This window comes from Chenopodium album, chromosome 12 (assembly GCF_948465745.1).
Source record: "Chenopodium album chromosome 12, dcCheAlbu1.1, whole genome shotgun sequence".
NCBI lineage: Eukaryota > Viridiplantae > Streptophyta > Magnoliopsida > Caryophyllales > Amaranthaceae > Chenopodium > Chenopodium album.
In genome coordinates this window covers 1,919,403-2,062,641 of record NC_137845.1, presented here as the reverse complement: position 1 = coordinate 2,062,641, position 143,239 = coordinate 1,919,403, and the positions used below count along the sequence as shown (strand labels likewise).

General features: G+C 33.9%; 17 protein-coding genes, 1 non-coding gene and 1 pseudogene across 19 annotated transcripts in view; 9 read left to right on the top strand and 10 right to left on the bottom strand.

The window, feature by feature from the left end:
- The window catches only part of LOC145571556 (protein SOSEKI 5-like), a 3,861-nt gene extending 2,873 nt beyond the window's left edge, over window positions 1–988 (bottom strand). The window contains exons 1-2 of the mRNA XM_081630589.1: window positions 630–988; window positions 1–539 (exon numbers count right to left, since the gene is read on the bottom strand). The exon at window positions 1–539 is cut by the window's left edge and continues 364 nt beyond it. Of these exons, the coding sequence (XP_081486715.1) occupies window positions 1–539; window positions 630–922 (832 nt within the window). The 5' untranslated portion in view covers window positions 923–988. The remainder of the gene's footprint in view (window positions 540–629) is intronic.
- A 15,895-nt stretch (window positions 989–16,883) lies between these two features.
- On the top strand, window positions 16,884–18,292 carry LOC145569997 (transcription factor MYB59-like). 2 transcript variants are annotated; one of them, XM_081628975.1, is made up of 3 exons: window positions 16,884–17,127; window positions 17,224–17,353; window positions 17,479–18,292. In XM_081628975.1, exons 1-3 carry the CDS (start codon window positions 17,013–17,015, stop codon window positions 17,999–18,001), a joined length of 768 nt encoding a protein of 255 aa, XP_081485101.1. In that variant the 5' UTR covers window positions 16,884–17,012; the 3' UTR covers window positions 18,002–18,292. The 2 variants fall into 2 exon arrangements, with proteins under 2 accessions (XP_081485101.1, XP_081485100.1); XM_081628974.1 differs by having other exon boundaries at window positions 17,020–17,156.
- A 7,915-nt stretch (window positions 18,293–26,207) lies between these two features.
- On the top strand, window positions 26,208–30,944 carry LOC145571554 (uncharacterized). The gene is made up of 9 exons (XM_081630588.1): window positions 26,208–26,579; window positions 26,737–26,822; window positions 26,919–26,966; window positions 27,390–27,478; window positions 27,609–27,662; window positions 29,486–29,553; window positions 29,671–29,717; window positions 29,882–29,979; window positions 30,538–30,944. The coding sequence occupies exons 1-9, from the start codon at window positions 26,521–26,523 to the stop codon at window positions 30,640–30,642; spliced, it is 654 nt and encodes a 217-aa protein (XP_081486714.1). The 5' UTR covers window positions 26,208–26,520; the 3' UTR covers window positions 30,643–30,944.
- Window positions 30,945–31,380: 436 nt separating this feature from the next.
- On the bottom strand, window positions 31,381–32,682 carry LOC145571553 (aquaporin TIP1-3-like). The gene is made up of 3 exons (XM_081630587.1): window positions 32,444–32,682; window positions 32,082–32,332; window positions 31,381–31,847 (listed from the first exon to the last, which is right to left on the bottom strand). The coding sequence occupies exons 1-3, from the start codon at window positions 32,574–32,576 to the stop codon at window positions 31,485–31,487; spliced, it is 747 nt and encodes a 248-aa protein (XP_081486713.1). The 5' UTR covers window positions 32,577–32,682; the 3' UTR covers window positions 31,381–31,484.
- A 14,199-nt stretch (window positions 32,683–46,881) lies between these two features.
- LOC145571552 (uncharacterized) lies at window positions 46,882–48,764 on the top strand. The gene is made up of 2 exons (XM_081630586.1): window positions 46,882–47,001; window positions 47,695–48,764. The coding sequence occupies exons 1-2, from the start codon at window positions 46,966–46,968 to the stop codon at window positions 48,688–48,690; spliced, it is 1,032 nt and encodes a 343-aa protein (XP_081486712.1). The 5' UTR covers window positions 46,882–46,965; the 3' UTR covers window positions 48,691–48,764.
- An 11,922-nt stretch (window positions 48,765–60,686) lies between these two features.
- Window positions 60,687–61,097, top strand: LOC145572768 (uncharacterized). The gene has a single exon (XM_081631736.1). The coding sequence runs from the start codon at window positions 60,687–60,689 to the stop codon at window positions 61,095–61,097; it is 411 nt and encodes a 136-aa protein (XP_081487862.1).
- Window positions 61,098–61,570: 473 nt separating this feature from the next.
- On the bottom strand, window positions 61,571–64,411 carry LOC145569995 (monofunctional riboflavin biosynthesis protein RIBA 3, chloroplastic-like). The gene is made up of 7 exons (XM_081628972.1): window positions 64,246–64,411; window positions 63,876–64,140; window positions 63,311–63,529; window positions 62,852–63,177; window positions 62,513–62,642; window positions 62,120–62,416; window positions 61,571–62,044 (listed from the first exon to the last, which is right to left on the bottom strand). Exons 1-7 carry the CDS (start codon window positions 64,299–64,301, stop codon window positions 61,790–61,792), a joined length of 1,548 nt encoding a protein of 515 aa, XP_081485098.1. The 5' UTR covers window positions 64,302–64,411; the 3' UTR covers window positions 61,571–61,789.
- Window positions 64,412–64,587: 176 nt separating this feature from the next.
- LOC145569996 (11S globulin seed storage protein 2-like) lies at window positions 64,588–67,074 on the bottom strand. The gene is made up of 3 exons (XM_081628973.1): window positions 66,782–67,074; window positions 65,140–65,860; window positions 64,588–65,040 (listed from the first exon to the last, which is right to left on the bottom strand). Exons 1-3 carry the CDS (start codon window positions 66,975–66,977, stop codon window positions 64,887–64,889), a joined length of 1,071 nt encoding a protein of 356 aa, XP_081485099.1. The 5' UTR covers window positions 66,978–67,074; the 3' UTR covers window positions 64,588–64,886.
- A 2,682-nt stretch (window positions 67,075–69,756) lies between these two features.
- Window positions 69,757–72,724, top strand: LOC145571551 (F-box protein At5g03100-like). The gene is made up of 5 exons (XM_081630585.1): window positions 69,757–70,009; window positions 70,173–70,222; window positions 70,436–71,344; window positions 71,542–71,682; window positions 72,284–72,724. Exons 1-5 carry the CDS (start codon window positions 69,883–69,885, stop codon window positions 72,608–72,610), a joined length of 1,554 nt encoding a protein of 517 aa, XP_081486711.1. The 5' UTR covers window positions 69,757–69,882; the 3' UTR covers window positions 72,611–72,724.
- A 3,948-nt stretch (window positions 72,725–76,672) lies between these two features.
- Window positions 76,673–78,259, top strand: LOC145571549 (uncharacterized). Its single transcript, XM_081630584.1, has one exon. It carries the CDS (start codon window positions 76,721–76,723, stop codon window positions 78,086–78,088), a length of 1,368 nt encoding a protein of 455 aa, XP_081486710.1. The 5' UTR covers window positions 76,673–76,720; the 3' UTR covers window positions 78,089–78,259.
- Window positions 78,260–78,369: 110 nt separating this feature from the next.
- On the top strand, window positions 78,370–80,319 carry LOC145571550 (dirigent protein 25 pseudogene; annotated as a pseudogene).
- An 11,403-nt stretch (window positions 80,320–91,722) lies between these two features.
- On the bottom strand, window positions 91,723–96,054 carry LOC145572767 (uncharacterized). The gene has a single exon (XM_081631735.1). The coding sequence runs from the start codon at window positions 96,052–96,054 to the stop codon at window positions 91,723–91,725; it is 4,332 nt and encodes a 1,443-aa protein (XP_081487861.1).
- A 550-nt stretch (window positions 96,055–96,604) lies between these two features.
- Window positions 96,605–98,612, bottom strand: LOC145571548 (uncharacterized). The gene is made up of 3 exons (XM_081630583.1): window positions 97,740–98,612; window positions 97,413–97,488; window positions 96,605–97,023 (listed from the first exon to the last, which is right to left on the bottom strand). Exons 1-3 carry the CDS (start codon window positions 98,541–98,543, stop codon window positions 96,836–96,838), a joined length of 1,068 nt encoding a protein of 355 aa, XP_081486709.1. The 5' UTR covers window positions 98,544–98,612; the 3' UTR covers window positions 96,605–96,835.
- A 13,692-nt stretch (window positions 98,613–112,304) lies between these two features.
- Window positions 112,305–119,242, top strand: LOC145569994 (calcium-transporting ATPase 4, endoplasmic reticulum-type-like). Its single transcript, XM_081628971.1, has 9 exons — window positions 112,305–112,449; window positions 112,687–114,186; window positions 114,536–114,605; window positions 114,706–114,824; window positions 115,809–116,087; window positions 116,218–116,595; window positions 117,122–117,231; window positions 118,011–118,239; window positions 118,334–119,242. The coding sequence occupies exons 2-9, from the start codon at window positions 112,771–112,773 to the stop codon at window positions 118,913–118,915; spliced, it is 3,183 nt and encodes a 1,060-aa protein (XP_081485097.1). The 5' UTR covers window positions 112,305–112,449; window positions 112,687–112,770; the 3' UTR covers window positions 118,916–119,242.
- Window positions 119,243–132,942: 13,700 nt separating this feature from the next.
- On the bottom strand, window positions 132,943–133,350 carry LOC145572765 (uncharacterized). The gene has a single exon (XM_081631733.1). The coding sequence runs from the start codon at window positions 133,348–133,350 to the stop codon at window positions 132,943–132,945; it is 408 nt and encodes a 135-aa protein (XP_081487859.1).
- Window positions 133,351–133,866: 516 nt separating this feature from the next.
- LOC145571547 (dehydrodolichyl diphosphate synthase CPT5, chloroplastic-like) lies at window positions 133,867–135,615 on the bottom strand. Its single transcript, XM_081630582.1, has 3 exons — window positions 135,487–135,615; window positions 135,035–135,102; window positions 133,867–134,892 (listed from the first exon to the last, which is right to left on the bottom strand). Exons 1-3 carry the CDS (start codon window positions 135,499–135,501, stop codon window positions 134,448–134,450), a joined length of 528 nt encoding a protein of 175 aa, XP_081486708.1. The 5' UTR covers window positions 135,502–135,615; the 3' UTR covers window positions 133,867–134,447.
- Window positions 135,616–135,862: 247 nt separating this feature from the next.
- On the bottom strand, window positions 135,863–136,425 carry LOC145572764 (cis-prenyltransferase 4, chloroplastic-like). The gene is made up of 2 exons (XM_081631732.1): window positions 135,985–136,425; window positions 135,863–135,898 (listed from the first exon to the last, which is right to left on the bottom strand). Exons 1-2 carry the CDS (start codon window positions 136,423–136,425, stop codon window positions 135,863–135,865), a joined length of 477 nt encoding a protein of 158 aa, XP_081487858.1.
- Window positions 136,426–137,683: 1,258 nt separating this feature from the next.
- On the bottom strand, window positions 137,684–137,756 carry TRNAA-AGC (transfer RNA alanine (anticodon AGC)). The gene has a single exon. It is a non-coding gene; the product is annotated as a tRNA-Ala (tRNA).
- A 1,701-nt stretch (window positions 137,757–139,457) lies between these two features.
- On the top strand, window positions 139,458–141,336 carry LOC145572763 (exocyst complex component EXO70H1-like). Its single transcript, XM_081631731.1, has 2 exons — window positions 139,458–141,014; window positions 141,118–141,336. The coding sequence occupies exons 1-2, from the start codon at window positions 139,458–139,460 to the stop codon at window positions 141,334–141,336; spliced, it is 1,776 nt and encodes a 591-aa protein (XP_081487857.1).
- Window positions 141,337–143,239: the final 1,903 nt, after the last annotated feature.

The window sequence follows — 143,239 nt, the reverse complement described above, 5'->3', positions numbered from 1 at the left end:
GTAATGAAGTTGATGACGACGACGACGAACCAAGTAATAATCTACCGTCAGCTTTCATCAACGACTCTAATGTCTCCGGACTTGAATCTGACGGTGGTGGTGAAATCTCATCCCTACTCAACTCCGTAGTCTGTTGTATTTCCTCGGCTTTTTCATCCTCGGGTTCTTCCTTTATAACGACCGCCTTCCGACGACGTCGTTTCTCGTCAGTCTGAGTTGACGCGTCAGCCGCCGCTTTTCCGGCGAACTCGTGTGTTGACTCAGTCTTATATACTTTATACTCGTGCGAGTCAATCGCTCCCCAGGACTGATTCCGCCGGCGATTCCTCACCGCCGGAAAATCAGAATCTCCGGCTGCCGGAGTATTCTTCGCGCTTGAAGATGACGACGTCGTTTCAGATGATTTGGATGCAGTCGGCGAAGAAATTGTATTTTCGACCAGAATCTCGGAACCTTTAAGAACATACTCTCCTCCGTGAACTGGATGTATGAAATCATTCTCGGCCAAATCATGCCATACATATCCGCTTTTGTAGCTCCTAAACAATTAATCAAAATATCAACATTAAATTTTAATTAATCAACAAATTAATTGTTATTAATTTAAGTACGATTAATTAATTAATTACCGTTTGGAGGACCAGGAGTAGCGAGAAGGCATGGATTTACCACGAAGAAGATAGAGGCGATGAATGACGTCACTGAGATAAAGACCATGAGAAGAAGAGAGAGGAACCTCCATGAAATGAGGATGTTCAAGCTGACCATTTCTGGAAAGATAATAAACTACTGGAACTACACTTGTTTTTTTCAGCTGATTTTGTTGATCATTTATATTCATATTGGAGTAATCTTCTTGTTTTTCTTTGAATTTCTGGAGATGAAGTTGCTCGCTTCTTCCTCTGCTCAGTGTTACCGCCATTGATGAGGAATTACAGAAGCTTTAAATTAAAATGATGGTTTTTTCTTTTCTTTTTTTTTTTTTTTTTGGGGGGGGGGGGGGGGGGGTGGGGAGGAAATGGAGAAAATGGAGGGAGGTTAGGTTTGGGGGGGAGTGAAGAGGGGATTCAAAATAAGAAGGGGGAGAAATGAGGAGAGAGAAAGGGGGAAATATAATGGGACAAGAGGAAGAAAACAAATGTAGAATTTGTTTAAAATTCAGTACTAATTTGGCAGAGTTTATAGTCAGAAGTTTTTGCTCTAATACAAGTAATCCTTTTGTATTTATTCATTTTTTTCAACTTATGGTTGAATTGAATTCAATAGAATATAAGATGAGATTTTTAAAAATAATAATAATAAGGTTAGTTTGGTGGTCTCATTTTCATGGATCATGGTTTATGAAAGGGATTGATATTTAAATGAAATTGGTTAATCTTATTATAAATTTATTTAAGTGGTGTTTAGTGCAATGACTTTGCATGTGAATGCTAAGATACAAGAAGTGACTTTGTATGTTTAAGAAAGTTAAGATGTAATTAGTCAATTGATAATGTTGGATTAATAAATGTATTCAAAGGACTGTATTGTAGTAAGGAACATGGGAGTGATTTTTGTAAGTTGATTGCAATTTAAAGCACTAAGGCCTGTTCTGTTCAGCTTATTTTCAATTCAACTCCAATAAATTCAGTTCAGTTTTTAATTTTCTTCTCTCATAAAATATTCGGTTTAGTTCAGTGCAGCTCCAATAAATTCAGTTCGGTTCGGTTCAATAAATCAGAACAGACCCTAAGTCCTCTTATCGACTGTAAATTGTTAATTTTATAACATTTGACATTATATCATGCAAACATAAGGGTAATAACTACATTAAAAAAGTATTACAATGATCCTTGAAATGTTAGCTTACCCAAATGAATTGAGTTTGCAGGTTTCCTCATTGACGGCTAGTACTCCGTTATAGAAGTGTTCACAATCGATTAATCATACTTCGTATAATTTTATGGTTTAATTAATTAACTTCATAATACATAACTTCATCATATAACAATATTGTAAATCAAGATTTACTTTATGGATTAATTTATTAATAATATGGTTTTTTGTTATGATATCACTTCTTTAGTTTAAGTGATAATTATTGACACAATACTTTGAAAATATTACACAAAGTATAATACTTCGTAGGAATTTAGTACTTCGTAAATCAATATATAATTATGCTGCATTTATAAATTTAACTACTAAAACAACAATCGGTCAAATCCAATGATCGATGTTTAATCTCAAATATCAATTGCAACCACTTTGTATCCTCATAAATGTATAACTAAACTACAACCATTGTAATATGTTGACTGTACTTAACATCAATCAATGAAGAAAATCTTTATCGAGGACCTCATCTTCCCATTTCAAACAATTAATAGACCAAAATTTTAAAAATTTCCAACTGAAAACAAGACCTAGACTTATAATTTCCAAATGAATAGGCCAACTCATCTTGTTAGGGAGTACTCTATTTTGAAAAAATAACTTTGAATTAGAATACAAGTAATATTTATTAGGTCTCTTCACATTGATCTTAGTTTTGCAACTTCTAATTAATAAGGAGTACCCAGCAATTTTGAAAATAATTGTTAAATTCTTCTTTCTTTCAATTACCATCAAAGAAGACTTTGCTGCAAAAAATAAAATTAAATTGAAAGTCAAAAATTTTGTTTTCATTAATTCATGGTTTAAAGAGTTGTAAGTAATATGAAGTAGTAGAATTTTTTAATAAGCATTGTTCTAGAATGTTGTATACTCCGTGAATACTCCTCTTCTTAAACCATGTTCTTTTGAGTTGAATTGAACTAATTTGAAATAAAATAATACTATAAATAAAATGAATTTAACTGGAAATAAATCTAAAAAATAAAGCTTTTTGATTAGTTTAAATACATTATACCTAGTACTCTGTACAACATTACAATCAAAATTATGTGTGAACATTGAACAACAAGCACATGTATAGACCACGCCCTTGTACTACATACTCCCAAGGTCTCTATAATTACAGTAATAGGGCTGCTCACAAATTAATCACTTCTTTTGAGTTTTGACCAATCATTTCATTAAAAAGCCACTTTTACTAATTTTGTTTATGTGCAACATAGAAGAAAATATACCCACATAGTACCTCGAAATGCTAAAGTCTTCCATAATAAGCTGAAAAAAAAAAAACACAAAACCCTACTTAAAAAGTTAATTAAATTTGTCTTAAGATAGATAGAGAAAGAAAGTGAGAATGTACAGCAAAGAGTTTGATTTCACATTAAGAATTCAAACAGGGTTTACTAAAAATAAATAAAAATTGAAAGAAAGCGTTGACTAAATATAGTACTAGGACTAGTAGTAGTCTGCATAGTACAGTAGCATTTGGTTTAAACTTGACTGCCACCAAACCATTGACTCAAGTCGCTACTTGCGATGAATGCGCTGCTCAACGTCTCACCAAACCCCAACAAAATTAAATAAATATAAAATGGACTTGACACGTCAGCAGTCCAGCTAATACAAGGCCCAGGCCCACAAAGACACGTGTTAGAGGTTGCGTTGACTGCCGTCCATAAAATTCAACATTAATTAAGACATAAAATGAATGATTGTTGATTGATGAGACACCGTCATCATACGGCCTTGACATGATCAGGATTCTATAATCAACTGCACCATATCATATCATATCTTAGGCGTAAGAATCTATCTTTGAGACTTTGAGATACCCATACTCATCCCTCTCTTCACATTCATTGTTCAATTCAAGTTTTTCTTACAAAAATTTGAGACATAAACGGAGAAATTTCAAAGATTACAAACTAGAAAATGATTACTACTCTTATATGATTTTGTGCATAGAGCACATGCATAGTTGAAACTTTATCATAGGCCGAATTGAACACCATACTTTTTAAAATCAAAATATAATATGGTGTCAAATATTTCGAACTATTGTATTAAAAATGTATATCCAATAATACTTAGGCCCTATTCTCATCAGACTATTTTCAGTTCAGCTCTTAATTTCCTTATTTCATAAAAAATTCAGTTCAGTTCAGTTCTAATAAGTTCAATTCAGTTTAGCTATTAATTTCCTTCCCTCATAAAATATTCAGTTCAATTCAGCTCTAATAAGTTCATTTCAGCTCATTTCAGTCAATGAGAACAGACCCTTACTATACGAATTCCTCACCTATTTCACAAGCTCCGACCAATGTGTTATTCCAGGCCTCTTCTCTACCTCTTTCTTATAATTTTTGTGAGACATTGTATGAAGTATCCCATATTCTCATGCATTACTACAAATACAATTTAGTGTAAAACTTATTTGGTAAAAAGTCAAACTAACTCTAATAAGTAAACAAATTGATTATGAGATACGTGAATTTAGAGGGTTTTAAAGTTTATATTTTAATGCGCCAATTCCAATTAATTAAATAACAAGAAAATGACAATACTCTGTAAGAACAATATAATACATGTTCAGTTGTTCACATTGCCATCAAAATACATACATACTTCTTAAATATATACTACACGTAGATAAATAAAGATAGTGAAAATTCAGAACATTATAACTGGTTATCTTCTAGTAAATCACTAAATTGTTATGAATCAATGGCTTGACTCTTGATCTATCATGCATAGGACATCCTTTTCGTATAGTACTAATCAAGGGTTAATAAATGGGACCAATATAATATTTATACGGTCCATTTTATATTTGAACAAAAAAATCCAAAGTTGTGAAAGATTTGGGAGTGTTTGGAAATATGTGTAGATGGGATTTATTCATTCATGCAGATTATATATAAGGTGGGCAGTCCAATTTATCTGCGGAATTTTGAATAGTCGACCTTAGTCTAGACGGCGTCGTATATGCATTATATCAAAGAGAAATTTCACGTGATTATATGACAGAAGCAGGAACCTTAGTTGGTTTAATCCAATTATCCGAATTGGTCACAACATATATAAAAATGGAGGGAGTAGATTCAAACTTGTTTGTATCAATTCCATTTGGTTAAATTAATAATGTAATCGCCAAAACGTAACTCTTGAGTCCTATCTATACAATAGTTGTAATGGCTCTAGCGAGTAGCGACTAAAAATCATCCCTCAACAATAGTTTAAATTGTTTCTAGACTAACATTTCATCGACTATTATAATGATAATGGTTCCATATAAGTTTTAGCAAGCTAATAAAAACATAACACATTACACTTAAATGGCACATAATTATATTCCGATGGCCCAGTGGCCAGTAGCATGCATCACTTTTTCAAATTTAGGAAAGACAAGGACTGTAGTCTTACTCTAAAATAGACAAAATTACATTCAAGTATTGTTTTCTCAATTAACAGGTAGTCCATTAACACAATTACTCAATTAGTTACAACACTACAGTATTAGTAATAATTGTATGATAGCAAATTAAGTTGGAACTCAGTTATTTTTCATTCATGGAACCTACAGAGGAAGGCAAAGCAAGAAAATGGGATACTTCATTACTACAGGATAAGTTTACTAACTTACTATGCAACAATTTACTAAGAAAGTGGGAAGTTTTACATCATGGAATTGAATGTGTTACTTCCTTTGTCTAACCAAACAATCGGCTTCTTAGAAAGTCAGAAATTACACAAAATCGAGCATACTTACAGGCTAGTAATAAACCATAACAAGCTATGATCTTTCACTAATCACACATAGGAAAACAGTCATTAATCACAATTGCCTAGAAATAACCCAAATTAGAATCTTCAATAATGGAAAATTCAGTAGTTCCAGACAAATTTAAAATGACAAAGTAACCTCCTAAAGTAGACAATCAAACAAAACAGCACAACAATGATCAGGCAATTGATGAAATATATTTGTACCCAATTACATACGAAGTACTATCCATCTACTAAAGTAATTTTTTTTTTAAAATTCTACAGTTACAGAATCATGAAAATAAAAGTAGGATGGTAAAAAAAAAAAAAGAGGGACAGTCATGTGAATAATAAAGGAGTAGTCAAATCCAGGTATTAGTGATCAAACACACCCACAATTATATTTGTTAGAGTAGTCCAATCACAGTATTTAGTGTGAGGGTACACCACATCTATTTGCCAGATTATTAAGCTGATTTTCACACTTTTAAAAAGTCACAGCCTACACTCTCTTTTACCAGAGCTTATTTACAAGTATCCCAAAGAAATACTTACATTAGTATGGCGGGAAACACACAAATTCAAACAACGAGGGATAGTTATGATTTTTGAAATTGATTCCTTTGGATAAACCTAAATTAATCATGGTTTACCATTAATAAAGGGAGGGGGTAACATTTTCGTTATAGAGTACTATTCGTCCACATCATCTGCCTTTACGGCGATAAATAGTACTTACTAGAGAACCTTTTTATTTTAAGAAGGTACGGCGTAATTACATGATAGACAAATAGATTAATTTGCAAAATTTGAAAAATCATACCTCGGCAAATAAAAACCTTTCTCAAGCAAATAAGAGAATGAGCTATAAGCTACATTGGTTTTTTATATAAAAATGGGCCCAAATATTTAGATAGTGAAACCCAACAAATGTCTAAATTGATACCCGCTAACTTTTGGGCCAGCGTGGAATAATTTATAACTAAGGAAGCCCACGTCAACAGCCCATTTACAGCTAAAGTCCTACATTTGTCACTCACCCTTTATACATTAGTCCAAGTCCAAGTAGTAGTGTCCATTACATGATATACGGACAAGATTATAGCCAATAAGGACTTGCGGAGTTCTATTACAATAACGTAGCCATATTGCTCAAGTGAAATAGTATTGAAGAATAAACCTCTCAAGTATCATCACATGTAAGTATCCCATATTAGTTGAAAAAGAAAGAATTAATCACTTTATAAGGCTAAAAGGCTACTCCTTTATTGCCATATGGTTTTAAGATAAAACCTCTTTCAAATCAATTATTGTTATTGTTATTGTAATTATTATTGTTATTTAAGGGCCTATTTGATATTTTATAAGAGAAGGAAATTAGGAGCTGATCTAAAGTGAAATTAAGCTAAAGTGACCGGGCCCTAAATAATAAACTAATAATAAGTTCAGTTTAGCTTAGCTCAAATTATTTGTTAAGTACAATTCAACTTAAACAGCCTTACAATCCAAGGGGTTTTAATTTGTTTCAAAAAAAAAAAAAAAAAAAAAAAGATATAAAACTTATTCATATAAGCACTTTTGTTTTATACGCAATAATCAATTTCTTTAATTTCTTGATTTTGTAAGTTATTATTCTAAATATAGGTCATTCTAAAATATGTACTAGTATATTTTCTTTGAAGAAAAATAATTCGTATATGCTTAAGCTGATGGTTGAGGCCCAGGAATATGTTTTATACTTTATCACTCCCCCTCACATGAAAGGCCCTTTGGACTTGAAATGTTGATGCAACACAGGCCCACCCATACCTGGTGCGAATTAATTCCACTTTAGGAGGGGTGGATGAGATTCGAACCCGTGACCTTTGTGTCATGTTGGCTCTGATACCATGTTAGAGGACCAACTCAACCAAAAGCTTAAGCTGATGGTTGAGGCCCAAGAATATGTTTTATACTCTATCAATTACAATACAAAGCACCATGTAAATAAAACCAATTAGGCCTTAACTTAATGGTTATAATATAATAAAAAGCCGTGTATAATAGAATCGTAGAGACTAGAGAGTAGCTAATTAAAAATTTGTCATTTTTGTTGCCACTATTCACACAATCACACATATTGTCATATCTACTATTGCTGAAGTTAAAAGCACACAGAAACACACAAATTTGTCATATACAGGTGATTTACGTATATGATTTTGGTTCTCCATAGATTTGTGGTGGAAAGGAATTGTACCGAAAAGCAGAAAAGGTGAGTATAGTGGATTGTTGCCATATCAGGATCAAGACTGAGGATGACTTTCCAAATCCTTAATGGGTACTGATTTTTGCAAAGTTCTTCGAGGTTTTGCGGACAAGATTTTTTTGGTGGTGTGATTTTTGCATAGTTCTTCGAGGTTTTGCGGACAAGATTTTTTTGGTGGTGGCCTTTATTGGTGCGTAAACAATTAATAAATTACTAAAATATAACAAAAAGATTTCCACAAATTACTAAATTTACATTTCAATAGGCTTTCCTCTCACAAAAGGTACCAAAAGTGAGAATATACCTCCTACATTTTTTACGGCAAAAAGGTTTTTTTAAAAAAAAAAAAAAAGGTACAAGTTATTCCACTAGAGCTACGCTTATAATTGAATAGTCGATTGACGGGCAAACATCCAAAATGTAATATTTCCAACAACCATGATTCCGTCTATTTCTCCAATGCCTAGATAAAAGAAAATTATGCTCCTGGATGGTCAAGGATTTGAAGCAGGAGGTGAATATACTTCAAGGACATCTGAAATGAAGTTCAAATTATAAACAAGGTTCGATTTCAGGACAATTTTGAGGTGTACCGGAGGCCTGAGCTATCTAACGCTCAACAAAGGGTTGATTAGTCACAGAAAGAAATATTTCTCAACACTGCTTAACTCGAATTACTCGTTTTAACTTATCTCAATCAGCCGAGGAAAATTATGTCTAAGGCCTTAAGCTACAGGTTAAATTCAAAATATAAAATAAAAATATAAGGCCTTAATCTGTAAACCTTTCAAAATAAATGTATGGTGGAGGAAAATAAAAACATATCACAAAGCACTATAAATAATCTTAATAGATCAGATAGGGGCTAAAACTAAAAGTACAACTCATGACTACAAAAGGGTAAAAACAGGAATATTAGGTTCAATGCCATAAGAGGAAATTACAGTAAAAGAACATACTCTTACAACCTACTTGGTAATCGGGTTATAAATACTAGTAATGAGAATGAATTCAACTGTAATTTAACGAGCAAAATAACATCCATATATCAATAATATAAGCTCATCCTCAAACTTTTGTTTTCCTTCATACATGTCCATTACTACCCGATCCCACTAATAATAGAAATTTGTGAACAAAAAGAGAATTTAAGGTTCATTATCATTATTCATTACCATGGCCCATGGGAATGGATATTAAGTCTCTCGTACAAATTTATGTACAAATTCATTTTCATTACCATTATTTAATACTCCGTACCAATTACCAAACGGTGGTTAGATGTTAAGAGAAAAAGTTAAAAGACAGAGACCATGCTATATTTGCTAATCATCCAGAAAATTAAATTAAAAGAAACCAAAGTGGAAAAGTGGCTAGAAGAAAGGCAGTCTGGCATCTGCCGACAGTATTTCTTGCTCGGCCTAATTGCATTTCGATAAACACATTAAGCAGCCCAACACAAGTATTTAAGGTTTGGTGATGACTAATAGAAATCTTAGGACTTTTACTACTTTTTCAAGTAATAGAACTATCAACTATAGGAGTAGAAAGGGCAGTGGCTGGTTGATCAGAGTTACCGACTATGGCTTTTCCTCAGTCTAGATTACACCAGGAAAAACATCAAAAAAGATCTCTCAGCTAAAATCTTGATGACCAATTTGGTAAGCAGTAATAAGAGTAATAACAATGAAATAATATTTTTCGAGCCCATCTTCAAACTTGTTGTTTTGTTCATATCAGAAATTTCCAAAAATAATTCAGAGATTGTATATCATACATAATTTAGCAATCTCACAACTTGACTTGAATCTTAGGAATCACACATGATAATCATATGGTAATTTGATCTAGTTCCTCGTTATCATAAGACAGTCAATACAGCAGCTTTCATATTGCATAGAGTGTATACCATTAGAATGTTTTAAGGTATACTATAAGACATTCAATACAGCAAACTTCACTCATTCCAGAATTACAAACAAATACACATTAAAAGGTCCCGTCCAACAGTTATAACTAGGAAAGACGGAATTGGTTAACAGTTGGAAATAATACAAGTATAAAAAGTCCAATGAAGGAGGAGGTGAAAGTAATTCAATTTACATAGATCTAGATAAATAAAAAGTTTGAAGGTAGCTAAGTTGAACCTCAAGGATTACTCAACTAGGGACCTTTTGCTCCAGATCAGATCAAAATTTACGAAGCTGGTTCAAGGTGTTCATGTAAATATGTAATGCAATGGCAAGAAATACTTTTACCACTACAAAAGAATAATGAAGAAATTGGGGGTGAATTCATAAGATAAAAGTGCCCCCAATCATATTCTGGTGACACAAGAATCTACAATTACATACATTTTGCCCTTTCTTATTAAAAAATACTCAAATAATTTGGCATTTTTGGTTAATAGGCCCAAGAGTATAAACCAAAACTAGAATAGCCTCATCAAAAGAAAAGCTCCCCTCCTTTTTAATTAGTCTCCAAAAAAGTAGCTAAATTTTTTTGGTCAATCGAAGTGCATGCAATTTAATCTTGCTTTCTCAATCTTAAAGACTTATTACTACTTCCACAAATGAGATTATGAGGACGCTAATTAGATTAGTTGGTAATGAGAGTTGAGATCAAATCTATTCCACACTAGGGTATCGATCTTAATAGACCAGAATAAAAGACTTCTGATTACCTCCCTTTTTGCCCACATGCAACACTGTACACGCATACAACACCGTTCATGCATTGCATAACCAGACAAATAATAGAATGCAGAATGCATATAATAATGTTTCATCACATATAATACTCAGCATTAAAAGGTACACGTTCAATACGTAGTAGTTCATATCTCAAAAGGATTAGCATTAAAAAAAAATATCTTAGTATTTTAATACCACTTCATATCTTTTCAATTATCATGTTTGGCCTTAGAAAAAACGTATTTTTTTAAAGTTAATCAGACACATATAACAGAATTCAGAATGCATATAAAAATTTTTCAGCAAATAGACAAATATAATACACATACCATTAAAAGGCACACATTCAATACGGAGTAGTTCATATCTCAAAAAGATAAGCAATAAAAGAAATTCCTTAGTATTTTAATCCACAAATAGATCTAATAGCTACATCTTTTCAAGTACCAAGTTTGGCCAATTGGCCGAAGAAGAAACGTATTTTTCCAAGTTTCACATTATAATACTGCTCAGTGCACATATTTAAAAATCAATTTTGTCATTCTCCCAAGAGTCCCATCACAATTTGGGGTAATCACTTCAAAATTTCAAGTAAAGAATTTCATTTAAAATTCCCACCACAAAATATGACAGTATTTAGAGATTACTGACCCCATCCACGTCAAACAGCACAAAACACAAATTGGACCCACACCCCACCTACTAATAAACTTTGATGGAGAAAATAAATGCTTACGTTATACCTGCTGAATGGAATTGTCACAATTATCGCACTCTCCCTCACACTAGTGCAGAAAATTTTATTGCAGATAAACGTGCACAACATCATATAGCACTTATCAGATTGTGTAATAAAGCAAAAGTTTTGGAGGAAGTAAACGTTCAAAGCAACACTAGGATATCATTTTTCACAAATTCTATCGCAAAAACTATTACATAACCACGTTCATCGGTTATTGAACAAACCTTTCAGCATTGGCTCTACTGTTGCAGAAGAGTCAATTTACAGTTCAGCAGAAGAGTTGATATATAGCCTAAGCCTTAACCACCCCCACCCTCATTTCCGCCCCTTTTTCTCAAGTTTAATTATAAAGAGGAGGTTAATGAAAAAAAAAAGGGAATATCAGAAGAACGGCATGGTCCTTGCTCTACGGCTTCAGAGAAAGTAAGGCCAGTCCAATGTATAATCTACTAGCTTGACATATAAAATGGCAATAAAATTCTAGATTAAAAAATAATAATTATGCACTCGGCACCCAATATAATACGCAGAAACAAAATAAATCAACTATAAAGAACTAAGAATTCCTTGATATTGTATTGTAAATATCTACTATCCAACTCAATGTATTAACATATAATTCCATGCTGAAATTCAAGTTATCAACAATTTTTCTCAATATAGAATTTTTAGAACTCTTATACTGAGATTCGTTTCCTCACTTTCTTTTTCAATACATTACTTCCTTCATCTCAAAATTAAGATTATCTTCACTTATGACACACATATTAAGGCCTGTCATGTAACTAATACGCTTTTTAGTACTCGTACTCTATAGATCTGCCTACATTATAAATATCAATAATTCCAAACAGCCAATCATTAAGGGGATATATTTAACACTAATACCTCGAAAAGGAAAGAATAACTTCATTTTAGGACATTCCAAAATAATAATAGGAACTTTCTTTTGGGACATAAGAAATCATTAATTATACATAAATTAGGAAGGGCATGAATTCTTGCTAGAAGAGGACGGCAATCTAAGTACCATTCTCTCCTGTGACAATCAGACAGTGGACACAAGGAGTCATCAGTTAATCCTAACTATGGCTCCTTGATAACTACCTAAGCTTTTCGGCTCTTGTAAACACACAGGTTATTTCACTTATTATCTACTCATTAATCATGATAATCACGACTCTCAGTCGATTCTTCAGGAAGGAAAGGCCAAACACTTCAGTTGCATACAGGTACATATAACAAATGTCACTATCAGAGGCTCCTTAAATACAACAATAATATATATTAAACCCAAAAACAGGAATAACAGTGATAAAATAGATCCTATTATGCGACAAAGTCCTAGATTCCAGGAGCCATGGCATCAATAAGTAGTGTTCAGACACATGTGTTCCTCAAACAGACAATTAGACAATATTCCAAAATAACTTCAAAAACAATAGAATTAATCACATCCTTCACCCTCAAAAATGAGCGCATAAAACCAAAGAGGCAGAGTATGATAAAACAATATATTAGGTATCATTAAAAACCATATCATGGTAGATCTAATCTTTATATAATATGAATGCTTAGCATACCTTTTGAACAAAGCAAGTGGTCCAGTCCTAGTATTTTGAGAGCTTGATATCAGCTTATCAAGGATTACTATTTTTATCTGGATTTTTCCTTTGTGGTGGTTACAACACTAGCTGCACAAGATAAGGAGTGCCATAAATTATTCAAGATAAACAATAATTAAGTTGAAGAATTACATGACATTCCACATCTGATAACGAACAAGGCCAGAGATAAAGTAAACCAGCTAAACAAACTGATAAACAGGCAAAAAACAAGAAGTGGCATCAGCATTATATTATTATTTTGTCATATCAGTTATTACTACTTCGTATCTTTCTGAAGTATTTTTGTGAGGGTTCAAGAGGCTGGGAGAGATCAATAAGTAATAATGTAGACAAGTTTCTCTTATCTTTTGTGGTTTGTAGTCAAAAGAGTCTCTTTTGGCTGCCTCCTCATACCAGATGTTATAAAATTCAAGGTTAAGTTATGAGTCGACTTAATGTGTGATTAATATATCATGCTGGTTCATCTTCTTGCAATTGATTTCACTCTCATTCCACTATATTGATCCCTAAAGATATGAAAGAGCATCTAATTTTAGAGTTGGCAAAAGCTAACACAAACAAGACACAAAAAAACCAAGTTAGTGTTATGGGTTTACAACACATTTAATTAAACTCATCAACTCGACATGACACGTTTAGTTAAACAAGTCGAATTAGTTTTGAGATTTCCAACACAAAATTGACACGACTTATCCCACCTAAGAGAAATAACAAATAATTTACTATAATTTTGAAATCCATACAAAATCTTTAGTACAAGCCAACTTCATTTTATTCAACACAAATCGGACACGAAGAAAAGCAAGTTAGTGTCAAAGGTTTCTAACCTGTTTAACTAAGCAGATCAACATGACATGACACGTTTAATTAAACAAGTATTTCAACTCGTTCAACTTTGACACGAACACGAAAGCAACCTGATACATGTTTGTCAATTGTATCTAATTTATTCATGGATCATTCTTTCAACACAATAACAAATACAGTGCAAGCATCCCTACCACAAACAAGATATTGGAAATTATGCCAATGGCTTATAAAATACCATTATCCCATATAGTGACATCTTCCCATCTTACAATTTCACAGTGCTACCTTATAGTTGCCTAAGTATATAATTTCTAGAAGAGAAAAGAATATTGTATGCTCCAATGAAAGTAATTGTAACTTTGTAAGCCATGGAGATCCACAGCTTTTCTCTGTTTTCAACCAAGCATCTCAATTCCAGATCTCTTAAAAATAATTGAAAGTTAAGGCACATTCAAACAAACTAAAGCATAGGGGTTAGCAAGTGATCTAAAAAGGGATAAAAGCACTAAAATTGGAAAGCAATGATAAATAGATTGTAGACAATAGGCAAGTCAATATAGAGCACTTCAATTACCAGTTATCACAAACATTCACAAGCACCAAAAACAATATCTTTTTTTTTTTTTTTTTTTTTTGAAAAGCTTAAAAAACAAAAAACAAAAAACAATATCATCATATAACAGATACATAATTAAATATCAAAAATGAAAATTTGCTATTCCATAAGAGTACACCTAGGCACCTAGCTCAACCCAAAATCATCCAAATTGTGAGCCTTAACATAAAGAAACATTTCATGAATTCAATTAGTTAATATTATCTCAGTAGAAACTTTTATAGCCACACATCAGCCATCAAATAAGATTATCGAATGCAAAGAAATTAATTGTCTTTTTCTTTTCCTGGAATTTTAAATATTATCTCAGTTCCTAGATGAAACTGCTACAACCCCAATCATCAATATAGCTCAACCAAGGACAAAAGTAATCTGAGTAGTAGTATCTTTGTCATCAAAGAGGACGGCATCACATCTACAGATCTACTCATAGAAATTGCAGTGCTTGAAAAAGCATTTCATCTTTAATTTTCAAGCTATGTGTTTTTTTTTCCCCTCTTTGCATGGAGAGCTTTTAGATGTGTATTGATAACAAATATTACTGGTGCAGAACAAGAAAAAAAATGGAGAAAAAATCAGAATTAAAGTTATCAAGTATATTAATAACTCTGTTTTACTAGTTGTCATAATTGACCGTAAATGCATATATATTGAGAAAGTCAAAAGAACGATAAAAGCACAAAGTGATGCTGTAAGGAATAAGGCTTCAACGCATAGAGAGAAAGATTGTAACTATGGTAGCGACATTAACATCTCAAATAGGAAAATACGACAATCATAGTGAAACAGAGGGAGCATATAATTATAAACAAACAAGTAGATGTATTGGAGGAAGAATGACTACTTTCTGATGGAGAATAGATGAGAAACAAAAATTATAAAGGAATTAAATAAAGCTGACCAATCTCTTTGTACAAGGCCTCTACAAGTCTATGCATATACAACTCATCATTAAACCAAGAGGTTGGATATCAGGGATCTTTATCATTGGTATACAATATTTGTCTAATTACCTTCATAAACAATCTTTCACCAAATTAAAGTAAATAAAAAATGAAAGAGAGAGAGACTAAGAGGCTGAAATATGGAGAAATATTATCTCATGCTCATTCCACACTCCATGAACCAAGTACTTCTACTTCCCAATCATTAATTGTTTACGTTTCTCAATCAATCCAAGCACTAGATTCTCAAAGGGGAAAAAAAAACAAAAAAAAAAAAAGGAAAGAAAGAAAGCAAATAATATAGAGGCAGCACTCTTTGTCAAATCATTAATTCCTTTATGATAGTAAATAAATGTATGTAAATCTAATTCTAATTGCTTTCTTATTGCTTTATTAGATGTTTAAGATCATAGCATCCTTCACATAGTAAAATGTAGTTACCAATATATACCAGCTCCACTAGGATTAAGTATGGTATATCCATAATCACATAAATATCTGGAAACTTCAAAGCAACTTTCTTCACTACAAATTTAGATAATCTATCAGTATACTTAAGAAACTAAAACTTACGAACATCATTGAATTATAAGCTTCCATAGCTTGTCATTTCCATAATTGCAATCATTTTAAAGCTTTATTTTAGCAGCAGCATATGCTGCAGTATTATATCAAATTAAAAAGGAATACTATTTTCTCTTTTAAGCAGAGAAAAGTCTGCTAAAAAACAAACTATCAGAGATTAATAGAGCAAATACTACTTTTAAGCTTTTGTCTTTATCTACTTTTCCTTTATCCCCAGCTTCATATGGGTGGCCTCCACCAAAGTCAAGGCATGCCACCAGCACATCACAATTTGGATGGGTAGGGCGCTGATCTACCAACTTCATAAAAAAAGTAAATACCTTAAAAAATGACAGACACCAAAATAGATTTCCAGTTTTAGTTATTCCTTCAAATTTAACTATCTTTTTATATAATTAGAGCGACAAAACTGACAATGCTTTTGCTCAGATAAGTAAGGGAATACTTGATTCTTTGAATTCTCATCTAGAGCACAGGACAGGTGTGAACAAAATCACCCCCAACACCCCCCCCCCCCCCCAAAAAAAAAAAAATAAATAAATAAATAAATAAAAGAAAAGAAAAGAAAAAAGAAAAACTGAAAAGCTAGAAACTTGAAACTTGAAACAAGGAATACTTATGCATAAGCGTGACAATCAAACCGGTTCTAAAACATATAATAACACTGTGACTTAATTTGAGGTTATACAAACTACAGACTTACAGAGGCAACACTTAGAAGTTAAACTGTTGTATCTATGGAAAAAGTGTGACTTCCTAACCGGTCCAATAACAAGTAATAGCACTATGACTTAGTATGATGAGAACAAAAGCCAATCACGTTAATAGCAATATATCAATTCTTCTAAAGATAAATTAATTTTTAGTGGCTTACATCACATGCATAAGTTGCCTATCAAAAGACAAAAGTGTGGGGAACACATGTAAGGTGATGATAAAATTCAGCATTTTCAAATAATATCAAGATTATCTTATAAGTTTAAAATATTGTAAATTGTTTAATATAAATATTAGTAGTATGTAGCACTCCCCATGTATCCATAAGACCATTACTAGGTAAAACCAATCTTAGAAGAAGTTGGAGCAAAAAAAACTAAAAGGTCAGAATGGTTCAAGAAGAAATCCGGAAGGGTCCGTGGACAGAGCAAGAAGACCTTCAACTGGTCTGCTTTGTGGGATTATTTGGGGACCGGCGATGGGATTTCATAGCTAAAGTTTCAGGTTTGAAGGTGGCGGGAGAAAAATGATAGGTATGCTTGTTTGAAGAATGGGGAGCTTTTAAAAGGAGCATCCATTTTAACCACAGTTTTCTTGTAGGTTTGAAAAGAACAGGTAAGAGCTGCCGCTTAAGATGGGTAAATTACCTGCATCCAGGGCTCAAAAGAGGAAAGATGACTCCTCATGAAGAAAAACTTGTCCTTGAACTTCATTCTCAGTGGGGAAATAGGTATGTATTTCAGTATCCTACATAAAGTTTAATAATTCAATATCAACAAAACTATATTATACATAAAAGTTCAAAATCAAGCATTTGCTTAACAACTGTTAAGTTTACCTTCTGATCCCATGCAGATGGTCACGGATTGCCCGAAGATTACCGGGGAGAACCGATAATGAGATAAAGAACTATTGGAGGACACATATGAGGAAGAAAGCACAAGAGAAGAAGCGAGAAACATCTCCATCAACATCATCATCAACAACTACAACAACATCAAATTTCTCCTCTTCGTCAAACAATCGAGCAGTGAATTCAAAAACTGCTACTGAGACAACAGAAAGCTTTGACAGCACAGTAGTTCCTGATACATCAGCTCTGCAAGGAAAGAAATTTCAGAAAGATGAGAGCGGGGAGGAAGAAATTTATTCCATGGATGACATATGGAAAGACATCACTTCAGAAGAACCAATAAAACCAGTTCTCGATGGCTACCGCGAAGGAAGCAATTTTTCTTGCTCAACAATGGTTTCTCCTTTGTGGGAATATTGTCCAGACACACTATGGAGAATGGATGTAGATGAAAGTAAGATGTTTTCCTCCCCTGATCAGTTTGTTCCCAGTTGCCAGCAAAAGAACATGTCATTAACTGGTTAATTTAGCGTAATTATATTATCTATGTCAAAATAGGTAATATCATGTCAATGAAACTTTGACCTGTATAGTAAGGGCCCATAATAGAAAACTTAGCTTTCTTTCACCACCCATAGTCCAATGAGCATTGTAACAATATACATCTAGCCCTTAGGTAGTGCCTATTTTCACTTTCTAGTTCCTGGCTTTTGTATGAGTTCCAATAAGTTGTATGTGCCTTAAAAACAATGTATCATAAGCATATCACTTATGTTGAAGTTGAACGAGAAAGTATATTCATGTATTCCACTATCACCCTCCAGAATTCTCTTTTCCCTTGATTGTGTATAATATGTGTGTGTTCAATGACTTCAATATGTCACAAATGACAAAAATAACAATGCCACTATAACAGTTCTTTATGCTAGGGCATAAGAGAAGTGCAAATAAAAGAAGAGATGGATCATATTCTTTGTTTGAATAATAGCTATGGAAGAAACAGAGATGATATATCCTCCAAATACATCCTCTTAGAGCATATAAAGCCATAAAGTTAGTACTTATCCTGCCTTTAACTTGACCCTCTCTTTCCATCCCCTTATTTCCCTTATTCTTTGCTCAAATTAACTCCTTTTTTCACTCTATAAACAATAATCATACATGGATGCATGGATTGAAAGTGGCAGTCAAAGTTCCTACAAACTGAGAAACAACCAACCAGTTGGTACTTGGTAAGCATTATGTTTATCATCATAAAGCAATTGTGTGATCTTTAATACGGAATTCATTAAAAGGATATACAAAACATCTGATTCACTTAGTTTCTAATTCAGGCTTCATACTAGTAGTTTCATACTTTCGTTGAGCAATATCAAAGTGTTAACAATGATTTTCAACAAGATGATTTAAGATCACTATCAAGACTTAAGAGATACAAATTTAGAAAAAGGAAACAAAAGATTTAAAATAGAAATATGAAAAAAAGAATAAATTTCCGAATACTGGCTGAATCTGATACAATTTTTGCATGTAAAAAATAAAAAAAAAAAAAAAAGACAACCTTTACTCCAAAATTAGCAAAGGAGAGGAAAACATTAAAAATTAATAAATTAAAATTGTGAATAGCAGGGGTACGAGCCTTATTTTAAATTACACCGAAGTCCAATTTAATTCTTTATGCGTGCAAATCATCGAAGTCTAAAAAAAAAAAAAAAGTGTTTCATCAAATGCTATGACAGAAAAATCTGACAAGTGGTAATGAGAATGAGTTTGTATCTAAATTAAAATATTTGTAAGTCTTATGTCAATGCGAGTGGTGATGCTAGTTCATCCTCTCTTATTCTTCATATTTTTCAAATACCACATATAATCACTTAAGGGGTAATAGCCATAATTGAGGAAATTACAAATTTGGGGACGCAATAGCAATACTATGGACATTAGGATGATAATTTCTAATCAAACTTATACGTCGATTTATTCATGTTACTGCTATTTAATTTCACCTGCCAAACAGGTTGTAAAGGTTATTAGATCGCATTTCCTTGAGTTTCAATATTATGTGATGCCATGATGGTGCTTGGAATGAGTAATGCATGGTGTTTGGAATGAGTAATGCCAAGTCAATTATAATGCCTAAACAGGAGACACAAAAACTATGACAAAAGTTAAAAATAAAAAATCATAAAACTCTTTGATAATGGTCAAGACGAAACCACTACTCTCTTGTTCTACCAACTTCATTACTAAGGCTTTTGAAGATGATATAACAGCACAAAGTAATTTAAAGCATCCTATGTTCTGCAGCTGCGGTAAAGAATTTCTGGCTGGATACTCCATTCAATGTCTTATAGTACAAATGTGTTAAAAGCATGATACTTCCTCCTTACTCATACATAAATTCAGCATATTATCAAAGCATAGCAAATAGCCTTTTGTATAATATATGATCATCACTTTATTCTTTGTCTACCTACTACTATTATAATAAGTACCAACTAAAACGATATTTGGAGTAAATAATTAAAATTGGAGTGATCTTCTTTTCACATAAGAATATATTAATTCTAAACCAACATAATGTCTCAAAGTTGATATCTTCGTAGTGGTTCCGGTAGTCAAGCCAAAAAAAAAAAAAAAAGGTGACATTTGAGCCAAAATCAAAAACTTATCAAAGAAAGCCCCCAAGAACACACGCACACATGCAATTAAAAAAACGATTCCACTTTGATTAGTCAACTGTAGTGAGAATATTAACACAGGAATCTGAATAGAAACAGCACACATAATGCTTCAATTCCTCCTTTGAGCTGGAAAAGTAAGCAAAAAGATAGTGTCTATAAAGCCATTTTTCCCTTTAAAGAAGCAAAACTTATCTTCTCTACATAAAAAAATATATATAATAAACATTTAAAGGGATATAACTGATTATACTCTATTCTTTACATACATACTATTCCCATCAAGCATCAACTTAGCAAACTCAAACGACTCAAGTCACGTCTGATAAGAAAAGATAACAATGATGATGACTCGGGACCGCAATGGCGCATAAATACACTTAATGACGACAAGTGATGGCGGAATTTGTGGTTTTACGTGTTTGGGCTGAATTATTTTCCAACTACAAATCATTTGTTCTTCATAGATCCCTATCAATTTTAACTAGTGGTTTCTAATCATGATTCCGACATTATGTTCTGCATTCTACAATCAGAGAAACATTGGACTTTCCTAATGTACTACTATTCTTATTATTCAGTAGGGACAGTAGCTACCCCACCTTCTTCGTCAACTAATTCGGAAATTTCAACCTAGAAAACTCCAAATTTTCATGTAAATCCCAATAAATTCACATAATTTCAATTAAAATCAAAGTTTTAGCAACAATTGTAGTAAACACGATTATAAAAAGCTAAATTATCAACGAATTGCAGATTTGCAGAAAAATGTAAAGTAATCGTCAATAAATTTGAAACTACCTTATCAAACGAGCAGAATTCACCGATTTAGGACGCATTGTAGAAATCGCCATTAATTAAAGCCTGAAAATCAACAAAAATATATGAGCAATCAATTGAAGATTGGAGGAGGAAGAGGATATAGAAAGTGAGGTACCAATGGCGCGAAGAATTTAGGGTTTGATCGACTCAATGACATTACAGAAGCTCCCGCGTAAAGGCTTTTCGGTTGAATTTGTGGGTGGGTTTTGTATTTTATTTTACTGCAAAATAGAAAACTGTAGAAATAGTTTACCTCGTCAATTGTACGAGTACTCTACAATTAGTGCTCTAGTATAGAAATTCTCGTACTAGTTTACTCTACCGACAAAGTTTCATTAGCCCGTCCTCTACTCTTAAGTACGTAGCCCGTTAATAATAGACTAAAAATTACGATGGTTGAGGTCTGATTTTGGTCTTCTTTACCATCTTTTTAAAAAATTTACTCTAGTACTCCATTCCTATTATTGATATACCGAATATGTACGAGATTTGTCAAATCAGACATGTTTGGTGAGTTGGTGGAGAATTAACATTGTAATCTTAAGGTATCAAATTCAAGTTGCAGAAGTATCTAACATGAAATGTAACGTCCTAAAATTAATGTGATGATTATTATTATTATTATTCCTCTATTTACTTTTTTTTGATTCATTTGGAATTTTCATATGGAGAAAAAAAAAAAAAAAAAAAGAGAACTTTAAACATTTTTTTATAGTGTGTATCTATGTGAAAATGTTGATGTTTGATATTTCTAGATAATATGTAGAAATGTAGAAAGACATCAAATGCTTTATGGATAATTCAACATACATGATTCCTCTATTTTCAATTGTTTGCCCTTTACTCAAATTACTCAAAAGGAAAATGGGCCAACTGGAATGAAAGGAGTAATTGGTTTTAGAGCCTGTGTTTGATTGACTGAAAATAATTAAAATGAATTGATTGGAGCTGAGCTGAACTTAATAGAGCTGAAATAAATTGTTTATGAGAGAGGGAACTTAGAAACTGAACTTAATAGAGTTGAAAATGAATTGTTTATGAGAAAAGGAAATTAGAAACAAAGTGAAGTAAACTGATTGGAGCTAAATTGAACTACACTGAAAGACCCTTAGTCTTTTAGATAGGCGAGTTTGTGTTGTTGTTGTTGACTTCTTGTTATAGTACCTGCTTGTCATTAATTTCTTATTTAACGATGTGTTTGGATTGAAGGAAATGAAGAGAAGGAAAGGGAAGGGAAGGGAAATTGAGAGATGGGGTATCTTTCATTTGGATAACAAATGTGGAAGGAAGAGAATTGGGGGAAAGAGAAATGGAGGGATCAAATTGTAGAAAATTGATCCCTCCAACAATGGAGAGGTTTGGAAGGAAAACTCACCATTCTTTCCTTCCCTCCCTTTCTCTCCCCTCCTCCCTCCCCTTTCTTTATCTTAACCCACTTGGAATTGTGAAGGGTAGAGTACGCATCCTACATAAAAATAACTACAGTAATTAAGAGTAATTAACAATATCATTAAAGCAAAGGTTTTTAAGTGTAATCTAATTCAATGATAAGTACACATGGTTTGCTTGTCTATGTTTTTCTTTTAAATAGGGATTTCAACATGTGCAATATAGCTGATTAACATAGAATTACTTGTTACCATTTTTCTCTCTCATTATTACCCCCGCTTTCCCCCTTGTTTTTTTGCAATACAAAATTACAAAAGAGGGTCTTTTATACAATAAACAAATGCTTTTACTAGACCCACTTGTAATTTTCTTAAACTATATATCCACCCCAACGTCTCAAGTATTATAGAACGGAATGAGTACTTTTTATAAGATCGGGATAGAGATTGCACCATTTAAGCTACGACAAAACCAGGTGCACTCGAGTTAAATGATAGTTTGTACAATTCAAACTTATTAACCAATGCATAATTTTGATTAGGTGACACTTTAATCGTCTTTCATAACTATAAAAAATTTAAAATTAATTGTTTGATACTATACATATGACATGTAATTGTAACACCCCCAAATTTCCCTCTACGGAAATACTAGTATAATATGTATAATTATACCGTAGAGATAAACTTAGGCGTATTACCGCCGCGTGATTACGCAAGACTACTCAATCTTACTAAACAAAATCAATACTTTGCAGCGGAAAACTTCAATGCTCTTCTTTTATTTATAATAGACTATAAAGAGTTACCATTGTCATGAGTACTCAAAAATAAACATAAAAACCAACATTTCCTAATCTAGGTGAAACCATTCCCGGGACTTCATATGCTCAATTATTGACTCCACCTGAAATTAGTCAACACTGCTTACCATTAAGGTAAACAGGGTGAATCAAAACAAAATAAGAAATACGGATTAGCAAAATATGCTAAGTACGATAAGTGCAAGATAATTAAACTCAATTTATTAGCAAACATGCTTTTAAAATCAATTCCATCCTTTCTAATAATTTAACCAATAATTCCAACTCAAAATTCCAAAACCAATTTCAATAATCAATATCAATAGTCAATTCAATAAACCAATTCCTCTTTAAAATCCAATTCCTTTAAAACCAATTCCTCACCCAAGTGTGCACACCCCCCAAGCCAGTCTCCTTATATTACAAGGCTATTCTTGAGGAAAGACCCGATCATACAAACTCCAAGGCCTTATCAATAAACCAAATCCGCATAATGGGATTACCAACATGCTTGTAAAGCATTAATAATAATAATTCAATAAATCCTCTTTAAATCAAATAATTCCAACTTCTAACAATAATAATCCAAACTCCTTTTAATTTAATTCCACATGCTTTCAAAATCAAACATTTTAAACATGAATAATAATTTTAATTATTCAAAACATGATATAAAATCAATACTCAAGTTTAATTATTAAAACCAATTATTTAAACATACTTTTATTTCATAAATCATAATTCAATTCAATTTAATTCAATCATCACAAAATCATTCAAACATGCTTATTCAAACCAATCACTTTCAAGGTATCTAGCCACCTAACGTACCGAACCTCAAGAATCTTAATCGAACACACCCTACAAATAAATATAACCTTAATCAATATAAGGTTAACAAATAATCACAACAATTAAATTAAAAATCCCCAACTATATGTACATGAACCTTTTAAATTAATTTCTCATAAACATCATTAAAAATTTGATTTTATTTAATTAAAACTTAGTCATAATAATTTTTATAAATCCCTCATAATAATTAATTAAATAAAAAAAAAGAAAAGATAGAAAACCAAGGAAAAAAGAAGAATTGGATTTGCATTGGAAAGAATAGGCAGAACTTGCAGAGGCTGTAACTCCTTTGATATAATATCGAATTAGGTGATTCTTGAACTTAACCTCAAGGATTTTTCGAGAGAAACAATTTTCCGTGAAATAGCAAAACCCCAAAACTGAACAAAAGTGCCCGAAAATTGGCTCCAAAGATATACAGGCTGATTTTCTTTAGAAAAGAGGAGAAGAAGAGTAAGAGAAGAAGAGAATTGGTGTGAAGAATGTGAGAGGTATAAAGGGGTATTTATAGGTTAGCTCATGCAAGAATTAAGGTAAGAGAATGTGGGAAGAATTATGGTAAAAAAAATTAAGGAATTACTTAGAGAAGAGAATGAAAGAAATATGGAAAGTTTTGATATTAAGGTGATTGTGTATAAAATATGAAAGGTATGTTTGTCATGAAAAATGATATGGCAAGGAAGATTAATCGGGGAATAATCAAGAGGAATAAAAGGTAGGAAAATATGATGATCAAATATTAAGAAGATGGAAAAATAGAATTAAGGAAAATAATAGATTTTTGGGAGATATTAAAAATACAATTTACCAAAATAATTTCCCCCAAAATAATACAAGAGGGCCGAAAATCATGAGCTTTCCATAGCTCAATTTTTCGGATTTCTCTAGTAGTATTTAGGAAGATTTTGCTCGGTTTTAAGGAATAAAAATAATTGTGTAAATAATATAGAATAATTAATTAATTAAATACCAATCATTCACCAATAATTAACTAAGAAAAATCAGATTTTATATACATAGAAAATCCGAAATCCCTAGCTAAATAATGGGAATTTTCGGCCATCTAATATAATTAATAAAATATAATTTTGCTTTAATTGAAATATCCGAAATATATAAATAATCCGATTTTTAAAATAAGATAAATGGATAATAAATCTTATCCAAAATAATAATTAGATTTCAAATATCATTTTGGCTCCAAATAATAAATTTACTAAAATACCCTTTTTATAAAATAATTTCTAATTAATTAATTAGAAAATACGTATGAAAATAAGGGGTATTACAATAATTTTCTTTTATTATTATAACAACAACAAATTATGGTAAACTTTTTTACTCATAACTAGTGTGCAGCCCAAGCGTTGCACCGGGTTATCGCTTTTATTTTTTTTACTCATAACTAGTGTGCGGCCCGGGCATTGCACCGGATTATCACTTTGATTAAATTGATATAATCGTGGTATTATCAATCGATAAAGCATAGGTTGTTTGAGTATGTATTATTTGGGAAATAATGTTGATTTTATTCTTCTTAATTTTTTTAAAACTGCATATCTAGTTTTTTCAATATTTATTTATTTATTTTTGACGGGCTAGCTTTTCCTTTTTAGTTGGTGGATGTCATTTATAATTGTATTTATTTGCATAGATGACACGAATTAATATTAACACTTTTTAGGAACGTTTTTTAATATATAATAAGGGGTCGTTTGGTTGACAAGGGAAATAACTTCCCATAGGAATTGACAAATTATGGGAATTAACTTCCCACATTAAAGATCCCATGAATTGTTGAAAGTTGTTTATTATTCATAGAGGAATTAGCTCAAGATATTGTGTCTGGAGAGGTGGATAGATGCAAATCATGAGATTTTCAAGTTACAAAGGGGACACTAGTTAATTTAATTCCCATGTTTTGTGGGAATTGGAAGTTCCCATGAATTTGAAATTCCCACAATTTTATGTTTTGTGGTCAACCAAACAAAACCCCAGTATCTAAATTTCCATGATTTTCTATTTCCCCTATTTCTTTTGTGCAACCAAAGAACACCTAAATATAGATAGTTGATTGTTTAAAAAACCAAAAAAAAAAATAAATAGTTGATAAATACTACTATTAAAGAGTTTTATATGTAGCCGACCACACCATGTTAGGAAGGGGCAATTGTCTGTGTTAATATGAGCGAATCATTCACTAAACTCCCAGAAATAAAAATTCTTAGAAAGGTGATGTTTAATTGAGCAAAATTATGTAGTCTATACTTTGTTTCACAATAACTGATGCCCAAATTACCTAAAGCGATGACAGTTATTTATTTATTTTCTTTTTAATGGGAGATAGTGAGATACGGTTGATATTATCCATTTATTCGCAAAAGATAATGAAACCCACACTCATAAATTTTTATACTTTCTCACAAAAAATTTGCAGTATTTATCTGAAAAATTCGCCTTTGAAGCTCTGAATTTCGCATTTTTTTTTAGCAACAATGCCTCGTTTGTCCAATTTATACCTTTTCACTTACAATTTTGCTCAAACTATTGGTTGGTAATTCCTCTGCAAAACCCTTCATTTTATTTTAAAATATATTTATCAAATTTGACTATGATTACGTATTTGTTGTGATTTTTGAAATATTATTATTATTTTAGCACTGCATATTGCATATTGCATATTATTAGTTAAATGTCTTCTATAATTGCAGGGCAGTTGCATTGATACAGATTTTAGTAGGGTTTAGTTCCACTAAATCTTTCAATGGGGCCTTTGCCTCTTCTGGGCAAATTATTTGTAAGTACATTTTTATTTCTACTTGCATTTTTTTTTTCCTGATTTAATTTACAACTTAATTTACATTAAATTAATTTGATTTTTGTGGGTGCCAAGGTTTATTGCAAAAAGCTGCATTCTTGGAAGTTATTCATGGAGCTTTAGGTATATGTTCTTCTATCGTTTCTTTTTACTGAGTATTATTTTGTTATTATGGCTGTACTCTTTAGTAATTTCTCAGTTTCATAAAGATGGTTCCAATTTGAATTATTTGATTATCGTTATGATCTATTTGTTCTTGATCTTATTACATTTGTCTCAACGTGTATTTTCAAAATATCAACTTTTATACTTAATTAGAGATATTAACCTTAAAAGTTTTTACATTGGTAAACTTGAAAAGGTAAAGTGTAACCATCTTCATGAAATAGAGGTAGTACTTCTTTTGTCGGTTTTAGTTGTCATAGTGCTAATTTGAATCGTACCATTGACGTGACAATTGTGTCTAAATGAAGCGAGTATTAGAGTATGTAGTTGTATCTCATGGTAGTTGCACTTTTCATTTCTGTGTTTTTGTGGTAATGAAAGGTATTGTGCCAAGTGGAGTGTTGTTGCCTCTAATGCAATGGGGAGGAAGAAGCCATTATCTTCTGGCAATTGCAGGGAAAATTGTTGAGGTTTTAGCTTGACCCCCTTGTATACATCTTTTGAGCTGCACTTAATTACTTAGTGTTTACATGCTTTTTTTATTCAATGTATTATGAGGGAGGTTCTAATTGTTAGTTATACTTTTTGAAACCTTTGCAGTTACAGACGTCTCCTTCCATTTTCATAACGTTTGTTGCCTGGAGCATCAGTGAAGTGAGTTACTTCAACTTGTTTAATTTTCTGCCTAAACAGTTTTCCAAGTCTCAAATCATTTTGGGACTAAGGCTTTGTTGTTGTTGTTGTATACTGAGATATATGGATTGCTATCTCCTCTTACACAACTTGTCATTATATATGGAGTGAAACTGTTACGAATCTGCATTGCTAGACACAGTTGAATCAACCTTAACAATTTTTAGTTTACTCCATTGGCTTGTGAAGACCACTATAAAACTTTGTTTATTTCACTGGACCCCCGCCGGGGGGGGGGGGGGTTTCTACGTTTTAGGTCTAAATAAGCTCAATGAGTTTAGCTAAAGATTGAGCTAATAAGTTCTAGACTAATAAGCTTAGATAGTTTAGCTCAGATTATAATTCATTTCCCAAAATATAAGGTGCTACAGGTCCATCTTATGCTTGATAAGTTTAGATCAGTTCATGGAGATGGTTCAGATAAACACAATTTTGGGATGTTGATACTTTAGCAGTTTTTCAGGTGAAAAGAACAAGCCTGAAATGGGTGTATCTTTAATAATGCTTGAAATTGATTTTCTTAGGATGTTTTTTTATCAACTACATGTTCATAGCATTCTTTTATCCGTTCAAATCCATAATATCTACAAATAGATACCAATGTATAAAAGCTGGCCAATCTGTCTATTAATAGGAGTACTAGGGATAGTGTAGCTGCTACTTTGTGTGTCTTAAATTGTGCTTACTACTTTACTGATAAAATTGGAGTTATAGGACAAACAGGTTCTTGATTCTTTCCAAAAGGGGGATCATGTTCAAGTAACTTGACAAATAAATGTTTTGTCTAATTCTGAATCCTTGGGATCACACCAGTTCAAGAATCCTTGACGTGTAGATCATAGATTAGGTCTTTGACATTGGTGATGCTGTGTTCAAATGGGAGGAGTTTGTGATGTAAAAAGGAACCGACAGGAGATGCACTCAGTTGTTATAGGGATAGTTAAGTTATTATCAATATTCAACTGTATATGGCAGTCACAACCACTATCAGAATAAAATAACAGTATCACCTCTGCATCAATGCTGGAGGAGCATTAGCATTTTTTAGACTTTTGAGATTCCTCAGAAAGATGCAGAATCAGATTCTTGTAAAGTGGTACATGCTATTATCTGATGGAATCCTATAATTGCCTCAAACAAAAGCCCCTTATATTAAAAAGGAGAAGGCCTATAAGATAGAATTTGATACTTGTGAATATAAGAAGTAAAGAAGGGACCGGAAAATCGTTCATGGATGAAGCATCTTGACTAACTTGAAGGGACTTGTGTCTCTGTTGCTGTTTTTCACAAATTCTTGATCTGTTTGCCCTAAATTAGTATCTCAATTCGCAGTTTATTATATTCTGTGCAACAATTTTGAGACCTTTGCTGATTGATAGAGTGTAATTGTAACACAACCATAGAATAATATTTAATGTAACCAAAAAGGATGATGACACATCTTGGAGCATAGACCAAAGTTTGCATGTGAGACATTTACACTGGGATGGAGTATGCTAGAAAGACTAGCGTCACTGATAAATTATCCTATAGGACCTTAAACGTACAGTTTTTGCCTTGATAATTTCATGTACTTTCTATTTGATAAGGGAATAGAGTTTAGATTTGATGAGCATTCAAATGCTCATTCAGAGGCTTTGGTTCTGCTATATTTGAGTTCCTTTGATGATCTAATATTTTTGGTTTTGCAACTTATGCTGCCATTGCACATCCATTCATCACCTGTGCTATTTTTTCTTTGGTTATTTCATTTGGGAATAATCTAATGCTTATAATTTATACAGATAATTAGGTACTCGAACTATGCTTTGAGTTGTATTGGAGATTGTCCATATTGGTCAACTTATGTCAGGTTTGCTCAATTCCTTATATGAAGCTCTTGCTTCCTGTAGATAAATGTGTAATCACTTGCAATTCTATTGCCAAGTATCTAACTATCCTTGTTCATTTGAACAATTGCCTCTATCAGGTACACTGTTTTCATCCCTCTGTATCCAGTGGGAGTTGCTGGTGAAAGTAAGTCCGCCTATCATATCACTGTATTGGCTTTCTTTTCCTTGTATATTTTGTTTGTAACATAATAAAGAATTGTTTAGTTTCTTTTGTATTGTTGCTGCTCAGCTCATTCCTTAAGTGCGCGTAAAGTAGTTGTTAATAGTGTTGATTTTCATATTTTGCAGTGTGGCTCATGTACCAAGCACTTACTTACATAAAGGAGAAAGACCTTTACAAAGATTTTTTCAGTGTCCTCCCTTTCAGCTATCACACTTTTGTTCAGGTAATTCATAACCTGCTTTTCAATATACTATGATGCTCTTCTTTAATACTAGGTTGACATGTTTTAACCATCTTCTCATGCTCTAGTTTTGGTTATAGCCTCAGGGTATAAAATTTGCAAACACTTGGCATTGAAAATACGAGTGTTTTACTTGGTTACAATTTAATTGTTTTATACCTTGTTTTGGGTTCCTAGCAGGCAAATTTCTGTTCACCTTATTTTCACTTATTTCAGGAAAATTAAGTTCAAATAATCTTATCAGGGTTAATGAGTTCAGATAAGATAAGTTCAGGAAAAATAAGTTCAGATAAGTTGTGATAAGGGTTAACCAGGGCTACCTAAGTTCAATTTTATAACTAAAATAAGTTCTAATAAGGGCTAATAAGTTCAGATAAATTCAGATAAGTAAAAATCAGGTGAATAGAACGCACCCTAAATGTTGAATTACTTGTTCAGTGCACTTTTGCACATTATTTCTGTAATACGAAGTATGTAGCAGTATCATATGAAAGGCCATTTGTATATGTCTAACACTAAGATGATCCTTCTTTGTGTTAGGTTGTTCTTTTTTGCTACCCTCTTCTTTGGATGAAACTTTACCTGCATTTACTGAAACAAAGACGATCTAAGCTGCGCAAACACCATGAGAAAAAAAGAGAGTGAGCATCTTAATGCAGTCTCTGCAATCTTGCAATGGATTAATGGGTAGAATTTATATTCTATATGTATCTCCAGTATTGTTGATTCTTGATTACTTGAGGTTAAACCAATAATCACTCTTTTTCTCAGCTGTGTCATATATTCTCGTCTATGCAATACGGCTGAATATTTGTTTCTAGCTAAACTTTCTGTCATTGTCACCCTCCAGTTAAGAATTAGTAGCTATATATTTCAAACCTTAGGTGCTGATGTACATTGTAATTTTTTTTGACAAAAAGTTAAAAATAGTGATGCTCATCCCTACATTCATAATTGTCAGTTTATTTGTTGGTTCTTGAATATTCTGTATTTGATACCAATTCCACTTTATAATACCTTTAGTTGAATATATAACATTATTTAACTTCTCTTCCCTAAGGTCTGATGTAACTGTAAGATTCTGATTTTTTCTCGATATCAGATGAACCAGAAACATTGATTATGGATGAAATAAATTGTGTTTATCTTAAAATTTGTCCGTAACTTGCCTTATGACTGTTGACTAGTAATCTTTTTATTCCTGGGTAGTCTGGTTAATGGTGATAGTTAAACCTGGTTTTGTGAAATTATTCCAGATAACAATAAGTGCAACAAGTAAAACTAACATGATTCATTGAAGCAAATAATATACTATTCACCATGATTCACAATTGAACACTACCAAATTTTCTTGGCAAAATGCTAGAAAATGGAAAAAGCACTCAAATCATTTGGGGATAAAAAAACATATACAACCCATCAACTGCCTTACAAACATATTGGCTGATGAAAGGGGGGAGATTTTCTTTTAATTATCTGTTGAGAAATTAGGGAAGTTCCTCGTAGTTGTCTGGCTGGATGAAGATGCAGTGGTAGACGAGAGCAGCGATTGAAGAACCGATGAATGGGCCAAGCCAGTAGACCCAGTGGTTGTCCCATGACCAGCTGACAACAGCAGGGCCAAAGGACACTGCAGGGTTCATGGATGCACCGTCAAAGGCACCACCAGCCAAGATGTTAGCACCAACAATGAGACCAATGGCCAAGGGGGCAATGATGCCAATGTCACCCTTCTTGGGGTCAATAGCAGTGGCATAGACTGTGTAGACAAGTCCGAAGGTCATCACGATTTCAAAGACAAGGGCATTCCAGACAGTCACTCCAGAAGATAGAGCAAACGCAGAGGTTGGCTGAAACAAGATAAAATCAGTTCAGGTTAGTTTTTGAGCATAATGCTTAGATCAACAAAATGAAAAAATTACAATTACTTCCAAGAAGCTTGCTTTCGGAACACCCAAGGGATTGGAGGTTTGGGGGGGCGGGGGGGGGGGGGGGGGGGGGGGTGTGGGGGGGACGGGTAAAGTGAAGAAATAAGTCAAAGTAGAACTGCATGAAAGGAATACTAGGGATTCATGTTTAATTACCAGTCCACCGGTGGAGAAGTTGAGGAGGAGGCAAGCAACCACGGCACCAAGGCACTGAGCGATCCAGTAGAGGATAGTGCAAAAGAAGGAAATTTTACCACCAAGGAAAGCACCAAGGGTGACAGCAGGGTTGACATGACCACCAGAGATGTTAGCACCCACTGATACGGCCACAAATAGCGCGAAACCATGAGACAATGCAGCAGCTACCAGACCAGCAGGGGATGCAGGACCATCACCTGTAAGCTTGCCTGTGTCCCAAAACATAATTAGTTAGTTTGCCTTTGAAAGTTTTCACCAGCTAAGGTAGTTGACTTTATATAAATAAGGTTAGTTAGTGATCATGGATTAGTGAAACTTACCAAATGCCATGCCAGAGCCTTCTCCAGCAAAAACAAAAATAAGCATGGAGATAAACTCAGCCAATGCAGCCTTGAGGGCAGCAGGCTTTGTGGCCTCGGCCGGTGAGCCGATATCGATTCTAGGGATTGCCATTCTTGAAATGCTAGTTAAACTCTTAACAGCTTTTACTTGCTATTAAGCTTGTTCTTCTTAGCTCTGTGATGCATTAGACTGCTTTAGGACTGTATTTATATAGTTGTCATGTAAAGGTTTTGAAGAGAAAACTAGGCTCTCCCTTTTAATTTTTATTTATTTTTTTACAAAAATTATAATATTTTGTAATATAAAAATTAAAAATAGAAATAAAAATGTGGGTTTGAAGTCAATGGATGGAGGGAAGGGGGGGTGGCTTGATGTTTTTGCCCTTTTGGGTAGGGCAAATAGTCTGAGCCTCCGGATTGTTCCCATTTTGCCACGTGGCATATAGATATGATCAAACGGTGGATATCACTGTTGATCACCGGCCAAAAGTAGTGGTGATGGGTCCATCAATCATTGATCAAGTCTTTACATGAACAGGCCAATTAAGATTAGTTTATAAACTTAAAACAGTTTAATGTGTGATTAGAGGAGTGGTTAGGTGAGTTGGCTTGCCTCCACTTCGTTGTTGTTAATCTTATATTCTTATGTCATTCTGATTATTTTGATTAGTGATAATAATCGAGTGCTTGTTTTTTTGTGTAATAGAGTATGTTAATTTCTTGTTTAGTGGAGAATTGTAGATTATTAAAGTGCTTAATTAAATTGAACTTAATAATGGAGAAAACTCCTAATGTTTAAATCATCTATCCTCCAACCAAATTAACTCGCAGCTCTTTTATGTACTTCCCTTTGTTTCATATTAGTATAGGAGGATTTTAAATAAAAACCATGGTTTTTAAGGTTGGACGGAATTTATAAACACGTGATTTTCTATTTAAGAATCAAGATTTTAAGACCGTTTTTTAAGATTTAAGACGTAGAGAGTTGTCTATTTGTGGTACCCTTAACCTTTTTCTTTTCTTATAGGTTGTTATTATTGTTATCGTTATCGTTAGGTCAACATTTTTGAATATCTATCCGTATCGTCAATATTTTGCCTTGTCATCTCTCCCTCCTCGTTACAATGATCCTATCAAAAAACAAACACTGTAGGCTTCCCAAATTTCTGTCTCTACTTTACATCTCCAGTCTTCGGGGTGATCTCGTATTTTTATATACAGAGTTGAAGTTTTTTCTGGGTTCTTATTTATTGGACATAAGTAACATCTTACAATTGAAAGGGACTTTATTAAATAATTGGTATTTGGTTGGTGAAAACGTCATATGCTGATTATTGTGAATATATTAAACGATTTCATGTTCTTGCTCTTTTGATCCTAATCTTGTGCTATAGTGTATTTTGATTAGTAACACGCAGATGTGTTGTTCGGATTAAGTTATTCTTAGAATTGAGTCAGATTATATTCAAGTTTGTTATCACTTAACCATCAAAAAGCATACGAGTATTTTGATTTAATGCGAAACAAATAATTCAACTCCAAGTGCAATTCAAATCTACGTCACATAATTAGATACATATCTCAAAGTTTAAACATAAAGGAAGTGGTCGATAAGTCGAATTCATATCTTCTTATCCAAAAATATACAAGGCATCTATAATTTCTACTAAGGAAGTCTGCCAGAAGTCATATCCACGTGTATCCTACATTTTTGCAAAAATATATTATCCTCCAAAATGTTAGTCTTAGCCATAGTTTTGGATGAACAAAGACTTAGTGAGTTGTAACTTAATAAAAAAATTGATAAGTAAACTTTTGCCAGACGATAATTACAAGGACTTGTTGGGGACAATTAAGATAAATGTATAAGCTTATGGCATATGCTTTGTTTCTGGAAATGGAACCTACCATTTGTCATTTTCAGCTTCAATTATTCTTTTCAGTGATTTGATTATAGAGAATATAATATGATTTCACGAATTAAATACACTAATTATTTCATTAGTATTTATCTTGGTATAGAATATTGATCCCTTTGTAGAAATTTTTGTTTAGTTTAATATTTTGTTCTTATCTCTAAATAGTTTGATTTATATGAACGACGAATCAACATCTATGTCAAACAAGTAAAGTTTAAGCTTCTTAGACATATAATTACACTATTTCAACTTTAGAATCTAAAAAAAAATAAAAGAAGGTTAAAATAGTATTTTGTTAAGTCATGATGACATAACTCTCAAGGAACATGTGGGTTTGTTAATTTTTCAATATGAGGTAGCTTGAGCATGATAATAAAGGTTAACGTTTTGAATTTGAGGCCTTTAGGAAAAAAAAAATTCTTAGTTCTATACTGAATTCAAATAATTTTTGTTTTTCTTTTGATTACAAAACAACCTTTTAATATGAACTTATAAGCAATAAGCTCGAAAATCACTATTGAGTACACCTTGAATATATACTGTTCTAGTGTTCTTTACTTCTTTATATGTTTTCTCAAAATTGTTGATGATATGGATTGAAAATCAATCTAAAATTTGCTACCTGAATCTCTCAAAAAAAAAAAAAAAAAAAAAAAAAACTCCAGCAGCTAACTGAAAATCATGTTGGACTCAACTTTACAGAACTTCGAGTGTAAGCCCAAAAAGAAAGGATCTCAAGGCCCAGATAAATGTCTAAGCCCAAATAACTAGTCGATGGCTTGGATTAAGAAAAATTTACTCCGTAAAATAAAAGGCTTAAATTGGAGGGCTGAATATTTAGAGCATCTGGACCAAGTATAAAAAGGCCCATGTAAATATTTCTCTAGTATGGGCCTTATTCTCGGCAGATGCCCTAGGCTGCATATGAACCACTATGATAGTAATGGCACTATCCATTAAAATTGTAGGAAATCTGATGAAACGGAAAATTGAACCCCCTCACCCTTAGGTCCTCCACAAGGCCTCGATGATAGTCGGAGTGCTTGTTTGATTTACACAAAAATTACTATATTTTAATGGAAAGTTACCTTCGTACATGTCTTATGAAATGATATATTTACGTGTATATATTATATACAATTTTTAAGAATTAATATAGATGTCTAGCTTACTGAGGGTGGGTAAGGGCTTGTTCACATTTACTGAAATGAGCTGAACTGAACTGAACTGAGCTGAAATGAATATTTTATGAGCGAAGGAAATTAAGAGTTGAATTGAAATTAAGTTGAAGTGAACAAACCCTAAGTCATTTTCCATGTCTTCCAATATATCTAATTTATGTTGACCAAATAAAATGTCACACTTGCAATTCTTAAACAATTCATCTCGATCTTCCTCTTTTCCTTGCAAGTTGCAACCAAACAAGCACTAATAGTTATAAAAAGTATATATTCATATTATAGCTAAATTGACAATTACTACGGCTGTTAGCTTAGGGGGCTAGTAGATGACAATAATAGTAGATTTATAGTAATCTTGTAAATTAAACTTCATAATCAAATGTGCGATTTTCTTTATTAACTTTCATTGTTACCATCCAATTTTAATTCTAAAGTGGTGAGGGGATGTACGCAATTTAAAATTTAATGGAGCTTCTTGTCCAAAATGTACAAAGTATAAGTCGCTCAATAATAATGACCTAAAATTAGTTGGATTAGATTAAATATATACACATACATTATCAAATATTAACAGTCACATGGGACATCTTTTTATAACATCTTTGAGTCTTTGACTAAAGGGTTCTTTTTTCCAACATATTCTAGTGAAATTTGTAAGTGTATAGTTAATTTTTAAAAAATTATTTATTTATTTAATTATTGGTCAATGTTCAATATTTCTACAACAAAAATACTCTGTATATTTAGTTCAAGACCATTAAAATTAAACTATAATAGTATAGATCGAATATTTTACGACTTGCATAAATTTTTCATACGATTATAACTATACGTAAGAAATTTCAAGCACAAATCATGTGAATAAACGCTAATATAGGATATTTACCTAAGCTAAGTTGGTAGGCTGAAGAACATAATAACAGCGGAGAAAAGAATTCCAAAAACGTGGGAAAGAAAGATGAAGACAAATTAAACAAGTAAAAAAAAAAAAAAAAAGATGACATGAGTAATAAAAAGGAACATTTTACCAATTACTAGAACAAGAACAACAACCGCAAAAATACAGAAATAAATCATGGAAATGATATTTTTGTTAATAATTATAGTAAGGTATAACAAGTTCTCAAAGTCATATTCTTCAATGATGATAAAAAGAAGTAGGTTGCAGGGTATACCTTTTGCACTTTATATAATAATTAATAATAATGAAAAAAAGGTTTGGTGTGTAGCTTTCTCTTTTAATGATAGCAGTTAGTTAAGCAGCAGCATGAATAAATATGATTGCATGACGACCTAGCTACTAATTATTTTTAGTGTTGAATTGTACAAGTTTTGGTCCTTTTGACTGGAATTCTTAAAATATTCTTCCATGCAATATAACTTCATTTATGGTGCTAGCTAATTTATTGTATAGGTGATGGTCAAGTGCATAATGAATTGAAAGAATGAAGGAATAGACACATAATCAGCTTCCAGTGATCAATGGAATCTTCAACCATTTAAGCAATGTTGTACGGTTTGATTCTACAGGACGAAAGTGCATCTATCAATTTCAAATTGTAAATCAATTCAATAGATTAAGACAGACATGAAAGGAATTTTAGCCCTGTCATCACCTTGTTGCATGTAAGAATCACTAAAATTGTAACGTATATATATTAGACTAATCTTTTAGAAAGAACGTAAAACACTTTGCACATGCATTTAGATAGGGTTAAACTGTTAAAGTTAGTACAAATTTGTATGAAAATAAGAGGTATACAAATTTTAAGAATACTTTATTGATCTTTGTTAATTATTTGCTTGGCGGAGGCAATTTTAACCCTTATACAAACACCTCTAGGTCACTACTAGACCTAAGTTCTTAATTTTGTTGAGGAGGAATGTGTATAAAATATATAAAGTATATTTTTTTAGTGTAAATAATATTTTTTCAGTGTATAAAAAATCATGAAAGATAGTGATGTATATGTGATATGATCTCAAATTTTAAGTATCACTATAATTGTATAAAGAATCACGAGAGATAGTGATGTATATGTGATATGTTCTCCAATCTTAAGTACCACTATCACAGACAAAAAGCTAAACAACTAAGGCCATTAACATTCACCAACTAGTAAAGTACTACATGACCGTCCCATTACATACTTAATCACTAGAGAGACAAGTTAGGAAGGTTGTCAAGTATCCTAATAAATCATCTTGATAAGGAGTATATCTTTTGAAACGATAGCAAAATATTTTTTGAGATAATGTAGGGTCACAAAAAAAAAAAATTCTTCTTTTATGTTTTGACATAAGTGAAAAATAGCAAAATAATCATGGATTATATGCCGTCCTTTTCATCATATAAGTAGCCTTTTTTTTTCAACCCAACCAGTCAAGCTAGTTATATGTATGACATCGAAGTGCCGGCGGGACTAGGAGTTGCGGAGTATAGTGTACGAGAACAAGCCTTGCTTAATTTCCCTTTATTTTGCATTTAATGGAGCAGACATAAAAGAGTGATGAGTTATCCATTTATTTGGTAAACATTTCAACATTTGACCGTATTTATGACTGTATCATATATCTTCCGATCACTCTCCAAACTATACCCTATTATGACACGATTTGTACTCCAAGAACACTAAACTAATTAAGGCCCTATTCTTTTGAGCTTTTAAACTGAACAAAGCAAAGTAAGTGTTAGCAGAACAGATTGAGCCAGCAGAGCAGAGCAGCTCTAAAAAAAAGGGCCTAACTATTTGTATAAACATACCAATTAATTGTACAAGACCCGGAAGTTTTAATTTCTCGCTCCGTTCTACAAGGTTCTACTCAATTTTTTTTTTCTTTTTTTCTTTTTTTTTTTAAAGGAAAAGGTTCTACTCCATTCATACAAGTGATGTAAGGTAGTTTTACTCATTCTATTCCAAGCTTAGCTAGTACGGATCGAAGTATATATAATTTACAGTTGTTTAAATATAAATCTACCTACTCACTATATCCATTTCATATATAAAAATACATAGCTTTAATAATTAATATTGTACTTATTGTTAAATATATTCATAGTATATACTTGTATATATCTTTGATATTTTAGATAATGTACAAATTGAAACAAATTTTCTAGATCCCATATGATTTTGTTCCTCATGCATGTATAATTTACTAAACAAGGTCATTTCCAAGAGACACAAATAACTCATTTTCTTGGTTTCAATCCATTCAATTAATGAACATTTTTTTTCCCATTAATCTAACCTTGATATGATGTATATTATTTTTTTAATCTCAAAATTCTTCATCCATGTTACAAAGTTTTAAACTTTAGATTAATTATTATTAGAACTCGTGTGATCTAGAAATGGTATTGGGTGGAAGGCGAAAAATGTTTATGTTAATGTGGTACAAGCACCGTCGGAGAATCGTGTAGCGGCGGACACGCAAGAGATGTATGGGTGAGTAGACTTTTTTTGTATGTTTGCGCCATAGATTTCATGTTCGTGGCTTTCGTTGCCTCTGGACCCCACTTCACTTGTCACCTAATCTCCATGTGCACATTCACAACAAACAATTTTATTGGTCATACTTCTTAATTCACACTTAGCAAAAGGAGGGTGAATAGTAGTAGGTTCCAATTAGGTAAACTTTTGCGGAATTTAAAGACAGAACATAAAACGAACTTAAAAAACACAACAAGGTTTTACGAGTAAACCTTCTAGGACCCAACTGGAAGTAAAACCTCGATCCTTTTCGGGATTTTCAAACAAACTCCATTATAATAGGGCAACTCCTAGTTACAACCCATTAACACAGACATTTCTCACAAGTTCCACCACGGACACTTGCTACCTGATAAGACCCTATTCTATCCAACCCAAGTCCCACTTAGGTTCACTCAGCACTCCCGGAGCGCCTACACTCGGCTTCCCACCTGAAGCTCACTCACTGTGCTCTCACAGCTACCACTCGAATTTTAGAGACTTTCAAACTCCTAAACACATACAAATTTTAGGGAATTCAAACTCCTAACTCAAACGTGAATTGTCAAGAATTCACAAACACCCCAAAACCAATTACAACACAAAGACTAACTCTAATATATAAATGGAAAGCTACACATGAAACTCGAAATCAAAATGATAAAGCTTAAATCTTTTGGCAAACTTACTCTTAAGCAGTGGTTTTCACGCTTAAAACTCTCACTTTGTTTCGATGTATCACTTCTATATTTATAGAAGTTCCTCAGCTAACAAAGTAAGTTTTCCAGAAAAATAATAAGTTAAACAGATTTTCATTCTTATCATTTCAAAACTTAAACAAACTTAATCTCGATTTTAAGAAAACCTTTTTCTGTAAAATTCGTTTTATTAAAAAATAAAGTTTTATGAAAAGATAAAACCAAGTCAACCAGATTTTAAAAGATAAAATCAAATAAAATACTTTTTCATAAACTTAAACTTATCTTTTACGAATTACCTAGTTTGCCAAGCTCTATTCGATTTCTTATTAGTTTCATGTATATCAACCAGATATATATTTACATCAACCTCAAACAAACTTACCTTTAATACAACCTAATTTATGAAGTTCATCTTTTTCGGTTGACATCTTGAGCTCTGCACTAGCTGGTCCTTGATTGTTGAGGTTGTGTTCCAGCATTACACCGGAACCAGGTCATTACAACCCGTTGATAAGTTCCTGTTAGAAAACTCCTTGTAGTTCAATCCAGTTATGTTCAGAAAACTTCTTTCTGGAACTCTTCTTCTATCTTTACTTGTCATCTTGGATCTTCTAAAGTTCCTCTATTTCAGTTCCTACTTCAACTCCCAGAGTTTACTTGTCCTGCAAACATCACAACACTAGAAAATCCTTATTAGATGGAAGTTTGCTCAATCATAGACATCATCATCAAAACCTCATAAGGGTCAACACAAATGCAATTAGACTCTGTTCTTTTAAGCTTCTAAGCAAAGCAAAGCAGATTTTAGCAAATCATAGCATATTTCACTCACCAAAGAAGTGAAAGTGAAAGTGAAAATAATGTGTTTAAATCAAAACATCCATATAATTTATTGACTAAAAGTGAAAGTAATGCGTCTAAATCAAACATCCATATATAGAAATTAATGCAGTTAATAAAAAAAAGGGGGAAATACTATATGGAGTTTTTTTGTTCATTCATCACATAAAATTTGACATACATACACCTCTTCATGATTTATAGCTTAGATATTAGACCACAATTTTTAAATCTAAATTTTCCAACTTATAAAATAACTATTGATTATCCTTTTTTATTCAATGTGGGACAATTTATATGTAAACAACAATGAGGTTATTTTTTCGACATACATGTAGGAGCTTAGCAAATGCATACTTCGTGTATAATTTGATTGATTTCTACGGTAATTAGTGATAAACTACAAGAAGTCTATGCATGGAGCAAAAAATTATCATCATATTACGATGCATGTAATATAAAAAGGCAAAAGACTTTTAAGTATGTCAACTTTTCTTGCAACAAAAGATATGTTTTCTTGTCTACTGTATGTATTCACGTAATAATTAAAATTACAGTCCTTTTCAACTACTTATGCTTTATTTTACTGCCTTGTTTACGAACACAAATAACAATTTAATTAATTACAGTAGGTGGCAAAAGTTGTTTTTGTTGCATTTGAATTAATATTGGAGAATCTTACATATTAATTTCAGTTTCAATAGTTGGGGACTTGGGGGATGGGTTTATATACGTTGCGTATTACACGAATAACCTTCGTTTGTATAGATTTCTCACCTTTAACAATCACACTAATTACAAAGTATACGAACACATACTATATATATATATATATATATATATATATATATATATATATATATATATATATATATATTTCTCTGTTTCATCTTCAAACGGAATATGCTTTTTATTTGTCAAAATTATCAACTTAACTAAAAAGCTAAGTTGGTATTTCTTTATATGCAACACTAATTAAATATTTCACTTTAATTTGAAAAAGAAAGTGAATGAAGTTTAAATTCGTGACTTTCTTTTTAAATTGACTCCGCAATGTTATACGGCCAAATCAACCAAAAACATAATATTTAGAGCATAAAATTGGTTTATATTCTACTTCGTACTAATTTTTATCTTTACCTTTCTCTATTACTTCAATTTATCCAAAAAAAAAAAAAAAAGTCCAACTCAAATACAGAGTCGTAGGCTCGTAGCTTAGCTAAATAATCACTAACTCCATATTAAAACTGTGATAATAATTGGACGAAAGAATGAATAAAAAAAAACACAAAAAATGACACGAAATACAAAGTTGGCAAATGATAATGGTCGGCGGGTAAAATCGTTAATGTCCGTTAAGAATATAAGGAATTGGGTCTTCACTTTAATGGACCACTCCTCGGCGACCCCGGAACAAATAACTCGTCAATCACTAAACTATTAATTACCCCTACGCATTACCTTAATTAGTAGCCTGACCTATATATCCTACGCCAAGCTTTTTATTTAGTTAGCTAATAATATAAATACATAATCTTAACCTAAGCTAGGTAGCTAGTTTAGTGCCATAATTATATTATTTAGTTTAGACTTTGCATTATGGATTATTATACTATTAATTACTAGCTAGTTATGAGCTTATGATCCAGGAATATTTGTAAAATTGTAGATATATTACTTTGTGACCGACTATTGGATGCACGTAATTTAGGCATTATACTTTCATTAAGGTTTATCAAATTATCAAACACGCACATATACATAAGGTTTCATATTTTATTTATCTTATTGCACTTTATTCTAGTAAATACGAGTTGCAACCGATTATACTTATTGGTTGAAAATTCATGGAAAATATTGATAACATCAAGAAAAATAATAATGAATAACTAAGGACAAACTCAAAAGGATGATGTATGTATGCAATGCACGAGTTTTATGAAATATATACATGGACGCTAAAATTTATATACATTTGTTCGGATTAGGGTTTAACAACCAACGATATTGGTTGTTCCAACTCCATCCTATATGGTATTGTGACATGCCATGTATGAGCGAGAATGACCCATACATGCCACCTTTGCAGAATACAAATCAAATATCGATTACATCCAAGTATCTAACCTATTTGTATCGGGCAATTGGTGTTCGTTACAAACACCAACTTATTTGTATCGGGCAAAACACTGTTGGTTACAAATAATGTGATATATGTAATGGGCATCATTCCCATTACGAATACTCTTTTCGTACCACTACGCTGTTTTAATGTAACGGGCTGTTATTTTGCCCGTTACAAATAGGTTTTTTGTAACTGGCAAATTAATGCCCGTTACAAATAGGCCGTTACAATGGCATTTTTTCCACTAGTGATCTCTCTATTAGACTTCCAAATGAACACATATGTTAGTCCAATAATACAAGTAATAAAAAGTGGTTAATTTCATATATGATTGTGTTTTACTATAAAGAATGATATTTATCGCGGATAATTATAAAGTAATACAACTAGTAAAAAAACAATAAAGAGTCATCCATATTTCTAGTAATAAGCTATGTAGAAACTTTTGGATCAATGATTAGTTGTTGATAAAGAAGAATCAAGAGGCAAAGGGGTCAGGTCAACTCAATCTAGGCACATCGAACAATAATATTTATTCATATACAAGAACATGATCATGAGTTTAGAGTTCATGTATTAGATCAATACAAAGTATATATATTGCATAAACTATTACAAGAATGTGTAAATTGAGTTGCTAGATACATTGTACTTCGAGTCTGTTTATATTACACGGATTTAATTATTGAGATCAGCCGTTTTGTCTTTAAGTATTAACCTTTTTTAAGCAATTTTATAATAATTTCTTAATTTGTTTTTTGTCAGTTTTCTATAAGTGAGGGAACCAAGTAATACATTAACATAAAAAAAGGAATCCCATTGTTGTGTTTATGATACAATGATTAATGATGTGATCTATCGTCTGTATTAGCTAATTTATATCTTAATCACAATATAACATTAAGCTTCCTGCATGATTATTAATTAAAGACAAAAAGGCATTGTGATTTTTTCTTCAATTAGGTTGATGATGAGCTATACTTGTAGTAAATTGTACTTAATTTATGTAGTATGGGTTTTTAATCTTTTTAATGATTAAAACTAATTATAAGAATGTTAATAAAAGTAAATGAAAAGCTATCACATACTTGCGTTATTTAAATTGTAATCTTATGATATATTGTATACGTCATATTAATAAAAAAAATAACAATACAGTAAAAAATATTTAATTTCTTGAACTTTTAAAATGTTTACGAACCTTAAAACAAAGTGTTTTTATTGAAGTATTTATTATTTTGATTTCTTAATTGTGGAATATGATGCAACCTAATAACACTACTTGATAAAAAAAAAAAAAAAGCCCGTATTAGACTAAAATAAACTCAATTATTAACATCTTTCCTTTGTATGTACAAAACAGGAGTAGGCTTCAATTCATGCTACCCTATTCTAGATTACAACACTGCATAAGGTGCCACAAAATTAATATGACATAGATGACCTTATTATATCTTGAGGTCACTTTTTACAAACTTATCTATGAGATCTAGATAAACTCATTTATTACTTAATAATCCTAATTAGGGACTTAGGGTACTACTATATATCATTATTATCATCAAAAAAAACGACTTGGTCCTATTCCTATCCATCATATCATGCGAATACAAAGCACAGTACACCTTAAAAAATTCAAGCTATGCTAGCTGCGCCGACGTCGAATAACAAGTTAAACATTTTTTTCAAGGGGGATAAGGCGCCGGCGGGGCTAGCTAGCTAGACTATAGTACAACAACGTACATTATTTAACATCAAAATTAATGGTAGCATTGAATAATTCACATACTATATAAATTTGAACGGTCTAGGTTTTGTTATTAGTAGCAAACAAAAGTATAATAAAACACATGCAAAAGCATAAGAGTCCATGCAAGTAATAAGACAGGAAAAGAATACAAGTAAATAATAAGAACGTACAAGTCAACAAACAATGTGGGTTTAGCTTGGGTTTGTCACATAGCAAAAACTAAAGAATATTTGCGCAAATAAGTCAGCCAAATATGTAGTGCCTCGTCCTACTTTTCTTGGGCAGTTAACTTTGCCATTTGCGCTGTTGGGGTGTCATCCCAAGTCCCACATGGAAGGAGAAAGAAGGAGAAGAGCTCCTTATAAGTGAGTGCACACTCTAAATACTATGAGGCCTTTTGGGAAAGTGCCCAAAAACAAATCCGTGCGGTTAGGCCCAAAGCGGACAATATCATACTAACGTGGAGTGGAGTGGAGTGTGACCCGTCAAGGTGGGTGACCCGGGCCCAACAAGTGGTATCAGAGCCGACGATTCGGCTGGGACAATACGGGCGTTGTGTGTGGGACGGTTCCCTCAAAATGTGTGACCTCGCGATTTTGGTGCCTTGTGTCGAAAGTCCTCCTGATATTGTGGCTCAGGCGGCGTGTCCCGTGGTGATAACGGCGGTGCAAGATAGTTTCGCTGGAGGGGAGGCCATGAGTTATGTGGTCCTTAATCTGAGGGGAGGTTTGTTGGGGTGTCATCCCAAGTCCCACATGGAAGGAGAAAGGAGGAGAAGAGCTCCTTATAAGTGAGTGCACACTCTAAATAGTATGAGGCCTTTTGGGAAGGTGCCCAAAAACAAATCCGTGCGGGCTAGGCCCAAAGCGGACAATATCATACTAACGTGGAGTGGAGTGTGCGTGTGACCCGTCAAGGTGGGTGATCCGGGCCCAACATGCGCCTCCCACCTACGGTATATATTTCCCATTGTTGCATTTATATATGCTCTTTTCAATCCATTTTTAATAAACTAAGAAATTCTTTAATTTTATCCAAAATATAATAAATATATAGCTCAAAATTTTATTTTGATACGAGTATATAGTTTAAGATGGTTAATTAGCCGTTTACTTTTATGCCGTAAGTCCGAATTTGTGGACTTCAATTCGCGAGTAACGATGTTTTGAATTTTGATGATTAATTATACGAATATCAGCAACATTCTTTTCATGATTTTACATATACCAATAAAGCTTTAATACAATTTTTATATAAGCAAAAATTAGCATGCATATTCACTTCTTTAAACCCATGCATATATTTTGTTCGTCAATTTTTTTTGACTTATTTGTCAAAAAAATTTAATCAAAATAAGTTGAAGACAAAATGATTTCTTTAGACCATTTCATACACAAATAAGTTTAATTAAGAAAAATTATATTCAGCAAGACAAAATAGTAAGTTTGCAATATATACAATACAAGTTTAGCTTAATTAGATAGATCCATGCAAATTTAATTGAATATAATTTTAGTGACCTTGCTCATTTAACTTGATTTCTACTACGGAGAATGAAGTATATTGCCATAATTGTATTATATTACTCCAGTGAATTTGTTTTCTCATATTATTTTGAAGTTTTTTTGTTTATACAAGTTGGAATGATTTTCTATATTTCGTTAATGGAGCATAATGTGAATCTTTAGGGGACATGTGGGTATGAGATTCTAGGGTTATGGGGTATTGGTATGAGGTTCAATTCCCTACCTAATAGTCTAACTAAACAATAAAATGAATAGATTAGATCTAAACTCATTCCAAAATGTCCGAGTAAACGACGATTCCTAAAAAATTTACTTAAAATTCGAATAAAAAGTAAGATAGAATGAAGGATCGAGGATACTAAAACTTTGGTTGACCTTTTTTTGCAACAATAAATACGGATTACTATATAGACTATAGGAGTACAATTGTACAGTATATTATCCCAAAACAAGAATAAATTTTCAAAACTTCATGTCCAAAATGAATAAATTTTCAAAATTTCATGTCCAAACTTAATTAAATGGATTAATGAACCAATCTTTTAAAAATGCTGACTTAGCTTGTGATTAAATTTAACAATTCGACAAAATTGCGTAAAATGGGGAGACCTTAGTCTAGCTTGCCATACTCTTAAACATGTATTTACCATAAACCATTAATTACCATATAAAATTACCATTTTAAATTTAGAATTTATTTAAAATCATCACCAACCCGCCTTAAATTATTATTCTATCTAAAAATTTTTATTCCTCTCCTTTTTTAATTCAATAAATAATAAATTAAAATAAAATCCACCCCTTCTTTTTTGTCCTTATTTGCACCTTCCCTTTTCACACTTCACGGCTCTATAAATTACTCATCATCTTCTCCATTCTCCATCCCCTAATTTCTCTCTCTCTCTCTCTTCAACTTTCTCTCTCTAATCAACTCTCTCTTAATTACAATTAAACTCGTATTAGCAGAGATCATCAACAATACAACAATGGAGGACATTGATTCTTTCTGGAGTTTTCCTGAGGTGGGTTTTTCTTCAATTTCCCATTTTATACTTCCCCTGTTTTTTTAACTGAATTTGACATTTTGCTGAAATTCTTTTTTTTTTTTTTTTTTAATTGCCTTAATCTTTGTCTAATATTCTGAAATTTCAATGAATTGATTCGATTTTCTCATGTTGGATGATTTGTGTTGTCATGTCATTGTATAAAATTCGGAAATATTAAGCATTTATAACACTAATTTAAATTAATTCAAAATTATTTTAGGTTATCAATTATTACTTTCAGTGGTTAGCTTAAATATTAAATGAATTAAATAAAAGGGTTTTCTCTAGGTACTATTGATGATGATCAGTGATAGTGAAACATTGGCATTTTACTGTGAAATGAAGAAAAAAAATAAAAATAAAATGTGTCCATGTTCTTTGGATTCTGATCAACAGTACATTTTTTTTTCCTTTTTGATTTTTATATGTACTTCGTATGTCCAATTCATAACGGAAAAAAATTGAGTTTTTGACTAAAATGAACTTTAAAATCTTTTTTCATGGGGTCCCTATGATTTACCCATCTCCCTAACTTTACAAAAGGTCTAATTTTTTTTGTTTTTTTCATAAAAATCCCCCCCCCCTTTTTTTTTTTTTAATAATTTGTTCATGTAATTTATTATTATTTATTTTACTAATTTACCCCTTTTTTTTTCTTTGATTTTACAGAGTGTTGTTGAGTTAAAACAGAAGCTTGAATACAAGACATATGAGTTAGAAATGACAAAAAATGAGACAAATGAAGAGATAAGGAAGAGCAATGAGCAAATCAAGAAATTGCTTCAGCTTTTACAAACAGCTTACAAAGAAAGAGATGAAGCCAAATTTGAATTACAAAAAGTCCAACAAATCATGGCATTTAACAAACCAAACAACAACAATAATGCTATTGATCATTTCATTCCAACTACAAATTCCTCTGCCTTTTTGGCTCCTCCTTTCTCCCCTGATAGTCCTCTATTGTCAGCCAATTTCGCAACGACGAAAGCAAACTCAACTATCACTGATTCAAGCAGTTTTTCCTTAGAAACTCACACCACCAACAATCACAACAATTTTAGCCATCCTCACTCTCATGTTTCATCTCCAGCTGCTTCGTCTCCTGACTCGAGTAACAATGTTTTTAGTACTCCTACTACTCTTTCTCCTAAACCTATTCCCAAAAAACTTGACCAAGAATCATTTATCATTGCAAATTTAGCCAAGGGGAAAGCACTCCCACCAAGGGGGAAGCTCCTACAAGCTGTGCTCGAGTCAGGACCACTTCTTTCGACATTGATGGTGGCCGGTTCACTTCCCCAATGGCGGAACCCCCCAGGTGTATTGACCCATCAGATACCTCCCGTTAACCTTAAAGGGTGCGGGGTACTGATAAGTCAACCCCCGGGAGATTCTAATTTTTGTTCATCTCAACCACCACAACCATCTAATATATGGTCGCAAATTATGATGCCTAATAATAATGTTACTAATAGTTATGTCGTCAAAGGGATGGGTAATTCAGAGTTGTACAATAATTCTAGTGGGTCATTTGGTGTATGTACAAGTCCAATGTTGGATTTTGGGAGTGGATCATCCGGGTCTTGTTTGATGGGTGGTAGAATGATGATTAATCCAAATGTTGGATTTAATTGTCAGATTCCTAAGAGGCAGAGAATAATTTGAAAAGAATTTTTGACTCTTTTTTCTTTTCCCAATATTTATTTTATTAGTATAATTATTATGTATATTTTGGCTGAACTGCTTTTTTGTAAATAAATGATTAATTTCTTGTCAAAAAAATGATGAATTATTGCTTAATGCCTTAAATTTTAGTGATTTTGGTCTATAGAAATTATATTAATAATTTGTATTTAGCAAAAGATAATCCATTATTTTGTAAATAATACAGGTTCTTCTGAATAAGTGGCATTGGCTTATATTATGCCTTAAGTTCCGTTCAAAAAAAATAAATAAATAAATAAATTTATGCCTCAAGTTAACTTTGAACCTACGAAAGTAACATTTTTTAATGAACTTTGACCATATTTAATTCATAAGGCAAGCTCATCAGCATCCTTAATAATATGTGTCCATTTTTTAATATGCTTGGTTACCATTAAAAAAAACTGTTTTATATAAACATTGATATTATGCCATTGTGGTCTATTGAACCTTTGAATATTATTTGATTAATTATATCCTCTGTTTCAAAGTAGTAAAGTGAACCTTGAAGGTAAATCCATGAGGCAGTACTTGTTTAATTAGGTTATGTTCATGCATGCCAAAGCTCTAAAACTAATCTGATTTGATGATGCAAGAATTACCTTAATTTGATGGTGTCGATAAACGCCTCAGCAACATTTGTAACATATCTAGAGCTCACACATCCATCACTTTTGAGATATGACCATTTAGTGTTTTGACACTAACAAAATTAGTCTTCATGATGAGTCTCCTTCATGCATGTTCAAGAGAGAACTAACACAACTTTTTTTTGTCAATATTTGACCGATAGATCCATTGTAGCATCACATCAACAAACTATATACTCCGTATCAATGAACACAATTTACCAATTTAATGCTAATATCTTTATAAACCAAGTTTTAAAGACATCTTTTTCTTTCATAACAAAGATAAATCAAATCCAAATTACCAAACTTTACATTTCTTATCAATTTGAATAGAGTAATCAAAATAAATAAAATTGAAATTAGTTTATAATTGTGATATGTGCATGCAAATCACTCTAGTCATATTCCGATCAAACCCCTTGATATCAAACTCATTAACCTAGAAGTTATGCATGGGTCGACCTTTACTCTCACAAAAATTTGAACTCATGAATCATGCATTCATTCTTGTTTCAATATGGTAGGTTCGACCGTTCGAATATACTACTAATTTTGCTAGTTTGGAACTAAAGGTGGGGTCATAATAGAAAAATATCTTTCTATAAACATAAGAAAAAAACCCCCACAATATTGCATGACCAAATGAAAGGGCCGGCTTTTAGTGGGCATATTATAAGCAAAGACAGAAAAAGAGATATAACGACAATGTTTATTTGCTCCATTTTCTCCTTGCCGTCGTAGACCTACTTACACACCCAACTTCATTGACAATTTTTTACTCCTACTCATCCTAGTCTTCTACAATTGTTCTGTATTTTCATTTGGATAATAAGAACCTTCTTACATAATTTCACTTGCAACGTGTTACTTTCAGTTATCGGTTTGCAATATAAATGTAACATTATTTTACTATATCAGTTGTTATTTTTATCTAGACGTTTCCATTAAAACATGACGAGTTTTTTCTATCTTCTTTGTTAAACATTGTGCTTCTCTAAGTTTCGTCATCAAACAAAACAGGAGAAGCATTTAATATGGAGTACATGACTACATGTAGACATGTAGTAATGACAAAAAATTATGATTGTTAGAAAATGATATGTTAACCTTAGTTAGGGCAATCAGTTTGACCAGTTTTGTCATAAAAGCTGAATAAGACCCAAATTTTTAGTAGTTTCAAAGCTCTTTGACTGGTTAGGGTGATAGTTGGAGTTTGGTCTGACTTGATCGATGTGGGAACAAAAGTGCTACTTCTTCTCTCAGTTACAACTTTGGCTCCTACTGTATGTCATATGTTCGAAGTAATTAATCACTCTAATCAGTATTATAGGCTTAATTTACAAGATTAGAGCTTCTCCCCTCTTTCTTTTTGACTCTTTGATATTTTTTTCACTTTTTTTTTTGGTATAGAACTTTGTTCGTTCCACTGTGCTTTTACTACTCAGTACGAGTCTTTTTCGTCTTAATTTTGCTCATGCATGTGCCAATAAAATTTTAATTTATAAAACTGAATTGTTTATCTGAATTTTTATTAAGATAATGATCAATCTAATTATAGCGTGATACTGTGATTTTACAAGTATACAAACTCCTACAAGTATACAACTCAAAAATCTAGTACAGGTAGAATGTTACTATCAGGCAGAAGCACGTGCCATCTACCAATGCTAATAGTCTAGGTCTAGCAAATACTACGTACAATAGCATGTGCCATAATATACGGTCCTTATGCCACGTGTCAAGTACAAGAAAATGAGAAAACTGTTGAACACATGGCTGACCCTTATTGTTGGATAAAATGTGAAGAGTCCCTACTAAATTGGTGGGCCCTAATAGAAAGTGCAACGAAGTGGGGCCCTACAGGCTAGAGGCAGGCTCCAAGATCGACTTGGATGGCTACACGGCTATGCCACCCATGTGCAGCCGCACAACAGGAGACTGTACCCTATAGTTTTGGGTTAGGCTTTATTCTTGGTCAAATTGGATAACTCATATCATCACATGTTTTTTTCCCAATACGGAGTATTTTTTTTAAGATGTCCACCCGATTTATCGGAGCTTAGCTTCGACTACATCCGGATCCGACTCGAGTAGCACACCTGACTTATGGTGGGTGAGTCTCCCAACAAGAATTTTTTCATACGGTGAGGCTCGAACCCAAAACCTCCCTTAAGCGACATCAAGTTGCTTACCACTTGACCAAACTCTTGTTGGTTTTTTTCTCAATATTTGCTCCAATAGAAATATAGAATTAGGTTACTTTTAATTTTGTTAAAACGAGAGCATGGCAAAGAGATAAATTAAGTGTTGCTCATAAGTAAAATTTAACCTTATAGTATTACAGATTTGTTTTATTCAATTTAACCATTACCCATGACAAGATTGATTGAGTATTATTTTCTCAATTCACATTGTTTTTCGTACTTACATATTTTTTGTAAGGCAAAATTAATTAAAATAGAAAGAATAATTCACATCAGATTAGATAAGAGTTTTTTTTTTTAATTCAATATATTTTTTTATCATGTACCATTGAAAAGTGTAATTATCTATTGTGAGATGAATCTAACAATATTTTATTTGATAATATTTGTTTCTTGTAAATAAAATAAGTGTAAAAAGTGATTAAGTGAAATTAGCATTATATTTTGGACAAGGTCACCTCATAAAATTTCATAATAAACAATGTAACCAATACATTTTTATTACAAGTAAATGAAGATGACAAGTCAAGTATTTTTTGTTATTTATTTTTTGCGGGTGGGGGGTGAGGGTGGGTTTCCAAATCCAGTCTTACAAGTTACAACTATGAAGTAGATAATCTCGGTTTAAAAAAAAAAAAATGAAGTAGATAATCTTATTACTAATCTGTAGCATTTGGATATGATGATTTTCTTTGGCCAATCTCTAGTAATATTCTCTTGTCATAATTATCATCTAGCTAGTTTTAACTTTTATTCTGTAATTATTTATACAGTAAAAGTTAAAATTTATTACATAAAGAAAACTCCATGAACAAGATTATATTTGTGGTTGTAACAAGAAAGTAATCATATCTTATTATTATAGCATTAAAAGCTAACAACATGAAGGCATTATTGGATCAACTCATAAAAGTTTTTGGTACGGCTTTAAGCATAAAATCAAAAGGTAAAAAACAAAGGTTGGTCGTTCTAATCTCTTAAACTTTATCGGGTATAATTTTACCCCAAAGTTAAAATGTTCATTGCAACTTAATTAAGTGATTATTTTACCCCAAAGTACTTGAATTATTTAATTGATCAAATATTATGATTGAACCGACAGGTAAAGTCGTTACCCGTTTATGGGATCCAAGGGGACGAAAGTGGAGCCTGTCGTTACTTTTCTGGACCATTTTTGGTGCTTTAATTATTAATAATAATAAGTTAATCTAATAAAGATTTAACTTCAAGTAGAAAAAGTTGCACCTATGTTCCCTATATTTGTATGCATGCCTAATACTCAACAGTTGAAGACCAACCGCTATCCGCTAACACCTGCTATGGTTAGTTGGTTACTAATAGTTGATGTTTTGTTTACACTCCCTCTATCCCTAATTTTTGCCCCATTACAAATACCGATCCGAGTAATTAGGTCAAAATTAATAACTTTCACAAAATTTAATTAATCTGAAACAGATAATGGCCTTGTTTGTTAAATACTTATTTGAGCAAAATTTGCTTATTTGACCAATAATAGCTTATTGACTATTAAATAAGCTAACATAAGGTGTTTGGTGGAAAACTTATTTAAAAATCTTATTCCACTAAATAAGCTCTTTTTTGAAAAGCTCCTTCTAGGAGTTTTTCAATTAGCATATTCAATTATAATAGTTTTTTTTTTAATTTCAAGTAAGAAATTAAAGGACGTCCAGAGCCCAACATTCAAATATGCTTAAAATCCTTTATGAACTACCTATCCCCACAATTAACTTATTGGTTATTTCACATTATCAATCAGCTTAAAGCAATTAGTTATTTACCAAACACTTTTATACAATCATCTAATGAAATAAGTTAGTCAAATTAGTTAATACAATTGGCAAGTCAAAATTAGCTAACACAATTAGTTTCAGCTTTCAGCTTTCCACCAAACACGGCTAACATAATCATGTTAGACTTTGTTGGGTTAATCTCATTGTATACTTTATTGATATCAAGTTTTTAAAAATTTTAAGCTTACAAAATTAAAATGGAGTTAAATAATACTCCGTAATTTTTAACATGAGTTTTAGATATCGTGAACATCTAAATGGTAAAAAAATAGAGACATAGAAAGTATGTATGTACTATGTAAGGGATTAATAATTGAGCTAATTAAGTAAGCCACTTCAAAGTAAACAAATTATTGCAAACTCAAGGTTTTTTTTTTTGCCAAAGGAAATTAATCCTAATATGATCAAACATCAACGAACCTTTTATAGATTCTTGTTACAGTGTAATATTTGCTGTTCAGAAACTTAAAAATAGGAGAAGATGATATGATGACATGATGTACTATTTTTAGCTTTTTTTTTTTTTTTTTACAAAAAAATTATCCAATATCACGTTGAAATATTTATCTAAATCTTAATTTGAAGTATAATACATACATGTATAAATGTGTATAATAGCATGCAAGTATTTTTTTAATGGAAGTACAACTTAAAATATGATGTGTGGATCAAAATTCCAAACTTTTTTAAGCATATTAATAGTGAAAGTTTAATGATAGTGAACAAACCCTATAATTTTAGATTCTGTTTTCTTATTATATGCCGAATTAATTAGTAAAAGTTTGTATGACTTAATTTGATATCTCTCTTGACTCTAATTAACATGCACTCTAATCAATACTCATCACATATTACTCATGATCTTTTGAGAGACACTAATAATGTGGGCAAGTAAGTAATAACTAGAGTTGTAATATTGTCAATTGAGATAGGTGGAAAATCAAACATCACCAAATAAATTCCATTTGATGATCGATGTGGGACAAATGTATCACATCACATACTTGATAGATAATATAGAAAATTTTGGAGCTTATTAATATAATGATTAGTGGTCAATTAAGCACTTTCTTTAGTCGGGGAATTAAGCACTTACTTGCATTATAATTTTATAAACAAAAAACAAGGAAATAATAGATATGAATCATATGATGTATGGACAGTACACCCTTAGTTTAGGGCTTAAGGAAATTAAAGAAGAATACTACGTATGAGTACATAACACTCCTTACTTCATGTAGTTATATAACAAGGTCAATAACAAAGAGCACGTTCGTTGTATTATTATAGCTAGAGCATACCCATGCTAAAGCACGGGATATATATATATATATATATATATATATATATATATATATATATATATATATATATATATATATATATATATATTAAATAATTAATATTTTTTTTATTACTACGGTATTATTAGGGAATTGAAAGAGACATACTACGTATGAGTATACACCACTCCTTACGTACTCCGTGTAGTTATATAACAAGGTATAACATGCAAGGAGTCAAGGAGTATGTTGTATTATTACGATTTACAAATTAGAAATCATCGTATAGATTTGTAGAAAACTCCAATACGAATTAAGTATAAGCACTAATAAAATTTGATTCAGCATTAAAATTTAATTAATTATTAATGATTTATTGTATGCTTTAAAACATAAGCCAACCACTTTAGAATTACTTCAAAAGACAAACGTTTCTTAATTGTATGTAGTATATAATTATAAGTATCTTAATCGAGAGATAAACCGACAAACATTTTCTAAGGAAAAGGAACAATTTATTTCTTAAGCCCTTGTGGAGTTGTGGAACGTACGATCGAGGGTTGGTGACGCAATAAGTCGATATGCTGATGAAATTATAATTAATCTAACGGATGAGATCGATTGAATTTTTTGGTAATTGTTTGAAGCAAGTAAAAATGGTGCTTAATTGCTTACTAACAAAATATATAAAATAAGTTAAGTAAGGCGCTTGTCGGGTATTAAGAAAGAAAATAGTCTTATTTTGCGACGGAATTCTCCCCAGTCCACATTCATTGTCTTTGTCACAATATAGTTTTATGGGATTGGTTTTTTGTTTTATACTAAACACATTATTTTACAAGTAATTTTTAAATTAATTATTAATCGGATCACTATTTTTTTCTAACAATTTAATAAGTAATTAAGTAATCAACCACAGTAGACAATAGCATATTATATATACTTGTATAAACATCTATACTTCTATACTTATATACTAAAGTAATTCCGGTAGTTATCCCCTAAGTACACGTGTCATCACCATATAAAAAGTTTTCCCGCCAAAATATTTTTACTTTTTTTTTGTTATTGTTATAAGTTTGTTATTATATCTAAATGAGAAGTTTTTGCTCTATATTTAGGGAGTGATATCCAACAATAATAATTTAAATAAAATTAAAAAAATATAGTGGTATTGAATAAAATGTTACGTAAAATTATAAAACACTATTTAGGATATCATCAAAAAAAATTTTGTTATCAACCAGAATAACATGAATAGTGAGTACTTTTTTTATTAAGAAAAAAGTAGCTTTTATATTGAGAATACTAAAATCTTATTAATTCTTTCGTCTCACATTAATTGTAATGTAATTTAGACATTGAGATTAATCTTATGGTATATCACAATGTTTATTGTATTTTTTTTTTGTATTTCTAATGATTCGTTTTGTACAGTTTCTAATAAACAAATAGTAAAATATTATTGTAAAACCGTGCATAGCAAGGGTTTTGAACTAGTTTATCTTATTTTTTTTATACAGGTATGTAGTATGCTATATCTTATACCAGAAAAATGGTTGAGTGACAAAAACTTTGATAACACGAAATTATACATGATTTATATGTGATATTTGATCATATTTTATTGTGTTTTCTTCATTTTCCTAATCTTTTAGAGTTATTATTCTTACTATTTCGATATTGCTCTTTTCGGGTTTGTTTGTTTTTGTTTTTATAGGATTAGGGCTCGATTTGCGTGGAATTCAACTTGTACGCGAGATATTCTTCATATGGAGTGTTTCTAGCTTCCAAGAAGCTTCATGGCAGCCTAGTTCGCAGCTTGATTGCGGTTTTCCATGGCACACCGCAGCTTGCCTGCGGCGAACTTCGCAAAGGAGCACAAACTAATGTTCGGCAGCCTACTTCGCAGCCTCACTGCGGCTCGCGACCTCGTACCGCAGCCTAGCTGCAGCCTAAGTGGCTAAATTAGCTCTATTTTTGGGATTTTAGGAGTTCTAATCCTAAGTAAAGACTACTACTATTTTCCTAGCATATAAATAGGTTTTAGATAGTCTTTTATTGATCACTTTTACATACATTATTTTAGAGTTTTTGGTATTACGTTCTTCATTATTATTTTCTAGGATTCTACTTTCAAGATTCAAGATTTCATAATTAATTCCAAGTATTGATTTCTTTTCTCAATTCTCTTATTTTATTGTTGTTAATTATGTATTCTTTATTGATTATCATTCTTGATTTTATTATTATGTGTGAGTAGTTTCATAATCTAGGGTTAAGTTGAATCCTAATATGGATTGATGTGTTAATTAATTCCCAATTCCCAATTTAATTAATTTATAATTCCTCTTTGTTAGGGTTGGTTTTATTATCAATGATTAACTAGAAATAGTATTATTGAATGTGATTAGGTTTACAACGAAAGTTGATTCTTAATTGAATTTAGAACCCTAATTAAAAGTAAGAGCTTTTATGCATGAAAATAGCTAATTGTTCTTGCTAGGACTTATAGGATGTCGTTCTTAATGTCTTTAATATGTATGATTCCATGAAAATAGGTATGATTGCATATTAGGGAGGCTATTAGTTGATCAAAAGAAACTCTTAGTATTGTTACAGGGAGCATCCATTCTGTGGACTATTTATTGGTTTAATTGGGGGATAGGGGATTGTTCTATTGCATTGAGTCATGTTAGTGGGGATACTTAATCTTAGATGTCTTTAGTTCTTGATTAATTCATTATTATAATTTTCGTTGCTTGATAGTTTGTAGTTGTTCTAGTATAGATTTCTCGATATTGATTGGTTACTAGCTTAATATTAATTGAAGTTTGTTTAATTAGTTAGTCCTTAGTCTCTTGGGATTCTACCCCTACTTGCTCAACTACATAGTAGAGTTAGTTCGGTTATTTTTGTTAGGTACGCGACACGCCTACCAAACTTATTGGCATTTATCTTATTAAAAAGTCAATTTTCACACAAAAAAACAAAGAAGCCATTTTCCCCCAAAGTGTGTAGTGACCACTAATTCAAAGATTAATGAACAAAAATTAATGAGTAAGTAACCCCGGGTGTTAAGAACAGACTCTAGTATATAACAAGAAGTTTTGAACCAAAATACAATAAAGTTTCAAGTAATAACACACTATCTTACCTAGAAAAACAAATATTGTTTTGAATTTATGTTATTAATTAGATGCCATATATCCTTATATGCAAATGCATTTAAAATTTTCTAAGGAAAAAAGTTAAAATGATGTACTTTGTAACCTTTTTTAAAAGAAATTTATATGCATGATCCTTTACAATTGACCTCAAAGCTAATTTTTTTTTTAATAAAATACATTACTCCGTACAAATGAATGTATAAAAAAATTGGTTGCTTATCGCCTTATCTATATTCTATAATGATGATGGCTAATTACATGCAAATTTCAACTTTATGAAAAGTATAGGGGGAGAAAACGCGTAATAGTAATAAGTATAGATTTACAAGCTACCAAGCTAAGCTAGGATGGAAAATGTTTTGGAAGAAAAAGGTGGATCACATCAAGGAAGGATTCTTAGTAATGTATGTAAACTTGTAAAGTGAGAGCTTGGAATAATTAAGGCAATCTAACTGGATTCTGTGACTCGTATATAATTATTACATGCCTTTTTTTTTTCTTCTCACCATCACTTTGATGGATAGGATCATAATTAACATCACCTACATTATATTCCCATAAAAATTTAGAGCGATTTAGAGCCTGTTCACGTTTACTGAATTGAGCTGAATTGAAATAAACTGATTAGAGTTGAACTGAACTGAATATTTTATGAGAGAAGGAAATTAGGAACTGAACTGAGTTGATTGAAGCTGAACTGAACTGAAATTAAGTTGTAGTGAAAAGCCCTTAATAAGGTTAATATTCTATATAGTATTTTTGTAAGTGGTTTTATGTATCTCTATACAATTAACATTGTATTAGAAATATAAACCTTAGCCACATCCAAAATCAATTGAAAATAAAAAGTACTTTGTACATACTTCTGGATTAATGAATAGGATCATTTTATTAATTTACAACACATGAAATTGAGACCTTGCCAACATTTTTACAATTTTACTTGCATAAAGTTGTACTACTTGCTCAAATTAAAAAAAAAAAAGTACTTCATATTTGCTAAATAAAGGTTAGAAGGATATACTGGGTACCTTTTTTTTGGATATAAGGTAAAAAAAAGAAAAAAAGATTACAAAAAAGGATATACTAAATAGCCCCATTGTACAATTTTCAGGAAAGTGCTCTCAAATTTTTTAAGAAAATATTAGAAAAAAGAAAACCCTCAAAATGGCAGCAAATCTCTCACTTTCTTTAATACGTACTACTCAAAATTCTCAAAGATCATGCAAGTTAAGAATTACATGCAAATTTCAACTATTAGAAAATGTTTAAGAAAAAAAAAATGCGTGACAGAAATAATTAGCTGTTATAAAAAAACATTTTAGAAAGAAAGTGAAAATAAATAGTAGATCACATCAGAACAAGGAAATTAGTCAAATATATGGTAAATTAACAGGATTCTACCAAAGAAAATCTTAATTATATGGAAAATTTTAAAAGCTATTTTCCTTTAATTAAATAACTTGCCTAATTTCTTTTTCTGCTCTAATTATATGGATAGGATCATCAAATTCTTAGACACATCGCCCTTTTATTGTCTTTATATTATAAATTTTGATGATTCAATAGCTTGTTTATTTAGTAGTTAGTTATTACGGAGTAGTAGTTAATTATCCGTGGGTCGGGATCAAGGACATCGAACAGCCTTATGCTATAACATTGAAATTTTATTTGATTCGCTTTTGTTTATGAATACTTGTACTTAATGCAGAGAATGTTCTAGCAAGGTGTAATTATCTAGTGTTAGTACGATAGTACAGTATATAATGTATGGCGGCCGACTGGCAATTTTCCAAACTTTATACCATCATTCAAAAATTAACCTTTTTTTTTTTTTTGTTTTTTTGACTTGAATGGATTTGTAATTTGATAGGTTTATCATGTTGTTGATTAAATCTGTCTCCTAACTTTTGAATAATTATACATGCATGCATGTTCGGATGTACACTTATTTTCCACGTTGAGAAACAGAGCAAGAAAACAGAGGAAACAGAGGATTAATGTTACAAAGTAGTCAATGTTATAACCTAAAATGTTTTATGTACTGAATTTTATTACGTACAATTGATTTGCAGACCAAGGAAGATCCAAGGATGCAGCTACTACGTGTAACGAATGAACTAGAACAAGCAAGGAAAGAAAAAACCGAAAAGGAAAAACTTAACATGGAGAATGTCAAGAAACTAATTTATCTTTTGGAATCTGCCTACAAGGAAAGAGATGAACTAAAACACCAATTGCGCGCACTTTCGATGGTCAAGGGTTATAATAAACCCTGTGCTTGTTCATTACCAACGACAATGACAATGATGACAACAACAACAACAAACACGCTCACAAGTCTACCAAATAAACAAGAGAAACCTAATATTGGTTCCGTTGTTGGCCAAGTCCAGACTGATTCAAATGCACACAACCTTACCTCTAACCCATTGATCACCCTACCAACAAATCAAGATTCCGTTATTGGCCAAGTCTAGACTAGGGCCTGTTCACATTTACTAAACTGAGCTGAGCTGAATTGAATTGAACTGATTGGAGCTGAACTGAACTGAACTGAACTGATTGGGACTGAGCTGAAATGAATATTTTATGAGAGAGGGAAATTAGAAGCTGAAATGAACTGAATTGTGGAACTGAACTAATTGGAGCTGAACTGAACTGAACTGTGGAACTGAACTAAACTGAACTAATTGGAGCTGAAATGAACTGAACTGAAATTAAGTAAATGTGAACAGGCCCTAATTCGAATGCATGCAACCTTACCTCTAACCCGCCAATCACTCTACCAACACATCAACAACAATTTGCTGGTACAAATCACCTTAGCCCAAACAACACAACATTTTTTCCTACCATGACTTCTCAAAGTCCCTTGATGATGGTTAATAACAATAATGCTAACCTCTCGGCTAATAAGGTCAACTCGAGCATGACTACTTCATCATCGTCCATGGATTCATTCTTCGACGTTGGTTCTTCATCCGACTTAAGCTACTTGGGTAATTCTGATAACCTAATGAATTGTACTAACTCAAGTTATGATCCAAGTGTGTTGGACAATTTAGTGCAAGGGAAGACTAGGCCTGAGAAAGGGAAGCTTCTACAGTCAGTGATTGAGGCAGGTCCTACTCTTGACTCTCTTTTGGTGGCCGGACCACTCTCCGAGTGGTCGAATCCGCCGCATCTAGCGTATGATCCACAACTTCTTCCTGTGCCTGTATCAATGAGCAAGCGACCACGACACAATGAGACTTTAGAGTACTAATAATAACTTGATTTTTTTTTATTAATTTAATTATTTATTTAATTTTCGTAGAATAATTCGTCATAGTTAAATTGATTTAGTGAACATCTAATTAGAATTAAAATGACTATTAAATTGTACGTTCTTATTGTGATTTATCCACAATCTTTATTTTTCAATTAATTGAAATAAACCTTATACTAGCTGTTTGTGGAGCGAGTAGAGGAGCCGCAATTGAGGTTTTAAATCTTCAAGGAAGAATATCTATGTCGCAAAATTGCCTCTTTACTTCGTTCTTCCGTAACACATCTATGTTGTTACCAACTTACACTAAAAACTCAATCGTTAAAGCATAGATTGTGATCAAATTTGTGCCCTTTTAGTGTTTTAGGTACGTGTAATGTACTTGTAGAAGGGCCTCAGATGTATTTATGGCTTGAAATCGAAAATGGGCCTAAAACAATGACAATGGGCCTAAAAACATGATAATGGGCTATAAAACAATGAGACAAAATTATCATTATCATTTAGAATCCGGAATATGATCTTTACAAGCTATTTTCATATACTGTACTTGCTTGTGTAATTTTAGTGTACTACATTTAATTTGCAAATGAATAATACAAGTAAACCCCTATAATAAAAAGATTTAACAGTTTTCATTGAAAAAAAAAAGGTATGTATGCTTAGAAGGCATTTATGTACTAAAAATTTCAACTTGTTTGTTCTTCACCCTCTTGTGTATCCGATGGATCAATGGGACCCGCCGACGATTCTTGTACATTAGATCCATACATATGCCCCATCTTAACACGCTTGGTTTCCAAGTACCTCCTGTTTTCATTAGTTATAGGTGTTAAGACAGGAACCCGTCCTATCACAGCCAAGCCATAACCCTTTAGGCCAGTGAATTTTGCCGGATTGTTGGTCATCAGCCTCATGGTTCGAACCCCAATATCCCTCAGAATCTGACAGTGAAATATGCAAACATTTTAAGTATGCTAATTGATACAGAAAAAAATGTAATTAGCATGGAAAACTACCTGTGCACCAATACCATATTCACGCGCATCAGCAGCCAGTCCTAGTTCAAGGTTGGCTTCAACGGTGTCATGGCCTTGGTCTTGCAAGTTATAAGCTTGGAGTTTATGTCCTAAGCCAATTCCTCGCCCTTCATGGCCTCGTAGATAAAGAAAAACCCCTCTTCCCGCTTTCTCAATCAGTTCCATTGCTAGAGCTAATTGGTTTCCACAGTCACATCGAGCAGAACCAAATACATCACCTGTTAAGCACTCGGAATGAACTCTTACTAGGATGTCTTCACCATTTCCTATGTCTCCCTATATATTGGTTGAAGATTAGATTTTAGTTCCTTAAAGTAGGATATACAGAAATAAACTGAGGTTTTTGAAGAACAATAAGCATCGAATTAACACCTTCACGAAAGCTACATGCTCGATTCCATCTAACTTGGAGTGATAGCAGTAAGCATCAAATTGTCCCCAATCTGTTGGAACCCTTGAAACCACACTTCTTTCTACTAATCTTTCCCTTTTTCTTCTATATCTGGTTACAATCACAAACACATGAAGCTAGAATGCATAGAAGAATACTCGATGATAAATAGAATTAGCTGTAACAAGGGCTTATCGTGTCCTCATGGGCTAGGCCACACCCCAATATTAGCGGCTTTTATGGCCTGACTCGTTGACAGTTCAGGTCGTATCAACCTTGATCAGCAGCTATAGATATAAATAGGATTTTGTTGATTTTACCTAATCAAATCAGTGATGGAGACTATAGGAATGTTGTGCTCCAAAGAGAGTTTTCTTAAAGTGGTTAAGGAGGCCAATGAACCATCATCTTGATCAATTATGGCCGAAAGAACTGAAACTGGTCTTAATTCAGCCAACATAACTAAATCAACAGAAGCTTCGGTATGTCCTGCTCTCCTTAGAACCCCACCATTTCTATACTTGAGGGGGAAAACATGACCTGGCCTTCTGAAATCTCCGGGTTTAGAGTCCGGAGATGCAAGAGCAGCAATTGTTTTTGCCCTATCTGAAGCTGATACACCAGTTGTTGTGCCCACTTTAGCATCCTTAAATTCCACAGCAAATCAAATTATGTACTAATACAATATAATAAAATGCACCTAAATATTTTGGTTCTATATGTCTTGTGATTTAGTGTTAAAGCAAAAGCAGAACTTCCTGGCTATCTGAGACACATACCACTGTGACAGTGAAAGTAGGAGCAGCAGAGTCTGCATTTTCGCTATCTGGTGACATTAGAGGAAGCTTTAGTCTTACAAGATCATCCCCCCTCATTCCCACCGATACGATTCCTGTTCCATGCTTGACCAAGAAGGCCATGGCTTGGGGACTGACTAATGATGCTGCCATGACTAGATTTCCTTCGTCTTCATTTTCATCATCTACAACAATCACAAACTGCTAGTTTGACAGGTTACCAACCATCATGGATATTAAAAAATGCACAAATTAATCCTTAATTGAAATTTCATTTGGCAATGGATTAATCAATTATGTACGCAAATTAACAATGTTACACTAGAAGTTACCAATGAAAAATATTTATACAAGTACGATTACTTAAACCCTTTGCATTCATACATATTCAAAGCAATCCATAAGTCACCGTACCCCTAGAATATATGTACTTCGGGTTAGACTTAGACCGTCTTATACAAGATTTTGCAATTACGACAAACATATGTGATGGTAGAAGTAAAGAATTAGAACAGAATGATGGTTTGGCAGGGTAAAAAGTTTTAACCTTTCCTTGTTTAAGAGTGATGAGAGCCTGATCGATAGAAGAATAACCTTTGGTGGGGCAATCAGGATCACCTTCAGCATCACTAACAAAAAAATCAATGGATTCTGAGGAACTTTTAGCATCTAATGTGCTAAAAGAAGCTGAATTATTCAGAGCCCCATTTTGATTTTCGAAATTATATGAACTCTGATCATCAATGCTAGAAACCCAGCAACTCAAATTCCACCATCTTTTATTGTGTTTAAAGAACAAGGATCTGGGTATGCTGAATTTCAGCCAACAAAACAAAAAAAGGGATAAAAATATTAGCTTAAAAACAAAAGGTGCTAGAAATTATGAAGTCTGAATTAAGATTAATTTATGATAATACCTTGATCGAGTGGAAATTTGAGGAAATATAGGATGAGTACAGGGGATGGAGCCCATTTAATTGAGTTGAATGAGTTTAGAGCCAATTACAATGTGTTGCTAAACTAGAGCTTAAAGCCAATGGTTTTACATATTTTGTTTTCAATTATAAATGTTTTGATAAGAGAAGTCTCACCTCTAGTTTTGGATTGCGTTTTGTGTGTTTGGGAGTGGACGATATAGTCAATAGCTATCAAGTCTTGTCTCCTTCATTTACCAAGGTAACTTGATGTGCTAGTTTTGCCAAATTTTTTTGGCGTTTAGAGAGCCGTAGGCGGGTGATGAGAATCGATTCCAAAATCTCTTGAAATGAGAAGCCGAGATAAATGTTCATGAAAAAGATGGTATTGTACATTACGGTTCAATAAGCTAATATGGAATGTAACTTAACCTACTCCCCTTTCCTTTTTCTACTCTTCATGAAATCAATTATAATCACGAAACCACACAAAATTTCACGAAAAAACCCCATAATTTTTTATCGAACATTTAAAACAGAATCCATAATTAAATAAAATCTTAAGCATCCTATATGCGAAAATCGCTTATTCTAATAGTCCAACCAAAGTATCAATTTCTGATAAATACTCAGCATTCATTTTCTTAATTTGGAGGGGGGAAGAAAATTTCATCTGAAGTCCTTGTCGAGCGGAATTGCTGCTCGATCTCAGCAGGCACCTTGAAGGCGGCTTCCAGCACTTGTGGCGATAATGCCTTCCAGACTGAAGTCTTCCCTGCTAAGTGTGTAAAAACAGGACTGCAAACACCGCGAAAAAGTTATGTTAGAAAATCTATCTTGATTCTCAATAACAAAAGGCAACTCAACTAATACAAAAGAAAGGATTCTGTTTCTTACTTTGGAGTAGAGATGATAGAAAACCACTCCAACCCATCATCATCCGCAATCTTTGAAACAACAAAAAACCGGGGCACAATGAACAGATTGCCTGCTGTGATCCTGGTCTCCAACACCCTCTTACCATCAACCCCGACTACTTGAACTCGACCACTACCTCTAACGATGTAAGTCACCTGGTAGGCAGAGTCACAAGAGAACCCTGGAGAGCACATAGCTTTTCCATTGAGCCTAACAAGGTCAGCCCCAAGGCCTACCTCACCCACCAAGGGCAAGTTCTTGGTGTTCAAGACGACCACCTTTCCACCACCCTTGATGTCAACATCCAACGGAGCTTCCTCGCAGTTCAATGCCATTCCATCACGGTGTTCCTTCTTGGGTTCAGGCATTTTGTGGGGCTCACTAAGCTTAACAATGCCTTTAGAGGATTGGTTGCTGACAAGGGTCTTGACAACATCTTCCGGCAAGTCCCATGCCCTGCTAACAAATTCGGGTGTGAATCCAGTAAAGATTCCATTAGTACCGGTCAGGAAGAAATCAGTGAATTCACCGCGTTTGTGAGCCTTAGAGGTTTCACCCAAGAAGAGGACAGTTAGTTCGGTGTCCTCTTTGTTGTACCACCAGGTGACCACACCAAAAGGAAGCGCGATTGCATCTCCCTTCTTGATTGCAATCACCTTCTCCTCCTGCTCAGGGAGGACTATTCCAGCTACTCCTTCACCTAAAACACAATCACAACACAACATACAAAAGATTTATCAACCACAATTATTTGTTAAACAAAAGATTTATCAACATACACAATCACCTTCTCCTCCTGTTCAGGCCATTCATAAAACAAATACTTTAAACAAAAGAAAATGTGATAACTAATCCTTAAAAAGTCAACTCTGTCCATTGACTAAGGGAGAGTGCAGAGCATAAATCTGTGTTTACCTTAATTATTAAACAAATATAAATTATTACACCTTCCCTTAATAATAGGCCACGATTAAAACACAGTATCCTCCGTTTTTTTTTATAGAGATATTCTAACAATGAAATTATCCGATTTTTATAGTATTTCATATGATTGCTAGAAAATATAAAGTACCCATCAATCAAAATCATGGTTAACGAACATCGAACTATTCTAACGATGAAGATCACACAATATTTCTTTCGAAAAACATCCTTTTCAAGTGTTTCTTAACATTAATTATTCAAATATTGAATGATCGATCAACCAAACTCATTATTTTAATTGAAATCAATCAAGATTCAAGAATAATCATCATTTTACCCCGACAAAACCCTAAACAATTTACGGATTATTGGAATCCACAAAGTTTATCAACTTCAAATAAGATTTATCATAATATTAATTCATTGTTTGATACTAAAATCACAAAAAAAAAAAAAAAAAAAAAAAAAAAAAAAAAAAAAGCAGAAAAAGCATTGACTTTTGATACAAATTAACTCTAACAATGGCTATAATAAAATAATGCACACAATCAAATTTCTAACTTAAATTAATCAACATGCATGACACCCACTAACCCAAATCCAAATTACATCATAATAAATCATCAAAATCAAATTTTAAAAAAAGGGAAATCAAAAATCAAAGAAGTTAATGAATAAAGATTGAAAAAGATTATACCTTGAAGAACATAAGCAACTTTAGATGAATCAGAATAACGAGGAAGGGCAAATCCGTATTTTTCAAGGGAAAGCTTAGCAGCTCCAATGTTGCCTTCTTTAAGCATGGGAAGTTCAGAAGGATTCCATGAATGGTAGGACCCTCCTTCACCTCCATAGATCTTCTTTGACAATTTTGGGGACAAATCAAGCTCCATTTTTTCTCTGTTTTTTTTATCGAAAAATCAAAACTTTTTTTTTGAGGGTTTCTTTTTTTTGACGAACGTTTTTGTTTGAGAATTGAGTGAGAGAATAGGTGGGTTTAAAGGGTATTTATAGCAAAAATAGGTGATATTAATTATAGGGTGATTAGGAGAGTATAAATAAGGGAATACTTCGTAAGAGATTTTGATAAAAACAGAATAATGGATTATGTTTAGGATTAACGATAAAATCAATTTATTATGCCTCTATTATGAGTCAATATTTGCTTTAATTTATCGGTTTATACTTTTAATAATTAGCTGTTACAAATTTAGACTTATAAACAATTTGTAAAAGAAGATAAATTATTATTAATTTAAAATTATGTAATTACCCTTAAGAAAAGAATCACTGGGAACAAGGAAATTGCCCGTACGAATTTTTTAGAATGAGGAAAAGTAATACTCCTATAATAGGTCTTAACTTTTATATTATTAAAATACGAGTATAAGTTAGGAATTGATGTGCTTTTGTGACAATTAATAGGCATATCTAATACATATATATATATATATATATATATATATATATATATATATATATATATAAAGGGGTTTTTTTTTCCCGAGTTTGTAGAGAGCCACGTAGGATTTTATTTTTTCAGCGCCACGTACGATAATAAATTTTAGTGATAGCCAATTAAATACGAGATTATTAATTTCTTTTAGAATTAAAAAATTTAAATGACACGTAAGCAAAATTGACGAATGATATTTTCCAGTTTGAATTAATTAAATATAAAATATTATCTTTTGATATCAGGAATTTTATTTAAATATTTATATAACAAATTTTAGCACATAAATATATATAAAAAAAATTATTTTAAAAAATTCAAACAAACCGTGCGATGAACGGGCTTCATCCAGTAATGACTAATAATAATGTTGGTGGAAATGTTCGATTTAATACATTAAAAAAATTAAAAATTAGCTAAAAATGAATTAAATAAAATAAATGTTCAGAGCCCATTGGGTTGACCCGAACCCAAAACTTTGGGCAAGGGTTGAACATTTCTTCCGGTTGAACTATTTCTTTACGCTTTGAACTATTTCTTTCGCTCTAAAAAATATTATGATATAAAAAATAAATTTATATGATAATTTTTTAGAATTATAATCTAATAATTTTTTTGAATAAAATTATAATTCAATTTGTACATTGAAATATTGTTATTTTATCGAAAATAAAACTCTAAACTAACAATTTTATCCTACAATTCTATCCAAATAAAATCATAAACTAACTTTTTTATCTTATAAAGTCTATTTAAATCTATCCAACGTGGCGCGATACTTGGTAAAAAATTAGAATGCTAAGTATCGTTGTCTCGTGGTCTGGTTAAAAGTTTAGCTTTATATATCAATAATATGATATGATGTGATTCTACCATCTTTGATTTGTCCACATTTACTTGTAAATTAGTGAGGATAATATGCCTTATACGGTGATTTTTTATTTACATTTTTTGTAAAAGTGGATTATACACATCATCCAATATTTACTTTCCAACTTAAAAGGCAACTCTTTACTACTTTTCGAATATGTTGTGGATAAAATTGAAAATGATTACTTTAGATAAGTTAGGATTAATGAAATATAACGATAATGAAAATCATAAGATAAATCGTAGAAATATAATTATGTAGTATGTACTCCCTCCGTTCCATTTTAATGTTCTTGTGTTGAAATCTTTGACTTTTTAAAAAGAGAGGGAATCTCTAAATGAGTAGATTATTAATATCTAATTTTTATATTTTTTGCTAGTGTGAGATAGATATATACGGTCAAAGATGGGTAAAAATTTGTACCGACTTACGAAATAGGAACATCATTATGAAACGGAGGGAGTAGTATATATGATCACTCAAATTAAGAGCTTGTTTGACATTATTTTTGGTTTTTAGTTTCCTGTTTTTTTAAAAACTTAAAACCAAAAAAAGAAAACAAAAAAAGGTGTTTCCACTTTTCTGTTGTCAGTTTTCAAAATTATCATGATTTTAATAATTTAAAATAATTTTTGATTCATTATGTGACATGTATAATATACTTTTAAAAAATAAAAAAACAGAAAAGCACAACGATGTCAAACGAACCGTAAGTTATATTCCCTTCGTTTTTAAATACTTGCTCCATTTTCCTTTTTCGGCTGTTTTTAAATACTTGCTCCATTTCCTTAAGTTTTTACAATATTTAATTGATTTCTCTCACCAAGTGGATCCAACAATATTAATTTCATATTCTCTCCTTCAATTCTCTCCACTACTTTTTATTTTTTTTTTTAATTTTTTTATTGTTTCATCAACCCTACTACCTCCATATTTTGTTACTTTTTCTAATTTCTCCTAAAACCCTGCGTATGAAGAAATAGAACATGTATTTAAAAACGGAGGAAATATATATATATAAAATAATATTACAGCTCAATTCTTCAATTTATATATATATATATATATATATATATATATATATATATATATATATATATATATATATATATATATATAAATTTGCAAGTAAATGTGGACAAATCAAAGATTGTAGAATCACATCATATCATATAAGGCATATTAATTTTGCAAGTAAATGTGGAAAAATCAAAGATTATTATATTGAAGAATGTAGCTGTAATATTAATTTCTCCACATTAGTTTTTTTTTTTTTTTTTAAATAACCTCGCTCCTGTCATTGTTGGTCCCTCAAAAGTCAAAACACACAAATTAGAGCCCGGCCCAAAAGGCGCGATATTATATTATACTCCAGTACAAAATTGGGATACAAAAGATTTACTCTGTACGAGTATTTTATTTTTATTTTTATTTTTTTAAAAGCATTTGACTCTGTATTTTAAATACTGACATGAATTTCAAGATATTTGAAAAAAAAAAAAATTTCTCCTCTCTTGTCTCCGCAATATCGCCGCGCCGGCAACAACGCCTCCTATTGTTTTTACAAGACGATCTGACCGCGGCTTCATCCTCTCTGAGTAATCTCTCCTCGAATTCGATTTTTTTTTTTCATATTTTGATGGGAATATAATATAGTGTTTTAATACTAGTGTGATTCCAGTAATCTTAAGATTTATGTTATTAATTATTGAATTCTTTTAAAATTTTGACAAACATTCGAGATTGATTGGGGATTTTCAGGGGTTTTACGTAAAGAGCAACAGCCCATGCCTCCCAAGCAGAAAAGAAAGGTGAGTGTTGTTGAATCTCTCTATTATTGAGACCTAATTTCTCCCATGGAAAATTTGTAACTAAAACTTGCAATGTCCAAAGTAGAACCGTTTCCGGTGTACCCCCAAATTCTTCGGTTTTTAAGTTGTACTCGTGCATTTTCAAATAGTTAAGTTATTACTCTATTTGGGATTGTTTAGAATTAAAAGAAATGTTGTTGACTTGATTGGCAGTTGAACATAGATCTGAATAAAGATCCAAATGAAGATGATGAGAGTGGGAATAATGTGGATTTGATTAGTGGCTTACCTGATGATGTGTTGATCTTGATGTTGTCCTTAGTGGATATAAAAACAGCAGGAAGAAGTAGCCTTCTTTCCAAGAGGTGGAGACATCTTTGGACTCACCTCGTGGATCTTGATTTCGACAACCCCGAAACCACTGCTATTGCAAATGCAATGACTATACCATATACTTGTGCAAGATATGGGCAACCCGAAATGGATAAGTATGTTAAATGTGTTAACCAGGTTATAAATGCAAGTGGAGCTCCATATCTTGAAAACTTCATAATACATTTTCCCTTGAGTACATTTTATGCTGCTCATATTGACAATTGGCTCAGATTTTCCTTGAGTAAAGAGGTTCGCAATTTGGAGATCAATTTGATGACAGCTTATTCAAGAATCCATTTTTCTAAGATATTTACTACCAACCCTGCCATGCTTGTCAATACTACACTTGAATCGCTTCACTTAAATTCAGTCACTATAGATGGACCTCTGCTTGAATGGGTACTATCTAACTGTGTTAATCTTCACCGTCTATCGCTTGTTTGCTGCAAGACCAGCTCTCACACCCCTTCTAAACACCCTAAACTTGTTGTTACATCTCTTAAGCTCAAACACTTGGAGATTTTTTACTGCTTCGGACCTCTCAACATTCAAGCACTCCATATATTTGCTCCAAATCTTACTTCTTTTGTATTTTTTGAGTCTATTATTGATGTGGAGTATCGTAACGTTACATCATTGGTGGATGCTACTTTTGGAGGGCCACATTGCCGTCACATTTTCCATAATTTGGACATCCTATCTGGCTTCTCTTCTCAGCTTGAAAAACTCTCAGTTGAGTGGTGCATGGTTAGTTGCTTGCTATAATACTTCCTATGTTGCTAATTGCTAAATTTATGTTACTCAAATTCAAATTATCATGTCAAACACGGGCTCAAGTGGGTATTTGAGGTGAAATGACGAGTCTGAGTAACATAGGTTATTAGGGATTTAGGATGCACAGACAAGTATATCCCAAATGCTTTTGATTCATTCCAATTTTGTAGGTACACTCTGCATCTGCTGGATTTCCAACTTTTGCTAATGTTAAGCAACTGGAGATTTTTTATTTCCAAAGTGATGGCGACTGTTTTTCCTTGGCCTCTTTGATTGAGGCATGTCCTTTGTTGCATACATTTAAATTAAAGGTAGGATGCATCCTCATTTAATTTACTGAGTTATATAAATACGAAGTATGATTTTTGATTACTATTTTTGCTGTTTTTTTTTTAAATATTTTTTTTCTATTAAAATGTGTCAACTCTATGATGTAAATTGGATTGCTTCGCTTTAAGCAGTTGATATCTTCATCTACAAAACCTGGTATTGTAGACTATTTTGCGAGTACATTCTCCACACTGCACTTTGACAAGAATTTTTCCTTATCCTTCCAAGATCAATACTTGATCACTTTATACTGTCACAAATTTTGGAATGAAACAAGGTTGGTTTTGCTTTTACCTGTTTGGCCTTTCAAGACCATCTTCTTTTCCGGTTGATGTTTCTATAAGATAAACTCATAAACACAATCTCATGGCAGCCTATAAAATACAAGTGGCCAAGTAGGGAGAAGAATTTTGTTATTTATTGAGGGCTATTAAGCTAAAGAAAAATTTCGTTAGTGTCCGTCCAAAAGATGAAGTTTTGAGTTTTATGTTCTGCTTTATTATAACTCGTTTGAGTAATGCACTTTTTTCTTTAATGTTGGCATGGCAGGAAGTATTGACATGAGTTTATGTTGGTTTGCAGCTACCCCTGTATAGGACCTTGTTCGAATGGACAAATTCAGCCCCGAAGGGTGCTCAAGTTAATGCAATACGTTCCCATCAGCACCTTAAGACTATAGAGTATGTTGGCTATGGTGGGTGTGCAACTGCTTCCAAGCTTGCACTTTTTCTAACACAGCACGCTTCCATGGTTAGCAAGTTTATTTTTGATCCTCGTCGACCCTCATATGTAAAAAAACGAACCACTGTGTATAGCAGTGAAGATAAGGATAAATTGAAAATTGCGAGAAGCTCTGCTGAGCTGCTTGCGAAACAAATTCGAAGAGATGTTGATGTGGTGATTTTGTGATGGGATGTTTTGAGTCGTTTTATGCTTCAGAATATTATGTGACTGAGTCGTTTGGGAATAATTTTGCATTATACTTGAAAATTTGTCTGAAATTTACCCAGAACCCTAGGAATTACTCGTATAATTTATCTCAATGAGATGTACATTTTGCTCTCTAGTCTTTCTTTATCTAGGTGAAACACACTTTCTGTTTTGACATTTTTATAGTCCATACCCGAATTCCTTTTCTGGTTTTGTTTATAATACTTATTGTTATTATTTTGACCAGAAAACTACCTATGGGCTTTGGCAACAAACCCATAGTCCGGCCCATAACACTGCGAATAAATTACAATGGGCTTGGATCCAAGTAATCAAGATGGGTGGGCTGAGATTTGTCTGAGAGGCCTGGGCTTGAGTACTTGACCCATTGGCCATTATCAGAACTGTTGGTGAATGAGCTCTGGCCAATTTGTGAAACTTTCCTCCCAACTCCCAATTCTTGAACTTTAAGATATAAGTTGCGAACTTGCGACACATGTTATGTCTCAAAGTATTGTGTGAACTCTGCGATAATATTTACCGCTTTTAATATGGCCGCACCCAACCTTAGGTCTCATGAGTGCCCTAGAGAAAACGCCCAAGTTTTTCATAGAAGGTGGCCACTTTCACACTCACATAGGTTATTCCATCAAGTCTATCAAATAGACCACCCTGGGATATGAAATCATTAAGAGTGTTTGCTCATCCTCTCAAAATTAAAGCGATGGATTCATCAAATTTGTCTCTATATGACCACCCAAATATTGGGTTATGAAATAAAGTTTAATTAAATCTAACCTTCTCATAACCAAAAATGGTGAATTCCTCAAGTGCGCCTCAATCAACACTAACCTCATGGGTCTTTAATCCATTAAAAGTCCAAAAATTCAACCTCATTTAAGCATCACAATGAAAAATATGTCATTACGATAGGTAACTAATGCTTATAACCACAATGAGTGGTTTTAACCCGATCACTCTTGTATTTCATAAACTATCAATGATCATCCTATGTCCTAATCTTCTACTATAGTGCACAACATTCACAACTATAAATTTTCCTTAGGAAAAAATACAACAAGTATTTAAGTAATTTTCAAAAATATAAATTCTCTCAGGATATGATGACACATTGGTTTTAAATAATTTAGCCACTTTTTTCTAAATTCCACCAATTTTAGAGCACTAAAGTATATTGGACGACATATCATGCAATTCATTTTAGTAAACTTCACTTGTCAAAAATAATCCTCGAAAGTGACATAATCACTTTAGTGAACAATCTCCATCATTTTAAACACTAAATTTTCATTAATAGAAATTTGATTCACAAGAAATTCTCAATGCACTTGTTAAATTTGGGAGTTTAAGATGGAAGAAATGAAACATCAGCCATTGAAGAAGCTTGAAGAGAGGAAGAGAAAGTGAGTATCTTATTATTGGTAGAATGAAAAGTTGGATACAAAATCACTATTACATGTATTTATATACTACTAAACCTATACTATTACACTACTAAACCTACACTACTAAACTATACAAGTATATTACAAGTATTTTCAGTTTAAAGACTTGAAGTGAGCTAACCCCTGGAATCTTGCTTGCTGACTGCTTACACTTTATACCACCACTCAATATCCACAACAACCAATCATACTACATCAAAACAATCCCAAATTGATGTAATCAAGCCAACATCCAATATCAACCTACAACTTGCACAACACCACTGCCACAGTTCAATTCATACCACATCCAAATCGACAACATTGTATCAAATGATTCTCAACAGTAGGATCTTCAAGAATAACAAAACGAACCACCAAACTTACAATCAAACAAAGTAACATCAACAACTGAAAATCAACTCCAACACATGAAATTCTCGGGCATCAACAACATACTCATTCAATGACTTCATAAGAGAACAATTCCAACCTATAATTTCTGGAAACAGATTTAAGAGAACAAACGTTCAATTTCACCTTGAGAAGAAGACCCCATCAAGAAGAACACCATTACCCAGTAGTTATAACCATGAAACTCCAAAAATTAATACCAATTCCTCAAAATACTTCGTAAAATCAAGTAATTTCTTGAAAAGGAACGACAAATTGTCTAAATTTTCAAATACCAAGAAACTTCAACAAACCCAGAATTTCTTGATTAAATCTTCAAGAAACACCCGATAAACCACCGAAAAACATTAACCTAATCGCCAATTCGCCACTGATTAATACTACTCACTACACAAAAAAATTAATAGCCGCATTCCATGTATACCAGTGGTATACAGTACTCTGTTTTACCATATTCAATATTTGCACTCTGTTCTACAAAAAAAAAAAAAAAAAAAAAAATTCAATTTTTTGTACGCAAATTATACGCATCGCAATCTCTAATCACCTTGAACAAAGATTGGTACTCCGAAAATCATCTGAAATATTTGACGGGGTATATTGCCCAATTCTTGTTCAATCAAACCACGAATATTAACGGGGATTTCCGCATTAATACAAACACTGCCTCTCCATCCGTAATTATCACGCATATTACGTGCAAATCGGGCTGTTTGGACGTCATCGACCTCCAACATCGGAGCAGTCACCAAGTGGCACAAAAACAAGGCTTCGATTCGACCCCTTAAATGCGGATCTTCAATCGCATTCCATGGTCTTTGCTCCAATTCAGAAATTCTATCACTAATTCTTGATAAATTTACAGAAAGATTGGTTAGCAATTGGAGATTTCCTTGAGTGAAAGGCTGAATTTGCCGTAATCCCAATATTTGATCAATTAAAGCTGTTCTCTCGGCTCTAAGATTCTGTAATTCTTGCTGTATTTCCTCATTATTTGCATGAGCTATACAATCCCTCATGCACAACAGGAGCTTCATTCGTTGGAGTAAATCAGCGTCCATGAAATTGGATTTGCAGGTGGAAAAATTGAAATTTGGAAGGCAAAAGAAGGAAGATGAAGTAACGGCTAGTGTTTTTTTTGTTTTTTTGGGTTTTTTTGTCGAGTCTTTGATATTTTATAAGGGGTTTCACCTTCTTAACCTTTACTCTCAAAACTTAACCTTCAATCTGATTCAATAAAGAATTGGGTTGAAATTCATTTTGGCTCAATTCATAAAAAATTAAAAAGAACTTGCGCCAGATTAAAAGGAGCCCAAAAAGCCCTTGAAAATGACCCATCCAATGTCTTCTTATTCACAATTAGTATTATGTGCACCATGGTGTGCACCACGCCTATACTTTTGAACATTTAGTAAAAAAATTTGAACATTTTACAAAAAAAAATAAACATTTAGTAAAAAAAATATGAACACGTCACAAAAACTGAACATAAAAAATTTTATGTTCATATTTTATAAAGAAATGTTCATTTTGTATATAGTAAATGTTCAATTTATATTACAAAGCTATTGAATTATTACGAGTCACACAAAACTTCTTTCAAAATTTGTTTGGCATGTAATAATTCAAAATTTGCGACTGTTCAGATTTTTTTACTAAAGGTTCAAAATTTGTTATCATTCATATTTTTTACTAAATGTTCAAAATTATAGGCGTGGTGTATTGCGATTCTTCAAATTTTTTACTAAATGTTCAAAATTTGCGATGTTCAGAATTTTTACTAAATATTCAAAATTCGCGATTGTTCAGATTTTTTACTAAATGTTAAAAAGTATTGGCATGATGCATTGTGATTGTTCAGATTATTAACTAAATGTTCAAAATTTTGCGATGTTCAAATATTTTTACTACATGTTCAAAATTTGTAATTGTTCAGATTTTTACTAAACGTTCAAAAGTATAGACGTGGTACACCTATTTGCGCGAACCAATTAGACCAGCCCAAAAGTTCCAATTTTCAACCTATCCGGTTATCCCCTCCCCCACCCCGCTATCAAATCAAATTTCCAATTAAAAATTTACAAGTCATTATTATCGAGAAAATTACAGTACGAATTATTACGGAATATGAACTTGTTAACTGTTACTAAAACAGTTGTTTTTGAGAACATACAAGTTTATTCGAATTGCTCTGTTTTTCCCCGAAATCATTCAGAACCAAAACGAAGTGATGTTGAAGATTCATCACTCAAATATCCCAAAAACTATCACCAAATCACAATTTCAAACCATAACATCCATTTCAAGACCTCAAAATCGAACTCACAAACCATCTTCAAAGCGTCGAAAACCCAAATCAATTCCATTTCTTGCTGATCTCAAGCAACTCCATAACCCAGATGAAGCTCTCTCCCTCTTCAAAGATTACACCCAAAAAGGCTCCAAACATGACTACCCTTCTTACGCTTCTCTCCTCTACAAGCTTGCTCGCTCTCGTAAGTTTGATCAAATCGACCCACTTCTCGATTTCATCAAAAATCGCGGTATTCGTTGCCGGGAAGGGTTGTTTATAGCTTTGATGCAGCATTATGGGAAATGTCAATTGGTTGAGAAAGCAATTGAATTGTTTAATCAAATGCCCAATTTCAATTGTGAAAGAAATTTACAGTCTTTCAATATTTTGCTTAATGTTCTTATTGATAATGATCGATTTTCTGATGCAAATGATTTGTTTTTGAGGTGTAAAGAACTGGGTTTTAAGCCGAATTCGGTTTCGTTTAATATAATGATGAAGGGTTGGTTGGTGAAGGGTGAGTTGGAGAATGCGTGTAAGGTGTTTGATGAAATGCTTGAGAGAGAGGTTCAACCTACTGTTGTGACTTATAATAGTTTGATTGGGTTTTTGTGTAAGAAGGGTGAGGTGAGTAAGGGCTTGAAGTTGCTTGATGAAATGATTAGCAAAGGAACGCACCCGAATGTGGTTACTTTTGTTCTATTGATGGAAGGATTGTGTACCTTAGGGAAGTATAATGAGGCTAAGAAAATGATGTTTGATATGGAGTACAGAGGGTGCAAACCTTGGCTTGCTAATTTCGGGGTTTTGATGACTGATCTTACTCAGAGAGGGAAGTTTGATGAAGCAAAATCATTGATTAATGACATGAGGAAGAAGAGGCTAAAGCCAGATGTTGTAATTTATAACATATTGGTGAACTTTTTGTGTAAAGAAGGGAGAGCCGAGGAGGCTTATAAGGTTCTTGTTGATATGCAAATTAAAGGATGTGAGCCTAATGCAGCTACTTATAGAATGTTGCTCGATGGGTTTTGTCGAGTTGGTGAATATGAGAGGGGTTTGAGCATCCTAAATGTTATGATGATGAGCCACCACTATCCGCGCTTGGAAAGTTTTTATTGTTTATTTACGGGCTTGCTCAAGGCCAGGAAGATGGATGATGCTTGTTTTGTATTGGAAGAGATGGAGAAGAAGAATATGAGATTCCAAACTGCAAGATGGGAGTCTCTTGTTTTGGAGCTCTGTGGTGATGGTGCTGACTCTACTGTTAAACTTGTGAGTGAACTAAGCTCAGTAATTTCATAAACTTAAAATAATAATTAAATTATTTCTAAGCTGTGACTTTTTTAAATTTTTTGTGTGCTTGTATGCCTAAACATATGCTTTCCAACTATTTTGATTTACCTAAGTTCTTGTTGGGCATATCATACGCAAATATTGCATCCCAATAAAGCTGACATGACTACTGTCCCAAGACTCCCAACGCCCCCAAGGCCCCAAGTGGGATAACTAAGCTAGTTTAATAGCTACATGCTAAGGCCTTTTTGAGGAACATATGGTATACTTCCACTATATGGAATTAATACTCAGTGATGCCATAGGATGTCTGAATTTTTGTTTCCTTACATATATCAAAATAGTGGTTTATGTTTGGATCTTCTAACACACCCTAATTAGCTAGGAGTTTGTAAGAATAACATTACTGTTATCTAAAACTTGTATTTCATTTCTTTTATGAAAGATTGGATGGTGTGACAACTAATTCCGTAGTGTGGAAGTAATACATATAGAAAGAAGGATGGTGGAGAAGTGAAGGATAAAGTCTGAAGATGGACTGTGTTGTTTTGCTTTGCGCCCATTAAACTGGTTATGGTTTTTAGAGTTTCTGGCTCAGAGAAATTTACAGGAAAGGGAAAAGAGGTGTCTGGATTGTGTTGTTGATCCATTGAGAACCATACTATTATGTTCGAGGTCGGTATACAAGTTTAATAGATATGGGCCTTGCTTGTGAAAATATGTTTTGTGGGCTTTGCCACACATCCTAATTGAAAATAATGTAGTGGTTACCAGATGCAATTGGGGCTGAGGTCCAGCTGCAATATTTAAGTATCATAGTGAGCTGTTCCAGTAGCAGTTAGCACCAGAATTTTCCTATCTAATTATTTTTCCAGTGGAGATATTGAGGTTTAGGTTTCCATGCTCTAACCAACACACCACAATATGATTAAATGGCCCAACAACTGCTCCATCCCATCAACTCCATCTTGTTATTCTTCTTCAACTCACTTTTGCTTGCATATATAAACTCCAATGGTAGATTTCAAATTCATCAATCAATCAATACAATTCCAACCAACTAACTCCTACAAAAAACTCACTGCTTTAGAAAATCAACAATGGCCTTTTCATTCAAGAGCCAACTTTTCCCATTTACACTACTCTTTCTCATCGCATTTGCCACTTCAGCTCGAATCCTCGATGAAGTAGCTGCACCTGTCCCTGAAGCAGATGCCCCAGTTACTGATGAAGCTTCAGGAGTTGGCTCTGGAATTGGGGCTGCTGGTGGAGCTGCTTCCTCTGTAGGAGGGGCTTCCAGTGGAGTCTCTAACACAGGAGGTGGGGCTGCTGGTGGAGCTGGTGGAGGTGCAGCAGCTGGGAGAGTTGGTGGAGGTGCAGCAGCTGGGGGAGCTGATGGAGGTGCGGCTGCTGGTGCAGCCACAGGAGCCGATGCTGGAGATGTGGCACATGGGGAACACCCTGAATTGATCTTTTTCATGCATGACATCCTAGGAGGATCTAACCCTACAGCCAAAGCAATCACTGGTGTTGTAACCAATCCTGCTGTTAGTGGGCAAGTCCCCTTTGCTAAGCCCAATGGTGCAATCCTCGGTAACCAGAATGGTGGCCGTCAGAGCAATGGCAACTCTGGTACTATGAATAACAACAATGTCCCCTTCCTCACTGGTCTTGGTGGAATTAATTCTAATGTGATGCAAAACAGTGGTAATAACTACGTTGGAGGGAATGGTTTCCCTGTTGTGAACGGAGCCCAGCTCACTTCAGGGACATCCCTGCAGCAGCTTATGTTCGGAACTATGATTGCAATTGATGATGAACTCACTGAAGGTCATGCACTTAACTCAGGTATGGTAGGCCGGGCTCAAGGGTTTTATGTCTACAGTTCAGTAGACGGTAAGACCCAAACCCTGGCCTTTACTGCTATGTTCCAAGAAGGTGGTTATCACAACAGTATCAACTTCTTTGGGGTTCATCAGACTACTGTATCTGAATCTATTGTTTCCATAATGGGTGGAACTGGAAAGTACGTCAATGCCAAGGGATTTGCCGTTGTCAAAACACTGCCACCTGTTGATCAGCATGAGACCGACGGTCTTCAGACTGTGCTCGAATTCTCTGTTTTCCTTACATACTAGTGTGCGTTAATGTGTAATTATTGTGATTTCTGATTTTTATTGTAAATCTGAATATGTGTAAACCAATTTGAGTGCTATGAAAAATTTGGTTATTTTTATTACGTTTGATTTGCACATAATTGTCTTTCATAATTCTAATGAGGCCAATTATCATTTTATTGATATCCATTTAAATGTTATCAGAATGAATAATAAAACTACCACTTTATCATTTGACCAGAAACTACATATGGGTTTTGGCAACGAACCCATAGTCCGGCCCATAACACTGCCAATAAGTTCAATGGGCTTATCCTAATAATAGGTGGATCCAAGTAAAAGGGGCCTGGGCTTGAGTACTTGACCCATTGGCCATTATCAGAACTGTAGGTGAATGAGCTCTGTCCAATTGCCCAATTGTGAAACTTTTTTCCCAACACACAATTCTCGACTGTTGTAAATTTTTTATTGTATCACGTCTAACATATATACTTCCTCCATTTCTTAATATTTGCAACATTTCTCTAAAATGAAAATGCAACAATACTTGCAACACAATAAAATTAGAATTTTTTTTTGTTAAAAGTTGTACTATTGCGGTATTGCCCTTATTTAAATGTCATGAGTCATGACCCACTTTTATACTCCTAACCATCTCTCACCCTTATTTTATTTGCATTAAATCATATGAGCCCCATTTTTCTTAAATACCGTGAAAAGGTGTGTGTTGTAAGTATAAAGAAATGGAAGAAGTATAAACTATTTTTATCTCTCACAAATAATAATCCTTGATAACCTTAGATCTCAAATGAACCATTTGATCATGAATTTGGTTGATAATATACGGATTACGCTAATAAATTGATAGAAGGAATAATTCTAAATTTTCACTAAAGTACGTAATAATGATATTTCCTCTACTTTTTTTTATAGATACCATTATTTATAGCTCAACGCAAATTACTCTTATCTATAACTACGGAGATCAGGAGATGTATCACAGATTCACACTTGTAGATAAGCAAGCATATAACTCTTTTTTTTTTTTTTTAATTATATTTGGGACAAGTATATAAACTCTACCACCTTTCTCTCATATAATGATTTGAATTAACAAGTTTTTAAAATAATTGAGCCCCATATACGTAAATCAAGTTGTAATACTACAAAACACTGAAACTAAAGTGATTAAAGTGGGGTGATCAATGAACAAAGCAACAAAACAAAGAAATCTTTCATCGCCCAAAAAGTTGCATGTGAGTCAACTTTATCCGGCCAATGATCCTAAAATTTCCAAACACAAATAACAACATTCATTTATTTCTTTACCGCCGGTAAAATTAAACTTTTCTTTTTTACTCTTTCACGCATCACTTTCGGTCTTTATTCAAGCTACAGCCTACAGGTGTACGAAATATATTTCAATAATCATTTGGTAATTTTTATTTTTTGGACCATTAATATATAAAGCATATCATAGACATTATTTGTATATACTCTTTATAAAGATGTAAAAAATGGGATGTTATCATGCATAATTCGATACAGTACACGTAGTAGGAGAGATAGGGATATTTCAAATGCAGTATACCAATTAAAGTAACATGCACTCATATTTTTCTACCATTGTAATTATTGCTGACCAAGTGAAAGTCATCCCATGTTTTATATTTCCTATTTGTTTATTTTTTTATTAAGAAAGGGTATTTATGTATTTAAAAAAAAAAAAAAAAACTTTAACTATGATCATATGTATGTTAGGTATGTACTGATCATGTACGATTAAAGCCAGTGCCAATATTAGGTGAGTAACTTTATTTAAGCAAATCTTTCTTCTTAATCTAGCTTTATCATCCTATACTTTGTATTTTAGAAAAACAACATACTTCATGTTTGGTATTTCAATTCTGATCCATATTGCTATATAATTTGGATCATAAATTAATGTATGATATACTCTATATATCTATGATATTGGCCGTCACATAATCATCATGCAAATAGCGTAATTAGAATTCGTAGTATAACTTAATTCAGATATAATATTTAACTAGTTGGGGCCTGGGCGATGTCCCGGGTTGTGTTTAAATACAAAATGAAAAAATTATCTTGAGTTTAAATAATATTTTGAAACCAATACCTGAAGTTTAAATAATAAAATAAAAATGGTAAAATTAGTTGGGGATTACTTTGGAACCAATACTCGGGTAGTATTTGTTTTACAATTAAGTAAAGAATTACATATAATGCTTAATGAAAAGTTACAATTTATATATGAATGTTAATTAAGAAATAAAGTGATATTAAGAAATAGATTTGCTATAATAATGCATTAAATTGAGTAAATTTTCTTTCATTTACATGCGTATGTACTTGTGCGTTTATATTATTGGTACAAGGTTGTTTCATTAGTAAAAGTAGTTTAGATAGCCAAGATAGGTGTATGAAATCATCCATATTATATGTTTATTCCATAAAGCTCTAATATTTTCTTGTTATATTATAAATTTTCAAAGGAGAAATAAATTAAATACTACTCACATGCATTTATGTACATACTACCTGAAAATTATAGAAAAAGAACAATAATGTTGCTTGGTTGCCACATAACATAACAATTAACCACCCATGGTGCGCCGGTCCTATACATAAAAGTTAGCTCTCATTAACTAATTAATTTCTAATAATAATATTAATGTCACTAATTATATACTCCAAGATCCTTAATAGGTGGATTACCATGGATGTATGCTTTTAGTCTTTTTCCTACTTTCTTCCAGTATTTTCCTTTTCAGCCGTCCAAATAGTGTTATAGTCAAAGAATATACAATTAATTTAAATAAAGCCACGCAAAATTAATTAACAAACAATCACAAAAAAATAAAGAAAAAGAAAAAGTAAAGTGAGGTAATTATTGAGGGAAGCTAAGCAAGATACCATATTGAATAAAAATGACCAAAATAAAAATGGATAGAGAAATGTTAAATTTGAGCTTGATTCCAAAAAATGGTAGTTATAATAGTGATGACATATAATTCTTTTTCTACCTTTGAGGGATCTTTAAGGAAGATGATCGTCCCCTAAAGCAAAAACAAAGATGGCAAGTTTATAGGATAAAATGTTGACCCCACTTTGTCAACATAGTGGTTCTCATGTACATATATTAGTTAGAAATTGCTTTTGGAAAATTTTGGAGGGTAATTGTAGACTTTTCCTGAAAACAATTATACATGCAATCTAGACTATTTATTATAAAAAAATTGGATGATTTATTTTAGATAGAACTTGGGTTTATTTAGTATAGAATGATATTAGCTCTCTAATGCTAGATTAAGTTAGATATGAATTGAATTGCTGGCTCTATTTCTTTCCTTTTGTTTGTGGTAGAATGAAGAAATCAAACAATGAGTATTGATATTAAAAATAGAGTCCAATCAATTTTTACATTAGAAGTCTTACGATGCTTAAAATAAAGACCATGATGAATGATGACTCTCAATTACAACGTAACACCTCAATCGCGCGTGCAAGTTATTATATGTATGGTTACTACTTTTCTTATTTATTATAGCTAGATTGACAATGTATATACTAGTATCTGTTCTTGACTTCTTTCAATAAAAGAGTACTTTTTTTCACCTTATATAAGGGGAAAAAATGTGAGTAGGTATTTTGTCTTAATATTCATAATAAGACATCAAATGTACCTTGCATTAAACTTGGGTATTATCGGCAAAAATAGATGATTTTCATAAAAAGACCTCTAATTGGGTAGGTAATAACTATATATGAAATAACTACAATACATTTAGGTACTCCACTTATTTTGACTCTTACCTAGAATGGAGTCCAACTTATTGATTTTTATTTCATATATAGAAAAGAACTAGACAAGAATTCAAATTCTATCCAATTATAGATACATACAAGACAAATAAAGGAGCAATAAGCAATTCAAATTCAAACAAAATGAAAATCCAAAGTAGCTGAGATATTCCAAATGAAAAAAAAGAAGAAGAAAAAAAAAGGTAAAAGTATATTCAAATAGAAACCTGCTCCCAAGGAAAGGTAAAGTGAATGATAGATACATAGGAAAAAATGAATCATGTCTGTAATTTGACCCAACATAAATATGTTTGGGTGCTCACTACTCAATTGTTACTTTCAATGAGTAAAAACTATACAACGCATGCTCTAATTTTCATGCCACATCATTCATATTGGATCATGGCCATGCTAACTCCTCGTGCTTTCACACTTATTATTATTTCTACTATAATTATCATATGAGTATGTATATCACCATTATTATTAAGTCTTAAAGTTGCTCCTAACAAGTAATTCCACTTTAATCATATATAACAACACTTGGACCCTTACAAATAAGGATATATGAGAGTCAAAGATCATGTTCGATATGAGTATGTACTGGTGTGCGGCATATACAATGTAACTATGCAAGTATTGGTTGTGTTCAAAGTTCAAACACCTACAAATACATCAACAACGAACTACTATCATATCCGTCTTTTAACAAACAACATTTGAGTGTTACATACATAGTATGAAATACGGAGTATATATCGTACTACCTATTTCGGAGTACTATAGATGATTTTGTCAAACATACCCTAAGTTGAATAATAGAGGAAATTAAAAGTTGTCTTATGACGTGATTCAATCTAAGTCATTCTAATAAGTACCATAAAATTTGTAAACTCTCGTAACATATGTTCCGGGCGTTACCGGCACAGATAATCTTCGTGGGTTGGTAAAGGTTTACCGTCCAATTGCACACCTGCACAGTCAACACAGATAAGCTAACCCGGGGGTTATCCGGGAATAACCTCTCCGATGCTAAAGTCAGCAATCCGATAAGAAGAAAGAAAGAATGAAGAGAGAGAAGAGAGAGAGAGAGAAAGCTTTTTATGTGTAGAGAGAGAAAAAGATTGTACCTTTGGGTGAACATTTGCTTGGGTATATAAAAAGAAATAACCAAGCTGGTGCCACCTATAACGATAGGTGGCAAACCGACCTCATAGGCAGCAGGTGCCTACGTGGTCTCAAGCAGCTCTCCACGTGGCCGTTTAGAAAGGCCGTTATGGACATTGGAGCTTTCTTATTAATCAGTTGTTTCTGTGTTATAATTGCATATTACCGGCTAACTAGTATTACTACCGGGACTATCCCGTACAACTAGCCCCCCAAGTGAGGGCGTCGGTGAAACCGGCGTCGTCACTTGTAATTGTAAAAAGAATCGAAACAGAATGTGCTTAATGCTGGTAGTACGTTGTTTACTCAAAAACTGATTTAGATTGTACAAAAAATCTCCGATTTGCCCCTTAAGTGAGCAGAGTGCCGATAGCACTCTGTTCACTCAAAAACTGACTGAGATTTTACAAAAAATCTCCGATTTGCCCCTGAAGTGAGCAGAGTGCCGATAGCACTTTGTTCACTCAAAAACTGACTGAGATTTTACAAAAAATCTCCGATTTGCCCCTGAAGTGAGCAGAGTGCCGATAGCACTTTGTTCACTCAAGAACTGACTGAGATTTTACAAAAAATCTCCGATTTGCCCCTGAAGTGAGCAGAGTGCCGATAGCACTTTGTTCACTCAAAAACTGACTGAGATTTTACAAAAAATCTCCGATTTGGCCCTGAAGTGAGCAGAGTGCCGATAGCACTTTGTTCACTCAAAAACTGACTGAGATTTTACAAAAAATCTCCGATTTGCCCCTGAAGTGGGCAGAGTGCCGATAGCACTTATGGGCTTTATCACTTGGATGAAAAATTTAAAAACTTCAAAATTTCGTGGGCGGGAAAAGTTTAAAACGATTGGGGCACGTGTCATTCATCCTGCGTCTTAGGTTGCGAAAAGGCGTTTTTCCCCAACCGTTGGATTGCATGCACAAACTGTCACTTCAACTGCCACTGTTCATGGGGGTATTTAAGCCTCGAAAATCAGGAATTTTCCTCATTTGGATTTTGTTTCCAAAAATTTTCTTCGACTTATCTTCTGTGACCAAACTTAGGGTTTCGTCAATCAATTGCATCGTCAAGAGGAGAATACTTGCAGTTGCTTGCTTGAAGATCCAAATCTCTCAACTTTCTCACTTCAGCCTTTCTGTCGATTCTGCCATACGAAGTTCATTTGATCTTACGAGGTAAAAAGCCCTAACTTTTGTTTATTTTGGTAATTTAGAGCGTCAGCTGCCTGTTTCGCCTTAGTGTTGTGTCTGTGGTTGTATTTGTTAAGTTTATGCCTAAATTTGTTCAAAACTCGACTTCGGGTAAGGCCGACGAGGCTGACCCGTTTGCACCCTTGTCCCCAGCTCCAGTGAACGAAGTTGAAAATTCTTGTCGGCCTACCTGGTTTAATATTTTAGAAGACGTTGAGATCATCTCAATCTCCCCGATAAGCATTTGCCCTCAACTGCACTCTACTTTCGAGATTATTCAATACGGGTCAAACTTAGGCAAGATAGGTCGTAAAACAAAAGTAATGCCGAGAACTAAAAGAACTAGCTATCAACCTGAGGAAGGTGAAACCTCTGAACACCGTGAAGGCAAAGAACCTGCGGTTGAGGGAAGCTCTGATGTTGGTGAGGAGCACATACAGTCTGTGGAGAGATCTTTGGAGGATATGGGTGAGGAGAGTGTAGGTAACAGTGAGAATGAAGGTGTAGGTGAGAGTGGAGATGAGGGATCCGGTGAACCCGGTAGTGGGGATGGTAGCCAGGATACCGAGGTAAGCGAGCCAAGGGTGAGAGTGAGGGAGGATGAGGCCGCTGAAAGAAGCGACGCCGTCATGAAAGAAGAGAGTTTAGATGAGGGGTATGACTCTGAAAACGACGACCCAAAATACCGAGAACCCCTTGAACTAAGGGCCGACTATAAGGTTGTGTCAACGAAAGTTGACCCAGAATGGCTTGCGAAGGCTACCGAGAAAGAATATTGTCGTATCGGTGCTCATTTCTTCAATCTCCCTGACGGCTATGATTTGAAGTTACCCGAAGAGGGTCAAACTGCTCTTGACTGTCCTGACGGTCATATAGTCGTATATGCAAAACATCTCGAGTATGGCTTACGGTTCCCATTGCATCCGTTTATCGAGAAAATTTTCAGGGCTTGGAATGTATGTGTGGCGCAGCTAACGCCCATTGCTATCCGTAATCTTATCTCCCTGGTGTGGGTAATGATATTCATGGACTTCCCTCTGACTCTGAACTTATTTCGCACTCTTAACTGGCTAAAGAGAGATAGTCAGTCACCAGGGTTTTGGTCGTTGTTCGCGGCCCGGGGTAAATGCACAGTCTGGCCGAAATTGACCAGCTGTAAAGGCTGGATGGAGAATTTCTATTTTTTAAGTGTTCCTGAAGAATACAAAGTTCGCAGGCGTTTCTATCCTGCTCATAGCATGTTTGATACTATTAGGCGTAGAAGATTAGGTGAGATAGAGAAATATGCGTGTAAGTTTTTTGACTGTACATATGTGAGGGCCGGTAGTAAGAATAAAGCTGTACCGGGGGTGTGGCTACCCAACTGTAATTATATCTTGGGTAACGCCCCTTTGTCTCATGTCGATCTCTGCTGGACTGACGCATTTGGTACGGCTCTTCTCATATTAACAGCTTTGCTTTATTTTTTCATCTTCATCGTGATTATTATTATGTTATTATTATTATTATTATTTTTCTTTTATATTGTCGTGATATTTTATATACGTAATTTAATTGGTATCTTTGATTTGTAATGTATCTTAAATTCACAATCCTGATACTCGTATTCATTCCTTGCGTGCTTGCTGTGGTGCAGGTATTAATAAGTTAGATTTCGCCAACTTGGGTTTATATCCTGACGGCAGGGTGAAGTATCAGTGTCCTCCAAATCCAAAGGGCGGTTACGATACCTTACCCGTTTACTGCACCCGTGCTCATAAAGGGAAGAAGAGGAGACGGCAAGACATGACTTCCAACGAGCAGCGCCGGACCAGAGTTCCCCGTTCTCTTCCGGTCAGAAGAGGTGAAGCGAGTTCTCAGAAAAGATCTAGCGACCTCTCCAGTCGCGACCAGAATAAAAAACAAAAAAAAGAGGAGGCCGCTAAGGATCAGCAGAAGCCGTCAGATGCCTTCAAGGATCTGAACGTCGTGAACTTGGAGGACGACGCTCCTACCGGCGCCAGGAAGTTGAACATCACTCTGCGCCGACCTGCTGAGACAAGTGTAATGCCGGCGGAGAAGGTTGTTACAGCTGAGAAGCCGGTACCGGCGGAAGAGTCTGCTCTCAGGGCCCTACAAAGTCGGCCGTCGGGCAAGTCCGCCAGCAGCAAGAACGCCTTTATACCTGTGCTGACAGGGGATTATATCGAGGTCCCCCATGTGAAGCTTCCTACTGAGGTGGCTGAGGAGTTCTTGGTTCCTAGCGGCAGTGCTGGCGAGCCGTGGCACCCGCGCATTAATGTGAATAGGGGAGAGTCTGTTATCTGCGACGATCCCAATACCGGAGGCAGCATGGGGTGGAGAATCCTGAAAGATTTAGCCACGCCGGCAGACAGACCTGTTGACAAGCTGATAGCTCCTTGCGGGCAGATGATGAATGATATGCTCCGGGTAAGATAAAATTGCCGTCATGACCCTTGTTACTTTTATCATTTATGCTTTGATTCTTATATTATTTTTCTTACTTTAGACGGTTAACTCGGCTGTCGAGGTGGTACATATGTACCGTTATTACCAGCGCTGTCATGATCAAGCTGAAGCCAAATTCAAGAAGTGCGACGACGCCCGACAAGCTGCTGTTCACGAGAAGGAGAAACTCAAAGGCACCGTCAAAACTATGGAGAACCAAATGGTTGTCCTAAACACTAAGCTGACCCATCAGGAGTCTATGCAGAGGAGGATTACCAGCCTCGAGCAGGAGCTGAAAGCAGAGAAAGCGGCTAAGGCAAGGTTGGAAAGAGCTTTGAAAAAAGCTGAAGAGGAGAAGCCTGGTATCAGGCGCCGAGCAGTCAACCGGTTCTTGCAGTCCGACAACTACCGGAATTTGCTGGTGGACCGGTATACTGGTGGGTGGGTTGCCGCTCACCGTTGCGTCTGCAAAGCCGAGAATTGGGATGCGGAAAAATGGCAGGCTGCTGAGACGGCCTATGGTGAAGACATGCATCTCTCTCCTACCAGCTACGAAGGGGATTATTTTGACAACCCCCCTCCAATCGAAGTGCTGAAGAACCTGGACCCGCGAGATTTGCCGGAAGAAGAGTTTGCTGATGCTCTCATTGCTAGTCCTGTCAAAGAGGACATTGTTGTCGGCACCTCTGAACCTGCCCCCGAGAAGGAGCCTGGGCCAAAGAAAGATTAATGGGGCGGGCAGTCACCACCGGAATCTTGCGGGTCCTCTTTATCTGTAATACCTAAGGCTCACTGTTGAGCAGCTTATGCTTGTTTCTGCTTGAAAACAACAATAACTTATTCCGTTTTGAAACTTGTATTTTGGCCGATCTGACCCTTGTCTTTTTTGGGTGATGGCTGTCGATTTCATATGTATGTTATAACAATTTTTATTTTCTGCTTGCTTAATCATTTATCAACCGTATCTGGATTTGGTAACCTGTAAATTTTTATTGCACAAAACTAAATAGTTTCTTCGTTACACTTGTATGCTGAACGGTTTTACCGTTACTTTTGTGTGAAAGAAACTTACGCGCTTTTTTTTTTTTTTTTTTTGTATTCATTCTAATGCCGTAAATGCACTTATAATTGTATACTTGCTCTATCAAGCTACCGGCCTTTTCTTTGTTTCTTGCCTTTTCGACTCCACTTTTTTTATTCCAACACATAGGCATATTAGGCATAATTGGCACATTAGGCATATGCCCCCGAATTTCGCAATTAATTTCCGTAGAAACTGATTTCGGAATTCCTTATTACTCTAGCACTGCCGGTGTTTTTCGTATATAAGCAACCTTTAGCAGGCCGAGTATTGACAATTAACTCGCCTTGAGGTGCGTTTGCGATTTCGGATATCCTTACTATTCTGGTATTGTCGGTGCTTTTCGTATATACGCAGCCTTTAGCAGGCCGAGTATTGGCAGTGGATCAGACCATCAATTTCAACTCGCCTTGAGGCGCGTTGGTTATCCAACCTTCCTCCTTACTTGAATGAAAGAGACAGCTAGCTAGGCTGTTTATCAGATCATATCGAAAGTAGGGGATGGTCCATTTGTTACATTCTTATTAACGGCCGTAGCCAAAATTGCTAAAACAAATTACAGCCTATAACATAAGAAATAGCAAAGAATGCTGAACCATGACTACATGTCATGCCGATACTAAACATGAAAAACAAAGAAGATTTTTAAACATAGTATTTCTTAAGGACGCTTGTATTCCAAACATTTTTTAACGGTACTCCTTCTAAAGTCATCAACCGATACGATCCTTGGTGGAGCGTTTCGTACACTTGATAGGGGCCTTCCCAGTTTGCAGTGAGCTTGCCATCTGCGTTTCCTTTACCTGTTGCGGCAGTTCGACGAAGGACTAAGTCTCCGTCCTCCAGAGGCCAGTAATTGACTCTCTTGTTATACGCTTGACTCATACGATTCTTATATGCCGCTGACTTGATAGCAGCCATAAGCCGAATTTCAGGTAAGAAGTCTAATTGTTGCCGTAGGAGCAAGTCGTTTTGATCCTCGCAAAAATGTTGAACACGAAACGTTGAGAGTCCTACTTCAGCCAGAACGACAGCTTCCGATCCGAAAGCAAGGTTGAATGGCGATTCTCCGGTGGTTTCCCTTGTTGTTGTTCTATTTGCCCATAATATTTCCGGGATCAAGTCTGCCCACAAGCCCTTCGCATCGTCTACCTTCTTTTTCAGTGCCGTTAATATCTGCTTATTTGCGGCTTCCGCTTGACCATTTGACTGAGGATGGCAGACAGCCGCATACGCAAATTTTACCTTGTATATGCTAAGGAAGTTTTTAACCGGACTGCAATCAAATTGGGAGCCATGATCAAATACCATGGCGACCGGTAGCCCAAATCGGGTGAACATATTCTTCCATATGAACTTCTTAACTTCACTGGCTGTTATCTTTGCTACCGGTTCTGCTTCTACCCACTTGGTGAAGTAGTCAATCCCTACTATTAGGAATTTTCTGCTCCCCGTTGCTGACATGAAAGGTCCGATGATGTCCATTCCCCATTGCGCAAACGGTATTGGATTTAGAATTGGTGTCAGATCGTTTGGCGGCTGATTTATTGCTGGCCCAAATTTTTGACATTTGTCACACCTTTTCGCGTATGCTAAGGTATCGGCATTCATTGTTGGCCAGTAGTATCCTCTTTTCATTGCTTCCAAGGACATTGATCGGCCTCCAGCATGATTCTCGCAATCTCCTTCATGGATTTCTTCTACCAACCTAGCGGACTGATCATAGGCCGATATACATCTTCGCAACGGCAACGAGAACCCCCTTTTATACAGCATTCCTTTGAACATGACAAACCAGACACTGTCCTTCCTTATTCTCTAGGCTTCCGTTTTGTCCGCCGGTAAGACATTATGCACCTTATAGGCCAGTACGCCATCATACCACTCTTTGCCATTAACCACACAATTCACTTCTTTTGGAGTGCTGTCGGGGTCAATGCTTTTACGTTCTAGAAGCTCTACCATCACAGTACGCTCTAGATCATTGAAGCTTGAACTGGCCAGTTTTGCCAAGGCGTCTGCCTGTGTGTTTTGCGCTCTCGGCACTAATTGTATTTCGAATGATTCCAAGTTTGCCGTTGCCGCTTTCAAATTTTCCAAGTAAGCCATCATTGTTTGTTCCTTGGCCTCATAAGTGCCGTCAAATTGACTTGCCACCAATTGCGAGTCTGTCGTGAGTTCTATCTGCCGTGCCTCAGCCGCAACACATAATTGCACCCCTGCAAGCGCTGCCTCGTATTCGGCTTCATTATTGGAGGCCTTAAACTTGAATTTGATGGCGTATTCGAATGTGTCACCCTGCGGTGATATCATGACAATACCGGCTCCGGAGCCTGCTGATGCTGAGGAGCCGTCAACGGAAACCTTCCACACTCCACCGGTTTCTTCTTCTTCTACATAAGATGCTTCCACAATGAAATCAGACAGAGCCTGAGCCTTTATCGACACTCGTGGCTTGTAAATTATAACATATTCCGACAACTCTACCGCCCATTTGAGCAATCTTCCTGACGTCTCCATCTTCTGCAGGGACTTCTCTAACGGCTGGTTTGTTAATACTTCAATGGTATGGGCATCAAAGTATGGCCTAAGTTTTCTTGCTGCTATTACCACTGCGTATGCAATCTTCTCTATCAGAGGGTATCTTCTCTCGGTCGCGTTCAAAACGTGGCTCACAAAATAAATTGGCAGTTGCGCCCTCTTTCGTTCTACTATCAGCACCGCCGCAACCGTCTTCGGAGACGCCGAGATGTACAACTGCAGGCTCTCTCCCTGTTCCGGTCGTGCTATGGTCGGGAGAGACCTTAGATGGTTTTTGACCACCTCTAATGCCTTTGCCTGCTCTTCTCCCCAGATGAATGTTTTGTTTTGCCGAAGGATTACAAAGAACGGTAGGGCCTTATCAGCTGATTTGCTAATAAACCTTGTCAGCGCCGCCATGCGGCCAGTGAGTTTTTGTATATCTTTTATCGACTTGGGTTGTGGTAGGCTAAGTATAGCTTCTATTTTGTCGGGATTTGCATCTATCCCCCTCTCACTAACCATAAACCCCCAAAACTTCCCTGAACGAACCCCGAAGACGCATTTTTCCGGATTGAGCTTCATTTGGTACTGACGCAAAGTTTCAAATGTTTCCCTTAAATCCGCAATATGATCAGTGGCTAACCGGCTTTTCACGATGGAGTCGTCAACATATACTTCCATATTTCTTCCTTTCTGATTCGCGAAGACTTTGTCTACCAATTTTTGATATGTTGCCCCGGCGTTTCGTAACCCAAATGGCATTACCTTGTAACAAAATACTCCGGCATCAGTGATAAATGCCGCTTTCGTTCTGTCTGGTGCATACAGGCTGACCTGATGGTATCCCGAGAAAGCATCCATGAAACTGAGCAGAGCATGGCCGGAAGTGGAGTCTACCAGTCTATCTATTCGGGGCAGCGGATAGCAATCCTTTGGGCAGGCCTTATTCAGGTCAGTAAAGTCCACGCACATCCTCCATTTTCCTGATGGCTTCTTCACCATGACCACATTTGCTAACCATTCGGGGTATGTGCAAGGCTCAATAAACCCCGCCGCTAGCAACTTGTTAACCTCTGCTTGTATTGCTTCTATCTTTTCTGTCGAGAAGTTTCGTTTTTTCTGCCTAACCGGCCTGGCCTTTCTATCAACATTTAGCTTGTGCACTATGATATCTGGGTGAATCCCTGGCATCTCATCTGCCGAGAAAGCAAATACGTCTGCATTTTCCCGTAAAAGTTCTACCAGGTGACAACGGGTATCAACATCCATGTCCGACCCCACTCGCACAGTTCTTCCCGATACCCCAGGTTGCAATTCAATTTCTACTGTCTCCCCTCCCGGCGAAGGACGGGGAACTGCTGTCTGGCGCGTATCGAAATTCTCCATTGCTAAGTCGTGTGTAGATACAACTCGCCCCCTTTTCCGCGTTTCATGATTAACCTGGGGCTGTCGGTTAGGCTGCTTTAGAGTTGTTACATAACACTCTTTAGCCATTGTCTGGCCTCCCCTAACGCGTTTCGTCTTTCCCAAATTTGAAACGTATACCATTGTCAAATGATACGTCGAAACTACCCCTTGCACATCATGGATAAGGGGTCTACCGACAATGGCGTTGTATGCCGATGGCACATCAATTACTAAAAACTCCGTCATAACATCCCTGGCCGCCTTGCCCTCGCCAATTCTAACTTGCAATGCTATACTTCCTTCCGGCCTAACTGTAGAACCGTTAAAACCGATAACTGGGTAAGATACCGGGGTAAGGTACTTCCGGCCTATTCTCATTGCATCAAATGCCTCTGCGAACAGGATGTTAGAAGAGCTCCCTCCATCGACCAGCACGCGCTTGATGCTGGCTCCATTGACCGTCAGAATTAAAACCAACGGGTCATCATGAGGGAAAACCAAACCTTTGGCGTCTGCCTCTGAAAAGGACACTGACGGCATGGACGCGGGCCTTGGCCGCTCGTCTATACTTAGTGCATTTATTGTGTGTCGGTGCTCAGACAAACTCTTTTTCGCCCCACTAACTGATCCCCCATGCACCGGACCACCGGTAATAACCTCTATGGTGATTCTGTGACTGGGCGCGACGTTCCCTTGACGGTACTCCCCGTTGTGGTTTCGCCGGTAAGTGTCATCTTGCACGGACGAGTCACCCTGTCTTCGATATTCATTTTGTCTGGGTTGCGGGGCTTGTTGCCGGCTTGACCCTGCTTGTGCTCGGTACTGAGACAGGTGGCCCTTTCGAATAAGGTCTTCTATATTCTCCTTCAACTGAGTGCATTCCTCCGTATAATGGCCGATATCCCTATGGAACATGCAATATCTTTTCGTGTCGCGCCCCTTGGTCATCATCGGTGCCGGTCGTGCCCAGTCTTCTCTGTGTTGATTTATTGAATATATTGCAGCCCTTGGTGCGTTTAGTTGCGTGTTACTGCTGTACCGGCCTAGACCTCTGGGTGGCCTACCGGCTCTTTGTTGGTTTGGTTGCTGATGCTGTCTGTTCACTCCGTCGGCATAAGTACTAGGCGCAACATTGTCATTCTGCCTTCGAGAGGGCTCTGACGCCGCTATCTGGCTACTGGTTTTCAATAACTCCTCGCTTTTTATGTATTCGTAGGCCTTGCCAAAGGCCACGCCTAAATTCGGGAAGGACTTCCTTGCCATGTATTTTTTGAAATCATTATCTCCCAAACCGTTCATCAAAGCCATTACAGCTATTTCTTGCTGTAATTTTGGTATCGTATTAGCCTCACTGTTGAATCTCCTTATGAAATCCCTAAGGGACTCGTCCCTTCTTTGTCTGACCGACATGAGCTCTCCAGAAGTTCTTTGCCTTGCGCTGTTGCTAATATATTGACCGGTAAACAATTTGACCAAGGTATCGAAGCCATCAATCGACCCATTCTCTAAATTGGAAAACCAATCCGAGGCCGGGCCCGTGAGCGTTGTCGGAAACACCTTACACCACACCGCATCGGTGTCGGTATAAAGTAACATATGGCTTTCAAACGCCGCTATATATCGCCTGGGATCCCCCTTCCCATCAAAGGTACATGCCGACATTTTTATCCTTTCCATTTGTTGATCCAGCACCTCCTGGGTGAAGGGTGATACTCTCGGCCTGACTACGGTCCTGGTTCCACGTCTTAGCGGCCCGCTATTGATCTTCTGCTGCCGGGACCCTGAATCCTCTATCCGCGTCCCATAAGTTGGTTGGCGCTCATTTGGAGCAGCTACTTCCCGATTTCGAGGCTGTGGCGGCGATTGCTCGCCCGCCTGGTCGAACTGGCTTGCCAGATTCACAATCATAGGAATAGCCGGTGCACCAACTTGCCCCCTGCCGGCTGCAGCTTCAGCCTCCTTCCTTTTTCGGGACATCGCCCTCATTACCCTTGCCGTTACTTCTAACTCCTCTGGGGTAAATTCCTCCATGGGGTCCGGTACTTGTGCGGGGCTTCGTTCTGGCGTTACCGGTGTGTTCACAGTATTCCTGTGGAGAAGATGAGTTTCATCCTCCACTTCAATCTCGGGTATTGCATTGACGGTCTTGTTTGCATTGACATTCAAAGTGTTGCCATCGGGTATTGCTATCGGTGTTATGCGTTCCTGGTTTTCTTCCATGACTGGCGAAGGTTATTTGGACGATAGAAGTTATTACTATCCCCTCCTTCTAGCGCCAACTGTTCCGGGCGTTACCGGCACAGATAATCTTCGTGGGTTGGTAAAGGTTTACCGTCCAATTGCACACCTGCACAGTCAACACAGATAAGCTAACCCGGGGGTTATCCGGGAATAACCTCTCCGATGCTAAAGTCATCAATCTGATAAGAAGAAAGAAAGAATGAAGAGAGAGAAGAGAGAGAGAGAGAGAAAGCTTTTTATGTGTAGAGAGAGAAAAAGATTGTACCTTTGGGTGAACATTTGCTTGGGTATATAAAAAGAAATAACCAAGCTGGTGCCACCTATAACGATAGGTGGCAAACCGACCTCATAGGCAGCAGGTGCCTACGTGGTCTCAAGCAGCTCTCCACGTGGCCGTTTAGAAAGGCCGTTATGGACATTGGAGCTTTCTTATTAATCAGTTGTTTCTGTGTTATAATTGCATATTACCGGCTAACTAGTATTACTACCGGGACTATCCCGTACAACATATATTTTAGAAATGATATAGTTTACACACTGTCGAAGGTTCTTGATTGGAATTTACAGTACATAGTACTACACCACAAAAATAGAAAATAAGGCAAAAGTTTGATCATAAAAAAGCTAAGCTAGAATATGCTAATAACGTAACTTCACAAACTTCGTTCATCATGTAATTGGAAACTGCTTCAAACTAGTAGTTTAAATTCACAATAATTATAATTCAATGATTCCGAAAGCATAATTTCCTTGTAATTAATTAGTTGAAGTCGACCGTCGAAGAAGAAGTTGATGAAGAAGAGGAAGATGATGGCGAAGCTGATGCTTGTGATGGCCAGAACTGCGCGTTCTTTACCTTGGATATGCTTGTTAATACACTTAGTGGTGTCACATTTCCTATCACGGTCACTTTTTTTGTTTCCAAATCTATGCTAAATGATGTCACCCCTGCATAAATCATGCCAATATCTTAGTATCATCGTCTTTGATTTTTCGACACTATAGCCTTAATCGAGGAACGCTACTTCAATAACATTAACTACAAAATGTCAAACTCCACCGAAGAAATACTTTGTACTAATCCATTCTTCTAACTCGCTAGTAGAAATTAATGAGTCACCAAATTAAATTTCCAATTCTGTTACGAGTATGATTTTAATGTAGTAGATAAAACAACATATATAGGATATACATAACATATACTCTGTGTGATATCTCAGTGTATAATGTACTACTTTAGAATAATGTAGTATAACATATTAACATGCCAATAATTAAGATATTTAATTTACTTTACACACTGAACTCTGTAATTTAAAAAAAATGAATGGACTAACCTTCCATTTTTGAGAGATGTTTCCTAAGCTTGCCTTCACAACCTTTGCAGTGCAATGATACCCTCAGTACCACAACCTGCATATTCCCAATCAGTCAAAATTACTCCAAAAAGGACAGCAAAAGACAACAAATTCATCAAAATTCATGTAAATTTTAATTTATAATAATCTTTTAACATATTCATAAACTCGAAATACTAACAATAACATTCATTTATATACCAATAAAACTTCTGAGCATAAAGATACCCATTATCATCAAAAGCATCATTTTATAAAATTAACCAAGAAATTAATTATTAAGAAATAATCGATAAAGATAAAAACCTGGTCACGAGATCGAGCACCAGAAGAAGACGATTTCTTTACAACAAGAGAATTATTCCTGCCATATCCCATACTCTTTTGTCTCTGATTAATACCATCATAATCAACCTTATTAATAACATTTTGATCACTCGAATTATTATTAACAAGCACTAATGACTTGCTAATCTTCTTATTATCTTTTTCAGCATCCAAGAACGACCCGAAACTCTTCGTTTGATGAGCTTCCTTACTCAATATAGGAGTACTAGGAATCAACGCCAAAGCAGCATCATCATTCTTACTTTCATTACACTTTCTATTTATAGTAATTTTACTTTGATGATGAGATGACTCATGAAGTGAATCCAAGAATTTGGACTCACCTAAAAGGTACCTAGAGGAATGACTATGAGGTGGACTACAACTACCATTGTAGGTGCATTTATCGTAGTACCGCCGTCGAACCTCGGCTATATCGGCCGAGCTATTCCTTCTAGGAGTGGTGAGATCACTATGCTTGACAATAGAGCTCGAGGGAGGTTTTTTTCGGGTTTTTTCGCGGTATGACGAGGAAAGCCTAGGAGTGAAAGGGAGCTCAGAAATGCAAGGTGCTCTAGGAGAAAAGGAATGATTGTTAGTGTTAATAATGTTGTTATTAGTGAAATTTTTGTAATGGTCGTTTAAATATGAATTTAAACGAGTAAGAGATTTGGTAGTGTTTTTGACCATGTAACGTTGGTCTGTACTAGAACAAATGGCTGTTGAAGCTGGTGAAGTACATGAAAAATCTAAGCCTTTCATATTTTTGATATTAATTGGCATTTTTTTTTTTTTTTTGGCTTGGAGGAATATCAATTGAAGGAGGGAAGAAGAGTTTTGATTTTGTAAGGGAAGGGTTGAGGGGAGGTGTTAGCTCTGCTTTTATAGGCTGAAAACAGAGGAATTGAAGGGGATAGGGTTAGGAGAGATTTTTTAGGGGGGTTTATGTGGGGTCCATTCTTATTGTTGGTTAAAAATTGAAATGTTGACCAAAGAATGTGTGTGAATGTTTTGTGTAGGAATAGGAGCTATATACATCTAGGGGCTAAGGGCTTTTACCTAGGATAATTCATAATCATATTCATATGATTTGATTTTGGGAAAAAAAAAAAAAAAAAAGTAATTAAATGTCTCAAAAGAAAAACTCTCTTGTTTGGATTAGATTGCTAATTCTTAAAATTATTTGATTATTTATATTAGAAACTATACAAATATGATAAAACTAGTTATATACGTGTAAATTTAACATAAATTTTTAGTTTTTTTTATTAGTCCTAATATATGTATACATTTATAATATATATTATCTTTTATATATTTTTGTTAAAACATCAATTAAAGATGATATTAGTCAAAATTATGTCGTGACAAACGTTATAAGTCAAACTATAACACTTAATAAGAAAATAGTTAGGCCCCATTCTCTTAACCTTATTTTTGCTGAACTGAAATTATTTTTACTGAAACAAAATTATATTTGCTGAACTTAAATTATTTTTACTAAACTGAAATTAATTTTACTGAACTGAAATTATTTTTACTGATTTTCTATTATAATTCTTCTTTAAGAAAACTGAATTTTACTGAACTGAACTTATTTTTACTGAACTGAAATTAATTTTACTGAACTGAACTAAAATTATTTTTACTTAATATTATTTTTTTAAGGTGAAGAGAACAGGGCCTTAGAGTGAACAAGGGTGATTCTAAAGACGTGCTTTAGAAAGTATATATAGTGATATATTTTCAAACTTATTCTTAATTTAACAAAGTAACCTTTTATAAGTACATTAAGATGTATTATAGAAATATTGTATTTTTAGCTCTGTTTGGTGTAACTAAAAATATGACTTGGATTTCCTACAAAAAAAAATACAAGACTTGGAGCTAATTGACAGTAATATACATACTACTGTAATGTACTAATATGTACAGTAATTGAGACAATGTAACATGTAATAAAGAGTTATTTAGTGTATTATTGCCATGAAAATATCTAACAACCTCATGGATTATCCAAAGAATTGAACCACCACAACATTTTATGACTAAACAAAGACCTTTCGAGAAGAAATAAATTCTCAAACATTCCATTTATATGATCAATAGTCTTGCTAGTTGCTAAAAGTTACTTCCTAATTTCCCTCTTTCAACGAATGTACCTTTCATATTAGCAACTTGTGTCAAACTTTCTCTAATTTTCTTTCAATAAGGAGGTCCTCCTAATTAAAAATTAATTTCTCTCTCTCTCTCTCTCTCTATATATATATATATATATATATATATATATATATATATCAATTAATTGAACTAATTTTGGGTGATATATTGGGTGCAAAACATAATCATTACTACCACTACTATACAAGATAGAGGTAATTTTCAACCCTAACTAATCTTATCATGATCATCTTAATTAACATAAAATATACATTAATCACCTGTTAATTCAAGGCCCTACCAAAAGTTTAATAATTTCATGCTTTTACCTCAAAAGATGCACATGGGTTTTATCTCGACCTTCAATGTTGTAGCATATCATAGTCTTTTTCTCATGGGGGACAACAAAGTTGTCACTTGGAAATTAAATTTTTGGTAGCAACATCATTATTACACATTTTTACCACTATAGTACTAGATATATATGTTAAGGATTTATATGATCATTAACAAATCATTGTTCACAAAAGTTTACTGAGCTAGCTAAGAATGAATTTACATATATTCGACTTTTTTCTTCTTCCTATGCTCCCTTTCCCTTCCTAATTAACCGTTTCACTTGGTTTATTTAGAATCTACCTTTAATGAATGAATGGTGTAATTGCTATATATTATTTACTTGAATATAAATTAAAAAGTAAGTCGAGACAATGTGATATTTGCAAGTTTGCAACATATAATTGTATAGTACAATTACCTTTTATTGTACACAGAAAGACAAAGGGTTAAGACAGTCTTCAAAGATGCAACATAATTTGTTGCACGACTATCTTCTTGTATACATAGCCAAACTTTTTGGTGTTGTTTCTATTCTCTTTAGCATGGGTGATTACACACTCACTAAACAACAAAATTAAAGTAAAATTATAACCAAATTAGGTGTAAAAGCAAGCTATAAATCTTCTACACTTGTAAAGATATTTATTTTGTTAAAGTACACTTGTGAAAGAATGTGGTTAATATATTGCATGAATTTACCGGTACGGTGGCGCGGCTAGCTTTTGCATTAATCTTGGATTACAAAGAATCTTCCCCTACTTAAGCTCACTAATTTTTTAAATTATAATCTTAACTTTAATTTTAATGGTAATTGACAGAGTAGCATCTAAGCTAGCATAAGTAATCTAAAGCAACTAGTAATAAATCTTAGTATAAAATATTAGTTAAAGGGTCCAAAGAATTACTTTGGATCTGCCTTGGTATGTTTACCAAATTTTATCCTTTAATTTGTTTTTGAAGCAACAATTTCTATGGGGGACTACCAATAAATGAATACACATCCACAATGTATAATGACAATATTGAAGGGATATATATTAATTACTACTCATAGTACCTTTCTCTGTTTTTCATTATTCCAATTGTTATTGTCATGAATTTATTAATACACACATGCAACTGAAAGTTGTAATTAAAACCCTTTTCTTCAATTAATATTATTGGCCTACTCAAAGCAACGGTCAAATACTCAAATGGTCAGTCATCTCTCCCTATTGTACAATAAATATACATAACTACTGTTATCTCTTGGCTTGGATGCTACATAAAAATAAACAAATTTTGCACTCTTTATTATAGATAACAATATGATCAGATCGGGTAAATTTTTTTAAATGATATCGCAATGAACGTATATTGTAACTCATTAATATTACTTTTATTTCAATATAAAGTATTGTAAAACCGTCTCATACATAAGTTTGCACACAATTGTTGTGGGAGAAGATACTGAATAAACAAGATTTCTTTTTTCTTAATGTTTTTCATATGATCAACATAATGCAAAGTTCTCAAATTCACTTAGAGCCAACTTTCAAAGATACGCAATGTATCATCATATAAAATAAGAGAACAGTCCAAAATTTATACTGTAGTTGATATGATATTGTATGCAATTTAATTTGAACGAGTATTGTGACAATTAAACCCTAACAAATAATGTAATTAAAATATAAAGAAAGGAACAAGAGGCAGAAGGAATCAGCGTCTGCGGCACGTGAACATAAACGGTAATGTCCAGGGAAATAAAATGATAAGTGTACTTAAAAAAGAGTATTAAGAAGTGTGAATCTCCAGTTAATTATGCTTGTACAAGGACAAGCTTTTATTACTCTTTAACTGACAATTAATTAATGCATCAGAAGGAGTAAATTCTTACTGATTACATCATTAAATTCTATGCTTCATTTTAATTGTATAACTGTAACTTTAGAGGGATCATATGTTGGAGTATGTTAATTTAAGGCAAAGTTTAAGATGTGTGTTTTCATAGCATCACTCAGGTGACTGACGTCGCCAGCCTTTGCTTGGTAACTAAGGCATTGTTCTTTAGAGCTGCTTTGCTTTGCTCTGTTCTGCTCTGTCTTGCTCTGCTCTGTCCTGTCCTGCTCTGCTCCGCAATGTGTGGAAGCTTAGCCTTGCTATGCTATGCTCTGCTGAAATCTGCTCTGCTTTGTCCTCCTCTGCTCTGCCCAAAAGCTCAAAAGAATAGGGCCTAAGGTTGTCAATCTATTAATTAACTTATTTTATTACCAAGTCCAAAATGATTCAGCTAAATTCTTGGTGTCAAAGTTCGAGATGTTCTTTGCATTTTTGTGGAAATTAAAGTATTGAATCTTTATTCAGTGCTTAATTAATTAATTTAATTATTAAACTTTGCTTATGTTGGACTAAAAAAATATGATAAGGATTAATATATAGGGTGGCACCCGATTGTGTGCTTGGCTGCTTGCGGTGCTGGACCTTGTTTAAAAAAGTGAATAAGGTTCAATCTCAATTTTTAGATATTATTATCTTAACTCATGAGTGTAGTAACATAATTAGTAAATGACATACATCCACTTATAATTTGTTGATTTTTGAGATATTGTGCATGTAAATAAAATAGACATTTCACTGGCATATAAATATCTAAAATCAATTATTTCTACGTACTCTATACAAAGATATCATTGAATTGATCTTTGTTTTTATATACAACATTATATGAACCAAATAAGTTTGCTCCACTATTTATATGGAACTAGTGTTTTCTTGTACAATAAATGAGATTATTACACATCACACAAAACAACTATGTGGTACATAATAACGAGATTTATTGTTTCCAATTATTATCAAATGAATTATTATGATGAAAATATATCGGTCTTTTCAGTTGAGAATTTCAAAATTTAATTAGCTACTAGAATATATGTTAGATGCTACTAAAAAAATCATAAATTTTTAGGGATAATAATGTTTTACACATGCCCATTTTCATAATATAGCAACTTTGCATTCCTTAGAAAGGGAAAGGAGCTAGAATCTTCATTTAGAGAAGTATTAGCTAGCTAGTGTAAAATTACCCAGCGGATGGAATATTGGAAGTAAAACAACGATTTATCTCTTTCGATCTCAACATGGCAAATTATTTGTAAGAATTGTAACATAATTAACTTTTTACATGCATATAATTAATTCAGATACGCATGATGGAATAGCCTCAACCACGGATTATGAAAATGAAGTACAAAATCCTGTAATGGAATCCAATGCACTTGTTATGTTTTCCTAATTGCTGCACACTTGTATAGTGGTATGTATGAGAATTAGCAGCCAAGAATGACGATACATCCCTTTCTCAAGTGTCATACGATTATGCCTCTTCATTCATTTAGAAACACCAAATTTGTGGGTCTTTCTTATGTCGACCGACCTATTATCTTATAAACCAGAAAAAAAAAAAAAAAAAAAAAAAACAGTTTAATCCAATATGTTTGCAATAATTTCCAAAAATTATACTTATGTCATTATGTGGGTCTCTACAATATTATTTGTTTTTTAGTCACGCGTTTAAAGACAAGAATCCTTCCTCGCTAATTGTAAGAGGGGCCATGTTATTATGATCCTCAAATATCCTTTTCTTTTCTTTCTATCTTTAATTGAATAAATATAATTTAGTTAATTATTTTTTCTTCATTTTAAAGTTTATTATTACTACCTCCGTAAGTGGCTCCATTTTAAAAAATGATTGACACTTACTTTTTTTACCCGTCTAAATGTAAAATTTTGATAAAGTTAAAAAAAATTTAAAAAAATAATATCAAAATGCATATCGAGAGTTTTAAAATGTAACACTTTGAGCAAGTACATTTGTCAATACATAACTTTAACCATTAAATTTCATATATTAGTTAGTGTAGATTTATGAAAAGGTTGATATCATAAAAATATACGAATTACTCATACAAAATTTCTCTCGTGAGGACGAATCTAAATGATTATTATTATTCTTACCTTATTCAAAAAATGAAAAAAGAAAATTTTATGTGATAATACTTGTTTTTAATACATTGATAAATGATGCTTATTTTATACATTAAATTAATAAATTCAAGTCAAGACCAATAATTCGTAGTAGTATAAACTGTCAAAATATAGCTCATAAAAAAATAAAATAAAGGAATTAAAGTTTTTCTTACCTATCAATTAGTTGTTGGTATAGTGGTGATTGGGACTACACTTGGTAGGGAGGACCTGTGTTCGATCCCCAACAACAATAATTGGGAGGGAACTGGAACCTAACCACCCATAATTGATTTTCGAATCCATATTAGCCCAAAAGGTAAATCGAGTGGAACACCAAAAAAAAGTTTTTCTTACTTACTTTGTATAATTGTAACCTAATTTACAAAGCAGTGTATGTGTTTTACAAATTAAAATAAAAATATAAAAATAAAATTGACGTTTAATTAATAATTTTATATTTGATCATTTTTTTTATATATATAATGTGGTAAAGTGAAGTGTGTGTCCTTTTGTACCTAATCATCCCTGAGTCCCTGACCCCCGTGCTGGCAACTACATAAGGAAAAAAGACTTGGCCCATTTATCAAGAACTGAACGACAGTTTTGGAATTTTTGAATTGGGCCCATCTTACCAATCTAAGTAAGGCCCACTTCTATTTCTTAATTCGATTACTCGTACTATTCTGGACACTTGGAAAATTTTGTGGTGCATCACTATTCTTCATTAATAATGTTGAGATCAGTTACTCTCACAGCATTTATTACTAGTATGTTTCAAACATTAATTATAGGTGACAAACGTTTGAGCTCGATTTGCCTAGATTAATTCGGTTCAGGTCTATTTCGGGTTGAGAATTCATAATAGAAGAATGGAATTGTGGAAGTGCGTGACATATGTTCTAACTTAATTTGTGTAAACTAATTTGGTTCATATCTATATCGAGTTGAAAATTCATATAAGAGAAGAATAAACCGCGATAATGTATGTAGCTTATGTGAAACACGGAATATAAAGATTAGTGCAACTAATCGGGCATTAATTTAATATAGTCTGAATCCCATCTTCTATACTATAAAATCCACTCTACTACCAACTTTCTTGTAAAAAACAAAAAAAAAAATCATTTTTTAAAAGTCATATACTCGATTCTTGAAGCGCCCCTAAAAGGTTGGTAATGATGCTACTATTATAGGAGTTACTCCTTTAAATCAAAGTTACAGAAAATATTGGACTTATATACGTAGTAGTTAAGTTCTATGAATGCCTTACAATTTTTTTTGTTACAACTTTGATTAATAAATCATGAAAATTGACAAACTTTAGCCATAAGTCCATGCATAACATTATAACAATGACTTATTTAAAAATGACAAAATTTAATAATTTGTAAATTGAAGTATTTTTCCATAAAAATGACTTACTAGTTTAAAAATGACAAAATAAAATAAGTAAAAATTGAAGTATAATTAAAGCCCCTAGTTTCGGCTTTCGTAGATTAAGATCATGATAAAAAGTTATCTAACGCTTTTATCTTCACTAATTGTAGAACTAATGATGACTTCCATCAGCAAGTTTAGTTTAATCAGTTTATCAAATGCCTAAATTACACCACTTTAAAAGCACTATCTGTACTTTTAAGCTTTATTATTAGGCTCTAGAGGTATAAAAGACAATCAATGTCCTTTAACAGATCATTAACATTGGCTCAATTTTTCGTGTAGCAGCCATTGCTAACATGACATGTTTTAGAATTCTAATTCAGATAATTAAGTAAATAATCGACTAATCGCCTGAATATTTGTGTTACTATGACATGTTTGGAATTCTAATTCAAATAATGTGGTATTTTGTTAAGTGTGGTGAGAATAAAGTTGCTCGTGAAAACCAACTAATAAATATGGAACATGATATTCCCAGTGCACATTGTTGAGCCTATGAGAAAACCCACACGTGAGTAGTGTGTTGTCCCACATTAATTGACTTTATAAGTGAGAGTTTGTATTGAGATGTGTATCCAACATTGAAGAAAGAAGTAAAATTGTGTCCACTTTATAAGGGCTAAGGGCTTACTCTCCTCATTGTCATATGGTTTTGAGGTGGAACCTCCTTAGTCGTATAAAGTAGACGGTTGTGACGGGTGTGACCCAGACCCGTTTATCACACATCATGGCTGCCCACAACCACACTGTGTGGCCAAAATTATTTGATCAGAGTTTTACTCGGTGATCACACTGTATGGCCGGAATTATTTTAAAGGGTGCACCTAGTAACTTTGTAAGAGCTGTAAGTTGTAACATGTCTACATGTGCATTTGGGGTACATTTTCTTATGAAGAGCACCAACTTACTTGGACTTTGGTCCAATTTACATAGTACAGTGTAATAACCGAGTAGCTTTAACTTTTAAGGTCCAACCCATGGTCTCACATTTGTATAAGGCCAGGAATAGAAAGGCCCATGAAAACGAGTCCATAATTTTTATTACTAGTAATTGTATTATCTACCTAAGTCTAAGTGGACCGATGTTACCGAATCCATGCAAAATGTTGTGCATGATAATCTCCACAATGTTAAATCTCATCCTAAAGGTTAGGGGCTAAATCAAGCAATATACAATACCTAAGGTTAAGCTCGCCCTCTTGCATTGCTTACATTGATTATAATTAAAACACTCTCGTCACCAAAAAATATTGTTATTGTGCATCTGCTTCACCTGATTTTATAGTTAAATTTAAAAATTAAACCTGTCTTTTAGTTGTAAATTGAAATTGAATATCTCTTCTAGTTGAACTTATATATCTTGATTTGAAAGTTCATTGAATTAACTTTGATCTACATACACATGATTTCTAAACAACATGAATGCATATTACGTCGAAGCTAGTTAGGATATAAAAACCAAATGTGACTTAACTATTGGAGCAAAAATTACTGTGCATGTATCACACTGGCCAAATAGTGTGACGCTTTAAACAAACACAATCAACATTAATTAGAATTTTTTTTTTTGTTTCTTTTTACTCATAGCACTCCTCGTTTTACACTCCTCGATATATTACTTTCATTGTTAATTTTGTATTTTTAAATTTCAAAAGTCATTATAAAAAACAGAGGAAATACTCATACATCTTAAAAACATATGAGAATGTTTTGTGTGAATCTGTTTCACATAAGTCCGGTTTATAATGCATAATCCCATCCCCTACCCACTGCCACTGCCGAGCCTCTGCCGACGACCTTCTCCCTCCCAACCCCGGGTGCCGGTGACTCTCCACCACCTTTTCTAGCCCAATGAAAATGCGCGTTAATTTCAGCTTCCACCTGTAGCTGTAGTCAGTAACAGGTACTACTATAATATTTCCTTAATTAACGTGCATTGTCCCACAAAACTTATCAGATTGCCCCAGAAAAAAGCTTCGATTATCTCAAACCCCCATTACTGTCTAAATTCAACTAGATTTCAAGAACCCAATATCACAGACCCCCAACTTTCTCTCTAATGTTCAAGTATAAAATACATGACGATTTTGTTCAAGTATCAAAAACACAACCATGTAAAGTTACATGGTGGGTTTTGTCATCGTCAAAATCGTCGGCGTGCAGTACTACACCAGACGAATTAGCGGCCGAGAAATGGAGGTATGTGCTTTGGCGAAACTAACCTAATATTGTGTATATATATAATCTAATTTGATATATAACCTAATTTCTGACAATAATAATATAATTTCTGATATTTATAATCTAATTATCTGATCATTATAATTTAATTTCTGTCAATTAAGATCTAACATCTGACAATTATAATTTAATACCTGATAACTATAATATAATATCTGACCAATATTATCTAATTTTTGACACTTATAATCTAATATCTGATATTTATAATCTAATATCCGACTATTATTATGTAAATTTTGACAATTAAAAATTGTTTTTCCTCAAAATTTTTTTTAATTTTTTCTATTTGTATGACCGGTCTCACGTGAGTCCGTTCTACACAATATTTTGTGAAAACGTATTTCTCAACGATCATGCTCTAGAAAATTCTGTGGAGTAATGTTTATGGTTAGGTGACCAAAATTGAAATTTTTTGGAGCATCAATTAATTCCTACCAAGCAAGTAAGTTCGAGAATTTGTTTCTAAATTGCGGACTTGTGGGCCCAATAAAGGCCCAACAAGGAAATGGATATTTTAGCACAGTAGTATTATGAACACCTAGTCAACTAGTCAACTAGAGTACATTAGTATATGATGTACAGATGTAGTGATTTGGGGAAGTTCAAAAGGAACACTAAAAAAGAGTGATCCGACAAGAGATCTACTTTTGTTGTGTGCCTCACGAACCACGATTTGTATTGACATGGGAACCCCTACTTCATTTAGGAACTCCTTTTTTTCTCTCTTTTGCCTTTTTCTCTTGTCGTCGAGCAATACGAGTGCTACATAGTCTACACGAATACACTCTTGTACTCTACACCGAGTAAAGTATTTGGTATAATTGGTAGAAGATTAAAGGATTTGTCTTATAACTTTGAGATTATAAGATCGAATTTTTCTAATTACAGGTTACTCATAAGGTGGTGATCTTTTACCCGATTAACTCTTATAACTCTTATTGATTTAGCAAATATATAGAATAAAAAATATACCATTACATGCATAATAGTACACAAAAGTACTATTTAGATAACTTATATTTTAATAGTATATTATACATGCATAATGATACATTATAATGTACCACTGTAGAGTAAAAAACTTGCCAAAATTATATTTTTATCCTTTTATATGCTTTGTAATTATATACCCTAGGAGATATGCGCCGAGATGCACTCCTTTTACCCTAATATGGTACCGAATATTTATTATCTATAAATTTAATACAAGTACAAGAATATATTATTTTCGTCTTTTACTGACTATGAAAATGATCGATGCTATTTTTTAAAGAAAGTCTAAAATATAAACTTCGAGTAATATACTTCTGATGTTCTTAATAGATGGAGTATTTCTTATCGATGGACAATGAAGAATGCTAGCCGTATGGATTCAAACTTATGTTGAGGCAAGACAAATGTTGGATATCTATACACGATTAATTATTTGACCTACATTTGGAATCTAGTTGCTTGAGTGATGGCCTTTTTATAAAGATGTAAATCGAAGAACACACAACTTTATCAGAAAAGACCATTGAACTAGAATTACTTAAATTATAGATATGTATACATGCATTTGCCCACTAAATTCAAAATATATAGAAGTCATGCATTTAATATATTTTTACTCGTTTTAAAATTTACAAAAAAATAAATCAAATAAGCAAATAAATAAATTAACAAAGGGCTTGTTCTCTTCAGCTTATTTTCAATTCAGTTCAGTTCAACTCCAATAAGTTCAGTTCAATTCAACTCCAATAAGTTCAGTTCAATTCAACTTCAATAAGTTCAGTTCAATTCAACTCCAATAAGTTCAGTTTAATTTATAATCTCCTGTTTTCATAAAATATCCAGTTTAGTTCAGTTCTATTAAGCTCCAATAAATTCAATTCAGTTCAGTTCAGCTCAGTAAATCAGAACAGACCCAAAATATTTGGCTAAACTTAATACTTCGTATTAAAAAAGTGTAAAAAGTCAAATAATTGCATGTATCACTATTCACCGCTATCGAAATAATAACTCTTTAAAGTTGATTTAATTAAACTCGTGTGGTTGTTCACACAAATGCGTCAATGCACATAAACTCGTGCTATGAAACACAGGCGGAGCAAACGGGATATGTCAATGCTCGAGGGTACTCTGTATGAATTGAAATTACAAGATCCGTACACATGGAAGGACCAAGGAAAATGTTCAAAGTTAAACAGCCAATAATTCTCATTATAATAATATTTTATTGAAATGTAACAAAAAGTTTTTGTTTGAAATTAGGAACAGCTGTATATGTATGGAGTAGCAATATAATTGTCAGTATATAAAAATTATAATATTGCTAGTAGAGTGGATTATATATTGTACTAAACATGTGGTACTAGATCCATATTTATGCTAATAAAATGATATAAAATTAGTTTAGATCTAATTAATATGGAAGGTTGCACATTACACTATGCAAAAGATAGGTGTTCATCTTATACAAGTTTAACTTTAAGGAGAAAGAGGGTGAAAATTTCTAGATTTATTAATTTAATTAGATTATTTTAATTGTGATTAAGCTTTGTATCTTAATAAGGAGACCTTTTGACGAATATTCTATGTAAAGATTCATTGTGGTTGCTAGAAATTCTCAATTACTCAATTACTCAATTCCCATCTTCACATACAACATGTCTAGTTTAGCGACATACGTGTGCATCAATTTAAGTACAACTCCGTATGATACTCTGTAAGTCTGGAGTACACCAATTGACTCGCGGTTTTGTCACGCATTCCTAACTTAATACTAATTTAAGTAGTACATTTAATTAATTATCTAATGTCTCGGGATGCTCGTTAGCATATTTTTTTTAATATAATCACCAGGTCTTCATAAGCAATAACTTTTTGTACGAGTTACCGTATTAATAAAGCAAACTGAGGACCTGTTCACATTTACTAAACTGAGCTGAACTGATTGGAGCTGGACTGAACTGAATTGATTAGAGCTGAACTGAACTGAGCTGAAATGAATATTTATGAGAGAGATAAATTAGGAGCTGAACTGAACTGAAATTAAGTAAATGTGAACATGCCCTGGGTCGGTTCAAAGTTCAATTTACTTTCATGTTGAAAAGAACAAAACCTTAACACGGCTTACCAAGTAATCGTTTTCAATCTCATAGTTTTCTTTTGTTTGCCATTTGTTCTCTACCATTTTTTGAACATATGCTTAGAGTTTCATTTGTTGTATGCATGCTCACGAAACATACCAAAATAAACTTACCACAATATATAACACTTAAATTATAAAGCTGGAGAGTTTGTCCACATTATTAATAATTGTATCCGTCTTAGTAGTTCTTTTGAGTCCTTTGTTATTGATCATTGTTTTCGGGAAGGTAATAGGGTAGCAGATAGGCTTGCTAATGTTGGGGTAGGACTTCAAGAAAGGGTGGTTTATTTCGATGACCCTCCAATCGAAATAAACAACCTGCTCTGGGAGGACTTGGCTGGGGTGGCTTTGCCACGGTTGGTGGTGTAAGTTTGTTTTGTATTTTCTTTGGACTTTGTCCCCCTTTGCATCAAAAAAAAAAACACTTAACTTTACTAAGCAAAGGGAAAAAAAAAAACTTTACTTAAAAAGTGCCCAAACCATTTTAATAACTAATGCATAAACTTGTTCTTTCACCAGGAAAATTCCAACCTTTACTTTGAACTTGAAAACAAATTTAACTAATCAAAGTAAGACCCACCTTATAATTATTGCTTGTTTGTTAACAAATTTCTAAGTCCAAGGAAACAACCTAGAAAATTCACCGCACTTTAATAAGTAGAAAATTAAGATAATTAACAATGGAAAATGCTACATATAGCCCTTAGCGCTACATATAAGCATTAAATTTACACTAGAAAACCGTAAAAAGTTAGGAAATCATGAAAATATAAACACTAATTACACTGATTTACGCGTGTTTTTGTCATGAATTCCTAATTTTATACAATTTTCTAGAGTATATTTAATGCTTATATATAGCCCTTAGGGCTATATACATTACCCTTAAAAATTTAATAACTCTTTGTTTTTCTGTTTTTTTTTTGAAGAAAACTCTTTGTTTAACAATTAATGAAATTTTCCTCCTCCCTATAGTACATCACAACACTCAACCAATTAACAAATTCCACGTCAGCAATTGGACCCCACAAGAAAGCATGAACCTTACCTCACAATTATTTCTTGTCACAATCATGACGTGGACCACATTCATTGGCTCTCCTTAGGTGGTACACTATTCGCGCGAATTCAGTTACAAGGGCAAAATAGTCATTTCAATACTTGAACGATAATAAAAGCAGAAGAAGAAGAGAGAGAAAATACAGGCTAAAGCCTAAAGGGTAGAGGGTAAAAGTAAAATTAATTATTATAAAATAAAAAAAAACGAAATCTCAATTTTAATCTTTCCTATTTGAGGAGAGAGAAAACAGTATAGTAGCAGCTTCTTGCTTTAAATAAACCCTGAATTTCTCCAGGAATCCGGTACGGTGTTATCTCTTTCTTCTACATTTTGTTTATTTTGATTCTTTTCTTGTTGTTGATTTCACGTTTGATTGATTTGATTAAGCAATTTTATTTTTATTTTTTTATTTTTTTATTTTAATTGATTGTTGAATTTGGTGTGGAATTGGTTAGGGTTTATGAATTTATTGGTTTGGAGATTAGATCTTGTGGTTTTGATTAATTGATTAACTGGATAGAATTTTGATTGATTTTCAGGAGATTTGATATTAGGATTGAGGATTTTGAATTCGATTTATGTGGAAAATTGTTTGATTTTTGATTGTAATTGAATCGGATTCAATGGGGAAAGGAGGGGAGGATTATGGGAAAAGAGAGGATTATAGTGGCAAATCGGATAAGAATGATGATTCGATTAAGCCGTGGGCGATGAGTGTAAGGGAGTGTGAGGAGAAGTATGGTGTGAGTCGTAATTTTGGATTATCGAGTGAGGAGTATGAGAAAAGATTGCAGAAATATGGTTTGAATGAATTGGAGAAACACGATGGGCCGTCGGTTTGGAGATTGATTTTGGACCAGTTTAATGATACATTAGTTAGGATCTTGCTTTGCGCAGCCGTGGTTTCGTTTGTGTTAGCGTGGTATGATGGGGATGAAGGTGGTGAGATGGGGATTACGGCTTTTGTTGAGCCCTTTGTTATCTTTTTGATATTGATTGTGAATGCCATTGTTGGGGTTTGGCAAGAGAGTAATGCGGAGAAAGCGTTGGAGGCTTTGAAGGATATTCAATCTGAACATGCCTCGGTGATCAGGAATGGGAAGAAAGTGCCTAGTTTGCCTGCTAAGGAACTGGTGCCAGGTGATATTGTTGAGCTTAGGGTTGGTGATAAGGTGCCTGCTGATATGCGGGTTTTGGCTTTGATAAGCTCGACTTTGAGGGTAGAGCAAGGGTCATTAACGGGGGAGAGTGAAGCGGTTAGCAAGACTGTGAAGCCTATCGCTGAAGATTCAGATATTCAGGGGAAGAAATGCATGGTTTTCGCTGGGACTACTGTCGTCAATGGGAACTGTATTTGCTTGGTTACGCATACTGGGATGAGCACCGAGATTGGAAAGGTGCACTCGCAGATACAAGAGGCTTGTGAAAATGAGGAGGATACTCCACTGAAGAAGAAGTTGAATGAATTTGGTGAAGTTTTGACTGCTATAATTGGTGTAATCTGTGCTGTGGTTTGGCTGATTAATGTGAAGTATTTCCTTTCCTGGGAATTTGTGGATGGATGGCCCAGAAATTTCAAATTCTCATTTGAAAAATGTACCTACTACTTTGAGATTGCTGTGGCATTGGCAGTTGCTGCTATCCCAGAGGGGTTACCAGCAGTTATCACAACATGCCTAGCTCTTGGTACACGGAAGATGGCTCAGAAGAATGCTCTGGTCAGGAAACTGCCCAGTGTGGAGACTCTAGGATGCACGACTGTCATTTGTTCTGACAAAACGGGTACCTTGACTACCAATCAGATGGCTGTGGCAAAGCTTGTAGCCATGGGAACCAGGGCACAAATTGTCCGAAACTTCAATGTGGATGGAACTACCTATAATCCTGCAGATGGTGGGATACAAGACTGGCCTGCCAATAACATGGATCAGAATCTTCAAATGATTGCTAAAGTGGCAGCTCTTTGCAATGATGCTGGGGTTGAACAAACTGGCAATCAATTTGTTGCAAATGGTATGCCTACTGAGGCTGCGTTAAAGGTAAGAAACCAAACTCGATCAAACTTTTAATTTATTTTTTGTTCTTTTTATTATGCTGATAAGATGTTTCTTTCATGTGTAACATCTGTAATTTTGAATTGATGTCCTTAAAGAATTGTAACAAACAAAAATGAATATTCAATTTATTCACAAGTTTGCCATAATCTAGTTTGGAAATTGTAACTATTGAAGTACTCTGAGAAGTGTTTTATGATGCAGTTGTTGGTTGTTTGTGTGCATTTCTATGAATTTTGACTGGTTGCATATCCAAGTTGGAGAAGTTTTTACTTGGAATGCTTCCCCGGCTAAGACATTACATTGATGCGATTTTGTTTCTGTTTCTTTACAGGTTATGGTTGAGAAAATGGGGCTGCCCAATGGATTACAACGTGCTTCATCAAGCTCTGATGATTTGCTATGTAAGTTGGGCTAACTGCTGTCTATGTATGTTGTGATTGTCTCTGCCATTTGATTTGAATGTTGACTTGTTTTATTGTTGTTTGTTTTGGGCTATTTAAGGTTGCTGCCGGACATGGGCGACTTTAGAAGATCGCATTGCCACTCTTGAGTTTGATCGTGATCGAAAATCCATGGGCGTCATTGTCAAAAGATCTGGGAAGAACTCATTGCTTGTGAAGGTATGTGGATAAGCATATATTTGCAAACTACCTCGAAACTTCTTCTTTTTTTTTTTTTTGGTCTAGAGAGCCCCCTCTTCTTAAAAGAAGAATTAAACAGAAGTAAGCAATGAATACAAGAGGGGAAATATAATAAGAACTTTCAGAATCATATACATTGGGCTTGGATGGGTCACTGGAAGGCAATCCAGGAATCAAATTCAAAAAAATTCCTGTCCTTTTTTGTTTTTTAAGAAAATATGTATTATTGTTTGCATGGCTTTTAGCATATATCTGAATGCTATATTCTTGTTTGTTTAACGTATACTTTATGGTAATTTGAAGTTTCTTGCATGTAGAGGAAGGTAGAGTTATTTGGTTGGCTGAAACATGGGAAGTATCATTTCTGAATTTCTTAGGAAGTTTGAGCAACGTTATTTCTTGTTCAACTCATTGTTTAATATTGATATATTTTTCGAATACTTCATTGTCATGTTGAATTATGAATCACTTTGGTTCATGGACATTGTTTGCTAAGTTTTTATTATCCTTTTGCTTCTCAAATAGTTCTATTTCTAACTTTCTCGAGAGTAATCAACTATTATTATTGTTGACATATTTCAAACCTTTATATCCATATTATCCTGTATCTGATTTGTGTTAGCATCCATTTTGTCTAGCTTTAATGGTGGATGATCTGGATGCGATCTATCTGTTGCTTGAGGTTTCTGATGTTGGTATTATTCATTAACATTTAACAAATCAATTGATAATACTGAGTTTTTTTTATAAATAAATATAAATTAAAACTCTTTTTAGTTTTTACTCCATTAGACCACTAGTTAGAATAGATGACTTTGCCCGAGTTTTTTCTTTTGGTTCACTGTCTTTGTTAGAAACAAAAATATTGTCTTGACCTTCAGTTTTTATGGTAGTCATTTTTTTTTGCATATGTATACATACACATGGAACAACTATGCCTTATTGTGAATGCTGCTATTGCAGGGTGCTGTGGAGAACTTGCTAGAAAGAAGCTCTTATGTACAGTTGCTTGATGGTTCTATTGTAGAATTGGATCAAGTTATGAAGAACACTATATTGGACAGTCTTCATGAAATGTCTGCCAGTGCTTTGCGTTGTCTAGGATTTGCATACAAGGAGCACCTCGAAGATTTTGCAGATTACGATGGTGAAGAGCACCCAGCTCATGAGCTCCTACTTAATCCATCTAACTACTCTAACATTGAGAGTAATCTCATCTTTGTTGGCTTTGCTGGCTTAAGAGTAAGTGATGACTTTTTATTATGTTTGCAAGTTGCAAATCTTGAAATACCTTATACATATATCTTTTTTTTTTTTTTTAAGCTAATGTTAAAGAGATTTTATTTATTTATTTATTTATTTGTGACTAAAGGATCCTCCTCGTAAAGAAGTGCCCCAAGCAATTGAGGATTGCAGAGCTGCAGGCATTAGAGTCATGGTGATAACAGGAGATAACAAGAATACAGCAGAAGCAATCTGTCGTGAAATAGGAGTTTTTGGGTCACATCAAGACATAAAATCGACAAGCTTAACAGGAAAAGAATTCATGGAGCTCAGTGACAAGAAGAGTCATTTGAGAAAGGCTGGAGGCCTTCTTTTCTCCAGGGCTGAACCTAGGCATAAGCAAGAAATAGTGAGGTTGCTTAAAGAGGATGGTGAAGTGGTTGCCATGACTGGTGATGGGGTTAATGATGCACCAGCCTTGAAATTGGCTGATATTGGCATAGCCATGGGCATTGCAGGGACTGAGGTATGCCCTTTGATTTTTCAGTAATTGAGAATGTTAATTTTTTTTTATTTTTATAATAATTCGAGGTATAAGCACTTATGCTCATCAGTCCGAGATGTGGTACCAGAATGTGGTCTGCATATTCATGATATTACACTTAGGAGTTAGGAGCTCGTTATATATTTTTCTTTGCAACATCCAATCTCATCTGATAGATATTGACAGCATTGTAGGCTGACTACTAACTTACTAAAATAGTTCTAATATTGTTAATGTCCCTCGTTCTGTGAATTGGTAGCTTTGCCCTTGGACTTCATGCATTTTACACTTGCAATCACATTTAATGATAATTCAGTGTTAGAAGAAGATGAATCTCTAATTTATTGTTGTCACGTGATCTGTAGTATGTCTCCTGTTTTGGACACAGGCATATTATATCTATGGATCTTGGGCCAAAAATCCACCATTATCTGTAATCAAACTTTGTTCCATATTTTTCATTATATTATGTATGTTCATCAGTCTCTTCTTATTTTTACTGGATCAGGTTGCAAAAGAGGCCTCTGATATGGTGCTAGCAGATGATAATTTCAGCACAATAGTTTCTGCTGTCTCTGAGGGTCGATCAATCTACGACAATATGAAAGCCTTCATTAGGTTTGCCCCCTCATTTTTCCTCTGTGTAATTTTATTATTTGCAATCAGAAATTGACTTGCCCTTTTCCTTCGTTTTGGAAGTCCTTAAGTAGACGTGTAGCTTTTGTTGCAAGTTCCATATGTTTGGGGCATAATTTACATGCAATTGGTTTAGAGTAAGGAAGTTGGTGAAAAGATGTTACCTAATATTGGTAGATTTCTGCAAGTTATTATACCTGGGCTTGACAAAAGTGATCACAAATCAAAACAGGGCATTTATTACGATTTCGGTTTCATAATGTCTGTGGTTATCTAAGCTCTGTGAATCCTTGAAGTCCGACGTAAAGTTTAATTTTGAATTGATTCTCTCTCCCTTTCCTGCTTTGCCCTCTGAATTGCCAAATTAGTGTTATTGTGCTCTTAATATTTTTTTGTTAATAAACATTGATAGTGTCTAAAACTATATTCAACAGTAGTTGATTCCTGAGTTGGTACTTGTCAAAGCTATAAGCATTTAACATTACAAATTTTACAATTTATAACAATGATATGAGTCCCTTCGATGGTGGGGTTTAGGATACAATGGTTGGTGAAATATTTGCCTTAAGGCTGGTTAGTATGCACAAGGGACTAGGAGATAGAAAAAGATGGGGAGAGAATGGGTTGTGAAGTGCAAAGGGGACGTGTATCACATGCTTACGTGCCCCATAGTTTCCTATCAGAGGTGCTGTCCTCGGTAATTGCAGTCTTTGCAGATGCTTTTAATGTTGTCAGAAACTAACACTATTTTTGAAATACAGGTATATGATCTCTTCAAATATTGGTGAGGTTGCGTCCATTTTTCTCACTGCTGCTTTGGGTATTCCAGAAGGTCTTATTCCTGTTCAGCTTCTGTGGGTCAATCTTGTTACTGACGGTCCCCCAGCGACAGCTTTGGGATTCAATCCACCTGACAAGGATATAATGAAAAAACCTCCCAGAAGGAGTGATGATTCTTTGATCGATGCTTGGACTTTGTTCCGGTATATGGTAAGTTCTCTGCCTTGATGAGTTGGGTTTGGGTTTAATGTGAGTTTAGCTCTTTTAAGCTGTATGTTAAATTATTTTTCTTAACTGAATGCAGGTGATTGGGCTTTATGTGGGGGTCGCAACTGTTGGAGTATTTATAATTTGGTATACACATGGCTCATTTTTTGGTATTGACCTAAGCCAAGACGGGCATACTCTTGTGAGCTATTCCCAGCTTGCAAATTGGGGTCAGTGCCAATCTTGGGGGAATTTTAGTGCTTCTCCGTTCACTGCTGGAGCCCAAACATTTAAGTTTGATGATGATCCCTGTGATTACTTCAAAACTGGAAAAATCAAAGGAATGACCCTTTCTCTCTCTGTGTTGGTTGCCATTGAGATGTTCAACTCCCTCAATGCGCTTTCCGAAGATGGTAGTCTTTTATCTTTGCCACCATGGGTAAACCCTTGGTTGCTGCTAGCCATGTCTGTCTCTTTTGGCTTGCACTTCTTGATTCTTTATGTGCCCTTCCTTGCCCAAGTGTTTGGCATAGTCCCTCTTAGTTTCAATGAATGGATGCTTGTTTTGCTAGTTGCTCTTCCAGTCATATTAATTGATGAAGTCCTTAAGTTCATTGGGCGGTGTACTTCTGGGATGAGGACAAAGTCCAGACGGACACCAAAAACCAAGGCAGAGTGAGAAAGCCAATTTCGCTATCAGCAGGATTTAGCGAGATTCTGCCCTATTCCAGGTCAAGGTTTGGATAATTTTCGAACTCCAGTTCCCTTGAGCTATTACTGCTTTGGCACTTCAGATTACTTACAACTCCGAACTTTTAGTAGATGAACTAGAACAGTATGTAAAACTATTTATAGGAGATTTTGCAGAGGGAGAAAACAGTTGTGTTTAATCTATGCTCAATTTAACATTATGGGGTCGTGGCTGATTGATTTTTTTTGTTTGACCATCACAATGTAAGCTGTATTGTGTCAAACAAGCAATGGAAGTAGTATATCTTCAGCAACATTTGTTTAGTTGTGTTTCAGACTTTGGCTTTGTTAGCCTCCACAAAACCGTGCCTTTTACTAATTAGATATGATACACTGTATTTCTTTTTTCCCCAGGTTATTAAAATTACCGAAATTGCTACTACTTCCGTTAACTTTTAGTTGCAACTTATTATTTGTGAGGTATAAAATATTCCAAAGTTACAACTAAAAGTTAACAGAGGTAGTATATGCAATGACTCTTTCGTTGAATCTGTCTCCTCTTCACCCACCAAGTTGGACCACCGCCTCATTAAAATCGCCCTATCCGTGAGTCCATGACCAGGCAGCCACCCCATCCATCTGCCATCACATGTTTTTTTTTTTTTTATCTCCTTACTTCCCTATCACACCACCTCTTGGCAAGGGGACTTCACAAACAGACTAAGATAAATAAGCTTCTATTGCCGATAGTCTTCCGTCATTTCCAAGTACTCGACAGCATAACAAGAGCCTGTTCTGTACACTCGGGGTCTTTTGTTCATTTAACCAACAAATGAGTAAATAATATTTACTCATTTGTTGATTAAATGAGTAAATGTTTCCGGGTGTATTGTACACCCAAGTAACCTTAAGGTTAGTTTTAGTTCTTTATTTGAAGATTAAATGAAAAACAATGATCATCAAAATGAGTACAAATACCCATGGATGTACGGTACAGCTAGGTATATATAACCAACCTAACAACGAATTACTTTTCATAAAATAAAAAATTAATATAAAGACGCGAATTATATTATATTATTAGGCAAGTCAAGTTCTACAACAGAGTTTTCATCAAAAAAAAAAAAAAGTTCTACAACAAACACCTTTATAAATAAAAACAATATACAGATGTTGCATCAAAAACCATCTCCTCTAAACCCTATCATATATGCAGAAGTGTATTATGAAATTGATCCAAACGACGAGAGATTGAATCAACATCCTCTTACATTTCATCTTTATAAATAATTAAATAGTACCTGCAATAAAATAGAAATACTTAAACTATTGAGTACGTACTTACCTAATTAATTGTTGCTCCAACCCACAAAACAATGCTAGTTGACTAATTGCCATATTACTATTCTACACTCAGTTAAGACAGTAGCTTCTCAATGATTTAGCAAATCCACTGTTTGTAGTACTTTGTCCGTTATCTCAATCCATTTTCTCAATTTCGCATTTACAATCAATTTAGCCTCATCTTTATAGTGCTCTCGAATAGCTTTTGAAAATTTACTCCAACACTTAATAAACTTTACGAGATCAGTAGATATTGTAAAATTTTGTAAATTGTTAAAAGCAATGCATACTCTATCAAAAACAGGAGTTAATCGAACGCCTTCACACACATGTTTTAACCCACATTTCATGTGTTTTTTTTTTCATCTACACCATTGATAGATAACCCTAAAACTGCTTGGCTAAAAACATTAGATCCAATTCATTGGTTGTTTTCCAATCCTCCCATGTCATATAGTTATCGTCAAATGGTACATGATCGTTATCGGATCACGTGATTAGTGGATCATGACCTCTTAACTTTTTACACGGTAAAAAGTTATTAGGATCATTGGCAAAACGATTACCTCACTCCTTCGAAAATATATCACGTAAACTGTTGCCATTTTAATCTTGATTACAGAAGCGGTTGTAATTTAAGTTAACTATGTGTAATATAATATTTACATACTTACACGTAATTCGTTATTTCATAAATAATGTCACATAATTTGTTAATACATAAATAATTTTAATATTATTTGTTTTAATTAAATTTAGTTCAACAATAATAACTGTGGATTACATAAGCTTAAATGCAGTATATATATATATATATATATATATATATATATATATATATATATATATATATATATATATATATATATATATATGAAGAACTCACTACCTCACTGACTATTCTCACACTCAACAGAAATAAGAACACAAATTAAGAAACACACAAACAGGAACTTGGGTCGAAAGGTTTAGTGGTTGATTGAAAACGAAGGTAGCTTGAGCCTACCAATCTCCAAGTATCTTCATGATACTACTCTCTCTTTTACAATTCCAATCACATGACCTTTCTTAAGACAAAACATTCTTATATATACAACTTATGGCTACACTGCCACTTAATTACATTTGTCTTTATCTATTGCCTTGTTACTACTCTGCTCCACTACTTGGTGTTGTTGTTGCCCTCAACCCCTTTCCTCAGGAATTGCAGACATTCAACCCTTACCTACTTTTATCCTCATATGGAGGTGGTGCCTGATTGTTGTTGTTGTTGGTTGCCTTCCCTTTTCTCTGATAGTACAGCTTAATTGACGGCTTAGACTTAAGTCATGGGCCGTCATATGGATCCATTACAATATATATATATATATATTTATATATAAAAGACTTAGAGTTACCATATTAATAATATAAACATAAAAGAACATATATTGTATTACCCCGTATTTTTAAGCCACTCACTTATTATTAGCAATGGATTTTTTCGAAATATTTTATTATTTGGTGTGTTGTCGAAGTGCACACAAAATTAAACCTTATCACCTTAACAAATAGCTAAGGCAAGTAAGAGTCGATCCCACGAGAAAAGTACGTCTAAAGTAACAAGTCACCAGATCCAAGTTCCACAAGAGTAACACGATTTGGAGGGGTGTTGATATGAGAAATCTAATCTAAAATAACTAAAGATATAATAATAAAAGGAGTTATAATTAAAGAACAAACAATCAATGGAGAAAACACTCGGTAGATAATCAGATTCCAGCCATGGAACTTCGTAAAATCATCGACACATTAATTAACCCTTTAGGACAACTTGAGTTATGGAACAAGTTCCTCTGTTTCCCCTTATTAATGGTTAGATTCGGTACGACTTTCACTAACCCTAACCAACAAATAACCCCTATACTACGAGCAAGGAATTTAACGTGTTGACAGCATTAGAAACTAGGAAAACATCAAGCCAAGACAACCACAACACTCCGGAACTTACGTGATTTGGCCTCGATCAAGAATTACTTTTCAATTAATAGAGTGGAATGTCCTCCTCTATAATTGTCTGCTACTTTATTAACATTCCCAAGCAATTACGGACTTAGTAGTATTAATTAGCAATAGAAATCAGACTCGAACAAATAGTTGCGCACCTACTTATAAGAAATCATCATTCATGTGAACAAAACAGTAATTCAAGAATATTCCAAAACATTAATTAATTATCATTAAAACCAAAATAACTTGTCTCAATTACTGATTACATGGCCTCCTCTAACTACTACCGAGCATAAAGAACTACTCACTCATGTTACAGAACAATGAAGAAGGGTTTTTGGAGAAAAAACATGTCGAGTTCCTCTAGGTGGTTTCTTCTACGTGAACACAAGGGAGATATGAATGCATAATGGATGGTTAATGGACGACTAACTCTGGGGTTTTTATAGAATTATGATAGAATTGTTCCCCAAGAGAAATCCCTAAAAATATGGAAGATAAATCCAAGATAAGGAAAGTAGTTAGATAGAATCTGTGAAATTCTATCTTTTGCCAAATCTTTTCCTAAATGATAAGATCTTCTTGTTATCAAATATATCTTCCTTCCAGCTGTAAATATTCAAGAATTATCCTTCAAGTAACCAAATATCACGCTGCAATGAATCTGGACATTTCTCGGACTGCCAGTAAGTTCCTTTGCGTCAGTGTCAGTCTTCTAGTTCCTCCGAAGGAACTCAGCATATGTTCATTCGCATTTGACATTGGCTCTTTTATTCTGTTCATCTTTTTATCATCCAAAATGGCTCAATAACCTATCAAAACACACAATGAGGAAATAAATCACAAAATACCAAAAACTTAGATAAAAGCACAAAAATGCTAAAGGAACTAACCTAAAATCTAGGGAACATGACCATAAAATGGTGTCACAAATGACACTCATCATTATTATACAAAAATATTTATGATTTTACGAAGATGATTTTATTTTTATGATTAATAAAAGTTTTAATTGTACGAGTCAACTCAAAATTTGCCGTATCCAAATCAAATTTTCAACCATTAATACTTCGTACCCGATTCAGACGACAAAGTATCAAATTCGCTTTTTATACACAAATTCAATTCATATGTGTAGTACACTAGTACTACACAAAAACAGTACGTCAACTTACCTATTAAAAAAAATATTATGGAGCTATGTCGGCAAGAGGGGGAAAACCCACCCACTTGCCTCCTTCATTGATGAAGGTTGAACAAGGAACAACACCACCACCACTATAAATAGCCATGAAGTAAGGCAAAACTTACTCCATCTTCTTCCTCCAAACTATCTCCTCCTCCTCCTTTCCTCTTCATCACCTCTTTCTTTCATTTTTCTTTAGATCGTGAGTTGGCCGGAGCTCCTTCTTACCAGCGCCCAACCACCACGACACTACCATCATTGCTGCCGCCACCTGCTGTCGTCGGCCACCGACCACCAAAAGCAGCCCCTCCTTCTTTGTTGTTGTTGTTGTTGACCGTAAGTCCCAAACAATATATATATATTTCCTTAAACTTTCTACTACTAATATTACTACCATATACTAGTGATAGTGTGATACTACTACTACGTACTGCTTCCACTTCTTCTTCCTACCTTATTATTATTATTATTATTATTATTATTATTATTATTGTTATTGTTATTATTGTTATTATTATTATTGTTATTATTATTATTGTTATTATTGTTATTGTTATTGTTGTTGTTATTATTGTGGTTGTTGCTGTTGATGTTTGCTATTATTATTACTTACATACTACTACTTACGTATCATTACAACTACCTTATTATTATTATTATTATTATTTATTATTATTGCTACTACTTTTGTTCTTTAAACTCTAGTGATGACTACGGTTGTCAAAAGATTGGTATATACAATAAGTATTGATTTCGTAAAAAGAATAGTACATTTGTCCATGCACAACTAGGTCGATGGTTAATATTGTCCTTGTGGCCATGGGTTGAAAAATATTTGATTAGAATTATTGGTTTGTTATAGGAGGAATTTCGGGATCGAAATTAGGAGTTTCGTACTTGTGTGCAACGATCAAGGTACGTACATGTGGCTAGATCTTTTATAAAGTGACTTTTATATGCAACGTGATTTACATGTTAAGTGATTTTGAACGATGTTTAAATGATTGAGAAATGTTAATTGATTTCGAACGACGTTTAAATGATTGTGAAATGTATTTCAGTGAAACATGTTTTAATTGTTCGATCCCAAATGTTTAAATACTTTATATAGTTGATTATAAACTTGTATTGATATTCAAGATGTTTAAAAAGGAAGTTTTATTGTTTAAATTATCCCGAGTATGAGATATTGGAAAGTTTATCACACTAGGCGAAAAAACCACTTAGCCACCGGTTCAAAACCCCCCTAAGCCACCGGTTTTGAACGGTGGCCAGTGGGGGGGTGGCAATAACCCCAAGAAAGGCCACCGGTTCAAAACCGGTGGCAAGAGAACATTGTGGACCCTTGAAAACCCAAGAAGAAGATTTTGGTCTTGCAAGTTCCGTTAAAATTTTTGAAAATTTTTACTACTTCGAAAGAAAATTGGGGGGAAAATGGGGGAAAAGGGTTTAATAATGGGGAAAAGGGGGGAAAATGAAAAACAAGGGAAAAGAGGGAAAGGGGAAAAAAAGAAAAAAGGGTCATTTATGTGGTCACGTGCACAACATGTGACTTTGTTTGGCCGGAAAAATTTGGTTTATGTCAGAGTTTGGTCAAAGGACCCCCTCACAATCCAGTCCTCATAAAAAGACCTTTTGTGCCATTTTTTTCATAAAAAAACTGTTCCTCACAAGGTCGACCACTTAAAACCTTTCTTGCAAATTTTTTTCCTTAAAAATAATTTTAGCTTAGCAATAACTAAGGAGAAAAGAACAAGGCCTTAGGGAAACATCGCAGGTTCTCTTGGTATGACAAACGTTTATGTTCTGTTATCAAGGGCATGGATGGTTGTGCTGTGGTGCATCAAACAATCTTTTATGATGCTGTCCAAGCTAGCGTGGAGGCTAAGATGTACTTTAACGGTGTTCATGGATCAATAGTTGTTCGTTATGAAGCCTATGAATACCTAACATCTTACGAAAACAAATACTTCAAGGCTAGGCTTTACAACAGGAAGAAAAAAGACTCTTCATGGGTAGTCAAGGGTGATCGATAACATTCCATTACCAAGATATTTAGTGGCCGTACCTAGAAATTCATCTCTCATCATTGAAGTCGACTTAGTTGCAACTAGTGCTTCGATGGGGTTTCAGTTCCTCTTAAAATGATGACAATGTTTATAAGAAAAGGCAGCAAGATGGACCAAGAAGAATCATATTGACATGAACGAAACTTGGTTCAAACAAATTTTCAAACTTGAAAGCCTTTTTATGTTTTTGTTTTGTTTTTTATGTTACATGAATCTATATGATAGAAAATTGGCCTATCTTGTGTCCTACCTCTTAAGCGTATTGTCTCTTGGAGTGTTCCATTTCCTTCGAGGTTTAATGTCCGACTTAACAGCACCAGGTGATGAATTTGTCTTAGTTGGAGAATGAGATTTTGATGAAGACGACGACTGAGACTTATTGTTACCTTGATGAGCCTTGACTGTTAGTTTTATCGAACCTTTATCTTCTTTTTGCTGCACAGTCTTGACTACAGCACCTTTGCCCTGCTTCTGAGTTGGTTGATCAACATAGACTTTGGAAATGGTTGTTTTAGTCCTTTTGATAGTCGATTTCAGTGAAACTTTTGCGCTTGCACTTGCCTTGTTGCTGCCTGCACTACTTGCTCCCCTGTTTTTGTTGACTGTTGCGAGTTTCGTAGACATTTTCCTTTCTGTTGTTGATTCCAACCTTCGAATTGGTTGTTCTGTTGAACTTTTCTTGTTTGGTGTTGCTTGCATTTTCTTTGGTGATAGTCTTGTTTGTATCTTTGAATTTGCCTTCTCATTCCCTGTTAAAACTTATTAGTTTGACCTTAGAAAAATGTTAATTAGAATGATTTTGTATTGTCGCGCAATATAATTATAAGCTATATATATCATACTCGTTAATAAGCAACATGACAATCTACATGATTGTTTATAGAGGCGTTTATTACCTGGATTAGGACTAGTGTTAGAGTCCTTGAGAATGCCTAGTGCAGCAGCTTGTTTAACTAGCTGCTGCATCTGAGCTCCCAAAACATCATCCTTGTCGGATGAGCTTGATCGCGTATAGGAGGGCCGTTTCATCTCTACAACCTCTGCTTGCACCTTATTTAACGAGCCATGGTTGGATGACGAATTCAAGGAGTACATATCATGTCTAATTGCGCTGCAAATAGAGGTTAGATTTGCAACTGCCAGTTCTAACTGTTGTAACCTCATTTGGTTGATGTCAGCCACACGACGAATCTCTTTAACTGATGTTATTAAAGAAACCTGTTGATCATCCTTACACTTGCTAGCTTCATCTAACTTACTGCTGTTCCTCATCTGAAACTTGTTAAATCTAATCAAGAAGATTGCATGACATTTGAGATTTTGATCAATGAACATTATTTTTCAAAACCATGAAATATATATGTAGTGCAATCAGAAATTTACAACTTTTACCTGCAAATTCTGCTAGCCGAGGCTAATGAATTAAGTTCTGATTGATATTAACCGCCTTTTAGATCTTCTGTATGTCTTCAATTTGGGCTATAATGTAGCTAGAAATATTTCCAAGGAGATTGATCAAGGCAAAAGAATGTACGTACAAACTAAATAAATGACATTATTATCGAACAAGTGTTACAACATTAACACGTATATATACAAGAGAGACATTCAACATTGAAGGAGATCAGCTAGTTTAGGAGGTATGCAATTCTGGTGAGGGCCTCACGTTGTTTTTGTTGCACACATTGACTCACCTACCGACTACCGTACGTGTAAGTATGTAACTTCATTGGTTATTGGCTTCTCTTGGTTTATATGCATATTGTAGAATTCAATTTGGCAGGACAGGAATTAGGCCAGCAGCCGGCTACTAAGGCCTGCTAGGATAAATATTAACAAAGTCATCAAGATTGAAATTTGACATGAACGCCGGAGATTAATACTATTATGATAATAAGCCGGTGTTGCCTAACAAACTAATACATCAATTACACAAGATAGTTGTTATTTTGACCTTTTGCTATAGCATTGACCAATGTATACGAGGAAAATTGGTTTAATATATAAAAATTTCACCAGATACACCTAAGTTATTTTTTTATTCACCATATACCCATAAAATTTTTCAAATTCATCATATGCCCTTGAGTTTACAAAAATTGTTACAAAATACCCAAATGAGTTAACGGATTAACTCCGTTAGTCATTTAGGCTTAAGTTGCCACGTGGCAGCTTATGATTGGTTGTCATTTATACACTACTAGAAAACAGGTCATTTCCGACGGAACGGTTCCGACGACCACTAAAATCCGTCGGAAAGTACGAAATTTCCGACGAATTTTATTTCAGTCGAAAATCCGATGGAATTGCAATCCGTAGGAAAATTATTCACTTCCGACGGATTTTCCGTCGGAAATGTTATATTTTCCGACGGATTTAAATTCCGTCGAAAGCTACCGACGGAATTTACATCCTTTCCGACGGAATTTAAGTTAAAAAAAAAAACACCCAAAACCCTAATTTAAACGGCGCCTCTTCCCCCTTTTATTTTACTGATACGCTCTCTCTCCTCTCTCAGCCTCTCTTTTGCTTCTCTCTCCTCTCATCCTCTCATCTTCTCTTTCTGCTCCTCTCATCTCCTCTTCTCCTCACGGATTTCCTCTCTCTTCCCTCTTTCATTCTCTATTTTCTCACGGATCTCCTCTATCTTCTCTATTTTCTCCTCTTCTCTCTTCTTCCCTCACGGATCTCCTCTATTTTCTCCTCTAAATTGAACTCAAAATTGAAAGCTTTAATGAAGGTCGGCGCCGATGGTTCTCTTTCTCACGCCTCTCCTCTTTTTCCTTTGCTCATGGTCTTTTTAGTTCATATTAATGGTTTATATGGTCAAATTCGACCATGAAATCCCTAGATCTAGAGGTTTCATGGCCGAATTTAGCCGTATGAAACCAAATTCGAGGAGAACTCAAGATACAAGTTGGTGTTAAGGTATGTTATCCTGATTTTAGTTTTTTCTTTTTTTTTTTGTGTTAATTTTTTAGTCGAATTTTGGATTTGTTGGTTGTAATGGTGGTTTTTGGCAGCAGTATTGTGACTTTTTTTTTTGTTTTTTTTTTAATTTTTGGGTGGTCTTTTGGTTAGAACACTAGATCTGGGTTTGGTTTGGGTCGTTAATGTGGATTTGGGTTGGTTAGGGTTAAGTGGGGTGGGTTAGGGTGGTGGGTTTGTTTCGGTTAGGGTGGTTGCTGGGTTTTCTGGGTTCTTCGGGCAATGGATTGTGGTGGTTGGTGGCGGTGATACGCCGTGCCGGTGGTGTGCGGCGTATTTTTTTTTAATTTCTTAAAAGAATTTTCCGACGGAAATTCCGTCGTAAATTTCCAACAGAAGTGTATCCGTCGGAAATTTACGAAGGATTTTTCCGGCACCGGAAATACCACCTTCGACGAAAAATTCCGTCGGAAATCCGTCGGAAAAGTGTTTCCGACGGAATTTCCGACGAAAAAGGTGCTTTTTCCTACGAAGCTTTTTCCGACAACCACTTCCGACCGAATTTCCGTCGGAAACGTGTTTTCCGACGGATTTCAGGGTTTTTCCGACGGAATTTTTCCGTCGAAAATGGCCTGTTTTCTAGTAGTGATATTATTTTAATTTTAAAATAAATATTTAATTAATTATCAAAAAATAAAATAAATAAAAAAACCCACCAACCACAACCCAGCCCTAACCACCACCTGTGGGTGCGGATCTCGCCTGAACCAGCGCCGACGCCACCCTGAACCTAACTCCCACCAGCCAGTGCCCCTTTGCCGATCACCTACTCCCCTATCCTAAAACCCCCTTCTCTCTCCCTCGAAAACCCTTCCCCTCCCTACTACCGGTGTCCAAACTACCGCATCGGCGAACCCAACCCGCCCCTCCCTTGCCGTCTCCACCCCCTGAACCACAACGTCGAACCCCAAAGTAAAAAAAAACCCCAAAATCGAAACCCTTGATTTTTATTTTTAGGGTTTCGATTTTGGGGTTTTAGGGTTTCAGGGTCCCGATATTTGGGTAAGGTGGGCGGCGACGACTTGGGGAGAGGACTTGGGTTGCCAGCGAAGGGGCTCAGGGTGGTTGCGTCATGTTAGGCTAAGGTGGAAAGAGGTTTTTGAGGTTCAACAAGAGGGAGGGGGTATGGTGGTTTAAGGGAGCGGGGACAAGTGCGGGGCCAGGTTGAAGGGAAGGGCGCGGCGGAGCGGTGAGGAGGGTCTAATCGCCGATGGTAGGGTGGTGGCTTTGGTGGCGGTTGTAGGGAGATGGCTGGTGGTGTGGGGGTTAGAGGTGGTGTTTTTTTTTTTTTTTTTTTTTGAAATTTTTTTACTACCTCTATTACATATTAGTTGTAACTTTGGAATATTTTATGTCTCACAAATAATACCCCAAAATTGCAACTAATATGTAATGGAGGTAGTACTTTTTATTTTTTTATTTTTTTTATTTTTATAATTGTTATTTAATTAATTTAAATAATAACCAATAATTAACATGTTTCCACGTGGCATTTAATAACCCTAATGACAAACGGATTTAACTGTCATTAGTCATTAGTCATTAAGGGCGTTTGGTGACATTTTTGTTAAACTCATGGGTATATGGTGAATTTGAAAATTTTCATGGCATTTGGTGACATATCCATTTAATATAATACAGAATACTCCTTATTAAGTTTCGTCAATATTCTTAAAGACTAAGGATGTGTTATGCTCTACTATTTTACATATCGCTATAACTTTATAAACCATCCATTAATTTTACAAAGACGAGCTCATTTTTTCATTTTCATACGTTCTTATCAAAGCAGTGAAGAGTGAAGAGAGAAAACTAGTGAAGTTCTTAATTCACCAAGCAATATTCAGCTCATTTTTTCATTTTCATACTTTTATCAACAAAACCATACTCCTTACTTTTTACATACTTTCCAATAATGTGTGAGAAAGGCAAATAAGACTTTTCAATTAGAGCCTTATCTACAACAATGGGTTTTCCTCCTGTTTACGCTGGTGGCTCAATTGAGTAAAAGTGTAAAACAGAAATGAGAAGTACTTAAGTGGCTATACTATTTCCTCTCTTCTTTCAGACTTTTTCCAAATAACTTTATGTCATCTTTAGATTCACCAAATTCGTCAGTTTCCACACATTGTTAGCTAGAATAATTTGTGGTGATTGAAATAGTTCGTAGTACCTTCAAATAGTCTCAATCAAGAAATCATAAACTACAAGCCATCACAAATTCACATAACCAAATGAACACCAATGATTGCTTCTCTGTTGCCTCTACATGATGATACATAATTGCGTAATTTTTGGTCTTAAGGGTATGCACCATTTGGGAGAGTACGAGCACGCAATCAATCGATTATCTATATTTGTGTTGATAATCCCTTATCCTATCAGATAATCTAACTTAAATCCGAATTATTAAAGTTATTGAGAGAAATTTGAACTCGAACAACCTAAAGTCAACTCAATTGGACTCATATATCACATTATTTTGTAATAACATTAAGTTCTATATGTTTCTGATAGTTATCAAGTATTAGTGCATAATTCAAAATCTAACTCAAATTTGACTTATTGACCTGAATTGTCATCCCTAATCTCTATTTTGTGTCCAAATCGAGTGCAAAATTAGGAGTAGGTTGTGAAAAAGCATGCTAATCTTTTTTGTAATCAACGCTTTGAAATCAGCACTTTTAACGGACCAAACTATTAAGGGACCTATGATATACATCGTAGATTTTGAGTGGGGGCTTAAAACGAGTGGAAGTCTAACGTAGCAACAATAATCGTATTCATTCACTCCCCTTATGGTATGTAGTGGAATGAGTCAGCAAACAAACACACTCATTCCCACTAACAAAGTCACAACCATACATTTGATTTAGCCTTTCTAATTCAATGGTTCATTTTAGTTTCCCATATAACACCAATTGTTCATCTTTTTTGTGGAATCAGAAATTTTGATTAATTATTTTTTTAACATGTATTGGGCACATAGGACAAAAGAATTTAAGAATGTCATTTTAAACTGCATAACAATCTACACGAAGTGGACCATGTCGTAAAAAAAAATTGTGTTTGTACCACTTAAACGTGTCTATTATCTCTTAATATTACCAGGCACATCTAATTCATTGTGTCCACATTAACTATATTTTTGAGTTAATTGCTATGGGTATTGATTTATTTAACCTATTTAATTTATTTTTGTACAATAAAATTTTATGTCCATCCTTTTTTATGTTATTGTATCAATAAATCAAGTATGGCTAACCTTGGAGTTACTACGAATAGTTACTAAAAATTTGAAGGATTAACCCATATTGGGCTAACTAAATCACTTTTAGATTGTGTACGTGCTAAAATAACTCTTTTTCATGGAGTTTATTATTAAACTAGTATAATTTTTTTTTTTTTAAAAAAACCATATAATTATTTGTTCTTATTACTCGTAAAGTAGTTTATCATAGATTGACATGATACTTGATATTCAAATCTGGAGTAACTTCTAAAAAATAATGAAACATTTAGAAACTCTTTACATAGTCGCATTTGTAGTTTCATCACTTTGAGTGAGTCACAAAGTAGAGTACAATTTTAATATGAGCTGTATAAAGGAGGGATGAAGTTAGCAACCGTATTTCCTTGTTACAAAGTAACCTACTTATCCAACACCACCTTTCCATGCAAACAATTTTAGATAACGTGAGTGTTTGGCAAAGTAATTGTTAGGATAGCTTTTAGTGGTTGAGTTAGTTTTTATGAAAAGTTACAAATATTAGCTTTTGAAATAAGAGGTAACTTTTGAGGTACCTGTTGAAAATTTAATCTATAGTTTAAAAAAAAATATATTGAATTTTACATGTAACAGTTAGTTAACCGCTACTTTACCGAACATTTATACCTAAATTATCTACTTTCACGGCTAACAACTTGTTGACAACTAACAGCTACCTACACAGCTAACAACTACATACCTTAACAGCTAACAGTTAGCTTCACAACTACATTTTGCCGAACACGACAGTAATTGTACGATTTAACTCAGGAGGCCAAATTAAGAAGAAATTTAAATGTTTCACGTGTCATATACTTATTTCGTTTCAATTTATTTGCCATGCATATATTCAACAGTCCAAACATGAAACATCACCTATGACTAACAAGACTTTATTTGAAGTATTACATAACTAGTAATCTATTTGGCTGATAAACATAATCTGTTCATTTATACTAGGAGATTGCATCATTTGTATGTACATACAACAAGCTAAAAGAGGATGAAAATTAAAATCACAATAAGTGTGATAATAATATACAAGTATGATCTATTATAACAAAACAAACAAAAATATAACCAAGAGTATATACTATATATATATCATCATATTCATCAAAGATGATTTTTATTAAGGTATACAACTATGTATGATTATAAAAAGAAAGCTATTAATGCTCAGAAACATCAACTTTTGCAGTACATGAAAGCATCCTACGGATCATAGACAAGAAAGACGCATAAGAAAATTCCTTTACCTTTCTAAATATCACCATACTACTACCCTTATTATTCCTAATCATAACCTTATAACTTTTATCATCATAATCTCTTTTATAAAGCAGAGTAACTCTGTCTTTAACCCTGCTTAAGCACTTCTTAGCCTTCTCAATGTTCCCATCACTCTCTTTGTTCTCATCCGGCCTCGAAAACGTGTAGGCGGTTCTCAAGTACAACTGCCTGCATGACTTGCTATCAACCACCGTTACACCACCATTAGATTCTATCGGTTTCGAAAACCGGGAATTGGCTTTCGGTTTGTATACAGGATTGCTTGATATGCAGGTCGAGGAGGACATAGTGTATAAGTTGATTTGCTTCTCTTGGTAGGATAGGGAAAATAGCACTATACAATAGATCTTGGTTGAGTGGAAATTTTTGTTATGGTATGTTATGAGTATTTATATGAAACATGTAATGTGACTTTGCTTTATTTTTATTTTTCATTTTAAGCTTTTTATGATTATTATGGTGTTGGTATATTTAGGAGAATAATGGACGTATTGCTTTGGAAGGTAGTAAGGTGTGGAACCCAAATTGTAAGGTGGATAAAAAGCTTTTATTTCTAACTTTTTTTTTTGCTCTTTGAAGGGACTCAAGAGTTGAACTTTTTTTTTTTTTTTTCAACCTTAGGTTAAGGTGTAACTTATATAATGGGCTACTTGTTACTTTGTTAGTTGTTTAACAGAATAAATTGACCCTCCATCTTATTTATTATTATCTAGGACAAGGACTCGTGAAATTTCTTAGATTATTGTTAATTTGTTACTATATTATATATGAGGAAGTTGACAAGTTGAATTATCTTTGTAAAAGAGAGGAGGAAGCTATTTTAATTGGTTTTCTAGTAAGCCAAATTGTAAAATTTAGGAAAGGTAACAAAGGTGGTGTTGATTATTGTCCGTAACTCTATAAGTGTGAATGCATACTTTATAAAATCAGCTTTATTTATAGATATTTTATTAAAAAAAATGGTACTTTATTGGAGAGAAAACGTGAGAGTAGACTCTTGAATCCACTCTTTAAAATGAAGGTATATTTCCTTTTTAAATATATTTATCAAACTCGAGTAGAGAGGAGAGAATGAGAGATTGAATATTGTCAACTCTGTATGACAATCAACTTTCCTAGATTTATAAATTTAAAAAAAAAAAAAAAAAAAAAAAAACTACAACAACTTTGTCTTTGAATTTAAAGTGTTAAAATGCACATCACCAGATCCAATAAACTCACAGGTTCTCTGCTGTAATTTAAAATGGTTGCAGCTCTCAATCAAACAACAGTTCAAAACTTCATGCACACTAAACTTACATTCTGAATGCCAAAAAGTTCAAAGCTCAACAAATACATAAAAAATAACATATCCTCATCAAACACTACAACATACATCAATGCTTCATAATCGGCCTCCAAACCGTCTCCCTCTCGTCTGATAAGACTCTAATGCCGCTACAAACTCTGATTCTCCGAATTCAGGCCACAGTGTTTTAGTAAAGTAGAGTTCAGAGTAGGCCAATTGCCAGAGCAAGAAGTTACTGATCCGAAGCTCACCACTTGTTCGAATGAGTAAATCAGGGCAAGGAGTCCTCGTTATCTTAGTCTCTAGCTCCTGCTCGATATGAGTTTCAGACACATCGTTGGGCTCAATCAGGCCATCTCTAACTTTTTTACTGATGTTTTGGCATGCTTGCACAATGTCGTTCTTTCCACTGTAACTAACAGCAAAGATTACATGTGTTTTGGTGTTGTGTTTCGTCGCTTCTTTTGTGTGTTCTATTACCTCCTGTAAGGAGTCAGGGAGCAAATACGTATCTCCGATTGTGGAGATTCTTATTCCTTGCCTATTAAAATCTCATGAAATTAATAAGCTAAAATGCAAAATGATGAGTTGGTACATGAAATTAAATGTCTGGATTTATTAATCAACTGAGAAAGACATACTATATCATAGAGTTGCATATTCATATTACAGAAGGTACTAACCTAATGATATTCTCGAGTTCATCCACCAACATCTTATGGAACCGCCACATCAAAAACTTGATTTCTGCCTGCAACACATGGTTTTTGATGCTCAGTACATAATTAGCCATAAAATACTTGTGTTGGGAGTTTTAAACACTGCAAGATTATGTTTTATGCACCATATCATCAGATCATTTAAAGCCACAACAGAGTTTCTTTCTAATTATTTCTTGGAATTTTGTCAGCTAACATAAAATTTCATTTGATTTCTCTTCATCAAGTTTTTAGGACAATAGTTAAGACAGGAGTAACTTAAAAGATGTACAATGTCCATTATTAGAAAATTGTTGAAAGAGTTACTAGGTACCTTTTCAACACTAATCTACATAGTACAAAGAAAGTGAAGTAGTACCTTATTAGATTAGCAAATCCTTTCAGATGAAAATATGAGGAAATAATTCAATCTTTACCTGATTTCGAACCATAAATACACCATTGATACAAGCAATTATCCAAGTTTGAATCCCTCTTATTAAATAATCAACCTTGTACCCTTTTGAGGTCTAAAATAAAGGTCAAAACTCACAATTATCAGAAACATTGATTTCTAAAACAAGATATTGATTCAATTTAGTAATTTTTGTACACCTTATTTATACTCGTACAAGTTTTTCTTTCAACTTTAAATGATAGCTTAAGTATTCCTACGGTATTAGTCACTTTACTAACCTTAATGTTAAATCTTATGTGGTATAGAGTATTTTATACTTCGTATTAAGTTCAAAATAATGACAAAATAACGCGCAACAAAGACACATTTTTTTATAATTATATCTTCTTATGATATCATAATGTAGCAATGAAAATATTGTACTTATGAACCTTTTTATGATAAAATAAATATTGAATGAACAATGATCAACAAAATAAATGAGAAAAGCAAAGGGTGGAAAGGGAAAAGCACTAACTTCGGGGCGACGCCAATTTTCAGAAGAAAACAAGAAAAAAGTGGCAACTTTGATACCCCATTTAGCGCAAAGGCCCATTACTTGAAGCAAAGTCTTAAGCCCAGCATCATGTCCTGCATCAGATCCAAGTCCTCTAACTTCAGCCCATCTTCTATTCCCATCCAATATCAGCGCCACGTGTCCTGGCATCAACTCTCGCCGGAGACTCGCCGGGAGCTCCGTCGCCGGCGACTTTTCTGGTGAGATCTCAATATCTCCTCCAACTTTAGTGGCCGTGGCATTTTCGACTTTGGTGGAGAAGTGGGTGTGGGTCCCACGATCCGGAGTGGCCCCGCCGAGCGAGTGATTAGGGAGGTAAGATTGGAGTTTAAGAGAGAGATTAAGAGTTGAGATTGAGAGAGGAGATGAAGCTCTTTGGAGCAATATTCTTAAGAATGTCATTTTATTTCAATAATGAGTTGTAGTTTAAGGATCTGGTGCTGCAGCCTAATGGCCTATTCTAATTACATTTGTGATTAAGATCTAACGGTATTCATTTTTAATATATGACAATATGGCATATTCTTTAGTTAAAATGATTGGCACTTCGATAGTTATACTAGTCAAAGCACTAGAGGAGTAGAGAGGTCGGCTTAAGTCGTGTAATTTAAGGGTGCGCTTGTTTCAAACCTTTACATTAGTCGTTACTCTTGTTAGGCCTTGTTTAGTTCACCTTATTTTTACTGTTTCAAATCATCATTTTATGTACAGTTTTTTATTGCTAAATATCTTTAATTTCGCAATGAAAAAAATTATGAAAATCATATATTAATAAAATACACATTATTACGAATCTAACAAGACCTCACTTGATATATTTTTTCCGTATAGATTATCGCATATTTAAGGTCAAAGTTTGGTCAAATCTGTCATTTAGATCAGATCAGATCAGACCACACCAGATTAGATTAGATTAGACCAGATCATATAGGTAAAAATAAGGTGGACCAAACAATGCCTTAGTTAGGAGTTCATTAGAAATATATTGTATTTGCTTCGTATGAAACTATATTGGAATTCATTAGAAACGAATTGTATTCACTATTGTATGTAATGTAGCAAAGTATGCTGGAGAGCTAACGTGAAAATAGACTTTTAACTCCATTTTAAAAGATGGAGATATGTTTTTTTTTTTCCAAAAATTATATTTTAACCCGCGTAGAAATGATAGATTGAAATATTAAATATCAAAAATTTGGGGCCTATTTACTGAACTGAACTGAACTGAACTGAAATGATTGGAGCTGGACTGAACTGAGCTAAAATGAATATTTTATGAGAGAAGGAAATTAAGAGCTGAACTGAATTGAACTGAAATTAAGCTGAAGTGAACAGGCCCTTGGTATGACGGTTCATTTCCTAGAATTGATTTGAAGAAGGCTAGTTAAGAGTAAAAAAATTTTGCTCAATTTTTCATTACTTAGCCCAAAATGATTTATTTAATTACATTATGGTAAGAATACAATTAAAAAAAATTGTTATACCATAGGAATAGGAAAGCTTTTAAAAAAATCAAGCACGAAAATAACAACCACAGTGGGAGTCGAACCCACGACCTTTTGATCCGAAGTCAAACGCGCTATGCGGTCTTATTGATGATATAATTAAATAACAACAAACTTTATTGAATAATATTAAATTAAGAACATTCAATGAAAAATGGAGATGCGGGGTATCGATCCCCGTACCTCTCGCATGCTAAGCGAGCGCTCTACCATCTGAGCTACATCCCCTTACTGTTCATTATAATTCTGTTAAACTTAAAATAGCAATTAGAATTAATTTGACCCTTTTTTTTGGTCATGAGCATAAAGAAGTTACAAACTACTCCGTATTAGAAAAGCTAATTAAAGCACATAATTCATATTTTGTATATATGATACTGTATATATGATGCATGGTTCGTTCTATAGTTAATAAGTCAATTGATTAGAGCATTATCATCTATGGCCAAATTTAATTGAAATTTTTTGTCTACCACACACCTACGTTGCCTACATAGCGAATGAATTGTAAAAATTCTCTCTCTCTCTCTCTTTTTTTTTTTTTTTTTTTTTTTTTGAAACCAAAATTATAAAAATTCTCTCTGAATTATACTAACATCGTATCTATTTCACAAACACACATGCACTCGGTAAAAAACCTTAGATCAGTTAATAGAGCTAAGAGTCTAAGACTAAGATAGCCAAAAGTTAACTTTCAAGTTTCAACCTCTAGCTGAAATTATATTCTTAAATTATTTATATGTTTTTATACAATATGTTGATAGCTCAAAAAATAACTCTCATGTGCTTGCACTTATATCTAAACTTGGATAAGTAATAATATATATATAGGAAGACTATTCAATGAATACAATAAAATTGTAGCTATTATAATTAGTTTTAATCTTAGCCCTATATTTTTAGGGAATAATCTTGTCTATTCATTCAATTGACTTTGACTAAAAAAAAAAAAACAGTTTTTGTTTTTAAAAGATTAAACTGAACTTTTCCATTGACGAAAATACTTGCAAATTATTAGTTTAATGGATTCTCCCATCTCCATTAAAAGCTAACATGTGATGATAGTTATTCTAGGACAATACGGAGTGTGTATTACTAAGTTCATAATTTTTGTATCAAATTTATCAAAAAATGATTCATCCTTCATTAAAGAAAACCAGAGAAAGGAAGGATAAAATTTAAGAAGAAGATAAATTATTGTGAGACTTGCCTTTAATTTTCACTTTTCAAGAAACCAATCATTTGACATTAAAGATAAAAAAATTGAAAACATCAAGTAGGATAAATCACAGTAAGTTTTATCGTTGAAATTTTTTTTGATCTCATTTAATTGTTTTTTTTTTTTTTTAATAAGGTTTAATTTATTTTAGAGTCAACTAAATGGATGGATATGATAAATTTTATTAAATGGAGGGTTGAGATTCATTCAGTTACAATGGCCACAATTTTATTGTAGTCATTTGAAAACTATACTATTCGTATATATTACTTGTATATTTTTGTGATTTTTATTTCATGATTAATTATTCTATATAAATACAATAATATATGAATGGCTTGCTGATATGTTGATGTAAAAAAACATATTATTATCGGCCATTATTTTTTTTTATTTTTTTAGTTTTTTTTTTGTAATTTAAAGGTTCATTACAAAATAGTCAAATTCATATTAACTCTTCATTTTTCATCCTTAAAATTCTCATCTCCATCATTCATTCCTAATTCTACGTGCTTTCTCCCTTAATCTATCTTCCAAAGAACAAACTTCATTTTAGATCGTGAAACCTCATACATTCAAATTAAATTCATAGTTTCTCATTGTTGTTCATATCATAAACTTAATTGCCTTAATAAAAGAACTTCTCCCACAAACAAACCATCAACAACAGCTTTACAATACATGCAATAATAATATAATCATCAACAATCATGGAGGACACCATGGAAGCATCAATGAGAGTGATCATGTCATGGGATTACGAAACCTCCGATATAAGCCCCAACACATCACTCTTTAACCATCATAGCCGCGAAGAAGTACTCGAATTCATGCGAGCCGTGAAAAACCTTCACGCAGCCCTCCAATACTTCTGTAGCACCTCAAACTTCTCCTACCATTATCCTTCGCACAAGAAGATAGTCTCGTGTCAAAACTTGCTTCGTGTGGCAAAAAAACGCTTGAGCACCGAGTTTTTTTCTCTCCTTAAGGCCAATAGTAAGCACCACATTGATTATTATTCCGTTGTTGAGGGGGGTCACTCTATATTCTCGTCGAGTGACCCCTCATCAAGGTGTTACAATAACAACAACAACAACAACAACAATGACTTGGCCGTTTTCACCGTGTCAAATAATAATTATCACGAAGACTCGACCACGGAGGAGGCATCTACTATGGCGGACCTTAAGTTGATCGCGGATTGCATGATGAGTGCCGGGTTTGGGAAGAAATGTCTTAAGATATATAAGCTTACGAGGCGCTCTTTCGTCGAGGATGCCCTACTTAAGCTAGGTGCACGTAAGTTGAAGAAATCACAGGTTCAGAAATTAGATTGGGGGACTATTGATGCTAAAATGATTAAATGGTTGAATTCTATAAAAATTTGTGTGAAAATATTTTCCCATGAGAAGAATCTTTGTGAACATCTTTTTTCTGCGTGCACCTTGCCATCCGTTACGGAATCATGTTTTTCGGATGTTTGTAAAGAGTCTGCCCTAATTTTATTTCGAATCCCTGGGAAACTTGCAAAACACGCAAAGAAATCCCCGGATAAAATCTTCAAATTCCTAACCCTTTACGAGGGGATGTCCCAAGATACCTCGGAAATTGAAAAGATCTTCTCGTCAGAGTTCACCTCAGTTGTTCGATCACAACTGAGGTCCTCTATAGGACGAGTGACTGAAGCCGTGAAAACAATGGAAGCGGATTTCGAGGCACATGTGTATAAAGACTCCTCAAAGGGCGTAGTCTCTGGAGGAGGGATCCACCCTTTGACCAAATATGAAATGAACTACATGGTCAACCTTTCTTATCACGCCTCTGCATTGGACAAAATCCTTGCAGATTATCCAGTAAGCCTGCAGTTGCCGTTACCAGAGAGTTATTTTAAAGGTGAAACAATGTCGTCTCCTGTGGCGTTACATTTTGCATGGCTAATATTGATATTACTTGGTAAGCTAGATAGTAAGTCGGAGCTTTACAAAGATGCATCTCTTTCGTACCTCTTCTTAGCAAATAATCTTCAATTTGTTGTAACAAAAGTAAAGTCCACCAAACTATATAACGTGTTAGGGGAAAAATGGGTAAACAAACATTCCTCTAAAGTGGTACAATATGCTGCAAACTATGAAAGGATGGGGTGGGGTAGAGTGATATCTTCATTACCAAAAGATCTAACGGTGGAGATTTCTCTTGATAAAGTCAAAGAATGTTTTAAGAGATTTAACGTTGACTTTGAAGAGGAGTATCGTAAGCAGGTGGAATGGGTTGTACAAGATTCAAAACTAAGAGACGAGATGAAAAATTCAATTATTAGGAAAGTTGATGCGAGATATCGAAAGATGTATGATAAATATAAAGTGGTTTTAGCAAAGAGTAGAGAAAAAGGAAATTGATTCTGTAGTCAAGTTTACCCCTGAAGATTTGGAAAATTACTTATCCGACTTATTGGATGGTCATGAAGATGACGACGTCGTTTCACCTTCTATTGAAAGAGGTGAAATGACGTTGCATGATAGAAAAGAAAATCCAGTTCTTCAACGACGTAGTCAACGTCTTCTTCTTTTAGTTCGTCAGCATCATCATTAGTACTTATTTAATGGAGTTTATCATGTCTTTGTTTAGGTGACATTTTAAATTATAGTGTAATAACTATCGTTTGAAAATACGATTTTTTTTCAGTGATATATATATATATTGAAATCAGAATTTGAGACCAATTGCACATGTTTTGTACAAGTAATTAATAGGCCAAGCATATTTCTAACCAAAATTATTGAATGCTAATTAATTATATAGTTAGTAATTAATCATGCATACCATCTTTATGAATTGAAGTAGGCACTTGGCAATTTATGCATGGAAGATAGATGTTTTGTGAATGTAATCATACATATTTGATGATGTGCGTGTAAACATTTAGGTACATGCTATTAGCTTTGAATTATGGAGTATATAACTTGTATGTTGTATGAAATATCTGCCAATTAATAGTATATAAAATATGATTCTTCCTTATCTTAATATTTTGCCAATTTTACATTCCTCACTTTGATTTATATGGTGAAATAATTTCAATGCAAAACATGCATAGTTGTGTAAAATCTTGTTATTTGCCTCAAACTAATAAATTCTAAAATATCAACTTCTTGTTTAATTTTAATTAGTTTCTTCTTAATAAGAATTAAGGAAATTAATATGGCGAAGTAGCTAGTAAAAATTACAATGTACAGAGTACTTCATTAATGATAACAGTAAATATATAAATGTTGTAATAAGATATAGAGGAAGTACTCCAATTCCGTATTAAATTAGAAACCAGCTTCAATTAAAGTTCACCTGCAAAAGTAAAGTGTTCAGTGTTCCTTACTAGTTCCATGCAATGAAGAATTTACTGTTCTAATTAAAATTCACCTGACCAAAATTTGAAGACTGTCAAAGGGTAAAAATAATAATAATAATAATAAATACTTTGCTGTACTAATAATTAAATCATTAATTGCACACCTCCTTCTACTACCATAGAAACATTAAATGAACAATTTTAAGTGTACTAGTAAAACACGAATCAGGTAAAACCTACCATACCAATGAAATAGCTCTGTTAATAATTGTTGCCTTTTCTTTGAATTCATTATCCACTTTTCTCTAAACCTTATGTAACACTCTACTACTAGAACTTTCCTATCACAGCTCGTCTTGTTTGTGGCCACTTATAAAAGAACAAAGTAACACATATAATACTGACTAAGTAACCCCTGTAATACTAACTGAGTAACCCCTATAACTCTAACAGAGTAACCCTATAGCACTGATCAAGTAACCCCCTAATGTGGCCAGCCACATATAAGACTTTGTGTTTCTCTCACCAGTTCAATCACTAACTTAGTAAATTAAAATTGAAAATGATGTTTGCTTCATCACTAACTATGGCAAACTATGACTTTATTGTGGTTTCATTATATTATATACGTGTAAAAAGGCCGGTACTCCCTCCTTGCGTTCCCGACTTTTCTTTTTCGTGTTATTTCATTTAAACTGTATATTATACACTACGGAATTTTAAGAATTGCTATCATGCCTCTCAATTTACTCTCACATTCATTACTATTAATTTCTTCATTATCGACAACCTAAGAAACAATAGCCATTGGAGTATTAATATTACACTTTAGATTTGTGATTGATTTGGACCTAGTTTGTCAGCTTTGAGTTGGATGTTTAGGCAAAGTTTTGTATATATTTCTCGATCATCTACGAATTGAATATACGAAGCATGTTGTATATAATCATCTAATTTATTATATTTGAAATACACGGAGTATATTAATTTACCACTAATGAATTTTTGTTGATTGAAAAAGAGGTTATCGATCCCTGTCCAAATGGATCAAGTTGTTCAAAATAAATTCTATTTTTCGTGTACTTGTATGTAAAATGCTCAAAATAAATTCTTGGATATTATTCGTTCATTTGTCACATTATTTCTTTG

What these genes read in the sequence shown, in the direction of transcription:
- LOC145572763 (XM_081631731.1), top strand. Translation starts at nt 139,458, where the DNA reads ATGGAGGACACCATGGAAGCATCAATGAGAGTGATCATGTCATGGGAT. An exon ending in ATCGTAAGCAGGTGGAATGG is followed by an intron (nt 141,015 to 141,117) that starts GTTGTACAAGAT and finishes AAGTGGTTTTAG; the next exon opens with CAAAGAGTAGAGAAAAAGGA.
- LOC145572765 (XM_081631733.1), bottom strand. Translation starts at nt 133,350, where the DNA reads ATGTCCTCCTCGACCTGCATATCAAGCAATCCTGTATACAAACCGAAA.
- LOC145571549 (XM_081630584.1), top strand. Translation starts at nt 76,721, where the DNA reads ATGTTGAAGATTCATCACTCAAATATCCCAAAAACTATCACCAAATCA.
- LOC145569994 (XM_081628971.1), top strand. Translation starts at nt 112,771, where the DNA reads ATGGGGAAAGGAGGGGAGGATTATGGGAAAAGAGAGGATTATAGTGGC. An exon ending in AGAACTCATTGCTTGTGAAG is followed by an intron (nt 114,825 to 115,808) that starts GTATGTGGATAA and finishes CTGCTATTGCAG; the next exon opens with GGTGCTGTGGAGAACTTGCT. An exon ending in GGACTTTGTTCCGGTATATG is followed by an intron (nt 118,240 to 118,333) that starts GTAAGTTCTCTG and finishes AACTGAATGCAG; the next exon opens with GTGATTGGGCTTTATGTGGG.
- LOC145569997 (XM_081628975.1), top strand. Translation starts at nt 17,013, where the DNA reads ATGGTTCAAGAAGAAATCCGGAAGGGTCCGTGGACAGAGCAAGAAGAC. An exon ending in TTTCATAGCTAAAGTTTCAG is followed by an intron (nt 17,128 to 17,223) that starts GTTTGAAGGTGG and finishes GTTTTCTTGTAG; the next exon opens with GTTTGAAAAGAACAGGTAAG. An exon ending in CATTCTCAGTGGGGAAATAG is followed by an intron (nt 17,354 to 17,478) that starts GTATGTATTTCA and finishes GATCCCATGCAG; the next exon opens with ATGGTCACGGATTGCCCGAA.
- LOC145569995 (XM_081628972.1), bottom strand. Translation starts at nt 64,301, where the DNA reads ATGGGCTCCATCCCCTGTACTCATCCTATATTTCCTCAAATTTCCACT. An exon ending in AGCATGTAGCTTTCGTGAAG is followed by an intron (nt 62,417 to 62,512) that starts GTGTTAATTCGA and finishes ACCAATATATAG; the next exon opens with GGAGACATAGGAAATGGTGA. An exon ending in AATATGGTATTGGTGCACAG is followed by an intron (nt 62,045 to 62,119) that starts GTAGTTTTCCAT and finishes TTTCACTGTCAG; the next exon opens with ATTCTGAGGGATATTGGGGT.
- LOC145571547 (XM_081630582.1), bottom strand. An exon ending in GAACTCGAGAATATCATTAG is followed by an intron (nt 134,893 to 135,034) that starts GTTAGTACCTTC and finishes AGATTTTAATAG; the next exon opens with GCAAGGAATAAGAATCTCCA.
- LOC145572768 (XM_081631736.1), top strand. Translation starts at nt 60,687, where the DNA reads ATGACTTCTCAAAGTCCCTTGATGATGGTTAATAACAATAATGCTAAC.
- LOC145571553 (XM_081630587.1), bottom strand. Translation starts at nt 32,576, where the DNA reads ATGGCAATCCCTAGAATCGATATCGGCTCACCGGCCGAGGCCACAAAG. An exon ending in AGGCTCTGGCATGGCATTTG is followed by an intron (nt 32,333 to 32,443) that starts GTAAGTTTCACT and finishes TTTGGGACACAG; the next exon opens with GCAAGCTTACAGGTGATGGT. An exon ending in ACTTCTCCACCGGTGGACTG is followed by an intron (nt 31,848 to 32,081) that starts GTAATTAAACAT and finishes ATCTTGTTTCAG; the next exon opens with CCAACCTCTGCGTTTGCTCT.
- LOC145571551 (XM_081630585.1), top strand. Translation starts at nt 69,883, where the DNA reads ATGAATTTCAAGATATTTGAAAAAAAAAAAAATTTCTCCTCTCTTGTC. An exon ending in TCTCAGTTGAGTGGTGCATG is followed by an intron (nt 71,345 to 71,541) that starts GTTAGTTGCTTG and finishes CCAATTTTGTAG; the next exon opens with GTACACTCTGCATCTGCTGG. An exon ending in TGCATACATTTAAATTAAAG is followed by an intron (nt 71,683 to 72,283) that starts GTAGGATGCATC and finishes GTTGGTTTGCAG; the next exon opens with CTACCCCTGTATAGGACCTT.
- LOC145572767 (XM_081631735.1), bottom strand. Translation starts at nt 96,054, where the DNA reads ATGGAAGAAAACCAGGAACGCATAACACCGATAGCAATACCCGATGGC.
- LOC145569996 (XM_081628973.1), bottom strand. Translation starts at nt 66,977, where the DNA reads ATGGAGCTTGATTTGTCCCCAAAATTGTCAAAGAAGATCTATGGAGGT. An exon ending in AGTTGCTTATGTTCTTCAAG is followed by an intron (nt 65,861 to 66,781) that starts GTATAATCTTTT and finishes ATTGTGTTTTAG; the next exon opens with GTGAAGGAGTAGCTGGAATA. An exon ending in TCTATCATCTCTACTCCAAA is followed by an intron (nt 65,041 to 65,139) that starts GTAAGAAACAGA and finishes CGGTGTTTGCAG; the next exon opens with TCCTGTTTTTACACACTTAG.
- LOC145572764 (XM_081631732.1), bottom strand. Translation starts at nt 136,425, where the DNA reads ATGACATTCTTAAGAATATTGCTCCAAAGAGCTTCATCTCCTCTCTCA. An exon ending in AAAATTGGCGTCGCCCCGAA is followed by an intron (nt 135,899 to 135,984) that starts GTTAGTGCTTTT and finishes TATCATAAAAAG; the next exon opens with GTTCATAAGTACAATATTTT.
- LOC145571548 (XM_081630583.1), bottom strand. Translation starts at nt 98,543, where the DNA reads ATGCCAATTAATATCAAAAATATGAAAGGCTTAGATTTTTCATGTACT. An exon ending in GTGCTCGATCTCGTGACCAG is followed by an intron (nt 97,489 to 97,739) that starts GTTTTTATCTTT and finishes GGGAATATGCAG; the next exon opens with GTTGTGGTACTGAGGGTATC. An exon ending in ACATCTCTCAAAAATGGAAG is followed by an intron (nt 97,024 to 97,412) that starts GTTAGTCCATTC and finishes TGATTTATGCAG; the next exon opens with GGGTGACATCATTTAGCATA.
- LOC145571552 (XM_081630586.1), top strand. Translation starts at nt 46,966, where the DNA reads ATGGAGGACATTGATTCTTTCTGGAGTTTTCCTGAG. An exon ending in CTTTCTGGAGTTTTCCTGAG is followed by an intron (nt 47,002 to 47,694) that starts GTGGGTTTTTCT and finishes TTGATTTTACAG; the next exon opens with AGTGTTGTTGAGTTAAAACA.
- LOC145571554 (XM_081630588.1), top strand. Translation starts at nt 26,521, where the DNA reads ATGCCTCGTTTGTCCAATTTATACCTTTTCACTTACAATTTTGCTCAA. An exon ending in TTTGCTCAAACTATTGGTTG is followed by an intron (nt 26,580 to 26,736) that starts GTAATTCCTCTG and finishes CTATAATTGCAG; the next exon opens with GGCAGTTGCATTGATACAGA. An exon ending in AGTTATTCATGGAGCTTTAG is followed by an intron (nt 26,967 to 27,389) that starts GTATATGTTCTT and finishes TGGTAATGAAAG; the next exon opens with GTATTGTGCCAAGTGGAGTG.